Source organism: Triturus cristatus, chromosome 7 (genome assembly GCF_964204655.1).
Source record: "Triturus cristatus chromosome 7, aTriCri1.1, whole genome shotgun sequence".
NCBI classification, from domain to species: domain Eukaryota; kingdom Metazoa; phylum Chordata; class Amphibia; order Caudata; family Salamandridae; genus Triturus; species Triturus cristatus.
In genome coordinates this window covers 1,248,728,146-1,248,861,103 of record NC_140590.1, presented here as the reverse complement: position 1 = coordinate 1,248,861,103, position 132,958 = coordinate 1,248,728,146, and the positions used below count along the sequence as shown (strand labels likewise).

Below are 132,958 nucleotides of genomic sequence, written 5' to 3'. Positions count from 1 at the left end.
ATCCACCCCTCTCCGCCATGTGTCTCCTCTGGGTGGGTCAACCTGCTTCCAAGCGGCCGCTATATCCCTCTTGGCCACCACTAGGGCCGTGGTTAGGAAATATTGCTCATTACGGGAGCCATCCAGCCCATCTGTTATGCCCAACAGCGCTAATCGGGGATCATGGGGGACCTCCCACCCTAGAACATCAGTTAATTCAGTTTCAATCTCCCCCCAGAAGCGTCCCAGGCGAGGGCAAGACCAGACCATGTGAAAGAAATCTGCCGGTTCCACCCCACACCTAGCGCACGAGGCCCCTTGGCACAGGCCCGCTCGAAACAGACGTTCCGGGGTCAGGTATGCAGTGTGAAGATAATAAAGCTGGATAAGCCGCAAGCGAGCCGATGCGGTGATTGTCCTGGGCGCCATAAGGGCGTCCCTCCAATCATTGTCGTCCAGAGGACCCACCCAGGCCTCCCACCGCTGCTTCAGCCCACTCCAGTCCATCGGGGTGTTATTAACCAAGGATCGGTAAATGCGGGATATGCCCCCCTTCCCAAGACACCCCAGCATCACCTGAGCTTCAGGCGGGCTATGGTCGGGGAGGCTGGAGTCTAGGGGGACGTGCGATTGGAGCGCATGGCGCAGCTGGAGATAACGATAAAATTGCGAGGGATGTAAAGAAAACCGACTCCGGAGCTCTTGAAAGGAGCACACGTGACTTCCCCGCCAGACGTCACCCAGGCAGGAGATCCCCAGGAGGTCCCAAATGCGAAAGCCGCTGAGCCCCGACACCTCCCGCATCCAAGTGCCATGCCAGAGCGGTGTAACCCGGGTTAGTACCCTCGACCACCGGGTATGCCGTAGGGCCGCTCGCCACGCCAGAAAGGGGGCCCGCACGACCTCTGGAAGCGATCTAGGGACCGTCGCTCCATAGAGCATATTCTGAATCGAAGAGAAGCCGGTGATCTGCACCTCCAGTCTGTAAGCCGGATCGTCCCACCCACCCGAAAACCAGTCGTGGAGCACCAGCAGCCGCGTAGCGAGATAACACAGGTAAAGATTAGTCATGCTCAGGCCGCCGTCATAGGAAGGAACTCGACAGCGGTCTAAAGCCAACCGGGGCCTACCTCCACCCCAAAGAAATTTAGTCGTGGTCTTATCCAGGTCCCGAAACCAAGAGCGGGGGAAGGAGCAGGGCGTGTTTTGGAGCATGTAGAGAAACCGAGGGAGGATCATCATCTTGTAAAGAGCAATCCTTCCCAACGGATTCAACGGGAGTGACTGCCACTTTACCATATCGGACCTGGCCTTGCTAACCACGGGGGCCACGTTGAGAGCCCAACACAGTTCCGGGAGAAGGGTAACCCAGATCCCCAGGTATTTATAGGACAATCGTCGGAGGGGAATGTCAGACTGCCAATCAAAACACTCCCGTGAAGGGTGCAACGGCACCAGAACAGACTTCCCGGAGTTCAGACGGAGACCAGATGCCTGTCCAAACCGATGAAGAATCCGGCGCACCCGAGGACCCGAGACGGCCGGGTCTGAGAGATAAATAAGAATGTCGTCCGCGTACAACGCAATTTTATCGGGGACCATACCCGGCCAATCCCAGCCACGGAGAGCAGGGTCTGCCCGGATGAGCACAGCCAGGGGCTCCATCGCCAGGGCGAAAAGGAGTGGCGAGAGCGGGCAGCCCTGCCGTGTCCCCTGTCCGATGGGACAAGGTTCCATTGACCAACACCCGAGCTCGTGGGTCCGCGTACAGAACCCGAACCATGGCGCGAAACTGGGGGCCGAACCCCATTTGCTCCAAGGTGTCACCAAGATATTCCCACCCCACCGAATCAAAGGCCTTCTCAAAGTCCACCAGTAGAAGGGCCAGATAAGGAGAAAGGCGCTCTCGGTGGGCCAGGGCAAGATGCAAGCACCGCAGGCAGTGTCTGATTCCTCGGTTCGGCATAAACCCGCATTGGTCTGGGTGGACAAGCGCGACAAGAAACGGGCGCAGCCGTTGTGCGAGGATGGTAGCGTACACTTTAAGCTCGGTGTTGATAAGAGAAATCGGCTGATAGTCGGAGCAGGACAGTGATGGGGGTTGAGTCTTCGGAAGGACGACTATAGTGGCGGTATCTGTTTCTTGCGGGAACGAACCCTTCTCCACCGCCTCTGCAAAAAGCTCCTGAAGCCGTGGGGCTAGGGTGTCACGGAAATGGGCTTAATACTCCTGTGGAAAACCGTCCGGTCCCGGAGTCTTCCCAGGTGCCAAATGGGTGATTGCCGCCTCAACCTCTTGCAGGGTAATGGGCAGGTCCAAGGTCTCGCTAGCCTCCTGTCCCAACCGCACCAGGGCCGCCCCGCTCCCCCCGCTATTGCCACCGAAACCGCATGTGTCTCTCCCGCGGCGTCCGTGATGGCCGGAATCACCCGGCCTGCACGAGGGTATGTGGCCAGTCGGTGCAGGAGCGTTCCGTTTTTGTCCCCCACCCATAAACCCGGGCCATCGAGGAACGCCAAAGAGTCTTCGCCGCATCCAGAGCTGCTTATTTGGAAGGGCCGCGGGTGCCCACCCCGCGTTATTGCTGCACTTTTGCTGAGTTGGAACAAGCGGGTGCCCACCCGCCGTTTCTGCCGCATCTTCACCACTAGCGGGTGCGTACCCTGCGTTTCTGCATGATTGGAGGCAAGTGCCCCCCGCATCCGTGATTTCCTGTAAGCGGGAGCCTACCCCGTACATGGATGCACTTCAATTTGTAGACGGGAGCCCACCCCGCACTTCTGAACTGCCCAGAATCACCGCCGCGACCCGAGGTTCCGTCGAGGGCCGCCGCGCTGCCTGCAGCGACTCGGAAGGGGAAGAAGCAACCCAGACGCCAGGCAGACCAGAGGGAGGAAGGCGGGGCCCCCGTGTGCCGGTGGGAGCCCCGCGCGTCTGGCCAGTGAAGCCCTGGGACCCAGGCGGGGGGCCCGGAGTGAAGTCTGGAGTGGTGCTGCTGTGGGCGGGGCTCTCGTGAGGTGAAGAGAGCCCCGCGTGTTGCCGAGCCTGCCAGCCGGAGAAGGAGGTGTTGCCAGAATCTACAGGAGCCTCGCGGGCCCCGGTGACCGCCCCTCGAGAGTCCCGGTGAGTGTGGGGGCTCTTGGAGAGATTGAGAGTGCCGGTAGTAGCTGATCAGCCCCGCAGGACAGTGGGTTGCTCCAACGTTGGGGGCCATAATCGTTTTGGAGTCCCCGTAGGGCTCCCACGTGCAGCCACAATTGTTTTGAAGCCTCTGTGGGGCTCCACCACGGACAGGGCCACAGTGCCCCGGGGGCTACACAGCGATGCCACAGTTGTGGGTTGCTGCACCGAGGGGGCATTTTTGTTTTTAGAGTCCCCGAAGAGGGGCTCCACCGTGCCAGTGTTCTTGTGGGCAGAATCCTGTTAGAGCCCGAGCCCGGGCTCCCATTGCCGCATGGTTGGCGCCAGTGCTTGTTGGGTTTACCCAGCTGCCCCGCTGGACACTGGGCAGCTGAAACGCTGGGCACATTTGGGTTTAGCAGCCCCCGAGTAGGGGCTCCCCGGGCGCCGTGGCGCCAAGGACTAATCTTTGCAACACTTGGGCATGTATAAGGTGTGCCCTGCATTACTGGTGATGACAATCAGGAAATGCTGAGCACCACTGACTTTATGCATGATATGTTTATGCCTACTCGGGTTTATGCTGGGATGGCTTCGGGTGATGCCTCATGCAATTATGATGATGCCTAATGCTGCCCTCACGCTTCTAATATGGTTATGCAGAATGTAGTTTTAGGCTCATGGTTATGCCCACTGCTAATTAGGTTTATGTCAATGCTCTGATCCTGCTGTTGGGACGTTTATGCTCACATTGTGCCGTGTAATGCTAATGTGCGCTATGCCATTGGGCTTATGCTGTTGGAACCTATGCCTACTGTCTTTATCTGGCTAGGCCTAGGGCAGTGATGGAGGGTACATGGGGTTACCGTGATTTTCATGAATGTCATACTATGACGCTTGCATTTCAGGCCTAATGCTAATGGTTTCTTTCCCCCTGAGGTGTACATGGTGGGTGTTCTGCCTAATGTGCTATGCCCCCTGCATATGTTTAGGCCTACTCTGAGTTATGCCCATTGTGACCTGTGCCTATTTGTACGCATAGTGTAATGGTATGCCTAAGTTTGCACCTTATGCCCATGCTAATATGATTATGCATTATGTATTTCTATGCCTAACCTGACGCTTTCATTCCAGACCTACGGCAAAGGTGATTTATGCCTGAGTGTAAAGGTATAATACTTTATGTTCCTGCCTGATTACATTTTCAGGACCTATGCTAATGATGACGCCTGAGGTTTAGGCCTAATGTTTATTGCAATGTTGCTAGGTACATGGACTTGCCAGTAGGTACTGGCGGTTACCCATTTATTGATGGTCTTGCATTTATCCTCTGTGCTCTCTGATAGTTCAGGCAGCGGCCCGATTGACCCTGTCCTGTGTATAATCCCCCCTGTACATTGCCTCCTAGTGCCGGCTGTCACAGTGTTATATGAGTCTGTGGTTATGATTCTAATCTGGTGTCATTATACAAAAGCTATTTTTCACGCAACCTGGTGTGGAGTCTCTTCTGTAGTGTGCCTAGTGTGTCGCCTGTGAGTGTGGACTGCGCAGATGCTTTACACATTGCTCCGAGTTTAGCCTACCCGCTCCACACCACGCTACCCCGTTTCTAACAATTGGTAATGGACAAAACAGTTCTCTAGTAAATTGTGGTGGATTCTTGTGTTGGCACGTAGGACATCAATGGCAATGTTTCTCAGTCTCTTTGTAAAAGAAAAACAGGCCAATAGAACCTCTGCAAAATGACTTGTTGATTCTTTCCTGCCCTCGTTGGTTCCCTTGAGGTGACTATGGGCCGTTTGTAGCATAGCATCTTGATACTGTTAGATCACAAGTAATTGTAACTGCTGCATTTGTGGTACCAAACGATGGGCAAACCTCTTTTTGTACTGGAAATAAGGGCAGGTCTGGAGGGTATCAGAGGAACCCTCCTTTTTGCTTTCAGTTCAGCATACTGTAAGACAGTCTTAGTTTTGACCTACTCTAAAGTTAGAATGATCCGCCAGTCTGCAGTCAATAGTGCTTTTGCCTTCTGAAGTTAAAAATATCTCTTTTCCCAGTTTATTTTCTTCTAATTTCTTGGGTTTTGTCTTCTTTTGTTTCAATGGCTTCTAAAAATCATTGAGTTTTGTGCAGAAAACAGTGCAAGTTCTAACCAATTGGAAGGTGTTTCATAGAATTGAAATGCAATATGGTTATGTTTGTCACTGGTACTATGGGCTCTTATAGTTTAGGAAGAACCCATAAGGCTAAGGAAAGAAATGTCCCTGAGTCTCTATGATTATAAGATTTTCGACCTCATGAATGCATTTGAGATATATTAGTTTCCTTTCCGGAAGGGTTTAGGGACAAATATGGGGCTAATGACAGTTTGAAAGCAGCCAATGTCTACAAAGCTTTGAGTAGATTTTCTGTTAATACTTACTTTGCTAATAATATGGATGACAGCATTGATGTGTGTGTCCATAATGGCCCCCCACCATACCTATGTCCATAGGTTCAGTTTTGGGCCCGTTTCTGGCTATATGTCCTCACTCAGCATTGCAGCCCAATGTAGGGTAATATATCCCTACCTATGGCTTCTCTAACAGCGTTTGTTTACTTTTTTCAAACATCATCCCAGACACACAAATATGCGGGCTTGAATTGGGAATTAGTTTGCTTGTGGAAGGACCATAAACAGGTTTCTGGGTACTTGCCTGCAGATATGCCAGAGGGAGGTCCACAACACCTGGCAACCATAGGTGAGGGTACTTGAGGGCCCACTTTGCATGGAGGGAGGCAAGATTTTAATGAATTTTTCAAACATCATCTTATTCATTAGGTCTTCTTTGGTGCTGATGTAGGCCTATAACTACATTACTGCCATAGTCTTAGTTGAAAATAAAGTTCAGTGTCTTCCTAGCTTTCTACCTATTCTACCTGAACTGTTTCCAATATGCATCTTCATCAAAATGCAGTCTCACAAAAATAGCTTACTGATTTCATTATATCCTCCTGGGCCTGGGTTGGCCACCTGATGGGCATTTTTCAGCTACCCAGTGAGGAGCAAGCCTTGCATTGAGCTCATCTTTCCTGGAGCCATACTGCATTGCGCGCCATTCATTCAAAGATGGTAAAGAAGTAACCAGGATCTTTATCCAATAGTATATTTCTGAGTCATACTATTTGGCATTCCACCAGCTGCTGCAGTACATTTTCCATGGACTGATGTGTCTGCTTTATCCCACTTCTGACTAAATTCAGCAGAAGAGTGACCACATGAATCGCATTTGCAGATATAAAAGTTTTAATTCTGGGACCAAAGATGTAATACAGAGTCATTACTCCATGCCCTTTCACAGTCTCCCTTGTCCCCTTAAGTGTAAAAATCTGTTTTATTTTCTGATGAGCCTGCAGTTCCTCATAGTTGGCCTCTTTATTCCTTTCCAGGTTGGTTTCGCTAAGGACCCTGAAGGAGTAGATGAGAAGCAATAAGAGCATCCAATAGAAACCACAGCCTTCTCCTCCTTTTAAAAAATAGTTAGGAAACCCATTTCTTACCCCATGTCCACTCAATTCTCCACTTTCCTGAGTAAATAGAAGGGAAGCAATCAGAGAATTCACTGAAAGTCAATTTCTTCTCCTTAAATGAGGGGAAATTCTGATTTTTATTGCATTTTATCCTGGATGCCCCTCCCTTAGATGCAGCACCCTAGTAACTATTGCTTACAGAAGCCTCACTCTTCCTACCGCAGAATGTCTAGATTGCCATAGGTGAAGAAGTGGATTGTTCTGACCATGAATCCTTTAAAAGAAGGCTCATCCCGTTTAGCGTTCTGCCTGCTCCCTCCATGGTGGATCTGAGTCATCTTGATGGCTCCACCAACGTGTCCTGGTGCGCTTCTGCCAGAGGAAAGGTAAGGAGAAACATAAGGTTTCTGCGGGGGCCCATCTATCCCAATTCCACAGCTGTGCATGCCAGTAGAACCGACCGAGCAAGTATTTCATCCTAACTTGGTAGAGCGTAGGTATCAATTTCAGTCTCCCATTCAGTGGAAAGTATTCAGCCCAGCCTCCAATCCTCAAGGTAGTTTCTGTCCATACCTGAGAGCTCACTGTAGGTGGGAGTCAGTTCCATGTTGTTTCCTTAACCACCACCATACCAACTGAGAGAACTGGCTCAAGCAAGGGATATGTAAGCTGCAATGTTGGAGTGATATGTCTAGAGACCTCCACGCAAGAGAGTCCAGCAGAAGAACCCTTATTTAGCCAAAAACCTGGATACGGGCTGAACGAAACATTGTACTAGAGACACTTTTCACAAGGCAGAAGGACAAGACAAACACTAGAGCACCAAGGAAATGCAGATTTGCCACAGTTTTAATGGGTAGAAAATCAAGATTTTATTAAAGACGCAGAGGCTAATATGCATACATCTTTTATTACAGCAGCAACCAAGAATTTAGAACATCCTTAGAATTTAGAACTTCTACAACATGCATAATATCCTAGAACACGCAGCTCTCATCCTTCTTTCATTGCTGCAAATAATCCAAACTCCAAAAAACTCCCCAAAACGTATTTTCCTACAAATTCCGTCAATCTTCTCTTTTCCACATCCCTCTGTAATGATACATCCTTAATTTTGTCCAGGAAAAAAGGTAACAAATCACATAGATTAATGGGTGGGCAACATGGGGAGGGATAATATTAGCCTCTTTGTCTTTAATACAATCTTGATTTTCCACCCATTAAAACTGTGGAAAATCTGCATTTTATTGCAAGGCACAAAGGCCAGTATTATGCATGTTTAAAGCTCATCTAAAACCTTTTGAACAGAATTTTCCACAGGTTTCAAGTGAAATCTTTTAAACGTTGACTCACTTGCCCAATCAGCAGTCTTCATAATTGCACTCAAACTTCCACAAGTTACAAACGCCTTACTTGCCATAGCACCTCTTGCCGAATGTGCCCGAAACACAGATACATCAACTCCTGCCATCTTCAATACTTCTTTTACCCACCTTGACAAAGTAGGTGCCGAATCGAAACTGATAACATGCCCAACAACCTCGCAATCTGACGTAAAGAAATTAAATCTGAATTCCTCACTCTCTTTAACTCTCTCCGTATGTTCTTCACCCCCTCCATTGGGAATATCAACATACCTTCCAACGTCTGTATCTGAAAACGTAAAAAACTCATCTCTTGTGCTGGTTTTATACATGATTTCTCCCTGTTCACTACAAACCCTAGATCCTCCAAAGTTCTCAGTGCTAAATCTGCCTGCTCCTCCGCTAGACTCTTTTTCTCCGCCATAAATAGTACATCGTCCAAATAAACAATCAACCTTATTCCCCTCGATCTTAACCATGCTATCACTGGTTTCATTACCTTCATAAAACACCAGGGTGCCGAAGTCAGACCGAACATCCATTGCTCTCCCTTTCACCTGAACTGAAGATAATGCCTCTGTTCCACATATACTGGTATTGTCAAATAGGAATCCTTTGGATCCAACCTCGTCAACCAATCTCCTTTCCTAAATACATCCTTTAACATGTGTATGCCTTCCATTTTGAAATGATTGTAACATATCTAATCATTCAACTCCCTCAAATTTATCACCGGTCTCGTCTTTTTTTCCTTTTTTTCCACTAGAAATATATTGCTTACAAAACTTTTCCTTCCTATTTTTGCCTTCTTTATTGCACCTTTTCAGTAGAGTTCCTCTACCTCCTGATGTACCAAAACCTCCTGTTGCTTTGAAAAACGAAGCATTCTTGGCCAACTGTTCTGAACAGGTTGTGCTACAAAATCTACCTGATAACCTTGTATGGTCCTTAACACCCATGCGTCCTTTGTAATTTCTCTCCATCTCGAACTGAGCCAGTCTGCCGCCCAGTTGTACCTGAGTGTATAAACGGTTGTCTCCTGGACTCACCTGCTCCACTACTTGCTCTTCTTTCTCCTCTATTTCCCTGCACTCTTCCACTTCGCCTCCCTGTCCAACCTGTAACCATATCATAGGGTCTGTATCCTCGTGGAAAAGAATTCCGAGTGATCCTTTGACCACGACTGGGGAACCAACCCCGAATTCTCCCGGCCCCACTAAAAACCTTCCGGATATCCTTTTGCACTTTTTGCAAAGAGTTGAATGTCTCACATATCTGGACAAATCTTTCACAAATTTGTCCCCAAATAGTAATCCATTGCTTTCCTCTCCACACTCTTTAGTTGCCATTTCTGGTAATTTGGGGTCTAGTTTCATTCAAATGTTTTTTGCGTCTCTACGCACAAAGCCGCATTACTGTTGCCCAATAAACAAAAAGTTGTTTGTATTCACTGTCTTAATTCTGTCAAATCAACACCAGTAATATTTGAGTGCGCCTCTTGGCACAAATCGAACACCTTTGGTAATGGACCCAGGACATCCGAGAGTGTATCCTGACATCCTTTTAGTCCCTTTTCTAGCCCGTTTCTTGGGTCTCTTCCACTCTTGTTAAGAAAACTTTACATTTTTGCATCAAGTATATTTTTGCATCAAGTATGTGCTACCTTTGTAGTCAATGTTGGCCTAGGACACTCTGACCTCATCCTTGTCTGTACCTCCTTTGATATTTTTCTACGTATTTAGTACAATACATATCTAGCCACATGCTCTGCCGGACTCCAATGAGGCGACAAAGGGTGTTGAGTATGTAATGGGTAAAACATTTCTTCACCCTGCAGATCCACAAAATCACCCAACTCTAGTTTAATCTTTTTATGACTAGTCATTTTTTTTACCTTTGTCACTTTCATCCTCAGATTCATCAAAATCTAAGGAACATGACAAAACTACATCCCCACTAAATGACGATTCATCACAAATCACAATATTATGTTTTTTTCATTTTTGCCTTGCCAACATTCTGTTTAGCCATTATAGCTTTGTCTGTTCCTGGAACCTTATGTCCAGACCCTTTTGTATCTTTTAACGCCTCATTATACTTTCTTTTAGTTACCTTTTTTGCACTCACTAACCTTGAACCACTTGCCATGGATTCAATCTATCCTGTTGAATTAAAGTTCTCATCCTCAGAATTTCCTACATCCATTTTCTCCTTCATTCGTCTTTCTACACTATTATCAATCCTCTTATCCAATCTGTCTGAAAACTCACCACGCATTTGCTCCATATATTCTTTTATTTTTTCATCAAAACTCTTTCCTTTCTGTTCTTCCATATTACTTTAACTAAATTCCTATTTCTCACTTTACTGTCAATACGCACTCCTCCGCTGATCCAATTCAATCTATCTACTCATTTTCCCTGACTAAAAACTGTATTTTAATCCCCAAAATATGCCGCCCATACTCCTGACTGTTTTGTGCCAAGATTTCCCAATTATTCCAAATGGCCGCAGCACGTTACGTGTACTTCGGCCTCATTTGGTCAATCTCCTTCCTCATGCGCTACTAAAAACAATTCTTTTTGTCCGCGCCACAATTTAGAACTTCAGCTCGCGATCCTGACCTCAGACGCCAACGCATCGCGCTACAACAAACATCCAGCCGCATGCGAGCCTCTCGTGTTAAACTTCAGTATCACTGTTCCACAAAAAAATTAAATTAAGCAACCTCTCCGGTACAATAAAAAGTTGCAATAAATATCTATTAATTAACTATACTCATAAAAACATTTGTTCTCCTTCAAATCTAACAATTTTCGTTTCACAAAAATCTCAATCTTTCTCAAAACAATACCAATTCATTCCTAAAAATATATTATCATAACATCTCAAATGCTCTAAAACTAATAAATCACATATATTTTATAATTTTAACATGCAATCCTCTACAAATCAACAAACATCCACCCACATCACATAAGTAATATGAAATGCTACTTATCTGTGAATGAGCAGCAACAAAAGAAGGAAGAGAGCTGCATGTTCTCGGATATTATGCATGTTGTACAAGTTCTAAATTCTAAGGATGTTCTAAGTTCTTGGTTGCTGCTGTAATAAAAGATATATGCATAATATTGGCCTCTGTGCCTTGCCATCAAATGCAGGGAAGGGTTATAATAGTGGTGAAAATGTGTGCTATTCAAGACATTTGAATGTCAAAATGTAATGCAAACCAAATCCCTGCTTTGATGTAAATCTACACTCATGCATAACATTTTATATTTACACACCATCAGCAGGGCCTCCTATTCCATTTTGCCTTCTCCATTTCTCTGAAAAATAGCTGCCATTATGGACGCAACAATGCAAACATGATGCTTCTGTGATTGCTTTAGGCTCTAAATTGGGGAGGAACTTTTGATGAACAACCCAATGGTTTCCTTCCCGACTGATGATTGAATTTAAGACAAGGCAGTAAATGGGTTACGCATCTGACGAATATATATTGATTTGGGGGACCTTTTTTAATAGATGAGGCTTTCCCTACTTATGTTTGGTTTATAATATCGAAGCAAACACAAGGAGGGGATGGACGAAGTAATGAAACTTTTCAGACACTCATCCCCAGTCACAGATCTGGGTTGAATCCATCATTGTTCTTTAGCTCACTTGGCCACCCCAGTTCAGTCCCAGCCATATGCAAATCAGTCTTGACCCTATTCCTCATGGGAATAGTCCAGATCAAACTGCCAAGCCAGCTCTTCCCTGGACAGGTAACAAGCATCCTGGGACTGGTTTCATGGTAACATTCCTCATCAGCCAGGATAACTTGAATCCAGTGGCAAAGTAAGCAATGCACCCACGTCTGGGCCTACCTTGCCAACTTAGGGTGAACAAAGCAAACACAAGAAGATGATGACGGAGCACTGAAACGTTTCAGACACTTACCCCCAGTCACAGATCTGGGTTGAATCCATCATCGTTTTTTAGCTCACTTCGCCGCCCCAGTTCAGGCCCAGCCATATGCAAATCAGTCTTGACCCTATTCCTCAAGGGAATTATCCATCCTGAACTGCCAAGCCAGGTCTTCCCTGGACCGGAAACACGCATCCTGGGACCGGTTTGAGGGTAACGCCCCTCATCAGCCAGGCTAGCTTGAATCCAGTTGTAAAGTGAGCAAGAGACCCATGTCTGGACATACTCTGCCAACTTAGGGTGAACAAAGCAAAGACAAGGAGATGATGAACGGAGCTCTGAAACTTTTCAGACACTTACCCCCAGACACAGATCTGGGTTGAATCCATCATCATTCTTTTGCTCACTTTGCCATCCCAGTTCAGGCCCAGCCATATGCAAATCAATCTTGACTCTATTCCTTATGGAAATAGTCCAGCCCGAACTGCTGAGCCAGGTCTTTCCTGGACCGGAAACAAGCATCCTGGGACCGGTTTCAGGATAACATCCCTCATCAGCCATATATTTTAATATCCTCTACAGTAGCAGAGGGAGTTCATGAGTGACACTTTGTCCTGATGGTGGTTCTGACGATTGGTTAAACGGAACCAAAACATTGAAGTTATCATTGAAGAGGCAGTTTTTTTTTTTAAATGGCTGATTGTTTCTTTTTGGGGAATGTGGAGACAGCCTTAGGGCCTCTTATTTATTGTTTTCTGTTTTTCTCTTATATTTATGATTTTGTGCTTAAAATTTATATGTTAAAAACATGGTGTATGTATGTGTAATCATTCTTTTGGTAGCTATAATATGTATTTTATTCATTTTTTTATCAACCAGTGATAAAGGAATACTGTTTTGCCCCAATCTTTGTATTTTAATGTCACATGGCAGTATAATACAGTTGCTGCCTAAATATTTATGTTGGAAAAAGTTACATTTGAAGAGTACTTAATTCTCATTGAGGGGTGCAGAGCAGAAATATCGACAGAGAAATATTGAGAGACATAAATATTGCCCCAAATATAGTTGACGAGAATATTGACTGACAGGTCATTATTATCGATTACAAAAATATCGACGTCTTAAATATTGTTTACAAAAATATAGTTGACGAAAATATTGAATTATTAATAATGTTATGTATTTCAGTGTTTTTAATGAGAATTGTTTGTCATTTTATTATATGTTTTAAAATGTTACTAGTTATTAATTTATTTTAAGTTTAATTTTGTGTTTTTTGTTCCGTAGCGGGTTGTGGGTTTAAAGGGAAATAGGGTGGGAAGTAATTTAATTATATAAATTTAAATAATTATTTCCAGTAGTTAATAAAAAAAATGTAATTGAATTTTGCGTTTTTAGTTCCGTAGCGGGTTGTGGGTTTATAGGGGAATAGGGTGGGAAGAAATTTAATTATATAAAATGTATTGAATAATTAATATGTAGAATTGTGAATTTAAAGAGTTAAATGTGTTAATTGATTAATTAATAATTGTTTGATAATTAGTTGTTAATTATTTTCAATTAATAATTAATCATGTTAATTTAGGTGTGTGTTTTTACCCCTCTGCTATCCAGCGTTTTTCCTACTGTTGCACTCACTGGAGTGGGAATAGTAATTTATACCCCTCCGCTATCCAACGCTTTCCCTACTGTTGCACTCACTGGAGTGGGAATAGTAATTTTTACCCCCTCGCTATCCAATGTTTTCACTACTATTGTGGTTTTTTTTGTTGTTATTAAATGTATGTTTTATTCTTTCTTTTAATAGTTTAATGTGTTAATTAAATATAGAATATTTTATTTTATTTTAAATTATTTATATATGTGTATATTTATTTTTATGTAATTTAAAAAGTTTATAAATTAAATAAAGATAATAGTTAATAAAATGTATTTAGGTAAATATATGTATATGTACACATTTTTTGTGTTTATATTTATTAAATGAAGTTTATTTGTTATAATTAGTTAAAATATATATTAAATTTAATTTATTTTGTTAATAATATTAATATTATTTAATTAATGTTATTTAAGTTATGTAATTTTATAAAGTCGATATTTTTTACTTCTATATTTTTTACATCGATATTTTTGTGTCGATATTATTGTACTTGCCTGTTTAAATATAGGGAGTCGATATTTTTGTTTTCGATATTTTTAACATCGATATTTTAACATGGATCCGTCATTGTGGAACACAGTTTTTTTTCAGTCAGCATTTAATCTGGTGATTTAGGGAACAGAAATGCAACTGGCGTATATGTGTAAGTGAGAGACTGAAAACCTATGTGCAAAAAACAGAAGGTGAGAAATATAGGGACATGAATAGAAGAAGAATGACTTAACGAGGTTCGGTGAATGAGAGAGGAGAGGGCATGCGGGTATGTGAGAAGGGCAAGTCATAGGTGTATGTGAGAGAGGAAAGATGAGGGAGAAAGGAAAATATTTGTGTATGTGTCAAGTGGAGTGTGTCAGTGAGGAGGGTATTTGTGTATCTAAGTGAGAGTGGGATAGTAAGCGAGGTGGGTGGGACATAGAAGAGGATCTTAAAGAGAAGGTTATGAGAAAAAGATGAGACTGGAAGATAAGTGGAAGTAAAAAGCGAGAAAGGAATGTTTGGGAGATAATAGATGACGATCAGGAAGAGAGCGCAGTATGTTTGTGCGTGTGAGTGTATGTGTGTGTCTGAGGCGATATAGAGGAAAGTGAAAGGGGATAGACTGAAAGCAGGATGTCAGAGGAAGGAGAAAACTGGGGTGTGAGAATAAAGTGTGAGATAGGAAAGAGAGAGAGAGAGAGGGGGAATGTGATATAGTGATAGGGTGAGGAGGGATGAGAACGGGAAAGAGATGAGGAGCATATGTTTAAGAAGAGGTAATACGATGAATGAATGCTAGAGAAGAGGTCAAGAGAGGGAGACTGAGAAAGTGAGGATAGGTTGTGAGATAGAGGAGAATGGGGTCAATTTTGGGGGAAGGGAATACTAGGAGGATGCTTAGGCTGACAGTTATGTAAACATAGTCCACATCAAAGATGAGAGGAAACATCCTTATTCAAAGATGCACATTCCACATGGGTAAGTGTCTCTCCCTCCAGTGATGCCAAGATTCCGGCTGCCACGGTGTAGGATTTTCACTCAGGAGTTCACTGCTAACAGGTGTGTCAGTTCACTGGAAACAGACCAAGACTACAACACTTAGAATGCATTAGGCTGACACACAAAATCCCAGAACTGGAAATGATGTTCGTAATGACGGAATGAGGTGGCCACATTAGGGTTAGGACTAGAGACCCTATCATCTCTTGAAGGGCTCTCCTCTGAGGAATGCTGATGACAAAGTCTGTCTGCAAACACTCCTTGATCATCTGCTCATTTGTTCGACTAACCCGCTTACTCTTGGGCATTCTTGTCACAATATGGCCCCACCCACCAGAGCAGCAGAGTCGGATTTCTAACCCCATTGTCCAAAAACTCAGTTCAATGCACTAATACGAATCACAAATCGACCTGTGCACAACCCACTGAGCAGTAATGCACTGGAAGTGTTTTCTGGTAAAGTTCAGTCCTACTAGGTAAGTTCAGGGACACAGTGATACTCCAAATCCTCTTTCATAAATGAACACACTTAAAATAGCACTTCAAAACAGGATATTTACTTTAAAATGTTTATTTCTAAAATCCTAGTCTAGTGTGTAAAATATGAACGGTAATCACACAGAAAGCAAACAAACATTCAGCAATGCATGTCATGGTTAGTGAAAATAATAAGAACATTTCTAAGATGCTCGGCTAGCTCGAAACATCCTAAAACCCTAAAGCTATTTCGAAGCGCTGTGCTGAATTCTGTGAGCAGTGGAAACGCTGGAAAAGCTGAAACAGTACATATGAGGTACCACCTTCCTGCTCATCTCTATTGGAACATCTCCTTGGTGCAAGAGAATTACGTCATAGAGCGTAGAGTTTAGAAGGGTATAGTAAAGTTATATTTTGTGTCAGAGAATACAAATATTTATTCAGAATGTTTAACCACTGGCATACTGCTGAGTTTTGAAATCAGTGGAGGGGGTGTGGGATGTATGAAGTGCATGCCTTGTCGGTGGCAGGTCTTTAGCGAGTGTGCAAGAATTAATTCGGTTTGTAACCAGGTAAGGAAATGCATAAAGGAAGACAGGCTAAGTGTTAGAGAAGCTGGTAATGATTTAAGGCTTTTTCATGCGGCCAGTGGACTTCTCCTTGTGGATGAAATGATTTCTTTGAGAGGAGCTGTGGAGGAGATCTTGGACGATCTTGGAGAGAAAATCTTCTTTAGCTCTGCTTGCTGTAAAGACTCTAACACAGGGTTAATACTGTAGATCACAGAACCCTCGAATTCTGGCACAAATCATGTGCAGTAGCCCAGAACAAACAACACCAGCAGGGTTGCTGGAAAATCGAACACGCCTTGCAACAGGGTCTGGTTGACCAGAGTAGCTAACAGAATTAGTCCCAGAGCTGGCACATTTAGCCTGTCCATCGTCTCTACAAGGAACTGCGGCAAGCTTATGCTACCACTAGGAACATGACATTTCTAGTTGAAAGAAAATGGTCAATCTTGGCCCAGTCTGTCTTGTAGTACAACGATAGAACATATGAAAACAGAAACAGTATATCCGCCACACTCGTACAGATCACAGCATGACTATTCATAAACATGCTCCCTATTGGACAACTGCCTAAGGCACCGCCTCAAACTAAAGACAAAAAACCCTCTCAGTTTTCTACTTCTTACACAGCTCTCAATGTTCTAATTCTTACACAACTTTCACGTTCCATGCAACTCACCATTTCAATTTCTTCAGGATAGGGCCATGCACAGCCATAATGTCTTACAACACTCCATGGACCCTTCCGTAGTTCCTTCATAGATGTTGGTAGCTCAAGTGATTCTGCGTATTGAAGGCCCATTCATGTGAAATAGAAGCATTCCTTGAGAATTTGATCAGGAATTCCTTTAGTTACGCACAGGTGTTGATATAGCAGACTTTTAATCGACCAATTCCGATTCTTTCTTGAATATACTTTAAGGGCATGACGTTGTCTTGTGCAAATCCATGTAAGGAAACAAAGAATAATGAATCTAATTGTGTTGATTTGCAACCATAGGGGCATCTAAGAGTTCTATTGGCAAAAAAAGTTTGCATGAAATGTTAAATGCTTTGATCTTTTCTGTTGGCAACTAATGAGTATAGATCTGATTGGAAGTCTGGTGAGGTATAGTGTTATTGCTGTCACCTCCAAGGGTATGAAAAAAAGATGAGTTCCTTCTATTTTGCCTATATCCTGCTTTTGTTGCTAGTCGGAGAAGATTATATCAGGCTTCTATTAGGAGCGATGCTGTAGCACTGTATTTCAATAATCCCTCCCGCCTAGTTTGGGCAGCAGTAATCAAATTTACTGAAGTTTTGCATGCTGGTTAACTATTGACGTCTCTAAAAAAAGTTGTATATGAGTCCTTTAAGTTTTAATGTCCCCCTGCCTATTTTGTGGTCTGTCATATATTTTACTCCTTTGTGTTCTTATTGTTCACTTGAATAACATTTTATATGAGGAATGTTTAATATTTGTTACTATTGTGCTTTAGTTGACTTGTAATAATATTCGGATGTTGGTTCTGTAACTACTGCCTCTTACTTTAGTTTTTTGTTTTTGTAGGCCAGCACACACGCCTGGTTCATTGCATTTATTCACTGTTTCTTGTGCATCATGCATTGTAATTCTTTTTATTTTCTAATTTCAACTAACTGCACAGTACATATTACAAACAGTACAGTGGTAATTCCAAGCTTCCTATCGGTAACTCTGCGGCTCCCGTTGTGACTCAGCAGCGAATGCCAGCAGCGCACGTGTCATAAAGTTCAAGGTGAGGTGGAAAACCACCTAGAAAAGGAGGTTGTTAGCAGTGTGCATGGCACTATGAAGGCCTCAGCTGGAGAACTGTGTCCAGGGCTGGATCAACATGTGGCATATTCAGTTTAGTTCTGAAGTACACATCTGGAACATCTGCCCAGCATTAGGAGCCACATCTTGAGTTCTGTATCTGTTCCAGATCTTACATATAGAACAGTGTGTGCAGCTGTGGGGGCCACATTGCAAGTATTGTGTCCACCTCTGGTGGCAAAAAGGGCATAGTTCTGAGGTGGGTGATTTAAATTATATTAATCATACATAGAAAGACAAGGATTTCGAAAGGTGTGCTCTGGAGAAATGTTGGTGCAAGTGAGGGAGGTGGTACAAAGATATATGGAAATTTAGAGATCAAATAAACACAATTTCAAGATGAGAAAGAGACTGAATCATTTAATGCCATATGTTTTTGTGGATGCCAGGCGATACATTTACTGACAATCATCAACTAAATTGGGTCTGGCTGCCAATTTCAATTGGTATAAAGTTTTACATGTGCTCTTTTTCACTATGTACTAAATGCGGTTATGCTGCTCTATCCATTTTTAGTTTTGTTTCATGACAACAGGAAATGAGTCCCACTCTGTCTGTGTATGAACCATACTCCGGGGCACCTTGTGTGACTTTGTTCTGACGAACTCATAGAAGTAAAATGCCATCAGTTACTTCTATTTGAATATCTTGCTGCTATACGATTGAATAAAGCGGTATCAGGTAAATCAACAATTCTCTCTGCTAATCTTTTCTGAAGCCATGATATAAATTTATGTTTTGTGCGAACTCCTTATACTGGGTTGCTTTTACCCTTTGGTTATAAAGGCTATATGGAGTGATTAAATGTTAATTGGTTTTATTCCATTTTGCAAATATTCATTTTTGCACTTTAAAAAAAATAATTTCTACCAAAAGAGTCTCAATTGTATCTGTTGATTTTAGAACATGTTTCGGTCTGTTGAAGCTTTGGTTATGAAATGAAACATTTAGCAATGATGTTGGTTGGATAGTTTTTCTCCTCTAACCTACCTCACACACTGTCCTGTTAATCATACGTAGAAGACAATAATCAAGACAAAGATTCATAATGAACTTACAAGTGTGCTATCACAATCAATGAAATTAATTTTGAGTCATAGGCATAAGACGAACAATCAAAGGGACATAAAGTAGAATGGATTAAAAATGTAAATGTATTAAATGAATGCACATTAAGAATTCTCTAAAAAAAAAAAAAATTTTAAAATGAACATTGCTGCCAAGTAACACGCATCAAAGGTTAAACTAACGCAATGTAATACTGGTGTCTGTAACACCGCATTAAAATGCGTAGTCACGCATATTAAACAAGCTCCAAGCAGGTCGCTGAGGCACTGCAGGCGGATGACTCTGTGGGGTATAAATAACAAGGAAAGAGCCAGTCTCTTGCTGTTCGCTGCTTCTTAAGCAACTATGACCAGATGATGCTAGTGACGTCCTGGGTCCCAGCTAAGTTTAATGCTTATACCTTTTGCTTTCACTAAAACAATCAAACTGTTGCCTCAAGGTGGCACTCAACACCACATGGATTCAGCTTTACACACAAAAAGAAACATCGACTAACCTGCCTCAGACACAGCCTCATGTGTATCCACGTCTTTTGTCAGACTTGTTCCAGCCCAGTTGCTTGTGGTGTAGCACTTTAAAAGGATCACTTGATGAGACGAGGAGTATTATGGGAAACTGAGTGCCCAGTACCCAGAGTCCTGTCAGCATTGTATCCAGTGGCTGCTCCTCCTCTGCTAAGGCGGAGGAGCGCCGCCCCACTGCTCTCTGAGCAGTTCAAAAAGGAAAAATAAAATGATAATGCAGCGTTATCATTTTATTTTGCGCATTGCAGTGGCTCAGTTGCTTATGTGCAGGCCGAGCTGGACTCCATGACACCAGAACATTGCATGGGAGGAGTGGTGGGCACTCTGTAAGTGCGCATGACGGTTTGGTCGGCCGTCTTGGCCCTGCCAAACTGTCAGGCGCACTTTGCATGTTCTCCAACCAGGCTGTATTACATATAGAACATACCCAGGCTCCCACTGCCTGTCTGAGTACCGAACCAATGCGCTAAGACCAATCACAACGCTTCATTGCAGCGTTGTGATTGGCTGTGGGGAGCCTGGGAGCCCGGGAGCTTCATGCTGCCAGACTCGAGGAAGATGAAGAGGATGGAGGAGAGGGGGCGGCCGTCCAGCTGGCCGGCCGTAGTAAGTTATGTGTGTTTTAAAATAAAAAATCTTTTTCATACCCCACCCGCCCAACCACCCCCTTCCGGTAGCAGTCACTACTGTCTGTGTCACTGGCTGAAGCTCAAGTTCACACTGAGTGGAAGTCACAGGGTGAGCAAAGTTGATTTGCAGATGGGGAAAAAATTGGAACAGCATTGTTTCCCTAAAAAAACTACCTGCCAAGCAGCTGCTGGTTCCAAACTTCATCCTGTGCTAGCAGCCGCAGCGTGGTAGTACACCATCCTTGTTCTGTGAGACTCCAACGCAATCTGCCAGAGTGCGTCAGCTAAATAATGTAAAGATTCTGGACCAATAAAAAAAGTGGGTTTTTCATTAACAGGTAAATCACAATTAAATGACATTGTCATTTATTTTGAAGTTGCAAAAAGCAAGCCATCCTGTGCCTTGGGTAGCTGAAACCTTCAGTTAGACTTTGCTTTTTATACACCACTTTCCTTTCTTGCATGCTTTAGGGCAAATACTAAACCATTTATTTTGCAAAGTGAGTGTTTTCTGATATTTATGTTATTTCATGGTTATAACTGCTTTATTCCTCATATGGCCTTAATATGTCACCCATAAGCACAGCCAATAACTGGAAATACCACACATATGCAAACTGAAAACATGGCAGATATGAATAAATAATACATTTTTTTTTAATTTGGAGGGTTTATAAGGCCAAATCTGTTGGGGTGTGTGCATGCAATTTATCTTGTGGCACAATACAAGATGCAGTTTTCAGCAAAGAAGAACTGCGCAGTAACCAGATCCTACAATATAAGATTGGAGGTGGGTGAGAAGTATACTTAGAATATGTATTTAATAGAAATGGTGGTAGATAAGAGGCTCAATCACTCTGCACAACTTCACACAAGCACAGTTGATTCACAGTGGTGGCTTGCCAAGGGAGTGCTGCGTGGCGGTAGGCAGGGGCGGGGGAGGGGCAGGGTGGGGGGTAGTGGACTCAGACATACAACGGACAAGACACAGAGTAATCCTTACTCTGAGTTATGTCCTTCGTATGTCCGAGTCCGCTATCCCCCACCCTGCCCCTCTCCTGCTTCACCGCCCTGCCCCGCAGCACTCCCTCCGCGAGCTGCCAGTGGTGATTCATTGTAAAGGCCATCAATGGTTCCTTTCTACACTCCTCATACCAAATGAATGGCCGAGTTACTGAATACGAAGGCTGCCTAGTCTCGATTCCAACTCACGCATCTTTCTTCCACCACCTACACTTCCTCTTAACAACCCTACAATCCTGTCTCTTTTTCTCACTATTGTGGGTTATTTTTCCAGCACCGCTTTCTACCTGCTGACGCTGCTTTCGTATATTGCTCTTCCTCCTTATTTCTTTCATTTCTGCCTTTCTCTCTCTTGCTCAGGGTCCAAGTCTGATAGTCAATCAATTGATTCGGCTTTGTATAGCGCAGCTAATCACTCACAAGGGTATCCAGGCGCTAGGTTCTAACTGGAATCATCCGAAAAACCAGGTCTTGTGTTTCTTTCTGAAATTCTGGAGTGAGGATGATGTTCGGAGGTAAAGGGGAAAGTCGTTCCAGGACTTGGCAATGAGGTAGGAGAAGGATCGTCCTCTACTGTGGCTTTGATGGATGTGGGGAGTGTGTGCGAAGGCGAAAGAGGTGGCAGCTGGTCTCTGGAGGGTTGGTGGAAGTTAAAGCCATGATTGATGCATGCTGGACCTTGTTTGTGGAGGACCTTGTAGGCATGTATCAACAGCTTAAATTAGCATCTTTTCTGGATGGGGAGCCGGTGGAGGTTACTGAGGTGGGAGGTGAGGTGGGTCCGTTTGGGGAGGTTGAGCATCAATAAATCAACCAATCAGTGTTTTTAAAGCGCGCTACTCACCCGTGAGGGTCTCAAGGCCCTGATGGGGGGGGGGGGGTGCAGCTCTGGGTCAGCCAAAAAGCCAGGTCTTGAGGCTCTTCCTGAAGGTGTGCAGGGTAGGGGAGCGTCTGATGGTGACTGTGAGCTTGTTCCAGGCTTTGTATGCAATGTAGGAGAAGGCTCGTCCTCAAGCTCTGGTTCTGCGGATGTGCTGGGACACTGCCAGGGCAAGGTTGGTGGAGCTGAGGTTTCTTTTGGGTGCGTGGAAAGAGATTCTTTTGTTGAGGTATTTTTGGGTCTGATGTTGTGGAGGGATTTTAAGGCATGGTAGAGTAGCTTGAAAGTTACTCTCTTCTTGAAGGGGAGCCAGTGGAGGTCTTGCAGGTGTTGGGTCATGTGCTCATGTTGTGGGGTGCAAGGACTAGTCTGGCTGAGGTGTTCTGGATGGTCTGGAGTTTGTGTACCATGGATTTGCTGATTCCCACGTGGAGGGCATTTCTGTAGTCCAGTCTTCTAGTAATGAGTGCATTGGTGACGGTCTTCCTGGCTTTGGGGTGATCCACTTGAAGTTCTTGCGGAGGATGCGGAGGGTGTTGAAACAGGTGGAGGCGACTGCGTTGATCTGGCGAGTCATGGTGAGGGAGGAGTCTAAAATGATGCCGAGGTTCTGGGCGTGGTCTGTCGGTGTGGGTGGGTTTCCGAGGGCAGAGGGCCACCCGGAGCTGTCCCAAGCAGTGAGGGAGGGTCCAAGGATGAGGACCTCTGTCTTCTCTGAGTTCAGTTTTAGGCAGCTGTTGCTCATTCAGGCTGCGACATCCTTCATTCCTTCCTGGAAGATGAGTCTGGTGTCTTTGAAGTTCTTCGTGAGGGAGAGGATGAGCTTGGTGTCGTCTGCATAGGATACTATGCTGAGCCCATGCTGTCTGACGATGGCGGCGAGGGGGGCCATGTAGATGTTGAAGAGCGTGGGACTGAGCGATGATCCTTGGGGTACTCCGCAGTTGATCTCTGTGGGTTCGGAGAGGAAGGATGGGAGTCTGATCCTTTGGGTTCAGCCCGTGAGAAAGGAGCGGATCCAATCGAGGCCAGATCCCCATACGCCAGAATCGTGGAGCCTGGTTGCCAGGGTGCGGCGGGAGATGGTGCCGAAGGCTGCGTAGAGGTCTAGCAGGATGAGAGCTGTGCTGTGCCCCTGGTCGAGTAGCACACGGATGCTTTCGGTCGCGGCTAGGATGGCGGTCTCGGTGCTGTGGTTGCTGCGGAATCCAGACTGGGATGGCATTCTCTTCGATGAAGGTGGTCAGTTGTGCGTTGATGAATTTCTCAGTGACTTTGGCTGCGAAAGCAAGGAGAGAGATGAGCCGGTAGTTTTTCAGGCCCATCGGGTCAGCCGAAGGTTTCTTGAGGAGGGGCTTGACCTCAGCCCTCTTCCAGTCATCGGGAAGATGTCAGATTCGAAGGTGGCAGTGATGGTGCAGCGTAGTTTGGGTACAATGGTGGCCGTGGCTCTGTGGAAGATGTGAGGCAGGCAGGGGTCTGGGGATTCCTGAGTGGGTGCTCTTCATGATCGTGGTGGTGCCTTCGGTGGTGACTGGTGTCCAGCTGGTAATTATGGGCTGGCTGTCATTGATGGAGGGCAGGGTGGTTTCTGGGGTCTGTTCGCAGAATTTGTGGTAGAGGGCCTTGATTTTCAGGTGGAAGAAGGAGCCGAGCTTGTTTCAGAGGTCCTGGGATGGTGGGATGTCTGTGGCTTCGCTGGAGGAGTAGGTGAACTGCTGGATGATGTTGAAGTGTTCCTTTGAGTTGCTGGCGTTGGAGAAGATTTTGTTTCTGATGAAGGTCCTCTTGGTGGATCTTATGAGTTGGTGGTATTCTGTTATAGTATGCTTGTCGGCAGACTGGTCTTCGGTGGTTTTGCTGTTTCTCCATTGTTTCTTGAGTCATCTGTAGGAGCGTCTGGCTTCTTGGAGGTTGGTGGTAAACGAGATGGCCTTCAGCGGGTGTTGTCTGAGGTGGCGGCGGAGGGTAGTGAGCTTGTCCGTGTAGTTGGTGGATCTCTGACAAAATTTCGAAGGTCAGAAAATCGACCTACAAAAATATCGCAACACAAATATCGATGTCAAGAATATCGACATCCTATCTACAACATGGTAAGTGCAAAAATATCGAAAAAAAAATATAGATGTCAAAAATATCGTTTTTAAAAATATCGGTTTTTTTTGTTACAAAAAATATGTTAAATAAACATAATAATACTTATAAATAAAATAAACATAATTAAATATATTTAATAATGTTAAAAATTAATAATTAATCAATATAATTTAATAAAAAATGAATTAAACATATACATATAATATATAATATATATACTTACTTAATAATGTTTTTATAATTATTGTAATAAATTATAAATTATTTAAAAATATTAAAAATTGCAAACACATTACACACATAAAACAATAACATAAATAAAAATTAAATAATTATGTATAACAAATTTACAAAATTACATTTAATTTAAAGATTGTTAAAATTAATTATGTACTACATTAGCTAAAATAATAAAAATAAATATTAAATAGCAGAGACAATAAAACTACTACTCCAGCTCCCAAAAAAACAACATAAAGGAAAATTTTGGATAGCGCAGGGCTAAAAATTACTATATCCACTCCAGATAGTGTAACAGTAGGGAAAGTGTTGGATAACGTAGAGGTATAAATTACTATTCCGACTCCAGGGAGTGCAACAGTAAGGAAAGTGTTGGATAGCGAAGGGGTAAAAATAACTATTCCAAATCCAGAGAGTGCAACAGTAGGAAAAGTGTTGGATAGCGTAGGGATAAAAATTACTATTCCAACTCCAGAGAATGCAACAGTAGGGAAAGTGTTGGATAGCGTAGGGTTAAAGATTACTATTCCAACTCCAGAGAGTGCAACAGTAGGAAAAGTGTTGGATAGCGTAGGGGTACAAATTACTATTCCAACTCCAGAGAGTGCAACAGTAGGGAAAGTGTTGGATAGCGTAGGGGTAAAAATTAAGATTCCCACTCCAGACAGTGCAACAGTAGAGAAAGTGTTGGATAGCGTAGGGGTAAAAATTACTATTCCAACTCCAGAGAGTGCAACAGTAGGGAAAGTGTTGGATAGCGTAGGGTTAAAAATTACTATTCCAACTCCAGAGAGTGCAACAGTAGGAAAAGTGTTGGATAGCATAGGGGTAAAAATTACTATTCCAAATCCAGAGAGTGCAACAGTAGGGAAAGTGTTGGATAGCGTAGGGGTAAAAATTAGTACTCCAACTCCAGAGAGTGCAACAGTAGGGAAAGTGTTGGATAGCGTAGGGGTAAAAATTAAGATTCCCACTCCAGACAGTGCAACAGTAGGGAAAGTGCTGGATAGCGTAGGGGTAAAAATTACTATTCCAAATCCAGAGAGTGCAACAGTAGGGAAATTGTTGGATAGCGTAGGGGTAACAATTACTATTCCAACTCCAGAGAGTGCAACAGTAGGGAAAGTGTTGGATAGCGTAGGGGTAAAAATCACTATTCCAACTCAAGAGAGTGCAACAGTAGGGAAAGTGTTGGATAGCGTAGGGGTAAAAATTACTATTCCAACTCCAGAGAGTGCAACAGTAGGGAAAGTGTTGGATAGCGTAGGTGTAAAAATTACTATTCCAACTCCAGAGAGTGCAACAGTAGGGAAAGTGTTGGATAGCGTAGGGGTAAAAATTACAATTCCCACTCCAGACAGTGCAACAGTAGGGAAAGTGTTGGATAGCGTAGGGGTAAAAATTTATATTCCAACTCCAGAGACTGCAACAGTAGGGAAAGTGTTGGATAGCGTAGGGGTAACAATTATTATTCCAACTCCAAAGAGTGCAACAGTAGGGAAAGTGTTGGATAGCGTAGGGGTAAAAATTACTATTCCAACTCCACAGAGTGCAACAGTAGGGAAAGTGTTGGATAGCGTAGGGTTAAAAATTGCTATTCCAACTCCAGAGAGTGCAACAGTAGGAAAAGTGTTGGATAGCGTAGGGGTAAAAATTACTATTCCAACTCCATAGAGTGCAACAGTAGGGAAAGTGTTGGATAGCGTAGGGGTAAAAATTAGTACTCCAACTCCAGAGAGTGCAACAGTAGGGAAAGTGTTGGATAGCGTAGGGGTAAAAATTAAGATTCCCACTCCAGACAGTGCAACAGTAGGGAAAGTGTTGGATAGCGTAAGGGTAAAAATTACTATTCCAACTCCAGAGAGTGCAACAGTAGGGAAAGTGTTGGATAGCGTAGGGGTAACAATTACTATTCCAACTCCAGAGAGTGCAACAGTATGGAAAGTGTTGGATAGCGTAGGGGTAAAAATTACTATTCCAACTCCAGAGAGAGCAACAGTAGGGAAAGTGTTGGATAGCGTAGGGGTAACAATTACTTCCAACTCCAAAGAGTGCAACTGTAGGGAAAGTGTTGGATAGCGTAGGGGTACAAATTACTACTCCAACTCCAGAGAGTGCAACAGTAGGGAAAGTGTTGGATTGCGTAGGGGTAAAAATGACTATTCTAACTCCAGAGAGTGCAACAGTAGAGAAAGTGTTGGATAGCTTAGAAGTTAAAAATAACATACTTTTAAATAAAATAATTATTTAAAATAATTAATAATTTAATTATTAAATAACTCAAAATTACTTACAAATACCAATACATATTTATTAAAAACATAACTACCAATAAATAATTAATCAGCAATAAATTATTAATAAATACCAATAAATAATAATTAAGGAATATTAATTACCAATTTAAAAATATTGAACAATTACATTTTGTATACCAAAAATTAATTATCAAACATTAATTACCAATTAAAAAATCTTAAACAATTACATATTTTTTTTACCCAAAATAATAATTATTATACATTAATTACCAATTAATAATTTCTTATTAATATATTAATTAGAAATATCACTAAATAATATTTAAACATATTTAATTACCAATTGATTATTAATCAACAATTAAATTATTTTTCATAACCAAAAAAGTATTATTTTAAATATTTACCAATTAATAATTAATCTACAATTAATTAATTATCAATACCCAACTACAAATTTAATAATTACTTAATTAGATTTCAATTACTTCCAACACTATTCCCCTATAAACGCACGAAACACTCAAATAATAAAATAATACAGTTAACATAATTATCAATTAATCAATTATTCAAAACTAATTACCAATTAATAAAAACTTAATTACCAATTAATACTTAATTAACAATAATATAATTAACAATTAATCAATTATTCAAAACTAATTACCAATTAATAAAAATTAATTACCAATTAATACTTAATTAACAATAATATAATTATCAATACCAATAAATAAATATAAATATTACTTAATTACAATTAAATTACTTCCCACCCTCTTCCCCTATAAACCCACAACCCGCTACAGAATTTAAACGCAAAAATTATTTTAAAAAAATTTATAATTCCTAAAAATGTATAATTAATTTCATATTATTAAATTACTTCCCACCCTAATCCCCTATAAACCCACAACCCGCTACAGAATTTAAACGCAAAAATTATTTCAAATTAATTTATAATTCCTAAACATTTATAATTAATTTCATATAATTAAACTACTTCCCACCCTGTTCCCCTATAAACCCACAATCCGCTACAGAATTTAAACGCAAAAAATATTTAAAATTAATTTATAATTCCCAAAAATGTATAATTAAATTCATATAATTAAATTACTTCCCACCCTATTCCCCTATAAACCCACAACCCGCTACGGTACTAAAACACAAAATTATCTTTAAAAAAACCATTATTAACATATATAAATTGTATACATATATTTTAAAAACAGTAGAACACTTAACAAAAAATAATTAACACATACATATTAAATACATAATAAAATACATAACAATATTATAAATATCGATATTAGTGACATGGATATTAGTAACATCGATATATTTCATATCGATATTACTAACTTCGATATTACTATCATCGATATAACAAAAATCGATATTACTTACCTTAGGGTCGATATTCTGTCCATCGATATTCTTGACATCGGTATTCTGTCCCTACGATATTCTAGACTCGATATTATGGTAGGTCGAAATTAAATCATCGATATTTAGACTGCTCACCGTAGTTGGTGATCCAGCGATGTAGTTGCGTGTCTGAAGAGTTGGCGTTGGTCGTGGTGCAGTGGGGGTCGTGGATGAGGGTGGAGTTGAGGTGCTCCTCTGTGACCTTGTTCCAGTTCCTTCGTGGCAGGCGCAGGGCAGGCTTGTGTGTGGTGGTGGTGTTGAAAGAGAACTGCATGCAGTGGTGGTCTCTCCAGAGGAGCTGCTAGGTGTGGCTGAAGTGCATGTTTCTCCCTACTGTGAAGATGGGGTCGAGGGTGTGTCCGGCCTTGTGGGTGGGGGGTGGTGATGATCTGCTTCAGTCCGAGGAGGAGAACTCTCTAACGAGGCTAAAGAGTTCCATGCTGTGGTTGGAGTTTGCTTTGAAGTGTTCTGCCAGGGCACCTCTTTTTGTATCTTTTAGGCGTTGGTGGTATTTATTGATGGCTGTCTTGAAGGTGGCTCCGTCTGTGGGATCGTTGCTGGTGATCCACCTTCTTTCTAGCAGTTTGCAGTTGAGCTTTATTGACCTGAGTTCTGATGTATACCAACTGGCTATTTTGGTAGATCTGCTGGGCTTGGTGGGCTTGATGGGATGACTTGTCACGCAGTTGGTGATCCAGGAGGAGAAAATCTGCCCGCCTGTTGAAGGTTGGTTGAGGAGTCTGGATGGGTGGCGTTGAGGTCGTCCGTACATTGGGTCTCTGTCACTTTGTTCCAACTCCGGTTTAAAGAGCTGGGAGGCTTGATGGTGGTGCATGGGGATCATGCAATAGTGAAGTGGACAATGCCGTGGTCGATTCAGGGGAGTTCTGTGACATGGCTGTACTTGATTCTGTAAATGGCAGTGAAGATCAGGTCAAGCCTGTGTCCTGCACTGTGTGTGGGATTGGTGACCAGTTGTGTGAGGCCGATGTTGCACAACCTTTCCAGGAGGTTGGTGGAGTTGCGTCTTTGGGGTCATCAAGGTGGTCCAAGTAAAAAGTAAGCCCCAGGACCTAAAATAAAAATGAGTGTCGGTGTCCACCATCAGCACAGATGGGGCACTGTTGATTCAACATTGCCACCTCCCCCAGAAGGTATTATTTAATATATGAGGATCAATGGAGGCAACTTATGTGTGTCAGGCTTTAAATGAGCAAGAGCTTATTGTCACTCCACACACACACACACACACACACACACACACACACACATGCAAATGCAGGCACTCACACACACTCTATCCATAATCATCACCTTTCTTATCCCTACACAAGAGGTTTTGTTGTATGTTATTGTATATTAAAGGTGCTCTTCAGCTTCAGCTTATAAATGTACACCAAGCAAATCTATAGGATGAATCTGGGTTACAATCATAAATAATATTGGGAATACTTAATTAGATAAAAGATGTACCAATGTGTAATTCAGGATAATATACCAAACATAATGTGACTAGAACTAAAGTCTGCAAAAATCCAGTGGGTGTTATGCTTTGCATCCATATTCAAGATGCTGCTTATGGAATGCCACAATAGGCCAAATGTGACCAATAAAAGCATTAGCAATGCTTCATGTGAAGCACTGACAATTCGATATATTCTCCAGATCTGCAACAGTACACGAGATGAGGCTTAATGAATGACGTGTGCATAGTGGTAAAACAACATCCCTTTTCTCCTGTTTTGATTATCACTCCCCTCCACCACTATATTTCTTTTGCTTTCACTAGAGCCCTATGCTATTTCTGCTTTGTGGTCCTCCAATATTAGAGTTCAATGACGGCCAGGGACAGGTGAAGCATCCATGACTTCTGCTGATCTGAGGATTTTCTTGACCAGTTCCTTATTTGCAGTTTGCTTCATTGCATAGTGAATGGAGTTCGGACAAGTAATTATGTCCTTACTTGCAGGTTGCTACCAGTTTCCTTTGTCCTGATGAAGACCCCGTGTGATTCTTTGTAAGGGGTCGAAATGTCAACTAAGGAAGGTTACACCTAAATCATGTATTGTTGGGCCATCCAAATCTGAATGTTGATATTATTGGATTGTATAAAATCTTTGTCTTATTTGGGTTACCCCTCGGTTGTATACATTGTAAATATTGCCTACACTTTGTGTCCCATGTACTATTTGGCTCACCTTTTTCCACTTGCACTGCACCGTCGCGTGGATCACCTACATTGTTAATATTGTCCTTTTTTTTAAAATTCAATTGTTAAAAGATAAAATAAGACTCAATACTGATGAAATTGTATTATTTGCATTTATTGTGGACTTTGTTAAGACCAATACAATATTTTTTTGAAGTGATTCCTAGGGGAACGCTGCTCTTGATGATTCCATTACCCGAGTCCCTTGGAATATTGGCTGCCCCATATTTTGTGTTGAATGTGAGAGAATCACATATTGGTACTGCACCTACTGCATTGTATTGTAACATTTATATAGCGCTTGTTACTACCATGCGGGTCACTGAAGCACTTGCCTAGATGTGTAGCATGCTACCCCCAGCATGAGTGTGTGTGACTATGAACTAAGAAGCATCCCCATTAACGTGGGTTATGTCCCCTGGGCACTGGTTCATAGACCTCTCATGAGGTTTTATAAAGTTCGATGAAATAAATTCAATCACAAAGTAGTCTTTCAATAGTTTCCAAATTTGTATTTGGTTATATACACGGGAAATTATTCATCATCTCCCATAATGCATCAATTGTACACCATAGTTTTCAAAATATTCCAATGCATTTCGGCCATATCGGCCTTCATCTGGGGACAATCTGGAATGAATGGAAAAAGTGGGTGTCAATATACAAAGGCCACGGGGCCACAATGTAGAAAATGCATATTCGGTACAGGGTAAAACGTATGTGAAAAGGAAAGTTTAATTTAAAAATGACGAATGTGAGAAGTTAGTTGCATAGATAAACTAACATAAATGTTAGAAAGGTGCCGGACTAATGATCGGTGCTCATTCATTAGTGACCCCACTAATGAATGAGTGGGGATGCTTCTTAGTTCATCTTAACCCCTTCAGTGCCAGGCCCTTTCCCCCTCCTGTGCCGTGCGTTTCATTAGTGGGTGGGGTTCATGACGAGATAGTCTCGTCATGGGCACAGCGCGACCGTGCTCCATGACGAGACTATCTCGTCATGGGCACAGAAGAGGTTAACACACACTCTGGTTCAGAGAGTGATACCCAAGAGCACGGAGAACCTTATAAACTATTTGAAGAACCTTCAGCAGTGCATCTCTAATATGTGTGTGACTGTGTGCACATCTGTTTGTGTGGCACATTTTCTGTGTACGGAAACCTTGCATTCTACTTGCTGCCACCTCTCGAGCTAGTTCTTTATGTGAGGGATGCTTGCACTGTTGCACTCTGTGCACTAGTGAAGCTTGGTAAAAATCGCTGCACTCTGCAGAACCTAAAATGTATTGCAAGCGTGTATTTTCTTGTGGCCTTCTGAAGAACTAGGAACACCCCTATAAGAAGCACATATCACATAAAAGCGGAAACCCCCTAAATTAAACCCAAATGTGCTAAACCTCCAGATCCAAATGTGTGAAATGCACATGGAACAACTGCTCAAAACTTGCAATTGATCTGTGGATCTGATACCTCACAATGAATGTGTCACATTTGACACATGATTAGGGTTGACACGCTCAGCATGTTACTTTGCCTATGGAACGCTTCACAAGGACTCGTTGTGACAGCACTGCTTAATTTGTAAAAAAATAAAGACAAAAAAAACACAGAGGCTGAACGTTTTTCTTAGGAGCTGGATGCTGCTGCGGCAGAATACTGGGCTTGCCGAATACCAAGACTGCCTCACTCCTCCACTCCTCTTTCTTCCACCACCCTACAATTCCTGTTCTTTTATCCCACTCTTGTAGTTTACTTTTTGTCCCTGCTTCCCCCCATTGTCAATGTTTTCCTATCTTTCTCTTCCTCATTCTTTCTCCCTTCTCTGCTTTATAATAAAAATGTACTGCTCGACAAAAAAGAGTGCTGATGCTCACTGCCAGCAACCACTGTTAGTAGGGACGTAGTTTCAGGGGGGTTGTTTGGGGAGTTACACCCCCCCAATAAATTAATTCTGTAGTAAATCGTTGGGTATAGGTGCTTTAAGTTGGGTACGGTGAGATGTTTCTCAGATTTTACTTGGGATGTTTGCATACACACGCAGACAAAAACACACTTTTCTTTGCTTTAAAGGTCTAAAAACAAATTATTGAGTTTTAAGTGCCCCTCACAATCCGCCCCCCTCTCCTTTCCGACTGCTCCTTAAGCCCCCCTCCTGCCCTGCTTGTCATATAATGTATTTTAACCAGCTTGATAATCTGGAAATCTGGAGCCCCCCCCCCAATCTTATTGACCAAGCTACACCCCTGACTGTCAGTGCTTTTCTTTGAGGAGAGGAAGACCCCTTGGAGTCCCAATTGCGTGAAATTCTATGGTAGGAGTGGGCATGGTCTTTAAGTGAAAGAATAAACGCTTCTTGGAGTTGCTAGGGTCATTGCGGCAGGGATACAGGCTTCGAATACTTGCTGAGTTGAGAAGGAGGTGGCATAGAGCCCTTGGCCAGGCCTCAATGGGCCACTCTGTCGATTCTAGGTTTGTCTTCTGATAAGAATAAGCATCTACCTCCTGAGTCAGACTAGGATAGGGCGGGGAACCAAAATAAAAGTGGCCCCACATTAGTGAATTAGATAGTTAGAAAAGCGGGCCTTGTTTGCAAATTGGGGCAGTTTTGAACTTCTAAAGGCATACTGTATAAGCTTTTAGCAAGGTACGGAACACTGCATAGATTTGAGCTTGCTGCAGGCAAGGTTTGTTTTAATATCAGGAAAATCAACAGTAAAAATCGTCCCAGCAGACCATAAAACAGGCCCACAAACAGCCAAAAAACGGCCCAAACACTGACCTTTCAGACCAACTTGTCTGGCACTGACTGATTACCTATAGATCCGACCCTGTCGACCTCTCTTCTGGCTGAGCAGTAGCTACTGAGAATACTGGTTGCAGCAGCCACTAAATGCATCGCAGTGAAATGTCCTTTAGGAGAGCGGCCATTTGTAGCTAAAATGCCCTTTCAGCATCCTAAAATAGGCCCAGTAGCAGTTACTCATATTATGACTACCTATGCATACTCGGTAGAGGTCCAGGGAATAATTGATGTGTGGCTTGACAGTGAAGTTTGATTGAAAACTAAATTAGGATGGGGTGAAATTTCAGAAATGGAGTGCAATTTTGGTGATTTTGAATTAGGCTTGTCACACAAAATCCCCGGAATTATGCTATTATGCCACGCAGAGGCAACAATTTAGTGCAAAAGTAAGGTAACATTAATGACTACCTTTTGCAGTGCTTGTGTTTTTTGTGCTAATGTGTTGCCACGGAATGTGTTCTCACGTCCAAAATGGAAGACAGAAAGCATTTTGCGCCCAAATATAATTATGTGCGATTCCATGTAATGTCTCTGAAATTTCGCATAATGCACAAAAGCAAATTTCAAACATTTTGCACACTCCTAATTTAGATTGTAAATGTACTACAATGGCATTGACTACACGTTTTTTGTAGACTGTAGCGAACTGTAATACAATTGCTACAAAACCAGCACAAATGATTAATTTAAAACAAACATTTGCCATTGGTAAGGTTGTAAAAAACTGCTGCTCCATCTCTACAACTTTTCAAGGCACTGCAGACTATGCGTTACAGTATCACGTCCCAAGGTCACTTTGCATGAACAGGCTCAAAGTCTCAAACACACTGGAAGGCAAGAGGTAAAGTGTATTTTTAAGCTTGCCGTCTGTCCTGAAGCCACGTTTGTACAAGGGAAAATGGAACGACCAACAGACAGAGAGACTTCGAGAAATAACACATTTAAAAGAGTTTTAAGTTCACACAGCAAGGCTACGCGATTTTAATACAGTATTTGATGTAGGGGGGCAGTCTTAAAAAGGTTGGGGCTGTACTTGGGACACGGCTGAAAAGGACTGAAACAAACTCCTCTGAAGAATTTGGAAACGTGTTCCATGTGCACAGCCAAAGTTTCTGTGGTTTATCTCAAATCTGTTAAAAATAAACATAGTTACCACAGCAAATCTGGATGAAATGAACAGAAAATACACACAGCCCGCCCCAAAACAGATTACATAGTGGGGAGAGAAGACAGGAACACATTTTCCTATAGTTGAAATGTGTTGGTCCACGTAGGCATGATATTTAGGAAGCTACATTCACTTGCCCCCATTCTATAAGAGAGTTCTAGAAGCACCTACTTCCAGCTGGAAAAAAAACATAAGTGTTTTAATAAAAAGAGAGTGCTAAATGGAGCCAGAGGGGGAGCAAGCCTATTAGGGTATGTCCATAAATAGGGCCTGGTAGACATTGCCTTTAGTTAGTCTATGTGCACATTTCCTCCAGCACACCCTAATATCCTGTTTTCCACTTTGGTTCATTTCTATGGTTCCATGCCCAGTTCATATTACTGAATTCCAACCAGTAGGTCACTGTATTCCAACCAGTAGGTCTCTTTCACTAAAGATGTCGCCTGTGGAGCGTTCACTCTGGAGAATGGACATAACCCAGGCACTTTGGACCCCCAAGAGATGGGCCACAGACCAGCGTGTAATTGAAAATCAGGCTGCCGTGGTTCAGGTATCAGATATCCTCGTAGGTCCCAGATGCCAACTGCCTGCTGCATGAACCCAGGCGGTCGTCATCATATCGATTGTCCTCGTCCCACACTTCTAAGAGAAGGGTGCTGGCCTCGTTTAAGTGCACCATGACAAAATCAAAGGGACCTTTCCAGGAGGGGTTGTCATTGTTCTCCACTGTGCTTGTTCTCAACTCTTTGGCTTCGAATTTTAACTTTACATAGGCATCTGTATTTGTGAAGTAATCTCCACAGAGTCCGGTGGCGTATAGAATTTCCACTGTCATTTTGGCGAGTCCCCGACTGGTAGAGCAGCACATGATGTTGACCCCATGTCCACCCCAGCAAAAACATGAGCATGAGTCTCTCTTGCTAGGTTGGGCCCCCGAGGGACATGTGTTGGAACAGTTCTTCCAGAAGGTCTTCTCCAGCACATAGTCCCTGATGGCCAACTTCAGGTTCTCTTTCTGGGGGCCACTTCTCCTGATAAGCTGGTGAATGGGCTGTAGGGAGAAGGAAAGGATTCCTGGGGTGACCTTGAGACTTTCTATCCAGTCATTGAAGGGTCCTGGATCCTGCCCATCGGAAAAAAGTAGGTCAGCGCTAAGGTGGCCACCCACAATTTCTGTCTGCCGCTCGTTGTAGGTCTCGTGAAAGCTGCCCTTGAAGTTCTTACTCTTCTTCAGCTCTTCACAAGCGCTCACCGCTGCTTTAGCGTTTCCTTTTCCTCCTACATTGGCTGAGGCCTCCAGGTTCAGGCAGTCTTTCACTTCATCCACAGATGATCCATCCACACTGGACTCGCAAGTCTTGATCGCTGTCACATCTCGGATCTTGCCCCCCAGGTTCACCTGGGTGATGTAATGGGTTCCATACGTGTTTACCACCTGCCGATACCAAGCCTTGGTCTTCTTGTCATAGGTGGCTGGGAGGCCCCGAAGTGTCAAGTAGAATTGGTGTGTGCGAGGAGATCTGTCTGCGGTCCGGAAATTGCCCGGAAAAACCCCAAAATATTACTAAAACAAATTATGGTTTATTAAGGTGCCTTACTTCCTGATTTCAAGGACACAATATAATGCCGAGTCTTCTGCAGAGTGTGAGTAAATTGGTTGCAATGAGATGCAGCATCACATAGATTAGTCATTATGCTACAACGAGCCTGGTTACAAACATATAACATAAGGCGAGCAAGGTGACTGACATATAACATGCTATGAATATAATAAACCTTAGGCTTTATGAGTATGGTTGTAACTTTGCATATTCTAAGGGATCTCTTTATACTCACTGGGATATTGTGCTGTCCTTGTGGAATGTTGAAATTAATTGCTCAATTTGACCCTTTTTCTGAACTCTTTGTTATTTTCATAATGCATTAAACCTTTTTTCATTTACAAATACAACCAGCGACACCTCTAAGGAAATTACCTGTTTTATCCGGAAAGGGAAGGCTCCAGTTTCCTTTACAGATGTATAAAGAGACAAGTGGTGCATGAAACCACATTTACTCACCTTAGAAAATGTGAAATCACAAAAATATGGGTGATCGGCTAGAATAATAACAGTTTGGGGTGGTAAGCGAGATCTTGTCTTCCATAGATTTGGACAACTCGGAAATTTTATAATGGATATCTTGAAGGAGAATGGTTGCTCAGAAGACAACCATATCAGAGGAGGTCTTTGGCAAGTTGGGTGCCCCTTGAAAAAGCACTGGTTGGCCCCATATGTTTGAAAACTTTCTTGTTTTCGAGAAAATGTCACCTATCTTCAAGCAGTGCCCATTAAGCAGAAGTCAGTGTTATGAACATGAACACACAGCACAATATGTTACAGTGATGGAATAGGAACCTCATTGAAGTGAGTATAACACAGAATGAAACGAATATGAACTTTACTGAAATGATGAACTGAAAAAAGTCAGTAATACACGCATAGAGGAACACAACACTGCAACAAACTATTTCTAAGCGCTACCCGCTGCTCCGCTTTCCACCACTTTGTTAACAGCTAGCAGATGAGAAGTCATTTATGAGCGGTTGTATGTGAAACGTAATTTTAAATATGACAAATTTTACAGGACATATATTATAGTGTTTAGCACTGTGTGATATTTGCTTCACAATTAATTTTTTATAGAATATTTTGCAGAAACTATTAAAATGCAGATGGATTTGAACTGTTAGCATCTTTCTGGTTATATATATCTGTTATTTGAAATGCTATAATGTGTCATATCTAGTTTGTGAAACTGCATTGCTTTGTTGACTGTTAACTAGTAGGTCAGAAATTCTTCCTGAGGTATGAATGTCTGAGATGCCTATATGGCTAAGTCAACCTAACAATTATTTTAGGTGAATTCAAATATTTCTCGATTTTGTTCAAATTTGAGCAAAATGTAAATTTGTAAAATGGCCTACATCAAGCATCATAAACTGTAGTCCCTCTAACTTAAAAATAATTTTAAAGCATTATTTGTATTATTGCTTTCCTGTGTCGAGAAATGAATTTTGACATGATAAATATGCATCGGATGTATTTCTATTTGCATTATCCTTTGAAAATAATTTCACTGCTCAGTGCCAGTTTTTAATTTAAAATCACTGACACAACCAATAAACTTCAAAAGGTTATCTGATTTTCTAGTACAGTATTGTTTTTGATTTTGGAAGGATCTAAAGAAATGCATTTATATGTGGTATTTATATTTACCCTGTTGTTTTTGATTGAAAGAATGTCTGAATTCTGAAAAGAAACTCAAATTTTCATTTCCCTCAATCCACCTAAACAGTGTATGAAGTTTGATGTAACTGTTGTAGTTTTACATATCACATAATTTTCAAACATAACATTTTACATCATATCTATTTCAGGCGTGCAAAACATGGCAACAATAGGAAACTATTAAAGTAAACATTTTCAGCAGAAAGAGGAAAAGTTGTAGTTGTTAATTTGCTTGAATTAGGAGTTACATACTATTATTCAAACTTTATTCTGCAACAAGCCATAAGAGCGACAGATAAAACACTCAGGGGGATATTCACAAGGACCTATTTCTGAGTCAACGGCACTTTATCACAGCCAAAGTTGCAATAAACTCATCGCCCCAATCACAAGCTGGTGTTAACAGCCCACAGCACCAGTTTACCCACGCTAGCAGCCGCTAAAAACATCGCCACAGATGACCCCCGCAACTATCGCTAATGAGATGCAGAGTAGGCGTTCCAGTGGCAAAAGCCGCGACAACATCACCCCACAACATTCACAACAAATAGCCAGAACTGCAATAAGAACACAAAAGAGGCGATAAGGCGCTTTAGCAACAGGAAAATAACACCTGCTCTGACCTGGTGCAAAGTCGGACCACAAAAGGGAGCACAGCCCACAGCCACATCAAAAGGGAAACAGATGCCATGGAGCCACTGGTCATGTGGCCCGGACACCCAAGAGGGCCACAACACCCGCCGCCACCACCCCCAGAACCCTCCCTCCCCGGCACGCCCCCGACCTAAGATATGCCACATCAGCTACACCTAAACATGTACAAAATCATCCGCTTGATGTTGCACAATCACAACTGGTGACACACACGTGTCGTCACAAAAATGAGCATCACACATTCACTTTCGAAGCAACAAATGAAACTTTATTAAAATGAACACTGAAAGGAAATGAAGACACATGGTGGCTCCACTCGGGACAATCCGTAGGTCACAGCCTGCAAGACAAAAATCATGATGAGAAGGTGTGTCCTGCGCACATCAAAGAACAGAGAGAGAGAGAGAAGGAGAGGGGGGGAGAGAGAGAGAGAGAAGAGAGGGGGAGAGAGAGAGAAGAAGAAAGGGGGAGAGAGAAGAAAAGAGGGGGAGAGAGAGAGAAGAAGAAGAGAGGGGGAGAGAGAGAGAGAAGAAGAGAGGGAGAGAGAGACATAAGAAGAGAGGGGGAGAGAGAGAGAGAAGAGAGGGGGAGAGAGAGAGAAGAAGAGAGGGGGAGAGAGAGAGAGAAGAGGGGGAGAGAGAGAAAGAAGAAGAGAGGGGAGAGAGAGAGAGAGAGAGAAGAGAGGGGAGAGAGAGAGAGAGGGAGAAGAGAGGGGGCGAGAGAGAGAAGAAGAGAGGGGAGAGAGAGAGAGGGAGAAGAGAGGGGGCGAGAGAGAGAAGAAGAAAGGGGGAGAGAGAGAGAGAAGAGAGGGGGAGAGAGAGAGAAAAGAAGAGAGGGGGAGAGAGAGAAGAAGAGAGGGGGAGAGAGAGAGAGAAGAGAGAGGGAGAGAGAGAGAAGAAGAGAGAGCGAGAGAAGAGAGAGAGAGAGAAGAGAGGGGGAGAGAGAGAGAAGAAGAGAGGGGGTGAGAGAGAGAGAAGAGAGGAGAAAAGAGAGAAAGAGTGCTGCCCCTGCGCACCCAGCCCACAGTGCTCACCTGCTGCCACCGGTGTGTCTACAACCACTTGCCGGTACATATAGCAGTACACCAGGTCACACATCTGAGACAGAGCCGTCATCTGAAACAGAGTCCAAATACATGATTGGCACAGTACACACAATTTCACAAGACAACATTGCCTGCCCGCCCATGCACACCCATGCCTCACTGCTCACCTTCCCCCACCAGCGTGCAGACAGGAGGTCCCACCACGTGCCGCTGCAAGCCACAAGCCCGGGGCCCATGGACATAGCATCCTTCACACCATGCAGCCCCGCTCTGCAAGCCACCAGGTCTCATGTTTGGTGCTGGGTCTTGATTACTCCATGGCAGAGGACATACCAGTGCACCCAGCATCATCGCAGGCTGCATCCCCGCTCAGCCCAATGGGTGCCACTAACTCTGGGATCCCGGAAGTAACGCCACGTGGCGATAGACCTGTGCTGCCCGCTGCTCTGGCCTAAACTGCGGTCCAGCAGGGCACACAAAACCTGAGCGGTCCGGACCACCGGGACGGAGCATCATCGCAGGCTGCACACCCACTCAGCAGCTTGAGGTGCCACTAACTCAGTGCACCCAATGTCAATGTCCCGTGGCGGGGTGCCTTAGCTGGCTGCAATGCTCCGGGTGCCACTAACCCTGTGCAACTCCAGTCAGTGCCACATGGTGGTAGGCCCGTGACGGCCGCAAGGCCTCGGGGGCCAGTAACCCTGTGCAACCCCAGTCAGCTCCACATGGTGGTTGGCCCTTGACGGCCACAAGGCCTCGGATGCCACTAACCCTGTGCGCAACAACTCATGGGCCCTTTATGATTGAGAACTGTGCAGCGTCCGTCATCCAGTCACCACCAGCAGAGGGGAATGTGACGCCATCGGCCCCTTATGTTGGTGGAGTCACATGGCCTGTGACGCCTGTGCCGGATGAGTGTGGTGTGCGTGCAAACTTGCCCTCAGGGAGTGGCTGTGACATGCCAACAGCTAGACCAGTGACCTGCACACCACCAGCGAGTATGCCTGCGATGGGTAGCAATGAGGACCCCCCCCCTTGGAGCGTAAGCGGAGTGGGTCTGACCTGCCATATGCCGGACCAGCGCAGGGCTTGCAACAATGGCTCTTGGGTTCTAGGCGTGGTTCAGTTCATGTCCAGACATGGAAGTGAATGATGCGTGTGTCCCTGTTGTAGTGTTCACGGGACCCTGTACACAATATGCAATGTAGCACCCTCTCACTGGCATCCCAAAGGATGAGCATCATTGACGCAAGGGAAATCACTGTCTCTACATTCATCCACACATTCATACATGAATGATGTAAGACATGACACAGCAGTGCGTCACTGAATGTTTATTGCACATCCAGTGCAGTTCTGCAGCTGGAGCGGTACAGGGCAATGCCGAGCACACTACCCAATATGGGCCCGTGGGGGGCCAGCCAGAGTCCATCCGGGGATGACAAGTACTGCGGAAGAGGAAGGGTACAGTCCGCAGTCTGGTCACCATGTCATTGGTCATCAAACAGGATATGGCAGTCCATGGCGCTGTCCAAGGTGAGTGCATCGGAGTTTATTGGGGGTCAGTGGAAAGTCATAAGGCCATGTGCGGCACCAAGCAGAAACAGGCCAGGTGGCGGAAATGAATGCCAGTGCCTCCTGATCACAACCCCATCCACGTCCTCGTCCCCAGATGTGTCATCTGCCCCACCTGTGGGTGTTGCAGTACCAGCTGAGGCACTGTGTGCCACTGACACATCAGGTGCCGGAGTGGATACGTCTGCCGCACTGTGAGGCAATGGCACACCAGGGGGCTGAGATGTGGATGGTGTGGGGGCAGCAGCATTCATCTGAACCACACCTTGTGGCAGCAATGCCATGATGAGGATCTGCAGAGCATGGTAGATCCCAGCTACATTTCGCTGATGTGCAGCGGTGGCTGCCATCCTTTCCGCCTCCATCCGCACCATGTCCTCCATGAGCCTCTGCATGTGTGCCAGCTCACGGCTGGTATCGCTGGTGCCCCTCCGAGCAGACAGGTGTTCTTCTCTCTGCATCAGGACTCCAGCGATGTCAGTCAGGGCTTTTTGGAGACCATGGAGCAGGCCTAGAGACCCATGGATGGCGTTCAGTTTGGTGGCCATGAGGTCGAACCCCACCCGCACCTGCTCAGCCATCTCCCTCTGGGCCTCCAGCACACGGCGTTGGAAGGCTGTGTATTGTTCCTGGGTCTTGGGAGACTGCCGGGGCCATGGGGGCATCCTGCTGGGTGTTTTGGGCGGTGGGTGAGGTCTCCCCGATGCAGCTGGTCAGCCCTGATCCTGGAGGTGAGTCGTGGATGATGTCAATGATGTCTAGGAGGGCTTGTGCGTCAATGCTGGGGTTGTCATCATCAGTGAAGAGTGGCTGGGACTGATCTGCAGGGGGTGTTGACAGTGGACCTGCAATGTGAAGGGGAAATGGTGTATTGCAATGTGTCCACATGTATGTAGCCGCATGAGACATGTTGACATTCAGACAGCATGGCATTGCACATTGTAACAGTCTATAGATCTGGGTGATGACCCAGAGTCACTGGGGGTGTGCACTGTGCTCTGCTTGATTGTGCATGTGTGCCATTGTGGCCGTTTCCACCCGTCCCCCCAGTACCTGGTGGTCACTCACCCTGTTGCGGTTGTGTTGTGTGCTGTAGAGCAGTGTCCGGTCCCCCGATTCCGGCCACAGTATCCACACTGATGACTGTCGACACCAGCTCCTCAATGTCATCCAGCACGAGCTGTGGCGCTGGGCCCCCACCTCCAGTCAGCATTGCTGCCTTCTGGTTGGCTGCGAGTTTCTCCTTGGTCTTCCGCTTGATGTAATTCTATCGCCTCTTGACCTCTTCCATTGTCCTTTTGTGCTCTCCGACGGCATTTACCTTGTCCACGGTGTCCCGCCATATTCCAGTTTTGGTGCCCAATGACACGTTGGAGGTGATGAACAGTTGTTGATAGTGTTCCATCATTTCCGTGACTATGATCCTGTTCACCTGCAAACTGAACTTTGTCTTCCTCTTCTTCTTGTCCTTGCCCTTCCCTGTCCCCAAGGTCCCGGACTGGTCATCTGGGGTGCTTGTGGGGTTGTGCTTGTCCTCTGTCTGTCCGGTCCCCACAATTCTTACCTTACCGTTGTGGAGAGATCCCACAGGGATGACAAGGACAACCCCCTCCTGGACCCTTTTCCTCCTGGAAGGACCGAGTACACTAACCAGGCCAAAGAGGGAACTGGGGGAGGCTGCCAGGAAGCAGGTGAGGGTGATGTGTCGTGCTGGGGCACCTCCCGGGGTTTTTGGGGTCTTGGGTCTGGCGCTGATCTCACCTAATGACGACAGAGAGGATAGGGGTAATCGCTGTGCCAATGAAGAGGAAGAGACACATGCACTGGTACGCAGTCACTAGCAACACTCACTATCACTCTCTGCAATTGTTACCTGAAAGGTGGTGCTCCTGCGCAGGGAGGATGAGGCAAGGCGTCAAGCACTCCAGCGTTTGAAGCGAGAGAAGGCTTCAGCGTGACAGAAACATACGCTCCAGCACTGTTTCACAAGGTCAATATGGGTGCGGTGAGTCGCGGAATGGTCAGTGGTGGAAGCGCTCCTGCGCTGTGAAGGAGGGGCAAGGTGAGTACGACTCCGTGCCGTCGCACGAGTCGTGAGTGACCAAGGGTGGAAGCGCTCCTGCGCTGAGGAAGAGGGGCAAGGTGAGCGCGACTACGTGCCGTCGCACGAGTCGCGGAATGGCCAAGGGTGAAAGCGCTCCTGCGCTGAGGGGCAAGGTGAGTACGACTCCGTGCCGTCGCACGAGTCGCGGAAAAACCAGGGATGACAGCGCTCCTGCGCTGTGAGTGTAGGACAAAGGAGAGAGAGACTCTACACGAGTCCCGTTAGCAGCAGCTGTAGGCACCCTTGCGCGGTCCAGACGGAGGGTCTGGTTGCGGTTAGAGCCTTCGCTACGCTCCTGCGTATCCAGCGAAGCTCCGTGGAAGGAATCCGAAGCGCTGGTGTGGGCGTCTTTGGGATTCAAATACGCAATCCGCCAGAAGTGCTGGCCGGCCAATGACATCAGCTGAGTCGACCGCTACCCTGTTTGGAGCCTGTAGGGGGGAGGAGTCTCGTACTGGTGGGAAAGCCTCGCTTCCGTTCGTCGGGAGCGAGGAAGCGGGCGAGATCATGACAGCACCCACCCCTAAAATAGCCCAACCCGTGTTTCAAAGAGGGATAACAGGACGGGGTTTAAGGGGTTGCCGAGCATGGAAGGCACGAACTAAGGCAGGTGCGTTACGGACATGCGAAAGGGGCTCCCAGGAGCGTTCTTTAGGACCATATCCCTTCCAATCCACCAGGTAAAAGAGTTTCCCCTTTGTTCTACGGGAGTCAAGGATGGCCCGCACCTCGTATTCCACGTGGTCATCCACAGGAACCGGAGGAGGGGGCTCCGCTATCAAGCAGTCAGGATGGGCAGGACGTAAGAGAGAGACATGAAAGACGGGATGGACTTTCATGTGAGAAGGCAGTGATAGCCTCATGGCCACCGGGTTGATAACCCGTGTTATGGGATAGGGACCTATGTATCGGGGCAATAGTTTCTTAGGCCCCCGCGTGTTAAGGTTCTTGATAGACACCCACACCCTATCCCCCGCTACGTAGGTGGGTTCGGTTTATCTGTGTTTATCTGCCTGTTGTTTGTACGTTTCTTTGGCTTTGGCTAACTCGAATCGGGCTTGCTGTCATATGGTACGGAGGAAGGCATGATGCTCCTGTATGGTAGGAATTCCACAGGTTTGTGCCTCTTCCCAGGGGGTCGTTCTGGGATGGTACCCTTGGAGACAATAGAACGGAGATACCCCAATGTCAGCGTGTTTGTTGTTGTTATAGGCGTATTCCACCATCCACAACACGTTGGACCATTCTGTTTCAAAGGAAAGTAGCAAGCAACGGAGGTATTGTTCCATGGTACGATTTGTTCGCTCTGCCTGTCCATCCGTTTGGGGATGATAGGAGGATGACAAACGGGCTTCCATGTGCAAAAGAGAGCAGATTTTCGTCCAGAACCTGGACACGAACTGAGTTCCACGGTCTGTTATCAGTACTGAAGGGATTCCATGTAGTCGTACCACGTTCTGCATAAAAATGGTTGCCAATTCCGCAGCTGAGGGTAGGCGTTGTAGTGGTACGAAATGTGCCATTTTTGTTAGATGGTCCACGATAGTTAGGATAGTCGTGTATCCCATAGTGGTTTTAGGAAGTTCCACTACGAAGTCCATCGAGACCGTGTGCCACGGGCAGGGGGGAACAGGAATGGGACGTAACAGCCCTACTATGGGTTGTGAGGTCGTCTTTCCTTGAGTGCAGATGGTGCAGCGATCTATGTAGGCCTGTGTGTCATGGTTCAGGGTAGGCCACCAGAATTGTCGTTGCAGCAGGTCTTTGGTCTTCTGGTATCCAGGATGACCGGAGAGGGGGTGATCGTGGCATAGAACTAGAGCTTGTTGTTGGTGGGTAGGTAGAGGTAAATAATACCGTCCTTCTTTCAACAGGAATCCATCTTGTTCTGTAAGGTCTTGGACGTCTCCGATCCAGTCTTTTGGTCTTTTTTGTTGTAAATCGTGGTGCAGCTGGGATAAGAAGAAGGATGAGGTCACCGTCCCCTGGAAGCATCGACTGGGAATGACAGGTACTGGGTCCGTGGTGGGTGCCTGGTCTTCGGTTTCCTCTAGTCTGGACAAGGCGTCAGCCTTGGCATTCTCCCTCCCGGGACGGTAGGTGATCTGGAAATCGTATTCATTGAAGAATAGCGTCCATCGTAGCTGTCTCGCCTTTAAGGCTCTGGCTGATCGAAGGAACCGTAGGTTTCTATGGTCGGTGAATATTGTTACCGTGTGTTTAGCGTCTTTCAGGTAGTGTCGCCATTCTTCAAATGCGGTTTTTATGGCCCAGAGCTCCCTATCTCCAATGGAGTAATTACATTCAGCTGGTTGTAGTTTCCTGGAATAGTAGGCTATTGGGTGGAGCAGATTGGTTTTGCTGTCTTTTTGTGATAAGACACCCGCTACGGCGTTCTGTGAGGCATCAGCCTCCACTATAAAGGGGCGGTTGGGATCAGGGTGCTTCAGTATCGGAGCTGATGTGAACCTGTTTTTTAGGTCCTGGAAAGCCCGTTCCGCTCCGGCGTTCCATTGGAAACGTGTCCCTTTTCGCAACAAACATGTAATGGGGGTAACAATCCGGGAAAAGCCCGCAATAAAGCGTCGATAGTAGTTTGCGAATCCAAGGAACCTTTGGACTTGTTTCACGGAGCTTGGGGATGGCCACTGTAATATGGCGTCGACTTTTCTGGAATCCATTTGTACGCCTTCTGGTGTTAGGATGTGTCCCAGGAATTCCACGGTTGTGGTGTGAAATACGCTCTTTTCTAGCTTCACATACAGCCCATGTTGCTGTAGTTGCTGGAGTATCGCCCGTACATGTTGAAGGTGCTCCTTCATGTCTGCGGAGTAAATCAGTATATCATCGATATACACGATGCAGCATTTGTCAATGAATTCCCTTAGCACCTCATCAATGAAATATTGAAAGGCGGCTGGGGCGTTGCAGAGTCCGAAGGGCATGACCCGATACTCGAACAGTCCATACCGTGTTCGGAAGGCGATTTTCCACTCATCCCCTTCACGGAATCTGACAAGATGGTAGGCCCCTCGTAGATCCAGCTTAGTATAGATGGCCGCGTCTTTCACTTGATCCAGCAGGTCGGGTATTAACGGTAAGGGATACCTGTTCTTAATGGTTATGGCATTCATCGCCCGAAAGTCAATACACGTGCGTAGATCGCCTTCTTTCTTCGCCACGAAGAAGAGAGGGGAAGAGACAGGAGATTTGGAGTGGCGAATAAACCCATTCTGTAGGTACTGATTGAGATAGGCGCGAAGGTGCTCGTTTTCCTTCTCCGTGAGGGAGTAAACACGGCTGCAGGGAAGCGTGGACCCCGGTATTAAATCAATGCGGCAGTCGAAGTGACGATGTGGAGGTAGGGTGTTGGCACCTTGTTCGTCAAATACGGGAGCCAGGTCTGAATATTCCTTGGGTACTGTCTTGTGTGTAATTATTCCCATTCCATCCCGTGGCAGAGTACAAGCCTGGACCTCCCTCGATATGGTTTTCTTCTCCGAGGGGTAGCAATAGCGAATACAATGAACCGAGTCCAAAACGGTTTTGCCAGTTGCCCAATGGATCAGGGGATTGTGCTGTATCAGCCAGGGAAGGCCCAATATGAGCCGAAACTGAGGAGCATCGATGTTGTCAAAGGCGATAGTCTCTGTGTGCTGATTTTCCAGCACCATTACCAGATCCTCGGTTTGGTATCGGATTAGTCCTGAGGTCAAATCCGTGCCGTCCACTGCTTTCACCGTTTCGGGCTTGCTTTTGGTTCGTTTTTGCATGCCCAGGCCCGTCATGTACTGGGCATCGATGAAGTTTCCGGTTGCTCCTGAGTCAATCAAGGCGACGACGTGCCATGATGGACCTATCGATGAGTGCAAGACAACCGGCAAGCCCATGTGATGGTGGTTGGCACAAAGGGTTGGGGTCTGTTTTTTCTCTGCCAACAGTCCCAGTAGACAGACCCCGTTCACTACTGGGAGGTCCCGTTTCCCAACCCGTCTCCTCGGGTAATCGGGAGAACTGACGAAGTCCTCTCTCTGGGTTGGCGGGGTTTTGCAGTACACTCCCGCACGAAATGGCCGCTCTTGTGAGGAAATATGAATTTTGTGATCAGTTATGTCCCCTATCTTAGACCCCAACGGCTCCATGTATATGCTACAAGTACATGTATGTTCCCTCCAGTTCCAGTTATGAAGACGCAAACACATGTGCGTCCACCGTCAACATGTCCTCTTTTAGATCCGCCATGAATGGGCCGGATATTCTATTCCTAAGTATGAAAGGCCACCGACTTTATATGGCTCGTTTATTCCATTTTACAGTTCAGGCGAGTAGGCCCTGAATTCTGCCATCAAGTCTTTTCCTGCTTTCCTGCCTCTGAAAGCTCCAGCCTGAGCTTGCATCTGTATCCATGAACTTTGTCCTACTCCCTGCCCGGCTAACGGTGCCCGGCTCAGCCTGTTGCTTGCCAAGACTCTATTCAGCCTTCAAGTTATCTGCTTCGCTCCTCATCCAATACATTCCTGTCTAGCAGTTTAGGTAAACATCCTTTCAGCTACAGAGCAAAGGGCCCGGCCTCACTGTCTTCATGCAAGTAATTCATAGCTCCTGTTACCATGGAAGGCCCATGCCCCACGCATCTCATGTAGACACGTAGACGCTAGTACACGCACTAACAGTCAGTATAGAATAGATTCTGCCCGAGAGACCTTTCCTTTTGGATAATACAGTTCTTTAAACACAAGATGTTAGATATGATTTGGGATTAGGTTGACTTGACCCCCCAGACTTCTGTCTCCACATATAGAGCTAAATGTCAAGTCCCCTTCACCCTCTAGTCACACGTCAATCACACGTCATGCGGCTACGCGCGCATCTCTGCCAAGTATTTCTGCTGATATTGCAGGATTCTCTTATGGATCCACCCACTTGTGACATCATGTATAATGACGTTTTCTAAGTTACGCCTATATGTCCGCCTTTCTAGTTACGTATGCATATTTTTATCTATCTTATCAACTGTTACGCCTCCTGCATCTGTTCCACTGTAATGCATTTCTTATAAAAATGATTACCTGTCAATAAAGTATTGCCTTCCCTTCCTGAACCCCCGTGGTGATGGAATATGATGCCTGCAGTTCGAACTGTAATTCCTTTGTAGAGGAATAAAGCCCTTTAAAACCTCTAATACCACGGATTCTGCCTCTTATTTTACTGAGTTATTCTTTCCAGATTTAACCGTATCAAAAATAGTATCGGTAATTAAAATATTTACCACAGAATTGGCGCCCGAACAGGGACACTTTCTCATCTCACGCGCCGGAGGTGCGTTGCAGGCCCGGTCTCCTGCCACAGCTGAACGGACAACTACGCGTACCCGCAGGATTTCCTGTATCTCCCTCCGGCCAGGTGGGGGTGACTGAGGCTGCGATCAACACCCAGACGAGGCGGTGAGAAGTGCGAAGTATCCCGACCAGAGCCTAGCTGAGAGAGCAAGATCCGAGGTATACAGAGGCCCGCCAGGTTGCGAGGTTCCGAAGTTCCGAGTCAAGTCCAGTCCAGTCCGATCCAGTTCAGTTCCGTTCCGAGGCCTTCCGTTCCGTGCTACCCGGTGAGTACCATTGCCGGGGAGGCATTTAAACGTGCACATTAGTTTGTGCCGGTCAAGACGGGTTTGGGTACACAAATCCGGTCTGCACTGTTTCAGCAGTGTATCTGTACTGTTTAGCAGTATATCTAGTATGACTTGTATATAAAATTAAGTATCTAATATCCAGTGTTAGTATTATGTCAGTAACTAGTTTCCTATTAGTTATCATTGTTCGTTAAATGTTAAGTGTTTTTAATACATTCTACATATTGTGGTGTGAATGATTGTTCATTATTGTGGTTATTGTATTAAGTGTGTTCAAAATTAAGTAACCAGATCTAAAAATGCCGTTCTTTTCAAAATTAAGACAGATCAAAACTAGAAAAGGGGTACTCGAAGAAGCAGTTCCCATTCCACCTAGAGACACTCCAGGGTACTTTATGTATCATAAACATGGCCTAGATGCCGTATTATTCCTTGATTTATGGGTGGACTACACCAAGATTTTACCAGAAAGCCAGAGGTGGCCCGCAGCTGGGACCTGGGATGCAGATTGCATCATGAGAGTAGAAGAAGAATTATGGAAAAAGAAAGCCAGACAGTCACAGAAAGATGCCATTGAATTATGGCGTAAAGAATCATATAGACGTACAGAAAAAGCACTCAGACAGGAAGAGAAAAGTAAGGAGAATTCAAATAGAACCCGAGAAAATATATTAATTGAGGAAGGTACCCGAGTAAAATCAGAACAAGTAGACAGACAAAGAAATACCCTTATGAATGGTATGTATCCTCTTTTGGCCGAAGAATTACCTAAGGCCACCCCAGAAATACCGAAAGGCTTGACACCTCCCTTACTCCCGATAAAAGCACACCCCAAGACCGCAAAAGATGTTTTTCTTTCTTCCTATTTAGACGATGTAGCTCCCGAGTATGCTAATGCCACACCACACATGCCGCATGATGATGGTGTTCAACGCCAAGACCATTCGCCTGTATCTCTGCAACAACAAACCCCTACGACCATTCCCACAGGTCCGTCCGTTTCCACCGCTTTCCCCGCATCTACAATTTCTATTTTACATCCAACAAATCCTTTCTTGCCCAGCACCTCAGGTGGTGCTACAGGAGGTACGACAGACATGTTTGCCACACCGCCGCGAAATAAACAGACCCTTAGAGATTTAGCACTCCAACGTACACCCCAGCTAGCAACTTCCGACATGTTTAAAGAGCATCTTGTGGATTGTAGATATGATCCAGTGCCAGGTAAGCAGGACAGACTGCTACTGTCATCACTACGTATACGACGAGCTACATTATATTTAATGACGATACCAGGAATGGTTGAACACCTAGATAATATATACCACTTTGTCCAAACAGGGCGAGGCCCAGAAAGTATTAATGAAGCTATGGAATACCAGAACAGATGTACCAGTATGCACAAACGGACTATCCCGATTATCAACGATACACATGAAATAGCCTAGAGAAGGAATTTGGCTTACCCCTTATTGAGGTTCCTGTAGATCAAGAGGGACCTTATGTACAGAGTGAAATATTAGGGAAAGACAGAAAGTTTTTACTCGATACAGGGGCAAGCAGAACAACTATAAGTCGTAGCGAAGTTCCAGGGGCACCCCTCTCAGGCTCACAGAATATTTCCCTTGGATTTTCAGGAAAGCCTATCATTAATGAAGTATCACAACCCCTTCCACTCACGGTTGGTCCATTGACACGAACTACAGATCTATTGCTTACTAAATCATGTCCAGAAAATCTGTTAGGTATAAAAACCTTGAAAGCTCAAGGAGCTATAATATGTTGTTCTCCGGAAGGAGTAAGATTATTTTTACGTGATTTCAAAGGGCACTATGTGTCCAGAGACATGGATCACCGACTGCAGAATTTACCTACACATTTATGGGCACAAGGCCCCACTGATGTTGGTTGCATGAACATTACACCATACCGAGTCACACTCAAAACAGGAGTGGTACTACCACGGATGCGACAATACAAGCTACCACCAGATGCTGTTGTGGCTTTGCTGCAAATCATTGACGAGCTCATTGCTCAAGGAGTGGTTGTGGAAACCGACTCCAATGTATGTAATTCCCCGATTATTCCGATTCTTAAACGAACTGATCCGAAAGCATCTCCAGTATATCGATTAGTTATTGATCTGCGCGAATTAAATAAATGTATTGTACCACAATACCCTGTGGTCCCGGATATCTCTTCATTACTAACAGCTATTGATTCCGAAGCAACGTTCTTTACTGTAATTGATCTCAAGAACGCCTTCTTTAGCGTCCCAATCGATCCGGAAAGCCAATATTTGTTCGGATTCAGTTTAAATGGACGAAGTTTTAAATTCACACGCGCACCTCAAGGATTCACAGAAAGCCCCAGCATCTATAGTCAAGCATTGAAACGAGAACTTGACAGTATCCACATGCCAGTTAACACTGCTCTGCTTCAATATGTCGATGATCTGCTGATCACGGCTCGAAGCGAACCTGAATGTGAAAAAGCATCACTGACGGTTTTACAGTTTCTGGCCGAAAAGGGGCACAAGGTGTCCCCTTCTAAGCTGCAATTTTGTGTCCAGCAAGTTGTTTATCTTGGGCACTCGCTGTCCAAGGAGGGAAGACAGCTTACACCCGATCGCATCCAGTTAATTGCTAACATGCCAACACCCAAGACACAAAAGGAGGTGCGGGCTTTTATAGGCCTCACTTGATACTGTAGGCAGTGGATCCCTCAATACGCATTTCTAGCGAAATCACTCATTCAGTTGACAACACAGGAGGCAGCCACATCGACTGTCCTCCCTTGGACTCAGGAACACACGCAAGCATTTGAAAACCTAAAGAAAGCTTTATGTCAAGCACCTGTTTTAGCTACACCATGTTACAGTAAGCCTTTTACACTTTTTGTTACAGAACGTGAGGGTACTGCCTTGTCAGTACTCACACAGGAACAAGCAGGTTCACACAAACCGTGTGCTTACTTTTCTAGCACATTAGATCCGGTAGCTCAGGCTCTTCCTGCGTGCCTGAAATCAGTGGCAGCAACAGCTTTAGCAATCAGACAAAGCGATGCCATAGTATTAGGACATCCATTGACAGTACAAGTACCACATGCAGTAGAGGTTCTTCTGAACCGAACGCAAACACAACACTTGACTATAGCAAGACTTACTGGTTACGAATTAACATTGTTTCAGCCACACATTGAGATCAGACGTTGTAATACATTAAATCCTGCTACACTTTTGCCAGTAAATGGAACAGACCCATTAGCGCATGATTGTATTGAAGTCATTACTATCACGACGAAACCCAGACAAGACTTGACAGATGTCCCATTGTCAGATCCAGACCTGACGTTGTATGTAGATGGTTCATGCATGAGAACAAGTACAGGAGAGTTAGTGGCCGCTTATGCAGTCACAGCAGACACTGAAGTCATCGAAACAAATTGTATAAACACTTTGTCAGCTCAAGCAGCAGAGCTCATCGCTCTGACACAAGCCTGTATTCAAGCCACAAATAAGAAAGTCAACATATACACAGATTCACGTTATGCATTCGGAGTCGTTCATGACTTCGGCGTGCTGTGGCGAGAGAGAGGTTATTTAACTTCTCACGGTGCCCACATCCAGCACGGACCCCTTATTCATGCTTTATTAGATGCAATTCATCTACCCACTGCAATATCGATTATGAAATGCAAAGCCCATACGAAAGTTACCGATATCATTTCTCAAGGTAATGATCTAGCTGACAGAACAGCTAAACAGACTGCTCAAACTCACCCAACTGACACGACAAAGACAATAGTTCCGACACTAACACATTGCATGACGGTTAAGGATCCCGCTCTTGATGTAATTGACATACAGACACATGCTACACTAGAGGAAATAAAGAAATGGACTGAATTAGGAGGGATCCAAACGGATCAAGGATGGATGATGAAGGAAAAATCTATATGGTTTCTTCCCGATTCCATGGTTCAAGTTATCATTAACACAATACATAGTCCAGCACACCTAGGAGAGAAAGCTATGCTAGACAGCATTCAACACATTTGGTTCAACAAACATTTACGAGCAGCAGCTAAACAAAAAGTCCGTACCTGTATGATATGTTGTCAGTTCAACCCAGGTAAAAGCATTCCCATAGAACAGGGTGGATTTCAACCTCCTGATCACCCTTTTGAAGTCCTCCAGATGGATTATATCCAGATGGAACGTTGTCGAGGATTCAAATATGTCCTCGTAGTTGTATGTGCTCTATCCCGTTGGACAGAAGCCTACCCGGTTTCAGATTACACTGCCCCGACTACTGCCAAACAGTTAGTTCGAGAATTCTTCCCACGGTACGGTTTACCACGTGTTGTCTACTCAGATAACGGCCAGCCGTTCTCATCCGAACTGATGAAACACGTTTCACTTTTGTTAGGTTACCAATGGAAATTCCACTGTGTCCGACATCCCGAGGCAGCAGGTCTTGTGGAACGCCATAATCAGACTCTGAAAATTAGATTGTCCAAAATATGTAGAGAAAAAGGTGTTGATTGGATAGTAGCCTTACCAGTTGCACTCTTTTACATGAGAATGGTAGCACATTCTCGAACAGGGCTATCCCCGTATGAAGTGATCTTCGGTAGACCACCAAATATGTGGGGGACGCCTATACCCCGTAAAATAACTGATGTTGACTGTAATATATTGACAGATTACCTGGCTTCCTTGATGTCTGCACTACAATCTTGTCGTTCACAGGTAGCTGCAGCCTTTCCCGATAACACAGAGGTAAAGCCCCATGACGTGGTTCCAGGTGATCTGGTTCTGGTACGGAATTTCGACCGGAAGACCCAACTGGAGCCTAGGTGGAAATCGCCTAAACTCGTTCTGCTAACAACAAGGACAGCCGTGAAGATTGAGGGCCGTAAAGGATGGTTACACTCGAGTCATATCAAAAAATTTTATGGACTACCGTCCGATGTGAACACTCAGCCTTGCATTCCTTCACAGATTGATTCAAAACTCCCCTTGGTTGAACCATCGGAAACAGAACTCTATAAACTGAAATTAAGGTCTAGCAAGTCAGACAATTTGATTGTTTAAGTCCTCTCCAAGGTGAATCGGTTGAATTTGTCTCTGACATGTATCCTCTAGACCGGAATAGAGAAAGAAATCGACAGATGCAGCTTAAAAAGCATGCGTATTGTAAATCACTTCGTAGTCACTGCACAGTAACATTATTAATCTTGTTTTTTCTAAGTTTTCTGATCATCATAACTAGTGTATTGCTTCATATGTATTACCCTATTTCTAAACGTGCTCACAATGTTACTGCTGAACATTCTTTTAGCGAATTACCCCCGCATGAGTTGTCCTATAGATTAGCGCTGCGCAACAACACTTTCATTAGTATGTTACATCATTCCCATCAGACCAGCAATGCTACCAATTGTTGGATATGTGGCCGACTCCCTCCCTATCAGAATTATAAGGGAGTTCTGCCTCTCTTTCCATATCCGTTCACACACAATGGCTCCTGTGGAGCATGGTTTAGTTTGATTAATTCCTTAGATTCAAATTCAGTAGTTTATCAAGACAATTGGGTATGGGGAAACCTGAACCTAGTTTTACTTAAAGTCTGCTACCCTAACAAGGAGGGACTTCCCAAAAGAACAGGAACTGATCTAGAAAATGAAGTATATGGATTAGGTAATTTTACACTTAACCTCATGATCCTGAATGTTGAATCCAAAGCTGCACCAATTTTGCCCGCTATGTCAGTATTTCCAGTTAAAGGTGAATTATGTGTAAGAAAAAATGGTTCAATACATATGGGCCATAGTAAATGTACCACTGTAATAGAATTCAGTGATCAAGGCAAGTCTGCCTTTAGAGCTTCCCGTCATTCCGTCTTCGTATGTGGTCAGACTGCATATATACGTCTACCCCTAGATTGGGATGGTACCTGTTACATCGCATTCCTTCTGCCACCTGTTTTCCTAGCCCCTCCTGATTATCACAGAAATACCCATTTAGTACACAATAGACAACAGAGAGATCTCCCGATTGTCGACTACACTGAAACGGCATGGGAACAATATACAGATTTCAATAAAGGTTTCTTTCCCTATATAGGTGTTGTCACTAATAGTAAACTGATACGTAGATTAACTAGAACCCTTGAAGCAGTAGTGAATGAAACTACTTCCGCCCTAGGCAACTTAACAGAGGAGCAGTCTGCGATGCGGATTGTTGTTCTTCAAAATCGTCTTGTCCTTGACGTCATCCTAGCGGATAGGGGCGGAGCCTGTAGAGTCATCGGATCGAGTTGTTGCATTTTCATTCCTCAAAATGCGCCATCAGTATATAAAGCCATAACCCGCCTTCATAAGATTGTAAGCCAGATACACCAGAATCCAGGCACCTGGACTTGGTCCGGTTGGCTCTGGAGCGTGTTGTCAGCCTGGGGATGGAGGATCCTATCCTTCCTAGGTATTGGCTTTCTCATAATATTCAGTTGCTGCTTATGTCTACAATGTGGACCAGCGATTTGTGGTCTGTGCGCCACATCGTGTATTCCACCTCCAAGTTTTCGCTCAAGATCCCGGAAGAAGAAAGAAGAACAAATGATGCTATATGAACAGATCGATGGATTTATGAAGATTGATATCTCCTGAGGGTCCGTAGGGGACAAGGAGGGAATGAGGAAATATGAATTTTGTGATCAGTTATGTCCCCTATCTTAGACCCCAACGGCTCCATGTATATGCTACAAGTACATGTATGTTCCCTCCAGTTCCAGTTATGAAGACGCAAACACATGTGCGTCCACCGTCAACATGTCCTCTTTTAGATCCGCCATGAATGGGCCGGATATTCTATTCCTAAGTATGAAAGGCCACCGACTTTATATGGCTCGTTTATTCCATTTTACAGTTCAGGCGAGTAGGCCCTGAATTCTGCCATCAAGTCTTTTCCTGCTTTCCTGCCTCTGAAAGCTCCAGCCTGAGCTTGCATCTGTATCCATGAACTTTGTCTTACTCCCTGCCCGGCTAACGGTGCCCGGCTCAGCCTGTTGCTTGCCAAGACTCTATTCAGCCTTCAAGTTATCTGCTTCGCTCCTCATCCAATACATTCCTGTCTAGCAGTTTAGGTAAACATCCTTTCAGCTACAGAGCAAAGGGCCCGGCCTCACTGTCTTCATGCAAGTAATTCATAGCTCCTGTTACCATGGAAGGCCCATGCCCCACGCATCTCATGTAGACACGTAGACGCTAGTACACGCACTAACAGTCAGTATAGAATAGATTCTGCCCGAGAGACCTTTCCTTTTGGATAATACAGTTCTTTAAACACAAGATGTTAGATATGATTTGGGATTAGGTTGACTTGACCCCCCAGACTTCTGTCTCCACATATAGAGCTAAATGTCAAGTCCCCTTCACCCTCTAGTCACACGTCAATCACACGTCATGCGGCTACGCGCGCATCTCTGCCAAGTATTTCTGCTGATATTGCAGGATTCTCTTATGGATCCACCCACTTGTGACATCATGTATAATGACGTTTTCTAAGTTCCGCCTATATGTCCGCCTTTCTAGTTACGTATGCATATTTTTATCTATCTTATCAACTGTTACGCCTCCTGCATCTGTTCCACTGTAATGCATTTCTTATAAAAATGATTACCTGTCAATAAAGTATTGCCTTCCCTTCCTGAACCCCCGTGGTGATGGAATATGATGCCTGCAGTTCAAACTGTAATTCCTTTGTAGAGGAATAAAGCCCTTTAAAACCTCTAATACCACGGATTCTGCCTCTTATTTTACTGAGTTATTCTTTCCAGATTTAACCGTATCAAAAATAGTATCGGTAATTAAAATATTTACCACACTTGCCACAATAGAGGCATAGATTCTGTTTCCGTCTTTTTTCCTTTTCTTCTTTTGTCAAGGGGGCACGGATACCCCCGATCTGCATAGGCTCAGGATTATCACGGGGTTTTGGTATGTCTCTGTACACAGGGACTCTGGCTTCTCCTCCTTTGGTTTTTTCTGTTCTCCGCTATTGTAGGAGATAATTCTGTTTTACTACCATGTCTATGAATGGACCAATCTCTTCTGGTGGGTCGGTCATTTGCGAAATGAGGTCTTTTAACTCTTCACGTAGGCCCCTATAGAACACCGACACTTGTTTTGAGTCTGGCCAACGGGCTTCCACCACCAGACGGTTGAAGGTGGTAATGTAATGTAGTAGGTCGGTGTTGCCCTGTTTTAAATTGAGTAATTCATTGTCTGCAGCTTGCACGAATGTATGGCGGGCAAACATACTACGCATGGTTTCCTTAAAAAACGGAAAGTTGTATAGGAGAGGTTCGTCGTTCTCTACCAATGGAATGGACCACTGCGCGGCGTCGCCTCCGAAATACGATAGGACAAAGGCGACCTTGGAGGCGTCATCAGGAAAGGCCGATGCTCTGGCCATGAAGTGCAGATGGCATTGGTTAAGGAATATACTATATTTCGCGCTATCGCCATAGAAACGTTCTGGTGCGGCCAGCTGGGCCGTGGGTTGAGCTATGACCTGAATGGGTGCGGAAGCAGTCGAGAGAGATGGCGGGGGGCCCCCCGGGTTGAATGTAGGAGGCCTTAGTATTCCTTCTTGCCGGGGACGTGTGGAAGAGGGACCCCAGGGTCCTATGTTTCCCGCACCTACTTGCCCTTGTAAGGTGGTTATGTCGTGTCGCAGACTACGATTCTCGGTTTGGATGCTAACTAACATGGCTGCTATGTCCTGCAAGGTAACGTCGGGGTTGTCCATGTTACCCGGGTGGGATATATATAGGTGGGCTTCGGATTCTGTCCGGTCCCCACAATTCTTACCTTACCGTTGTGGAGAGATCCCACAGGGATGACAAGGACAACCCCCTCCTGGACCCTTTTCCTCCTGGAAGGACCGAGTACACTAACCAGGCCAAAGAGGGAACTGGGGGAGGCTGCCAGGAAGCAGGTGAGGGTGATGTGTCGTGCTGGGGCACCTCCCGTGGTTTTTGGGGACTTGGGTCTGGTGCTGATCTCACCTAATGACGACAGAGAGGATCGGGGTAATCGCTGTGCCAATGAAGAGGAAGAGACACATGCACTGGTACGGAGTCACTAGCAACACTCACTATCACTCTCTGCAATTGTTACCTGAAAGGTGGCGCTCCTGCGCAGGGAGGATGAGGCAAGGCGTCAAGCACTCCAGCGTTTGAAGCGAGAGAAGGCTTCAGCGTGACAGAAACATACGCTCCAGCGCTGTTTCACAAGGTCAATATGGGTGCGGTGAGTCGTGGAATGGTCAGTGGTGGAAGCGCTCCTGCGCTGTGAAGTAGGGGCAAGGTGAGTATGACTCCGTGCCGTCGCACGAGTCGTGAGTGACCAAGGGTGGAAGCGCTCCTGCGCTGAGGAAGAGGGGCAAGGTGAGCGCGACTACGTGCCGTCGCACGAGTCGCGGAATGGCCAAGGGTGAAAGCGCTCCTGCGCTGAGGGGCAAGGTGAGTACGACTCCGTGCCGTCGCACGAGTCACGGAAAAACCAGGGATGACAGCGCTCCTGCGCTGTGAGTGTAGGACAAAGGAGAGAGAGACTCTACACGAGTCCCGTTAGCAGCAGCTGTAGGCGCCCTTGCGCGGTCCAGACGGAGGGTCTGGTTGCGGTTAGAGCCTTCGCTACGCTCCTGCGTATCCAGCGAAGCTCCGTGGAAGGAATCCGAAGCGCTGGTGTGGGCGTCTTTGGGATTCAAATACGCAATCCGCCGGAAGTGCTGGCCGGCCAATGACATCAGCTGAGTCAATCTCAGCCACTAGACCGCTACCCTGTTTGGAGCCTGTAGGGGGGAGGAGTCTCGTACTGGTGAGAAAGCCTCGCTTCCGTTCGTCGGGAGCGAGGAAGCGGGCGAGATCATGACACTGTGCCTGCTCCGGCTGCCTCCATGGTGCTTGGGTGTTGGTCAGTTTGTGTTTGGGTGTTTTTTCTACTTTTATGATGATTTTTCCCGCCTGCCAGGTGTGTGTTGCAGGCCTGGCGCTGCTTATCGCTGATTTCTTCATCGCGCTTTGGCCCATCGCAGGTGTTTTTGTGTTGTGGTTTATGTTTTTATCTCCATCGAGGTGGTTGTATCGCGGACAGTGTCCGTGGTTTAGGCTGACTATCACATGGTACCGCATTGTTGTGAATTCCACGTTGACACGGGGTTATTTTCCCACGATGGACTGCGATGTTGAGAGTTGCGTTGAGCTACTCTTGCGGTAGTTATAACACGTTCTTGTGAATATACCCCTCAGAAAGTTATACATGCATCTATGCTCATAGAATATCTAATAATTTATTCTCTTGTGAGGAGTACCTCGTCAAACAATTAGTAAACCGAAAACCATATAACATTTTCAAACAATTCATCAAAGAGCTGAGCAATAAAATCGAATTATACAAGGGTAAAATACATTACTACATGGGGAACGTAAATTAGCAGCCAGAATGCCCGTACACGGATGTAATATATACCATGACAACCTAAGTATATGCAAAGTGCGATGTTACATTATATTCCATTCAATAAAATTGAACTAACATTAACATTGGTTTAGGCTAGTCCTATATACAATAATTCCAAGCGTGGAGCTAGCGTGGTTATTGGGCGCAGGCAAGTTTACTGCTGAAGGACTTAACTGCTAATTTCTTGCATTTATTTATCAGGCAGCGGTTTGCATCAGCTTAATCTAAGACCAAAGAGTAACCCCTGAAAAAAGAATGAGGGTAGAAGCTAATCGTTAAACAAAAACCTCTTTTCGGTCCGCTATGTAAACGGTAAGGTTCATGCACCACTATATTGAGTCATCCTGAGGGAAGGGTTCGGTAGTGTTGATTATTTCCTTACAATATATTCGTGTTTGGGCTAACATATCTTTATGCCTAATCCACCACATTCTTCCCAGAAATGTGGCTACTGCAGAGGCAAAAAATGGTCTGGGGCGGTTCTTAATATTCTTAGTGCTACCATATGGTTTGAAGTTCTCAGATGACTACATACTGGTTTGATCCAAGTGAGTCTGGGTCATGTGCAGGCTACACAAGCAAACAGGACATGAGCTGGGGTTTCAGCTAGTGTGTCTCAAACAGGGCAGGAATAGATTAAGTAGTTATGACTGACCATTTAGCCATGAATGCATTGAGAGATTGAGATCGAAATCGAAATTGGATGTATAACTTTTTGTCTAGCAGGGCTGTAATGAGGTCTAAATAATGTTCATAACTGCTTGTGATCTTAAATTTAGCAAATTCTATTGTCGAGGAACCTATGCTTAAATTCTGGGCATCGTTCTGTGTAATCCAGGACCAATATAGCTCTTTAATTTTCTCCTTAGGTGGAAATCAGGCATTGGGGGAGAATTCCCAAAGGTCTCGTAGGCCCAGAGAAGCCAGCAGTTTCTTGATGTTATTAGCCCAGCCTATTTTATAGAATCTGTCTAGCTTTACTATCTCTTGGAGGTCCTCAGCATAGGCAGGTCATTCCTGTGTGGCTTTTAGCCTCCTCCAAAAAAGTACTGGTCTGATTTTTGCATTATTTATGATCAGTTTCCTCCCCATATCTAGTTTTTACAGGTCCAGTGGAGTAGTAAATGGGAGGGAAACTAGAGACTTCAGAAATTTATTTTGAGTTCTGGCCTTTTCAGACATGTTCTGAAAACCTGAGAGCTCGGCTACATAAAGAGCAGTGCCAGCAGCCTTGGGGTCATAAAGTTGTAAGACTGGAGTGATTGGTTTGCTGTAGGATGTACTATGCTCTTTCAATAGGGCACCCACGACTTGTTTGTGTTTTAAGGAGATTTTATCAACGTGATTTCCATGACATTTTTGACGATAACTTGACCTCTAAATACTCAAATGCATCTACATTTTCGGGCTGAAACCCTCTCATTGCCAACTTCCCCTTGTACAATTTATGTTGGTTTAATGTGATTTCGATGTCGGGCAGACCGCCACCAACAGGCCGACGTTGGCAGCCCGCCCCACATCCAGTATATCTGTCTGACCACCGGATTACAATACCAGCGATCAGAGTGACTTGGGTGGGAGAAAGACCGCCGCCTCCAACAGGCTCAAGGAGCCCATTCCCTCAGCAAATACATGGCAGTCCCACCACCATATAAAGGCAGATGGAGCCTTCGTTATGGGGCCGGGGGGCACATGTGGTGCCCCCCCAAACAGCCATGCACTGTGTGCCAGGCACCACATAGTGACTGGCACACAGTGCTTGTATGTTCAAAAGCATCCCTTTTTCAATTGCGGCTTGTGCTGCAACCCTTTTCCGGGCCGCAGCACAAACCACAATCGAAAAAGGGGTGTTCCCGACCGCTTTCCCATCAATTTACACCATAATCTGAAGGATGGGACCGCCGAGTACTTGTCAGGCAGTGCCAATTCCGATACAATGCCGGTCGGACACACGTCCGACCACCATCGTAATGACCCCTTAGTTTTCGATGTATTGACAACTAGCCCTTGCATGGTGTAAACATCCTCAAAACAATTCAACAAGCACTGTAACCCACTAGGTGTTTGGGACACTAATATGGTGTCATCTGCAAATAGTAAGGTGTGGATTTTTACTCTAAACAGGGAAGGGGCATTGTTAGTGTACAGTAATAGGTGCTATACTATGTCATTCAAGTATACAGAGAACAGGGGAGGTACCGAGATGCAACCGTGTTGGATGCCCTTTTTGATGGAGGTAGGGTTTGTAAGTTTACCCTGTTCCCCCCACATCACTCTATCAAAGTTTCCCTTGTGAAGCAGGATTAAGATGGAAAGAATGTTTAATGGAATCCACATATCCCGTAAAACTCTCCACAACTGCTGATGGGGCCAGATCAAAGGAGGATTTAAAATCGACAAAGGCCACATATAAGTGTCCTCTGCCAATATGTAGAGTCTTACAATACAAACCCAGGAACAGAAAAACCTGGTCTATGTGCTAGTTTTCTTTCTAAATCCGGCTTGTAAATTGGAAATTATCTTCTTGTCATCTATCCACTCTTTGATTTTCCCCAGCACTGCACATCAGAACACCATTCAGAGAGTTTTAATTAAACCTATAGGCCTATACATTTTAGGCAGATCCCTACCCCCTATATATAGATAGGTACTTCCTCAATTCCTTTCCAGGCGCAAGGAATTGATGTTTCCTTTGCGATTGCATTTGCCAATGCCAAGATATACTTGGCCCCATTATCTTTGTCATGAAGGAAGATATCACCTGGTATGCCATCCAGTCTAGACAGACACTTTACTATGTATGATGGCATCAAAGGCAGCTTTTATGTCACTTATGTTTAATGTCAGGTGGCTCTCAAATTCAATATGAGCATTGCACAATGGTTGGCCATCAGACTGGAGGGTCTGTTGTTCAACAGAGTATAAGGCTGAGAAGTGATTAAACCAAACATGCGGTTGAATAAGGTTTATGATCTTCGGTGTGGGCATTCTATATCCAGTCACCTCCATGGACCAGAATTTCCATTGATCTTTAATAGTGCATGTTTGAACTAAATCATGCCATCCCTTCTCCTTCCAGTCAATCTTTGCTGTTGGGTTTGTTTGTACACCTTCCTCAAGGCTGTTACCTTTCCTGGGGCTTTGTGCCTGATGGGCAGTGCTAACAGTTTTGTGGCCTGTCTGCTTCCTGTGCTGAACCAGTTGTTAATATTTTGAGTATATTTCTCAGTTTGGGTGCAGTTGAATCTAAAAATAGGAGCCTATATGACCAAAGAAAACTTAATGGATGCAAGCGGCTTGTTTTAATTTGTCATTGTCATTGTTGGTCAGCATATCAGATAAGTGCGAAGTGGCACCTAATAGATCTAAGCGAATGGACGACATTGTGTTGGGCCTTTCTAATATCTTTTCCCATTTGAGTGAGCGCTTGTTATTAGCCAACTGTACATCCTTGGTTATTCTGGGAGAGTACGAGTCAGTAGTACATTTTTTGCGAATTGATGGCATGTAAAGGCATAGAGGGACATTGTCACTCTCAATCCTCATATTAACTATCATGTCCCTGACTTTGTTCCCATAGTCTAGGATCAATCAGAATATAGTCTGTACAGCTCTCACAATTAGGTTTATTAAAAGTAAAAGACCCTCTATTATCTGATTTAGATCTACCATTAACTGCTCTAAGGCCTTGCCCTAGAGAAAGGTACATCAATTGGAGCACTGCCTGAGTCCACTTTTTGACTGGTGCTATATCAAGGTGGGGAATACCCCATCTCTGATCTTCCTCTTTAGTTAAATTGATGTCACCTCTCCAGGGGCTCAAATATAGTATTGAAATCTCCAGCCAGGATGGCATGCACTAGTTGTTTTCTAGTCTCCAAGTGTCTCTCTAATGTTTGAAGCGTTTCAAACAATTTCCCTCCATTTACCCCTCTGGCATAAATATTATAAATATCGACATTACTACCACTTTTCTTCCGTAATTGGATGCCCATTATATCTGGTGAGTCGACCGCCAGAATTCTTATTGTGCAGTTTAGTGAGACTCAAACCCATATTGGCAATCCTCAGTAAGGCAGACCACAAGAATTTGTTTTGGCTGGAATACAGTAATTGGCATACCCTGCACTGAACACCAGCTCGGTGCACCATGTTTCCTGGCAGGTCGAGTTTTGACTTCAGACCAGCCACATTCCAAGAAACTATTGATAGCGTATCAGTCTTATCCCATTTGAGTGTTTCTGGCGGTAAGGAGTACTGGGTTAGCATGAAATTTGTAAAGTTAGGAATATCCGATTCCTGGTCAATTTGTGTTGTGATGTTCAAAAAAGTGTGTTTCTGCTCCTAGGGGCTGGGGTACGACTCGAGTAGATCAGATTCAACTCAGATGCTGCTTCCCCCGCATTCAGTCTTTTATCAAACGTTTTGGGCCCAAGTTTGTGGAAGAGGGTGTACCATCACTACACAGTCAATCAGGGTCCACTAGGGACAACATCATGTTATGAAAATATTGTGTAAAAAATACTTTTTACAAAAATATTGTGTCCCTATACTTATAATGGTAAGTACAAAAATATCAAAAATAAAATATCGTTTCATGCTAATATTGTTAAAAACATACGGAAATATAGTTTATTAATATTTATACATATCGTTTTTGGATAGTATGTTTTAATTTTTTAATATATAACATTAATATAATGTAAACTAAATACATTTAAATAATATATAAAACACACACTCCGGTCCTCAAGAGCCCTGCCAGGAGAAGTGCATTTATGGAGGGGAACGGTGTCAGGGAGACAGAGGCGGGGGCCTTTTTGGAATCCTCGCCACTATGGGCCGGTGTCCTCCAGCAGTCCGCCTTCAGCCTAGCAGCTCTGCTCCACCTCCGACAGTGTCCTGTCGATGGGGTTCCTGGTCTCCCCGGCCTCAGATGAGCTGGTGCCTCCAGCCCATTTGGACTCCGGCAGGGGTGAGAGGAGTAGAGCACCAACCTCCCCCTCGCCGAGTCTCCTACCCGCCTCCTCTTGATAAGGGCAAGCTGCGGTCGGGTCTGCTCCAGTCGCAGGAGTCTCTCCATTACCGGTAGGGGCCCCCCTCCTCTCAGACTCTGTGCGGCAGGATCCGGCAGTATCTTTCTGTTGCTGGGGTCTTTCGAGGCAGACTCCGAGCCTCTATCTCTGCTGCTTTTGGGAGGGGTGGGTACGCGTCTCTGTGCCACAGAAAGCCGCTGCAGTCGTCACGCCACAGGGTGCACCACTGTCGCACTGAGCAAGCGCATCTCCAGGCCGGGCTTCACCCCCAGTCACTCTCGGCAGGCCACCATCTTGCAAAGGCGCGTGTCGGGCGCCTCACCAACAAAGCCTCAGATCCGGGCAGAAAGCACCCCCACACACCTTAGCGGGGTCCCCCCCGGACTGCTGCTGTCCTCCGACAACTGTCATGGTATTTCAGGGCATCGAGGATCAGGATTAGAGTCAGGATTGAGTCGGGGGCCAGCGGAGCTCACGAAGAACGCAGCTACCCGGCCATGTTCTTGGCCACGCCCCACATCTTGGAGTATTTAATCACCATGTACTGTGTACTGGAGTACTGTTGGACAGGGGGAAAAAGAAGAGGCAGTATGAGAAGAATGGTATGAAGGAGAAGTTGACTGAGAGAAATGTGGTAGCTGGATTACTCAGGGCCAGCCCCTGGTCATGACACAGAATCACACTCACCAAGCATGACATCCTGCACATTATTCACATTTAGAGGTGGCATGGACTGCGCTGGGCTTCCCAGAATCTACAGCTCCATGCCTAAGCAGGTCATCAGCATACCATACCATGTTTACATATCTCCCTGTCCCATATGCTCCCACCATCATCATTTCCCTTCGCATCTCCTTTCAACCATATCATCCACCTCACCTCCCAGTATTTGGCCCGCTCCACCAGCTTCCTTCGTCAATGACTCCTTTTGTTCTTGTTGCATTTTCCCAGTATTCCACCAAAATATTGTTTCAAAAATATTGTGAGGCACAAATATCATATCAAAAATATCATGTCAAAAATATTGTGGGACAGAATATAGGAGGAATATCTTGTTTCAAGTCTTTTATATCATTTTTTCAAAATATAGTTCTATATAATATTATTTTTTATTGATTTAGTTGAGTTTTATTCGTTTTTCTGTTAAACTTTGTTGTTATTTTAATATTAAGTATGTTTAATTATTTTTTATGTTTGATTTCTTTTTTGGTTTGGGAATATATTTAAAGTTTTTTTTTAATTTAATGTCAGTTTTTTTGGCAGGGTTTGTAGAAGAGTAGGGTGGGTAGTTTATAAAAATGTTTAATTGATTGTAGTTTTGTTATGCATTTTAATGTTTATTTGATTATCATGTAGGTTATTTTTTTCTGCATATAGTAGATCGTTTTTAGAAAATCCTAATACATTTTTTTTCTTTTAATTGGTTAATTAGATAATTGATTGTGTTCTGGAAATACATTAATTTATATGAAGGGTGTTTTTGCATAAATGTGCATTGTTATGTTTACTTTGATTTAGTGGTTGTTGTTTGGATATACTTGAACTTATAGGACAGTGTTTTTGCATAAATGAGCATTGTTATCTTTTCTTTTATTAATTTACTTTGTTTTTAAATATAATTTAATGTTATGTATAGTTTCATATGTTCATTTTGTGTGTTTACTTTGTAATAATTTGAAAATATTATATGATGTTAATTTGTTTATATGTGTATGAAAATATATCTTATGTTTAGTTATTTTATATATATGTAATTTATTTTGTTAATTTAGGCTACGGAAATTATAATCTGAGCTTTCTAAAGTTTAAAATGTGTCCTACTTCTGCTTACTCTGGAGTAGAAATAGTTAATTTGAGCCTTCCAAAATCCAGCACTTACCCCACTTTGGATTTTGGATTATACGTATAAAGCAATTAAAAAAAACACCTTAATATTCACTGACTGATAGTTAAAGTAAACAAAGACAGAAAGGTCATGTCAAACATGATTACAGACAATTTTCTACAAAGTTCCAGTTAGGTATCAGTTCCAGGCATTTGCAGAATATAAAACATGAACTAATGGCTGGTATTTTTTTGTGGGAAAGATGGCAACCCTGAGTCCAACACTTTCTCTACTGCTACTTGCGTCAAAGTGGGAATAGTAAATCTAAACCCTCCAAGTCCAATACTTTCCATACTGTTGCTTACATTGGAATGGAATAAGTAAATGTATGGTGATGTTGGAGTCTGATTTTTAATCTGATTTTGTAAATTGTTTTAGTATATTTTTTGTTTTAATTTTAAAAGTTAGCATAATGTAAATTATTTTTTATTATTGTTTGTAGTAATTTTTATGCTAATATTTTTCTATTTGAATATTGTATATTTTGGATTTTCTAAATATCTAGTAATTGTGATTGTAATTATGTGTATTTTGTTTTATATATGTTTAACAATTTTTTACAAATATTATATTTATGTTTTGTGATTAATATTTACAAGCATACATTTTTATTTTATGTTTGTAAGTTCTAAATTTTTTTAAATATTTGTACAGGTATATTTTTCTAAAAAGTCATATTTTTAAACTTAATATATGTTTTAAAGTTGATATAGTGTATATAATTATTTTTAAAAACTCAATTTAGTTAACTATTTGGGGCTCTCTTTCTGATCGACATTATAGGTTTCACTTTCTACCGCTGTGTTACAATGACGGTGGTCGGAAGTGAAACCAGTAGGTCATTCCGTCTGGCTTCCGATGGGAGTCGCAACTGGCATGTAATCCCTTCAAGACGGGGTTTCTGCTGTCTGGATTATGATGTCGGTTTCCCACAGGCTTTTCATGTCAGGCTTTCCGATATGGAAAGCCTGTCGGAAAGGGACTTTGGGGGCCCCTAGCAGGGCCCCCTTCTCTGTGCAGCCTCCGGTTGGGAACCGAAGGGGCACCTATGGTGACCGCCTGTTAATCCCTGCACCGTGTGGCAGGCTCCATGAGGGCCGTCGGTGGTTTCGCTGTGGGGTCTGGTGAATTCTTGTATGATGGTGAAGAGTTCCTTGGAGTTGTGGGATTTGGAGAGGATTTTGTCATGAATGAAGTTTTTCTTTGTAGATCTGGTGAGTTGGTAGCGGCCCTGTAGACAGTGCGTGCTTCCGGGGTTTTGCTGTTTCTCCATGCTTTCTCCAGTCATCGGCACAAGCGCTTGGATTCTCGAAGGTCCGTGGTGAACCAGGAGGCTTTTGTGTTGTGTCGTCAGTCGGAGTTCTGGAGGGGGGCGATCCATTGGTGGAGGTTGTTGGCTGCAGTGTTGGCGTCTGTCATGGTAGGGGGAGGAGTATGGCTGAGGGCGGAGATGAGGTGCTCTTCGGTGATCTTGCTCCAGTTTCTGCGTGAGAGGCGTGGTGTAGGCTTGGGTGTGGTGAGTTTCGAGAAGTAGAAGTGGATGCAGTGGTGGTCTGTCCAGAGAGGTTCCATGGTGTGACTGAGCGGATGTTGTTTCCTCTGGCAAATATGGGGTCGAGGGTGTGTCCCACTGTGTGGGTGGGGGTGGAGACGAGTTGCTTCAGTCCAATATCGGTAAGGTTCTCTGGGAGGGCGGTGGAGTTGGGGTTGCTGAGGTTGTCTAGGTGGAAATTCAGGTCTCCGAGCAGTACATAGTCCATGAAGGTGAAGGCTTGGGGTGCAATGTAGTTGGATTGGATCTGGAAATGGACGTGTTATATGGGGGGGTGAGGCGTCGTTCGAGATGGAGGTTGTCAGTCGGAGGGAGCTTTTGTGGACAATGGCTAGGTTGCCTCCAGGGTGGTTGGGGTGGTCTTTCCTCAGGATCTTGTACCCATTTGAGATGGTGGTTGTGATGTCAGGAGCAGAGCTGGTGTTGGTCCAGGTCTCTGTGAGGAAGGTGACGTCGGGCGAGAGGGTGTTGAGGAGGTCCCAAACTTCTACACCGTGTCTGTGCAGGGAGCGTATGTTGAGAAGGATGCAGCTCAGGGGTTTGGGTGCGCTGGCATTTGGTGGGTTGGCAGTAGCTGTCTAGGCTCGGAGGAGGGTGAAGGTGCGGCGGCAGTTTCAGCAGGAGAACAGGCCTTGGGAGTTTCTCGGTGTTGAAAGCTGGCTGTTGTTGTTGCGTCCAGGGTTGAGTGCGTAGAGAGAGCTGGAGTCATAGCAGCGGGGGTCGGGGGACCAGGGTCCCTGGTGATGTACGCGGTCGGGTCGTGGACGGTCGCGGACGGGCTCAGGTGAGCTGGCCTTTGTTGCGCCTTCAGAGCACCAGCAGCAAGGCCACACAGCGGATGCCATTAAGTACAGGTAGGGGGAGGAAGAGCTACTGGGAAGCATGAGGCGGGAATACGCTGGGGAGGACGGGCTGCGGGGGCAGCAACGGCGGGTAGATGGCAAAAGGCATTGAAAGGCAACGAAAAAAACAGAGGAAACAGAGAAATAGGAAAAGAAGGCAGAGATAGAAAAAATTGAAACAGAAAAAGACAGGAAGAAGAGAAAACTGAAAAAGACACAAAAGGCTGAACAGAGTGGACCAGCAAAAGAGCAGGCTCTTCTACTGGACCACCAGGAATGAGGCGCAGGGAGGAGCCTGCTGGTGGAGGAGGGCCTCAAACACCTAACTGGGAACCAGAAGGCGCTGGGGGCAGTGCTTCAACACGGAGCTAAGTGCGTGTAAAGCAGTTTCCCTGACCAGGAGGTCAGCGGTCTTGCTTTCAAAAGTAACTGGCAAGCACATGAACCAATGAAAAGCAAGGACGGGATCTAATCCCCTTTTAAGATTTATATTAATTGCAATAGATTTCACAAGCTGTGCAGGCGAAACCTAAATATGGGAAAGAAGGTGAGAGAGAAAGATGGAAAAACAGTGACAAGGAGAGAAGGAAGGGGTAAAAAGTAATCTACAAGAGTGAGATAAAGGTATGAGAGTGTCTGGTGGAGGTTGAACGAGGTATGGGGCAAAATCAAGACTATGCAACCTTGGTATTCGGCAACCTTGACATTCGATAGTTTTGGCTGTGAGTTTCTGAGCAAAGCTTTGGGCCGCAGTACTTATTCTTTCATAAATTAAGCACTGCACCCAGCAGTATTTCTAGTGATGTTCTGAGAAACACAGGCATCTACCTTCAGAGGGCAGGAATCTCAGCCACAAAGGAATCATCTTTAACACCCAATTGCAAAAGAGGTGAAAGTCCAATCTATTTTAGAGCTCACTAAATTATAATACACAGAGGATTGTCAAACCTCAACCCAGGGATATAGAAAATGCTCTAAACAGGCTATTCATTTTGTTGCAACCAACTAAGTACTTACCCAGACTCTACCAATAAGATTAAACTGTGTCCCATTCCTCCATCCCTTTTCTCATCTTGTTCCAATATCTCCTTGTGCTTCTATCACTTGTTTACTCTCTCATCTCACCACTATTTCCACATGGCCCCCGTACATGTGTCGATGTCTACTTTGAACTTAATTTCTCCTTTTCCCTGTCAATTGCTTCCTCCCTTTATTTCCCTCCCCTTCTCACACTATTTCCTTGTCTTACAATTTCCCAGTGGCATTGTTTGTGTTAACTGAGAATAGCTCCCGGCTAACCAGTTTATAGGGTCTGGAAAGCACTCCTGCATAAGCACTTTTTCCAGATAGGCATCCTTCGACCAAATCAGGCTCCTCATGAGAAAGGCTTTGGGTCTAACTTTCACATTTATCCTGCCACACAGTGGTTTAAGGGTGATGAGTCACTCTGCTACAGATTTTATCATTCTCACTGGCTGAGTATTTTTCTCCCTATGGAAATTCATATCACGAGCCCCCTAAGAGATACTCTACACATTGTGATGCAGAATGGGTACAGAACAAGGCCTTAATAATGAGAGACGGCATTTCACCCAGAGCAATAGCTCAACGTGGAATCCTGCCACCAGCAGTTTCAAGGATTATTCAGATCTGCAAAGTCCGGACGTGGTCATTCTTGACTCTGACACATTAAACCCATTTTAATATTGCAGGGCTTAGGCTACAGGCAGCAGCACAGCACAACCCTTGCCTGGACTCTGTCCTGCAGTCGGGTTGGGCGAGCAGACAGTACTCCCGACAACAGGCAGATGTTTGCCCTGAAACCCCCACCCCACTCTTTCACTGGAAGGTTGTGTGGTTTATGAAACATTCGTGAATTCCAAATACCGTGAGCACCTTTAATGAATTTGAGCGAAGGTGTGTTCCAAACCCCGTATGTCATCTACTGATGTTCTTGTAAGGACAGTAAGCCAGTTAGTCTATACAGATGCAGAGAAAGTAAGTGATAACAAAATGATTCTATCTTCCAAATCCTAAAGCAGTATCTTTTGATAGATAAAATAGCTAGGAAATGAGGAACCTATTTTGCTCATTTTATTAAAGTATACATAAGTATAGATTTATTATTCTTAACTTCACATCTACCTCCCTTGCAGATAATATATATATATATATATATATATATATATATATATATATATATATATATATATACTTACGGTGCTATACTTATGCCTATTGCCAAAAAGAAAATCTTTTTTTTGTTGGTTTATCGTCTAAATTTTAAAATCTAATTTCACTAAAGCACTTTTTGCAGAATTTAAATACATTTTTCCACATTTCATTACTTGTGGAGACGTAAATGCATTTATTTTATCATGTATTGCTTTTAACTGATTTTATTGTAAGGTATTATTGTTTATCTTAAAATCAGTGGTCTTTGTATTTTACATAGCCCAGTCAATCATGGTTTATTTAGAAAAAAGAAAAAAGACTCGTAGTTCTTAGTGAGTCTGTTTTCAATATTGACCATTCTTGTATGCATTTGCACCAATAATTAAGTCTGCATTTTTCACTTTATAAGCAAATGTACAACGCTTGACTGTGTCATGTGATCAAGGCCCGTGGGAAGGGCTGAAATGCGTCATGGCGACATCTTGCACTAAAATAAAATAACTGTGCACTTAATCTGTGGTTCGTATCCGTTTTCTGGGAAAGAAACACAAGGAATAGAAGCGGAGTACCTTGAAAATATATATATATGGTTGAATAAACATCTTGCCTGAAGACTTGTGTGATCCGTCTCTCCTTCTTCGCCGCCTGGAGGTTTGCGGGAGTTTACACGTACTGAATATATATATATATATATATATATATATATATATATATATATTACCTACTGGCGGTCGCCAGTAGGTAGTTATAGTTAGGACCCTCTTACCATAGGAAAACCGCAACATTCTATTTTGAATAACTTTGGCGCCGGTCGACGAATCCTCACGAAATTTTCAAAATAGGTGGGGCGCTACGCTCCGCTCCTACCCTGAAAGCCTCGGGGGGATTCGTCAAGCGGGGGCTGAGATAAAAGGGGGGTCCCAAAACGCGTTTTTCCCATGCATTTTTCCATAGGACCTTTAGACACAGCTACAGCCCGAACGGCTGAACAGAGTTAAATGAAATTTGGCAGAGAGGTAGTCCTCAGGTCAAGGAAGTGCCTTTTGTAGGTTTGGTGTAAATCTGTTCAGTAGATTCTGAGAAAATAGCCTTTAAATCAATATATATATCTGAGCCAGCTTACGGTGCGCTTACGGTGCGCTTACCGTACGCGTACGGTGACGTGCGCGAGCGCGATTCTGATTGGCTGTTCGATCTAAGTAAACATTCGAATCGGTCGAAACCAGGAAGCGGCGGCCGCCATTTTCTCTCTCGCACTCTGAGTGGGGCAGCAAAAACAAAGACAAAAAACATCTAAAGGGGCAGTATATTGAGTTCATAACCACCCAGAATTGATGTAGGGGTCCCCAAACAACCCCCAAGGCCAAAAAAAAAATTTTTTTTTTTTCCGAAAAATCGCCGATTACGCTTACAGTACGCGTACGGTAAAAATTATTAAAAAAACAAATATTATCCACACTTGCCCCACCCCATGTGCAAATGGTCCCCGAAGGGCACCATTTGTGCATGGCATTTAAATTGTTTTGAAATTACTAAGAAATGCATTTCACAACGATGCGCATAAAATGTCCCCCATGTGCGCACGGTGCGCCAAGCGCATCGTGCGTACATGGCCCATCCCGCGTAACGTGGGCACGCGGTGCGCGCAGCGCACCGCGTGACCACCGTGCGTGCACGGCACTAACTGCGTAAAGTGGGCGCGCGGTGCGCGAAGCGCACCGCGTGCTCACTGTGCGCGCACGGTGCGCGAAGCGCACCGTGCGCGTACGGAATGAACTGCGTTAACTGGGCGCGCACGCCACGAACGGCGTAAAGTAACTTGGCATTTAAAAAACCGTACAAATTCACTGAAAAAACCATAGGTTTCACACACGTTATAGTTAGGAATAAGCATTTAAAAAACCTTGCAAATTCACTGAAAAAACCATAGGTTTCACACATGTTATAGTTAGCTGTACATTTCACTCGTAAAAAACCAATGAAATTCCCCCGTTATAGTTAGTGCAGGCAACTATAACTCACGCGACCGCAATCCTCTGCTGATGACATATGTGTCTTTATGAAAAAAAATATTTGTAATATATGTATAGCTAAAATTTAATGGAAGAAGACATGGGCAAATAAGTGTCTAAATACAGTATTAGCATCAGCAGAGGATTGCGGTCGCGTGAGTTATAGTTGCCTGCACTAACTATAACGGGGGAATTTCATTGGTTTTTTACGAGTGAAATGTACAGCTAACTATAACATGTGTGAAACCTATGGTTTTTTCAGTGAATATATATATATATATATATATATATATACATGGACAATTGTCATAGATGTGGATTTAAGAGTAGTAAATCTATACTTACCTATATCTATATATTTACACATATCATATACTGATAAGTCAAAACCACATAGTTTACTCAAGGGAGTCTTTGTTAGGACTTGACAGTAGTAATGGATGGCCTCTGGAAGTAGTCATGTCCCACCTGCGATCTCTCTGTTTGAAGCTTTCTCTTCTCCTAATCGATGACTTCTACATCTTCACGACGGATTCAAAAACCCACCTATTCTGCTAGCTCTTGCTAACGCTCTGCCTTCTTTTAAGGTCTTGCGCCTAGCGTTGCAGTGCGCAGCATTGCTCGCGCAGCTAAAGACTTCTTGTAGGGGGTTTCAGAACTAACCTAGGAATCGCACTCGCTCGTGCGTGTGGTTTTCGTTTTTCCCCACGGAATTGGCCTTTGCATGCATCTTTTTAACAAAGACAGCACGCAATTGGCCAAAGGCGGGCGCATTGCTCCGCCCATGGCCTATTGGTGTTGGTTACCCGCACCGCCGTCATGTAGTTTCAATTATCGTGCCCAGACACGGGCGCGATAATTGAAACCACATGTCTCGCTGTGGCGTGCGCTCGCACACCACTCGTGGGCTTGTTTTCAAGTTACCAACTGCCTGTGGATGTTTGAGGGTTAAGTATCACGCAAGCTGTTAATTTGAAGTAGTAGGTAACAAGCGTATCCCCTGTTAATGTGAATATTCAGATATTTACCCTTTTAAAACAGCATAATCCTATGTGCTTAAAGGAGCCTGGGGTCTTGAACACACCCATTATTTGTCGTTTTTCTGGATAGCAACTATTGGTGTTTACTGGTTTGAAAATGCAGAATCCTAAATGTTAGTGGCGTATGTGTACATTTTAGTTCCGGAAAGATAGGTTTTACTGGTCGGTGAGTCCACGAGCTCAGTCGAAACTTAAAGGGATGGTTCAAAGTTACGGTATTACACGTTCACTGTATGCGTGCAGTGCACGGCCTTACCTCTACTACCGCTTTGCTGAAAAAGAGTGAAAATAGCACCTGTTGATCTCATTACGGGTGCTATAAATTAAACGCGCTGAATGATAAGCCAGAATCTGTAATTAGCACAATGCATATTTGTTCAAAACAGTGGCGTTTCGAGGAAGCCCAAAGAATACAGCTTTTAATGCAAAAAAAAAAAGCATGAGGAACAAAATGAAATCTGAGAAAGCTCAGTTTTGACTGTAATAATGATTGAACAGCAAAGATAAGTGTGTGTTTAATTTTGTCAAGCGTTGTACTTCCAGAGCACAGGGGGTCTGCAACTGATGAGCACAGTGCACGCGCATGTGGTGCCTGTAGAATCTGGCCACAGACTGCATTCCGACAAAGGGGGTGGGGGGCACAGACTGCCTGCCAATGAAAGTTACTTTAGGGCCTTCGGTTCCAGGGTGCTGGGCCCTGGAAGTCTCTCTCCCAGGCGAGAGCACCGCCGAGTTAATAACTCAAATGACATTTATTGGCTAGAAACCGTTCACCACCCTAAACCTGAACGCTATATTGGTTTATCACCTCACTTATGTTCGACGCCCAGCTGTGCACCGTTTCTGTGTGAGCTTGTTGCACATTTGATCCTCATCCTTTCTATCAAGGAGGCATTCCTCCTAAGGGTTCAGTTTTCTAATGTCCAACTGAGCCATGGCAGACTGCTGGAGACAGCCAGATACCTTCTCCTCCACAAATCACTCACTATGATGCATAAACCACCACATTTGTGTTTCATAGCACCCAGAAGTGTACCCAAGGCACAACAGTTATGTGATATACAGTACATGATTAACTGAACAGCATATTTGAGAGATGGGTCTTTCTGGCTGCTGTGGCCATTGTGCTATGCACTATGTGATCCTTTTCTTGGAATCGATATAGGTAAAGGCCAGATGTTCCCTTTCCAGAAATTCACACATAAAAGGGGGTTGGAGGTTCAGTCTGATATGTACTACATTCTATTTGTAGCCATAACTTCCAAACTGTCACATTTATCTGCTTTTTTCTTTAGACACAGAACATTTAAAAATATTTCTCAGATAACTAGGAATATACAGGCCACAAAACATACAATTCTAGCAAGGTGCACTGCAGTAGGTCAACACAGCTCCAATATTTGACACAGCGAGCGTTATAAGGGGCTTGTTTTCTGTATTCGGTTTATCTCTGATACTAAATAAGTGGGGATAGGGGACAGCCCTGACGGGTGCCTCTAGCGATGGTGATGGTTTGTGAGTACTGGCCATTAAACCAAAGCCTAGCTCATGGTGCACTGCACAACAACCGGATGTACTGCAAAAAACAACAAGCATTTGCAATGCAATAGGTCTCGCAGTTGTTAGAGTTTGAGCCATTGGTATTGTAAATGGCAATGCCTTTTATTTATGTGTTGGTTTTTAAAACGTAAATAAAAGGCATTGTCATTTACAATGCCAATAGGTTGAACTCTCGCAAATGCAAGACCTATTGCATTGCAAAATGCTTGTTTAAGCTGCCTCTGTGGTTCTTTTTCTTCTTCTGGTTTACGTGCAGTGCCAAAATGACTCCTGGCAATAGTCACACTTTACAAATAAATAAATAAATATTACCTTGACTATAGAATGATAATCAATATCCTGTACTCCATATTGTTGGAGGTCAACATTAAAAACGCAGTATTGTGGTAAAGAACTCACATACATGTGGTAAAGTACCCTCTGCTGTACATTATGAGGACATTGCAAGTCACAAAGGATTGTATGAGAATAGTTCTTTCCCTTAAGGTCATGGAACTATAGTTGGCTTGCAATATCCTATTAACATATGGCAGAGGGTATTTATTCCTTACTATGTGCGGTCACACCATCACCCATTCCGCAAACCACCTGAATCTATATATAGTGTCTTGCTTATTCATATGAAAGAGACAGTATGGTTGCAGACATGAACAATAAAAGCAAAAATTGTAATGTGAAATTAGACACAATATAAAATTAGCAATTCCCAAACATTCCTTAATTGCGACTCACAAATTGCGAGTCGCAATTAAGAAATGCCTTCCAATTCATTCCTATGGGCCTGGGAGATTGCATGCGCAATTTACGAGTACCAATAGGTACTCGCAAATTGCGCATGCAATTTCAAGGGTGTCAAAAGGACACCCTGTTGCATCCCTGAAATTGCTCTGTGCACACATGTTGCGCACACACATGCCCCAAGGGCATGTGTGTGTGTAACCTACAACTTTGAAAAATGCACTTTAGTGCATTTTTCAGAGTTTTTGCAAATTACCATCAAATTGAACTTGATGGTAATTTGCGCCCCCTAGTAGCGAAATCGCTAATCTAAAGTGGTTCTTGCATTGCATTTCAGGAATCGCAAATTGTGATTCTTTAAATGCAATCACAATTTGAGAAATCACAATTAATTGCGAATTCTCAAATTGCGAGTGCCTTGAACCTTGATGCATCGCAAATGCCCTTTTTGCGGGCGCAAACGGCCTATCTTTGCGAATCGCACCGTTTGCGCTCGCAAAAATGGTTGATGCAGGTGCCTGTTAAAGAGGAAATGTCCTGGGTCCTTCTTCCTGGCCTCTCCTAGGGATCTTTACAGTACAGTGGGAAGGTGGCACTGCCATCCTGTCTCATCCCTTTTAAGAACTTGAATGGATATTTGAATCCATTCCTGACAGTAGTCTTCCGCTGAGTGTTTGTGCTTTGATGGAGAGACATCAACCATCTTGCTCACTCCTTCTTGTCACAATGTTTTACAACTTTGGTCTGAGGACAAGTTGAGGACACATCCCTAAAACCCTTATAGATCATCCCTTAGTGGTATATTTGGGTGTATTCTAATACAGATTTAGGTGCTGGTCATTTGTCCCCAAACCTTTCCAAAAGCTATACATGACACCCAACATAAAAATTCCTTTGCTTTGTCCAGGTCTTCAGGCACCACAAAACATTCTGCCCATCAGCTTGGCCGGGGAACGAATAAAGCCTATAAACAATAAGAGTTTGATCTTTTCTGCTGCTTGAAGATGGGACTGATAACTGAAAATTGAAAGTAACAGGAGCAAAAAATAGCTTTCAGTCCCCAAAAGTAAGATCTTTCTCTTTGCTAGCTGCCTCCTGCTGGAACGGCTGGCCACTGGTACTAAAACACATAAACCACCTTCATAAAAGCTCTTAAAACATGGATCTTCAAATCTTCCTAGGCACTTTTATTGCTCAGCCTTGCAGTTTACAATGCAGGGGTGGGTCTTCTAGCACCAGGATGCCCAAAGTCTTGGGCATTTGTTGCGCTTTATAAATACTTCATTTAACATTTTGTTTGTAAAGATATAAGGGAATATTATCTGGTCAGGGCGGACTCTGAGTTAGAGCTCTAACCACTGTCGTAGAGTTAAACATTATGTTGGGGGCGGGGGGGTCAGCACTATAAGCTTCAGTGGAAAGAATAATTCCCTCCACAGGGCTGTCCGAAAGAGTTACCTGGTACTCCAACCCACCTTTTGCTGCCATGGTGATATTTGTGACACACTGCAGTGTGTATCCCTGGGCTGGAGCCACTTCCTGAAATGAACTAGGTGAGAACAGCACAAGACACTAACAAATGTTAAGATAAGAAGCCTAGATCAGCCTCACCCCTCATTTATTGAGTGTTGCTGTTGTTCCCTTTTTAGTGAAGAGCTGGCATATACCTTGCATAGGGCTCCAAAGAGATTTGAAACTTCTCCATTCAAATGCTCTTGGAACAGACCTTGGCACAAATATAACAGTTGTACGGATTTCTTCAAAATGTGTTTTTTTCATGGTCTTGTTATCAATGGGATATGTTTGCAATATTTGCTTGGTGCCATGATGTGTTTAAGGCTTGGATTATAAAGGGTCACTGTAGTGTCCTTAAGATTGGGTTGAAGTTTACTGAAAAGTGGTTTGTTATGGATTGGCTATAAATTGATATTTTCCAAGTGATTTCCCTTTCCTTATTTGAGAGTAGTAACGCATGAAACAAGCCCTGTTAATATATAGGGCACATTACTGTACCTAAGGCCTGTAACACTAGAATTGCACAGCACATGGGTACAGTAAATAGAGTGGACATTGTAATACAATTGAACAAAATGCTAACTTTTAGGCTAAAACTAGAGAGGATGTAGATCACCAGTGGCTTTAAATAGATGGGTCTATAGATTGTCACAAAAATCGCCTTATGTGTGTAGTAAGTTTGAAAAGTTGAGGAGCCAATGGGCTTTAGTGCCAGTTTGAGATTTCTGGCAAGTTGCAGGGGGGTGGAGTGTGTGTGTGTGTGTGTGCGCATGTGTGTGTGTGTGTTTTGAGCAGACTGTCACAGATATCTGTCTCTCTCATTAACAGTAGTGCAAAGTAGCATTGCAACAGTTATTTTGAGTGGTACTACAACTCCACACAATTAAAGTGTAGCATTTCTGGGTGGTATTACCACAACCATAGTGTTGCAGTTGGTATTACCACTTCATTTTTCCATCATAAATGATTCCACCTGCTCAGATCATACGGACTTTTAGAAAAAACATGCAGTATACAGGTGGGTCCTTTATCCTGAATGTTATTCCCCATCCAAGGCCTCATGTGTGCAATGGCCAGTAAATGGGGTGGTAATACCACTCAGTAAAAGTAATACCAGGACTGGCATTACCGTGTTTTTACACTCAGCTTGTAATGGGGGCCATTGTGGCGAAGCATAGTAGTCTCTACAGGATTTGGAAGCTGTACATTGGTTGCTTCTGGGCTAGTTATCTGCAATTGATGCCTCTGCTTTTGATGATCCGTAGGATATGACGTCCACAGGCACATTCCTAAGCATTAGCTGGCTGATGACTGGCTGACACATAGTGAATGAGTCTCCTGGGCTGATTGGATGAGCGGTACCGTCCATTTTATGATTATTGCATTCATTGGTAGTGGGCTTATCCAATGTTGTAAGCATTTTGCCTGTGAGCAATTGGCTATCAACAATGCATCTATGTAGACTAATGTGCAAAATAGTGTTTACAGAGAAACCCGGCGCTCGTGCCAAGCTGTGGATGGTTTTTGCACGTGACTTACACTTATGTGTCAATTAATTATGGCTAACGCGCGCTAACAGTGGTTGAGTCTATTTTACATATGCTGATAACGCCTGTACCCTTGTTAGCGTTGGCAATAAGCGGCAGGTGCAACTGTTGCTGGTGTATCCTATCTGCGCTATTTATAGCACTAACTTCTGGGTCTACCTGAACCGACAAAAAGCTTGTCATTCTGTCATGGTTTACCATGGCCATGAGGACTGTACACACTAGCTGACAATTGTGGCCCTGCTTGTGGCTATCTATTCCTATAACTGTACATTAGAAAGTGAATGATTTAATTGACTAAATGGATCACTGATGCCACCACCGACCTCAAGGGATGTAGGTGTCATTTGTGCAGTAGATGCAATGGCTCCGGAGTCCGGGCTTAATATGACTGCTGCGTGATATTTAGAGATGGCAATGCTATATCCCACCAGGTAGGGCAGCCCACTTAACTTGCTTGCACTGGGCCCAAGCCATAGCACCCTTGCTGTGCCACTGCTGGCCTTCAACCCTCTCACATACTTGGAAAGTGATGGGGTTACAGTGACCATGCACAGTCCCAGGAATCCTGGTCCTCCCCCTTCAGACCCTATCACTTTGTGACCCTGCATGTCTACATGCTTCTGCCTCGCCACACTACTCAACACTGAGGTAGCATTCTCCTGCATTTCCTGCAAGTTTTCATGCACTTACCCACACCCAACACTCACTTTGCCAACAGCACCCAATCCGCACTCTCTCACACTTATAAAGTCCTACAACCACCCACACATCACTCTACACTTCCATGCATGCTCCTCACCATCCACTCTCTTACCAGACACACCACAAAGATCTGCGACCTGCTGCAAGACAATGCCCCTAACCTACTTTTTCTCACAAAATCATGCTAAACACTGTATTGGCACTGACATTGCTACAGCCTTCCCCCCGCTACAAACTTGCCAGTCAAGACAGACTTCACAAGCCCAGAAGCAGATCCGCTATCATACGCAAGAACACCATCAGCTGCACCACATCCTTGGACACGTCATCCTCCAACATGGAACAGCTGTTGTTCAAGCTCCACGTCACAACCAACTTCACCCCAAATGGCACTGTCATCCACAGACCACTGGAACTGCACTTCAACTTCACAGACACTATGAAAGACTACATCACACCACCCACCCTCAATGCTAGCAATTACATCTTACTCAGAGACCTGAATTTTCACTTGGAAGACTACGTCAACACGAACTCAAGAGCACCAAATGAAATCCTCGGAAGCCTGGGCTTCACCTAACGAGTAAAGGGACCTGTGTAAGTTGCCAGAAACCTCCTTGATCCTATTTTAACCAACTTAGACAATCTCCAAGGTGATGAGCGCACAGCAGTCCACTGGTCAGCCTACGCCCTCATCTACTTCAGCAACTCTGTCCCGGTCCAAAGCAAAAGCACCTCTGCCAGACCAGCCCGTTCAAACCGGAACAGTATCACTGCAAGGACTGGAACACCGCTCTCAACACCCACTGACCAAAACACAGCAACAGCCTCCCAAAGCCATCAAAAATGTCAACAACTGGATAATCTCCTGGGCTAACTCCCAGCCCCCCTTAAACAGAGTAATACAACAAGATCCAAACCACAGGCCGGTTGGTAAATGGAGGAACTCAGACTGATGAAACGCCACTGAAAAACAACTGAAGCACAAATTGAGATAGAGCCAGGACAATGCAGACAACGCAGACATGTGCAGGATCAAATCTGCCCTAGATGCTAACACCAAATGGTCCATACCACCAACCGTGCCACTCTGGCAGACAGTATCAATGCCAACATCAACAGAAGCAAAGAAATCTTCAACATGGTGATAGATTTCACCTCACTATTGGCCACCTCCACCTAGATCACCCACTCGCAAGACCTCAGCAAAATTCTCCCTTAATTCTTCAGCAACTAAAAACAGCGACATTTACAACAACTTAACCCCCAACCAGATCCGACAGACATCTCCAATGTCGCCCCAATCTTATCCAAAGAATCAATGATAATCACATGGCTCAGTATCAACCCTGAAGAAACTGCTGCGACTATAAAGTCCATCCACTTAGGAGCCCCATCGGACCCCTGCCCCCACCCTGCCTACTCCAGAGGACTGCAACCCATCAGTGCTAATGTGACACCCATTCTGAATGTCTCCACTTCTGCAACCTTCCCAGATGCTTGGAAATATGCAACTGTCCTCCCATTCCTGAAGAAACCCTCTGTGCACCCTTCAACGGTCGTCAACTACAGACTGATCTCCTTGCTACCATTTCCAGACAAGGTATCAGACAAAATCATCAACAGACACCTCACTAAATACCTAAAATAACCACCAACTCCCCGACACCACTCAGTCCAACCACAGCACACAAACTACCCTCATTGCCACCATGGACAAAATCTGCATGACTCTGGACAGAGGAGCCCCGGGACCCCTCGTCCTTCTGGACCGCTCTGCAGTGTTTGACATACTCTTCTACCCCATCCTCATTCAACATCTACACGATATCGGAATCAAAGGATAAGCAATCTATTGTATTTGCTCCCTCCTGACTGAAAGGACCAAGTTCGTCAGCCTGGCACCATACACCTTGGATGCCTGTGACCTCATCTGCGGTGTTCCGCAAGGATACTCACTGAGCCCAACCCTCTGCAACGTACACATGAGTCGTGCAACCAGCACTATGCACTCTCACAAATTCAACATCCTCTCTTACTCTGATGACAGCCGACCCATTCTCTCCCTCACAGACAAGACAGACCAAGACCTACCAGGATCAAGTTCAATGCCTGCATGACTGAAATCGCTCACTATATGAAAAACAACTTTCCAAAGCTGAACATCAATAAGACTGAAATTGTGATCTTTGAGGAGAGCGTATCACCGTGGGACTCCACCTGGTGACCAACAGAGCTAGGACAAAACACTCACCCCCTCACACATCTCATGAACCTCAGGAACATCATCGACAGCAAACTCGACATGACCGCCCAAGTCAATGCCGTCATCCCCTTATGCTTCCATACCCTGAAGATGCTGAGGAAGATTTTGAAATGGCTCCCAATCAGCACCCAGAAAACTGTCATGCACGTCCAGGTCACAAGCAAGCTGGACTATGATAACGCCCTATGTGCCATAATCAACAAAAGACTCACCTGAAGGCTTCAGACCACTCAGAACTAGGCAACCAGAATCACTGGCAACCTCCCACTGAGCACTCACATGACACCACCCCTGAAGGAGCTTCACTGGCTTCCCATTCACAAATGAGCACACTCCTTACCCACACTTTCAAGGCACCATATAACACTGGCCCAGCATAGCTCAACAATTGCATCTACTTTCACAAACCTGCCATATATCTCATCCGAAAACCTACTCACACAAATCTCACGGATATGGAAAACCAGATCTGGTGGTAGAGCCTTCTCCTACATCGCTCCTACAGCTTGGAAAGACCTGCCGCTACACATAAAAGCCTCCTCCTCACTTCTTGAATTCCGCAAGAAGCTGAAGACCTGGGTTTTTTCAAGTAGTCCCCCTAGGATCTAGCTGCGACCAGACTCACACCTGCTCAACACCAGGATACCCTCCCGGTGATGGTGCGCTCTATAAATCTGCAAAACATAATACAAAAGGGTTGTGAAAAATGTTTTACCACTTAACATTCCTGAAAAAGATACCTGTGGGGGCACTGTGACGGCGGAAATGTGACACAGATCAATGCCAATTTTAAAGCAGCGCATCATGACCATGGCCCATTTTTTTAAATGTCCCACAGAAATGTTGACTGGGTTAGATGGGTCTACACGTACTAAATATTTGGACATTAAAGCTGTCCCTTTAATTGCATTTCAGGAAATAGTTAGCTATGGGGTAGTGCCTGCTCGATAATCATCTGCTGAGGCGGTGCCGTAATGCAAAAAAATGGGGCCCCCACTAACGAATGTGAAGAGGGACCCTTGAGTATATCAAGTCTCACATATATTTATTGACCTTGGGCTGAATGAAGGTTAAGAGGCTTAGCGGCTGCACCGACAGACCCGTGAGCTGAGGTTGGCTGTAGACGGCAGCGCCTCACTGGATCTTTAGTAGCTATCATTTGTGCAGACCCCTAATTTGTTAAAGTGCACGGTTCTCAGGTATACTGCTTCATAGGCTGCGGCTGGTTATAGCGTTGCTCTGTCTCTCATGTTCACACTGAAGTCCCACAACAATTGCTGTTCACTTATGTACGGTATCATTTAGCAAGAGCGGCAGCAAGTGTGTCGCCAGCCCTAATGCGAGAAAGGGATAAGGGAAACATCCCCAACCTTAGCTGAATGAGAAAAAACTACTGTACTTGGGGTGCAGTGAACCCCTCACTTCCCTAGGCCCCAGTGCCCAGGCGCACAACACCCATTGGGCTCAAAGGGCTTCATCCCCCCCGTCGTGTGTCAGCCCGGGCTGAGACAGCTTCCCGTGCACAAACACAGTCGCACCCGAGTACTTCACAGTTCTTTAAATGACCATTTACTTGCTATTGAGGCTTTGTTGTGTTTTCACCCCTTCTTCGAGCACCAGCATCTCCACTCTGCATATTGCTGGAAGAATCAGCCCCCCCCCCCCGAAATTTTTAGGAGCCCCCACCCGAAATTTGGCTCTTGTTGCGCCTCTGCCAGTGCCACAGATTCATTGACAGCGACGCTGCTGTGTCAAGTATCCTCTGCTCTCAGTAGTTGTGTGTTACGCTAAAGGAGATCGACCCTAGAGTTTTAAGACATTAAAACACACTAACCCATCTCGTATTGTTCGTCTCTATTTTAGGGCCAGTGCTTCCATGAAGCCAGTTTAGACAGCAGCAGTCTTAGGGCGCCACCAAGTGGCGGTACTACCAAATTACACCAAAGTCTCGAAAAATTTGCTTTTTGATCAGTGTACGGAAGGAATCTTCCCTGAAGGTAAAGTGCTGTTTTGCAGGATATGTCAGGCAGCTGAGACTTGTATGTCCTATAATCCCTGGCTCGTCTCACCAGTGCAAATAAGCGGGGCCACTTGAATAATGCGGCAGGGGAGGGCCAAATTATGCAGCAGTGTTGAGTAGATTTTGTGGCAAGAAAAACCAGATTAGGCGGCCTGAGCTGCACATTTTATGATAGTATTACTTCCTTATTTTGGCATTTTAAAACTTGTTAACAATGTCTGAGCATTGGTTGCACCTCATTAGTAACAGTTTAACACCCAAATATAGCAATAAGCAACTGAAAGGTGACCAGTCAACCTTTGCAAAGGGCCTCCCACTGTGCAACAAAATGTGTCGCTACGTTTATAATAACTTTTGAACAGTTACAGCTAGAAAAACATTTTTTTGTTAAAATCTGATTATGTGGCACATGATGGATTATGTGGCAAATCTACAGCTACGTGAAAATAACAGCCCTATCGCATAATTCCAGTGTCCCTGTAAATAAGTAACAGACTTGCTGAGGGTTACACAGGCTATCAGTCAAGGGAGTAGCCAGAAAATGAAAACATGCCTGCTTCAAACATACAGTTAATCGTACTGGGCAGGTGAAGCATTGCTTCATAAAAATTCATTTTACCTTTTCATACTCTTTTAATCTTTTCACCCTCCTATGCATTCATCCCTTCATCTCTCCATCCTTTCACCTTTCCATCCACCCAACTACTCAGTTTTTTACATTTTCATATGTGCACCCATCCTTTCACTCATCTACCATCGATATATACATGCATCCATCCTTTCACTCATCTACCCATCCATGCATCCATCCTTTCACTCATCTACCCATAGATATATACATTCATCCACCCTTTCACCTTGTCCATTCTGTCCATTCTTCATCCTTCCATCCTTTTATCCACTAAACTATCTGTCCTTTCACCCTTTCATCCATACACTTTTCATCCTTTCAGCTTCCTTTCAAATTTCCCTCCTTCCTTTCTCCTCCCATTCTTTCTTTTCTCAATCTCCCATTTTTGTGTCTTTTCCTTACCTTTTCTTTCTTACCTTTTTAACATATGCTCACCTTTTCTATTTATCTCTCTCTCGGTTTCCCCTATTTTCATCATTCCCCTTTCTCTATTTTCTTTGCTGTGCCTGTCAGCCCACCACCCATACCCCACAGTCATGATACCCCCCCAAACATTATTATTTATGAGCATTTTGTCTGTAAACCTGCAGAGAGTAGAGGTCCATAAACAAATAATTATTGTTTTAGTGGGGCTCAATTTACCAACCCAACAGTCCCAGTTGCAGTCCCTGCATAAGCTGCTTTGGTCAGGAGCTTCACTACCCAATGGGGATCCTGTCTGCCATCTTAGGACCCCATAGGAAGAGGTGAGTTGACCCTCAGTCCAGTACAAGACAAGCTGCAGGAAAGGTGAAAAATGAGAGAACAGATTCCTGTGGGCCCTGTACCACTGTCCAGAGAGCTCTCTGTAAACCACATAAGCCCAGCAGCCAGGACAAGGAAGCAGTGAAATAAAATCCTACAATGTAAGATGAACATCTCATTCTTGAATAACTTCTAATTCCCATTTGCATGTTTTTTATAAATTACATCCAAAGAGTGACATGTAACTCCTTTGTACATCTGCAGTGACATCTTATGCTCAAGTACTGTATAAATATACTTGTGGCAGAAAAGTACCAGCCTCCGATTGGAAAGGGTGGCCTGTACCCGTATTTAATAAGAGAAGATAGATCAGCACTCAGTGGTTGCAGGTGGACGGCACCGGCAGTCAAAGGTTCAAGGTTCAAATACACTTTATTCGGATAACATCGTATCCATAAAAGCACAAAACACTACAGTAAACAGATAAAAACGTGCAGGTCAAAAAGTCGTAATAAATCGTTTAAACCATAACACCGGCAGTCATTTGTGGGACAGAAAAGGGAGAAAAAAAGAGGAAATGGAAAAAAAGGAGAACAGTGACAAAGGGAGAAAGCCGGGAAGAAAAAGAACATGCAGGAGTGAAACAAAGAAGCGGGAAGTGGAGGGGTTGGAAGAAGGAGTCATTAGCTGCAATCAAGACTAGACAGCCTTGGTATTCTGCAAGCTGGGAATTCTTCAGCTGTGCCTTCGGAGGGCGTCAAAGAAGAAAACAGCATTGGCAAAGCCAATAGATCGCATCTATGCAAGCTCTATTGGTTTTAGCCATGTTGTACAGCAGCATGGCTACTGTGTAGCATGGCTGAAAGAAACAACTACAAAAAGCGCTATGACACAGTCAATGCTGGCTATGTCAGAGCACTCTGTTTGGACACACAGCATTCCAGAGTAGTTCACCAGGGTCAAGTAACTTAATTTGAATTAAGAGCAATTACTGTTCATATATGTACAATTTATCTTGTGTTGCTGGGGTAAGGTAGACAGAAAGAAGTGCATCTTTAAGCATATGGTGCAGTGCAGCCAAAACAGCATCTACAGTACACACTTAAGAATGGTAACAGCATCTACAGTACACACTTAAGAATGGTAACAGCATCTACAGTACACACTTAAGAATGGTTAAAGTAACAGTGGCTCCCATGGTCACTGTGCTACTGACGCCAAGCTACACCTGACTAAAGAGCCTCAAACAAGGCAAAACCTGTTTTGCTCTGGTTTACAGAGGACCTGGCCTGGCAGTTTGAGCTGGACTGATCCAACTGCAGCAGGGTCAAGACTGGTTTGCATTTGGCTGGGTCCAAACTGAGCCGCCATGTTGTGCAAAATAATGATGGACTGGGATGCGGGCCGAGTAATTACCAGTGGCTGAGATTAATAGAAGCTTTCCACCCATCGCTTTTTGTACGATTCAGTGCGTCCCCAAATTGGAACACATTACTTTAACAGTTCTTGTCCTAGAATTACCCTCTTCATGTTAGAGTGATTTCTGATTTGTCACTTTAGTGCCTAGACGTCCACACCAATTTTGTATCACCATAAATGTGGCAGCGGTGGCCCACAAACTTTGAATTATCTTGAGGTTGCAGCAACCAAGCAAGATCAATATTTGCGTCACCTTGTCAGAACTAAGAATATTGCAGGATGAGACAGGAGGTGGGCGCGATCTAGCAGTGATAAAGACGACCATCTCAGAATAGGGCTTCGTGGTGTCGACCAGCGTGGGATGCCTTTACTGCATGAATCAGGATACCAAACAATGCTTGTCCCAAGGACACAAATGGAGAAGGACAAAAGTTGAGGGACAATGTCAGCAAATGACTCAACCTGGCGGATAGAGTGAAGAGAGCGGATCCTGCTTGTGACCACACCCATTTCTGCTCTGCGCTCTGGCACCAGATCAACAAGCTTTAGAGGCTGCAGCGGCCACCTACCACTAGAGATTGGTGCATGGCTTAAGACTTAGGTCCACTGGTGGGAAAGGTTCAGACTCTGACCAACAGGATTGACTCGATGCGCAACACTCCTAAGGACACATCAAGGCAGAATCGGGATCATCATCACATCACTGTGGAAGAGCCCCAGAGTGGGGGTCTGGTGGAAACCTTAGAACTGCAGGAGTGTACAAACCTTGGCACATATCTTGCTACTTCTATCCTGAATACAGGCATACTGTGACCTTATATTCATGATGAGATGATTCTTTACTCTTGGCAGTGAATGTCGCATTACAGGGAGACTTGCCTGATTGGGCAGATCTTTTCTGACTACAACTGACCACCCCCAGCCACATCTCGGCCTTGAACCAGTCAGCATCTGTGTTAGACCTGGCACATTGGCGTGGGTCTCCCTTCCATTTTCCGTTGTGCCTCATATGTTTTTGCTGGTGTTAGTTGCTCAGGGCACTGTGCCACTGCTGTCCAGTGCCACAGTGCAAGTGCTCCCTATTGTAAATTCATGTATAATTTGTGACTCCATGATTGGTTGGTTTGGTTTACTTGTCAGACCCCAGTACAGTGCACCAGGAGTGCCCAGGGCTTGTAAATCCAAATACTGCTGGCGGGCCTGCAGCACTGGTGGTGCCACCCACAGAAGCAGCCTGTAAACATGTGTCTAAGGTCTGCCATTGCAGAACCTGTGTGCAGTCTGGTACTGTCATGCTGACTGGGCAAGTGCACCCACTTTCCAGTCCCTAAACCTTCCCTTTTCTTCATATCAGACACCCCTATGGTAGGCCCAAGGGCAGGGTGCATAGTAAGGATAAGGGAGGACATGCCCTGGTGTGTGTGGCATGTTCTAATAGTGAATTACAGCCATTTTCATTTTTCACTATTGCAAGGCTACCTGTTCTCCATAGGCCAGAATGGGCAGTTTGGTTATTACATTTTATAATCCTAACTGACTCAGAGAGCATGGTAGAAATTCGAATTTAGTATGCCTGAACTCAGGATGATAAAATACATTTTTTAGTGAAGTTGGTTTTAACATTCTGTGTTTGAAAATGACACTTTTAGAAGTAAGCGTTTTCTTGTCTAACCATTCAAACCTGCCTCTGCTAGGCTGTGTGTATTCCTTTGTCTGGAGTTTGAGTGACAGGGCTGGGGAATTCCAGGAGACAGGGTGAGGTGTCCCAGTGGTGAATAGAGAGATCTGCATCCAGATGGGTGGGAGGAGTTGCACCTGGGACCTGAAAAGGCTGTGCCAGCCTTCCACAATACTGGCTCCACTCCCTGGGGAGCGGCTGATGTCTCTGCCCTGCACAGTGAATGAAGAGAAGGAATCCTGTCAACAAAGTGCTCCAGAGCTGTATTTGCCATCCACAATGCTGGCTCCACTTCCTGTGGGGCGTCTAATGTTTCTGCCCTGCACTGTGAAAGGAAAGGAAAAGTCTGGTGAACAGAGTGCTCAGGAACTGGTTTGGACTGGGCAAAGGCCCCTCTGCCTTCAGAGGACAAAGGATTTCTGGGTATAAATATTGGGACCCTGATCCCAAGAATTTAGATCACTTTGGGAAAACAAGAAGAACCTCTGCTGAGGGAGGAACCAGAAGAAGCTGAGGAGGAAACCATCCCTGAAACTGGGGGATTGGCCTGCAGTGGTTGCCTTACTGCCAAAGAGAGGAGAAAGGAACTTTGTGTGTACTTTTGCTCAACTTGTGAAGGATCTCCAAGGGCTTGGAAAAGAGCTTGCATCCTGCTGAAGTCTCAGGAACAACAGACTTCACCCCCCAGCTCCCCAGAGTTCTTTGGAAGTGCCTGCTGCTGTTGTTGGGCCTTCTGAGGGAGTGCGTGTCGCAAGGAGCTGGAAGCGCGACTCAAGAAGGAGAAGCGTGCCGCCGTTGGAGCTGTTGTCGTCGCATCTCATAAAGAGTGTCGCCGCTGCAGCATCGCATCGAACGGAAGCATCTCGCATCATCCAGGAAGTGTCTCACAACGCCGAAGAAGCGTGTCGCCGTAGCTGACGCATGGCACTGCATCAAGAGAAGAGTCTCGCATCGAGGAAGAAGCGTGTCGCCATCGCAGCCATCGTAGTTGTCGCATTGCACCGCATCAAGAAAAGCGCCTCGCATCCACGGAGAAGCGTGCCGCCGTCGGAGCTGCTGTCGTCACATCGCGTAAAGGGGTGTCGCCGCTGCAACATCGCATCGAGCGGAAGCGTCTCACAAACATCGGAGAAGAGTGCCGCTGCCAAGGCCGCTGTCGTCTCATCGTGTAAAGTGTGTCGCCGCTGCAGCTGAAGCATCGAGTTGAGTCTTCTCGCAACATCGGAGAAGCGTGCCGCATCTGGAAGATCTTCACATCTTTATTTCTTTGCACCAAAAACTTCATTGCATCAACATCGTTGCAACACTTTCGTTGCCCTGCGTGTCGCATCTAAAAGGTACATTGACTTAAAGTGTCGCATTTAAGAACTTAAGAGAACTAAGCAAAATCCTACCATCGAAAGTAACAGTATTGTGTGTTTTTGTCGTTTAATGGTCTGCTGGTAAATCTATATAAAGAATACTTATTTTTGATATAAAACCTGTGTGGTGTCCATTTGTAGTGTTGTCACTTGATTACTGTATGTGTTCACAAATGCTTTACACACTGCCTCTGAGATAAGCCTGTCTGCTCGTGCCAAGGTACCAAGGGGGTGAGCAGGGGTTATTTTAGCAGTGTACCCCCTTACCCTGACTAGAGGAGAGGGTCCCTATTTGTCACAAGTGCATACCTGTGCCAACTAGAGACCCCCAAGTTTAACAATCTGATAATATGATACACAGAAACCACACTTTAATCCCACTCACTATGCATCTCATCTCATGCGTGCCGCCACGCTATGGGATGCAGGGTCCTGTAAAGCGTTGTGAATCTATTCAAGTGTTCCCATTTACGCTGTACATCACACTTTCTACGCAGTTTATTCTTGCTTTCCTAGTGGGATACAGATGAGAAACCCTGAAACATTTCTTTGTACCATCACAATCAGAGATTCTTGATCAGTATATGTACCAAGCCAGGTCTACAATGTCATGACTTCCCTTATGAAATTTTCTCGAAATCACCTCCTTATGGAAGCAGACTGAAGACATCAAAAATCATCATGGCTGCCCACTGGAGCTCTCCGGATAGTATTATTTCAGAAATGACGCCATATGGGCTAAAGTCAGTACCATCAATGCTAATGCAGTAGCACTGACTTCTGAAGTTAAACAAGCCAAAGCTGACAATGCTTCTTTCCACACAAGATTATCCTCTGCTAAGAAGCAGGTATGTGACCTAGACGAGGTATCAGTAGCTCTTCAGACTGGGGCCAAGAACTGTGGCATTTATGCAATAAAATCACACATCTGGAAGATCACTCAAAGAGGGATAATGTATGCTTCTTTGGTGTCCACGAGAAAATAGAAGGAAACAATGCAAAATGTTTCTGATTACATTTCTCCCTGAATTATTGATGATAGAACTCCTAATGATGACTTGAAAAAAGTACTGGAGGTGTTGGGGAAAAACAGAGACAAATCTAGGTACCCGCTAAAGCAGAGAGTCAACTCAGTCATCTGTATTGTGACCTCCTAACCTGGGGTGAACACTGATCCCCTCAACGGATCTTCTCGAGATAATAATGTACGTGAGAAGTCATACATATACTTTCCACCGTTCATACTCATTTCTCTACACTACACAGCAGCCCTTCTCTACCTCCTAGTAGCTCTCGTTGGACTTCATGAACCTTCCCAATCAATCAATCAATCAATCAATCAGGGTGATTATAAGCACACTACTCACCCGTGAGGGTCTCAAGGCGCTGGGGGGGGGGGGGGGTCGGCAGGTCCGTTTCAGTCGATGAGCCAGGTCTTCAGAGTCTTCCTGAAGGTGTTCAGGGAGGGGGCACATCTGATGTCGGTGGGGAGCTCGTTCCAGGTCTTGCCCTTGGCCATCATTCATTACTAGAAAACCTTTCTTTGACTATGGGCCTCCTGGATATCTTGCACAAATATTCTCCCTCCTTCATAGTCTGCTTCTTTCCTATCATACTAACATACATGACCATAATTGTTTATGCTCACCAGAAAACAATTTTAGATGCAATTTGACACCTCCTGATATCTCCCACCCTCACTCCTTCGACTCATCAGGATACTGACATTACCGTATGGACTTTTATTATTCTGTGATCCTCTACCTCTTGACCTAGTTGGCGTGACATATGGTAGCCATGTACTGGTAGTCTGACAAGTGAGCCTTACATTTGACCCACCGCAGAGATGTAGCAAGCTCCAAACACAGCTAGGGTTGGAGCTCGGAGAAGAGTTAGTGCCATACAACTCATATCCCAGAGTCGTCTATACCAAACGGTTACTGTTCCGCTGAGAACTGTATTGATGACCACATCTCAAACCTCAAATTTCCCTGTTCCATCGCCTGCAGTTAGGGGATCTACATTTCCACATGCTGCATGCACAAGGCACAGGTGCCCACACACTGTCCTGCTCTGTAGCTTTACTTAGGTCTCAGACGGTCCTAGACTGGCTTCATTCACACTCATACCCCTCAACGTTCTGACTTTGAAGGTCAAATGCATGACCCATTACATCAAAATGGACAGATACTCTCATAACTCTCCTCCACAGGAACCAACACTGCTTTGCTCCAAGAAAAACAATTGTTCCAAAAAGTATTCGAAATATTACAATGAGGCTGGATTGGCATGATAATATCCAGCAGCCTCACAATGACCCTCCCCAATCCTCAGATGTAGCACTTGTCAGTTCTAAAGAATGTGGGTGGCCATTCGTTTAGGGAAACACTGCCATACAAAGTCACTAAAAGCTTAACCGACCCAAAAGAGCGATACATATTTGCTAAAATCTCCCTCTTGCATAAGCCAATCTTGCATAAGCCATCTGTGCCCCAAACATATCTAGCACCCAATTCCTATTGCATCTCTCCAGAGTTATGACAGAATTTACATCCGCATGCACGCTCACAGGGGTCCTGGACACTAGCGCCTGTCGCTATTGATCGATACACAAAATGCTGACAATAGAGCATGGTTGAACGACGGGCTGCAAGATGATGCATGGTGGATCGTAGTGTGTGCCCATTGAAGGGGGAGGGAATTTACTTTCCTATTGTGTGCCCAAGGCGCAAGTTCAAGAATCGATTATTTGTTGACCTCTAAGAACATTCTGGTAACTGTATCTGATTGCAAGCTATTAGATGGTGCACTAACAGGCCCTCTAGGCGCTAGCTTGTGATCTTGTTCTGCCCACACATGGAAAATGTATGTATCCAAAAACAGGATGCCCGCACAGAAGAAATCATGACAGGACCACATCAGTCTGTGGGGCATATTCTCAAGAACGTGTGAGAACTACCACAAAAGTAGCCTAACGCAACTCTTCACAGCGCACTATCGCGGGAAAAGAACTCAATGTCAACGTGGTATTCTCAACACGGCGGTACCATGGAATAGACCCACGATAACGTGTCAAATGAACGCGTTAAAATCAACGCGATGCTGAAAAAACGCGAAAATAGTAGCGATGACGCCAATCGCGATACGAAAATCAACAAACACCAGCCACAGGCCTGCTATTCACACGGGTCAAGCGGGAAAATGCACTATAAAAGTAGAAAAAAACATACTAACAAAAGCCAAACAACAGTGAAGCACAATGGAGGTAGCCGGAGCAAGTGCAGAGGACAACCAGAACCCCACAAGCTTCCCGGAGGACCAACCTGGGAGTTCGGGGTCAGGGAAGGGCAAGGACAAGAAGAGTAGGAAGAAGCGGTTCAGTCCGCAGGAAAATAGGATCCTGATAACGGAGGCGGTCGAACACCATCAACTACTGTTCGTCACCTCCACTGTGTCACTGGCAACTAAAAATGGGATATGGAAGACCATCGTGGACAAGGTGAATGCAGCCAGAGTGCTGAGAGTACAATGGGTGGCGTCACGAGGCGCTGGAATGATGTGAAGCGCAAAACCAAGCAGAAACTCACAAACAACCGGAAGGCAGCAATGCAGACTGGAGGTGGGAGTCCAGTGCCGAAGGAGGCACTGGACGAGATTGAGGTAATGGTGTCCACAGTCATCAGTGGGGAGACGGTGGCAGGAGTTGGGGGACCGGACACTGCTCAACATGACCGGACACAACAGCAACAGGGTGAGTAACGACCAGGGACTGGGGGGACGTGGGGGAGATGGGCAGAATAGTACACATGCACAATTAAGCATAGCACATATGCGGACAAACCATGCCCCAGACCCCCAAATCCCACCAAGAGACCAGTGCACCCAAATATGCAACATCCCAGCACTGTATAAGTACAGAAGTCAGAGGCACACCACATGTAAGGGATAAGGGGCAGCCAAATCAGAGCTGCAGGGGTGACTCCCCCAAAATGCAGTACATGCACAGTACATGTAGAGCACATCAACATTGACAACGATGTGGCACAAACCGCAACCCATCCACAACAGAACAGAGGACACAACTGGTGCCGCTTGTGTGCAGAAACTGGCCAACCACAAATGGCATTGCAGGGAAATGTGAGATGACAATGTACAAGCACAAACACACATCCGTGATGTATTCGAAATGTCCACTGTCCCGCATCATATAGGCAGCTCCCCCAAACACTGTCATGCAGTCTGAATGTAAACATGTACAATGCGTCAACACACATGTGAACACAATGTTAAACTGCATCTCCCCGTCACATTGCAGGGGGAAATCCAACACCTCCTGCAGAGAAGGCCGAAACTATCTTCTCTGATGACGAAGAGGAATACCACACCTTTGACTCTGACACCCTCCAACAGCTTGTGGAGAGCCTCCGCAGCCCACTTCCAGGAGCAGGGCAGCCCAGCTGCTATGTGGAGAACCCACCCCCTGCACCGAACACACAACAGGCAGCACCCACCACCACGGCTGCCTCCCAGGACCCCCACGACGAACACATGGCCTTCCAACGCCGTGTGTTTGAGTACCAGGAGAAGCTGGCTGAACAGGTGCAGGTGGGGTTCGACGGCATGGCAGCCAAACTAGAAACCATACGTGGGTGTCTAAATCCCATCAGGGACCACTCACAGTCCCTAACAGACACCCACAGTCTGCTCCATGCTCTCCAATGAACCATAGCTGACATCGCCAGAGTCCTGACTCTGAGACAAGAACGACTGTCTAGTCAGAGTGGCTCAAGGAGAACATTGAGCGGACGCGGGCGGAAAGAGTGGCTGCCACGGCTGTACACCAGTGAGAGGTAGCTGGGTCCCTCAATGCCCTAAAGACCATCCTCATGGCATTGCTGCCACAAGGCCTGGCGCTGATGCATGCTGCTGCTACTACTCCATCCACATCTCCGGCCCCTGATGTGTCAGTGCCACACAGTGCGGCAGACATTCCACCTCTGGCCCCTGAGGTGTCATTGCCACACAGTACTGGAGACAGAACACCACTACACACATGTGAGGCACATGCAACAGCAGAGGACAAAGATGCTGATGAATCTGCCTCCGTGGTCAGAAGGACGCAGTAGCATCCATCTCCGCCATATGGCCTGTTTTTGCTTGGTTCTGCCCTCTGCATCATATCCTTACACTGTCCCCCGATGCACTCTGCGACACTCACCTTGGACCTTGACATGGACTGCCATATTCTGTTTGGTCACCAATGACACAGCTATCAGACTGCGGACTGAACTCCTCCTCTTCTGATGTACCTGCCATTCCCTGAAGGACTCTGGCTGGCCTGCCATGGGCAAACAATGTAAGATGGGGTTTGTATGGCCCTGTACTGCTCCAGCTTCAAAACTCCACTGAATGTGCAATAAACATTCATGTTCACACAGATGTGTCATGTCTATTATCTTTAAAGTGTGGAAGTATGGATGAATGTAGGGTCAGTGATTCCCCCTTACGTCCATGTGGCTCATGTTGTGGGACTTGGGTCACAGGGTGACACATTGCTGATTGCGGTCCGGGTTGCGCAAACACTACAACGGAGACATACGCATTAGTTACTTCCTTGTACAGCCCACGAAGGAACCACGCCCAGCGCCCCGGGGTCATTGTTCACACCCTTATGCTGGACTGGCATACGCCAGGCCAGGCCACTCTGCTTACGCTCACGGGGGGGGAACAATGCTACATGTCCCAGGACAGTCGTCACAGGACATGTGACCCTGCCAATAAAAAGGGCCTGGCGTACGTGCTGGACGCCATTTCCACTCTCTAACTGGGTGTGTCCGTGTGAGTATCATTTATGCATGAGGGCCTATGGCCTTGCCACCTCACATTGCCCAGTGCCGGGGATGAAATGATGGCATCCGCACCAAGGGACTCACTCATAAAGGGTCCATGGCTTGCGGTGCACAGACTTGGTGGCACCGGATGCATTGCGGCAGGCACAGGCACACCGCCACGGGACGGTGTCTTTCGGTGCACTGAGGTAGGGGCACCTAAAGTGCTGAGCGGGTGTGCAGTCTGTGATGATGCACCGTCCAGGCGGTCCAGCATGGTAGGATTGGTGTGAGCCCTGCTGGACCGCACTGTAGGCCTGAGCCAGCGGGCAGTGCGGGCCTCTCCAGAGGAACAAATTAGAGACCTAATTCTATCAATCAAATCTGGCTCACCATATGATCCCTACCCCCCCCCCAATATAATCCATATGCTGCCTGCCCAATTGGCAAACAAATTGGGATACATCCTTAACAAGGTGTTCACTAGTGAGATTTTTCCCACTCAGTGGAAACTTGCCTCGATTCTCCCACTATAAAAAAAGACATCCTGGATTCTGCAGAGCCGAGAAATTATCGTCCCATTTTGAGACTCCCTTTTGCTGCTAAATTGGCAGAGAAAATTATGAATAAACAAATTTCAAAATATATAGAAGAGAATTCATTGTTAGACGACACACAACACGGATTTAGGAAACACCATAGCACTGAATCAGCACTAATTGTGGCAATGGAAGACATACGGGAAATTCTGGATGGAGGGGGGATAGCAGCATTGGTGCTGCTTGATCTCTCCATGGCCTTTGATATGGTCGGCCACGAGATCTTGGTCGACCGGCTCCAAGACCTGGAGTTAAAAGGAAAGACTTTGGATCTCCTAAAATCTTTTTTAACAAATCGACAACAAAACGTGGCAATGGGAAACTTTGTTTCCAGGCAGTTCTCCCTGCCATGTGGCGTACCACAGGGATCAGCATTGAGCCCCACATTTTTTAATCTATATGTTACACCACTGGCGTCGATTATCAAAAATGCGGGCTTCACCCTGGCCTCATATGCAGACGACACCCAATTTGTGGTTTCTTTAACTAACGGGAGAAATAGCTCTGACGAGGCAAAAACCGAGGTTATCATCTTTGGTAACAAACCCTCTCTCTGGACACCAGACTGGTGACCGCCTGAGCTAGACACACTGCCTGTAACCTCTGCCAAGGTAAGGAACTTGGGAATTGTGTTGGACAGTGAGTTAAAATTTAAAGAGCAAGTTAACAAATAACATCTGCTTCTTTTTGCTCCATAAGGATGTTAAGAAAAATCAAAAAGTATCTACCCCCCGATCTTCTAAAAACAGTGACCATGGCTATGGTCCTCACTCGGAAAGACTATTGTAATAGTCTCTACCTAACTTTGACATCAGGCCTTCTGAACAGACTCCATAATTTGCAGAATGCAGCGGTGCGCTTCATTTTCAAAATACCCAAATATGAATCAGCAAGAGAAGCCATCAGAAGACTACACTGACTGTCAGTTAGACAACGGTGTAAGTTTGAAGCCTTCTGATTGGCTGTTAAGTCTTTGCAGTGACTGGGGCCTGACCAGTTCATGAAAAGATTTAAATGATATATACCGGCAGGAACATTACGCTCAGGCTCAGCCAGGAAAATGGTGGTCCCCCCCATACAATGCTTTGGAATTATTTGCCACTTTCCTTAAAAACAGCCACTTCTCTTCTCAGTTTCAGGAAGACACTAAAAACGTGGGTTTTTACACAGGATAGATACAGCCTTTTTTCTCCCTTTTACCATAGTGTTTAGCTCAGCTGTCCCTGATTAGAATGTCATAGCGCCAAGACGCCTTTGGGCATAAGCTGCGCTTCATAAAGTACATTTACATTACATTACATTACATGTGGCATTGCCTCTCGAGTCACAGTGTGTTAGTGGCACCTAAAGGGCTGAGCCGGTGTGTAGCCTGCGATGAGCCCGTGTGCACTGATGTGATCTCTGCCATTGCAAAATCAAGACCCAGAATAAAATGTGTGACTTTGTGGCCTGTGGAGCGGGGCTGCATGATGTTGAGAGTGCATTGGTCGCGGGCCCTGGGCTTGGAACTAGCACCGGCACATGGTGGGCCCTCTTGGAGACATGCCAGTGGCGGAAGGTGAGCAGTGAGGCCTGGTTGCGCAGGGGTGGGTAAGCGATGATGGCGTGTGCAACTGTATGGCCTCTGCCATTCATGTCTCTGGCAACTGTTTCAGATAAGTGACCTGGGGGACTGCAGTGTATACCAGCACGTGGTTGGAGACACACCGGTGGTAGCAGGTGAGCAGTGAGGCCTGGGTCTGCAGTGTTGGCGTTCCCTCTCCCCCTCTCTCTCTCTTTCTCTCTCACTCTCTCTCTCTCACTCTCTTTCTCTCTCTCTCTCTCTCTCTCTCTCACACACTCTCCCTCTCTCTCTCTCTCCCTCTCTCTCTCTCTCCCTCTCTCTCTCTCTCTCGTTCTCTCTCCCTCTCTTTCTCTCTTTATCTCCATCTCTCTTTCGCTCTATCTCTCTCTGTACTTTGATGAGCGCATGACACACCTTATCTAGGTTTTTGTCTTGCAGGCTATGACTTACAGAATGTCCTGAAAAGACCTGACATGACTCTTCCAAATTGTTGTTTTGGGTTTATCCTATAATAAACGGATTATTTTGATATTCTGAGATGAATGTATGATTCTCCTTTTTCTGACCACACATGTATGTTAGGTGTTGTGATTGTGCAACTACAGGCGAATTGTGGGGTTTATGATTTTGTGGAGTTGATGTGCAATATCTTTGTCCGAAAAGCGGGGGCCCGGAGTAGGGCCCTGGGGGGGGGGGTCCTGGGGGTGGTGACTTTACACCAGGTCAGAGCAGGTGTTAGTTTCCTGCTGTTAACGAGCCTTATCGCCTGTTTTGTGATCTTATCACCGATCTGGCTGGTCGTTGAGAATGTTGTGGAGTGGTGTTGTCACTGCTTTTTGCTCAGGAATGCCCACTCTGCATCTCATTACCAATAGTTGCCGGGGTCATCTGTGGCGATGTTTTTGCAGCTGCTATCGCAGGTAAACTGGTGATATGGGCTGTTAGCACCAGCTTGTGAATAGGGCGATGAATTTATCGCGACTTTGACTGCACTAAGGTGCCGATAACTCGGTGATAGATCCTTGAGAATATGCCCCAATGACTTTTCTGGGATTCCCGATATTACACACCTTCAAAAGACATGCCTAGCCAAAGTGCTAGCAGCAGCAAGGCTACTTATAAGCAGGCACTGACACTCTGCCACACTCCCATCTCTGAGACAATGGTTGAGGGAAATGTTAAGAGTGGCGGTATGTGAGAAGGTTATATACAGACTGCAAGATCAAAAAACAATTTTCAGACAGACAAGAACGCAATTTTTGGGAGGAGAAGGTATCTGACTGGTAACGGGTTACACTGCATTAACTGGCTAATCTAAGCAAAGACAGCCATACGGAAGGGCTACCCACACCCTACATCCATGATGCCAACTCTTCGCTCATCCATTATGATGTCACTGCCTGGCTATCAACATCGTCCACACTTCCCTCTTCATCCTTCTCCCCACCCTCCCAGATGATGTCTGATCCAACCGGCAATTTGCCTTTCACCTCTCTGCCACTCGCTGAACAAGACAACATGAACAACTGACACTACCCCAGGATCTGAAGTATGCACAGGACAACAAACGTCGAGATACACTTGCAAAGACTAACATCATATCAGGAACGGCCAAGCAGAAGAAGTTGACATTGGCAGACTTGCAGTAGTACATCACACATGTAACACTCTCCGTGCCTACCCCACCCTCTCTGACACGTCACAGATATTGTCGTCTATTGCCTGACTGGGTGTAAGTGATTCGGGTTTTGTGCAATTCAGCACACTTTTTATTAGGTCGATTGGAGTCCTTGCCTTCATGACTGAGTTAGGGCATGCAAAAGCGTGGTTATTTGCAGATCTTAAATGTCTATTTCATTTAGTGGTTAACGCCTCTCTGCTCAAAGGGTCTATCCTGGACTGCCTAAAGTCCGGGCAGGTCACCCCCATACTAAAAAAAACAACGGCTGACCAGATCAATCTTCACAATTTTCGTCCAATCTCCACCATTCCCACACTGGCAAAGCTCCTGGAGAAATGCATTCACACCCAACTTTGTAGTCATATTGAACAATTCCAACTTCTTGACAAATTTCAATCCAGCTTCAGACAAGGTCATAGCATGGGATCTGCTCTTATTCACATTGTGGATGATGCACTACGTATGCTGGACCAAAATGAATCATGCCTTTTGATCCTACTTGACCTTTCATCAGCGTTTGACACAGCCAAACATGATACCCATATCGGTCTACTGGAGCACAAAATGGGGTTATCTGGGACGTTGCTAAACTGGTTTTCTTCTTTTCTACACAATAGATTCCAAAGGCTGAAGGTTAATCAGTCCCTCTCCGAACCCTCTCTGCTCACTCTGGGAGTACCGCAGGGGGTCATACTCTCACCCACTCTCTTTAACCTGTTCATGGAACCTCTAAAAGAAATCCCGAAAGTGTCCAACATCCATTATCACATGTATGATGACGACACACAACTGTACCTGAAAATCTCCTCCCCAGAGGACATCAGATCTCTCAACTCAGTGCTTCAAGAAACACAAAGTTGGCTAACACTCAATCATCTGACACTGAATACTCTTAAAACTGAATTCCTCCTCATCACCCCTGCTAAACAGTCCCCAGTCATTGCAAAATGGATACACCAACTGACAGCCCTCAACTGCTCGCCAAATATCATTGACTCTACGAGCTCTCTCGGATTAATACTTGACAGACACCTGAACATGCAGTATCACATCAGCTCTCTCTCCAAAGGAGCAAACTTCCATCTAAGCATCGTAAGGAAATTAAAACCGTTCCTCCCCCACAACGACCTCAAAACTGCGGTGCAAGCATTAGTGATCTGTAAGCTGGATTATGGCAGTGCAACCCTATGTGGTCTTCCGGGAGCAAGGACTGCCCCACTCAAGGCCTCTCTCAATTCTGCTGCAAGGCTCATCACAGGCTCCAAACATTATAATCACATCTCGCCTGAGTTTAAAGCTCTTAATTGGCTCCCGTATGAAGCAAGGATACATCTAAAAATTGCCTGCATAACTCACAAAGCTCTCCACTTCAACACCCCTCTATATCTTGTACAAAAACATGAGGTCTCAGGAGGTTCCAGATCCTCTAGAGACTCCAGCACCTTACTACTTAAACCACAGAAATTCCATAAAAACATACAATCGAGCATTCTCAGGTATTGCACCTAGAATTTGGAACTCCTTATCACCAGAATTAAGATTTAATAATTCCACCGCTTCATTCAAAAGGGAAGTCAAACTGATTCTGATGAAAACATTTCGGGTCTAGTCCCACAGCCCACTTGAGAAGGCGATGCTTTTCCCTTATCTCATGTGTACTACAAGGATTGCTATTGTCATTTAGTTCTGCCCTACCCTGTTCAGCCATGACATTAACTCTTGCTTCCCGATTAAGAAAGTCAAAGGGGTACACTGAAAGAACTTGGCCTCGCAGTCTTACTCTCCCCCCTGTTGAAATATGCTTCTGTTGTGACCGATGATGTCCCTTTCCGGGCCTCCCTGTTCTAATGTTGTTTTTATTGCTTGTACCCTGTAATGTCGTTTCTATTGCTTGTACCCTTGTAACTATATATCTACCTTTCTGTGAAGTGCTCTGATACCCCCTGTGGTCTTGTCCGTGCTATATAAAACTCTCACCCAAAAAAAATGCCTCTAAACATCAGTCTGACGAACTTTATCCACTGTGCATCCCGCAAGTCCAGGCCGCCTAAGGGGCACTCAGGAAACTCAGCCCCCGAAGTGTCTCCATGACGAAGCAGCAAGAGGAGGACGCAGCAAAGGCGAATAATTTCAGCAGCCCGCGCCGCAAACCTGTTTTCTTGACCCGGAGCAACTCCGAGCCTCATCACAGTTCAAAATCTCGACAGCACTCTTACAAACCCTACAACTAACCTTAGGGCGGACCTTACATCATCTCAGTGCTACTTTACACGTAACGACGAGCACCAGTCTCATCCGGCAAAACTGGCCAAACTTTAAGAACTGTGGAATTATGTTCACGGAATATGAAGTAACAAACTGTGCGGGTCGAGTGGAAATAACCAACGTCAACAGACCGCTACAGACTTTCTGTATCACCGAATCCCACATAAAACAGTACAATACAGCGTGGGACAGGCAAACCCGCAGCCTAACATGCTACCATTGACTGTATTCATTCATGAATTTAACGACAATAATTATTACTGCACCAGCTATCGTGACATACCAGCTTCTTGATCTTGTACCGGACTGCAAACACCTGTGCACTTTTGCGCCACTTTGCACATGCTGTAGCACAATGACAGTTACCTCTTTTTAGAAGGACATTTTTATCTCTTGTAAATGCCAACACTCAATTGTTACATCTTTCTAGATTGCGACCAAGCAACGGAGCATGAAATATTAAATTAATGTTTTTATATTGTAATGTTTTTATATTAATCAAACAATAAAATACACAACCATTCATGTTATTTCATTTAGTGATGACTTTGTTTCTACCACCTCAATACATGTTTACTCGATGCGATGCTCGCTACCATTCTGTGAACTACATGCATTTTGTATGTTTTGGTCAGTTATTCCGCAGTGCTGTCTAATTTCTGCATGACTACTACATCATGGACCCAAACTTTCCCGCAAAAACCAGAAGCTAACTTTGTATGATCTTACCACAGGTTCTTAAATATGCTGTTCACATATCCTTGCTGTTTTATTCTCTATTTATAGCAATGAAAACTGAAAAAGTGGGCTTCCAAGTGCAGTATAGTGACTAAAACCTGTGGCCGTGGTGTGCCTGAAAAGGATGGTTGTTCGGTTGACTGCTGGACTTTAAAAAGTGTCCTCCAAGCTGCATGAAAAACATTTTAAAATAGTTGGCTCCAAAGCTGATTATCTGGACCTACTGGTTAGTGTTCAATTACCGTATGCTGTGAGCCCCCCCCCCCCCCCCCCCAAAAAAAAGATGAGGGAGCTGTGCTTTTTTCAGTATTGCCAAATGCAGAAAACACGCTCCAGCGGGTTCTCAGGTGACATCATCCAACCTGGAATTAAAATGGTCAGGGCCTCATTTATGTAAAGTGACGCATCGCTGAGTGAAAACAGCAATGCGTCACTTTCCATTGCGCCCTCCTTGCGACTTATTGGATGCGTCATATTTACGGTATGACGCATCATGTCCCAAGGAGTTACAGATACGTCAGTATTTCTGATGTAACTGTAGGAGCAAAAATGACTCATTGCTAGAGTGTGTCACAAAAGTGATGCAACTTCAGCAATGGGTCATTTCACATAGCCAAGTCCCATTTCAAATGTGCCTGCGTCAGTCTTATGCCTGCTGTGAGCCAGGCGTAAGATATTGAGGCATTTGCGTCCTAGAAGTGGCACAGTGACATCTCATAGATTTCACTGCATCACTTCTACTAGGCTTACTTGCGTCCGAATGCCCACCCTGCATACATTATACCTGGGGCAGGTATAATGTGGCGTAGGGATTTACAAAGTGACGCATCTATCTAGATGCGTCACTTTGTAAATGTGACATGGTGAACAAAAAGTGACACACCGGCGGCGCAAAAGTGACGCAAGGGCTCATAAATAAGCCACTTGGTTTTTCAAGTAGAACTGCTTATGATTCTCATGCTGTGATTGGAATCTACATCTTGAAGCACAAAGGACGTGGTAAAAGAACAAATCAATTTGATTTCCACAGAATCAATGGAATTAGCTGTGTGGCCCTATGCGCCATGGTGGGTTAGAATGGGGAAAAAGAGATGTGTGAATTCAGAGAATATCTTCTTTTTATTGCACACTTGTGTGTATTCATTTTTTTTCTAGCAACTATGTTTAGTTTTCCGAATGACAAAGTAACAGAATTTGACAATACGTTATATACAAGAAAGAGTGTTTTGGAAATTCCGCCGACTTCAATCACCTCCTTAAAATGTGCACCCTCCAACACGGAAGTAGACGGCCTGCAGGGTAACAGGTAGGCTTTTCTCACACGCTGATTGTTTTAGGAGGCAAAAGACACACCGATGGGACGTGTATGCCCAGACGTGGGTCCTGTGCGCTCCATGTCACTGGAGTCAAGCTTTCCTGGCTGATGAGGGGTATAACCTCGAAACCGATCCTAGGATGCTTGTTTCCATTCCAGGGAGGACCTGGCCAGGCAGTTCGGGCTGGACTGTACCCATTGGGCACAGGGTCCAGACTGATTTGCATATGGCTGGGTTCAAACTGGAATGGCATGGGGTGCAAAAAAATTATGGATATTGGCCCAGATCTCTGTACTGGGGTGAATGTATGATATTGTTCTGCATTCTGTCCATCAATTGTTCTTTCTGTTTTAGGAGAGCACTAGGCTTAAAGGATTCATCTGACGAATGATGACACAGTACGGCTCAATACCCAGCAGTCATAATCAATCATGATTAAAATGTCCATAGGCACTGGAATTAGAAGTGCAGTGTGTGCTGCAGCACCCCCAAAGTAACTATGCTGGAGTTCAGAAGGTAAGATCCCTTTTCCTTTTATTTCCATCTTGTCAGATTTGCTGTGCTTTTAAGACAGGTCAAATGTCAGGCTATGTCTTCTAACAAATTACTGTTTGTTCTTTTAACATGGAGACTGGTATTTCCTTTTCTTTCTTACTGCAAAGTTAGATGATTTTCTAAAGAGAGCTATCTGACAAGCTTGCTGGGGTACAGGAAGCGTTAAAAGGAAGACTGTAGGATATCACTTTTTTCTCTAACACAAGAAAGTTTAACTAGCTGTAAAATAACTACAAGTAATTCAAAATATATCAGAAACACAAATGAGGCACAATTTTTTGTAATTTTGAAGTGCAATTGAAACAAAGATTTTTTAGTAGGATAACAACAAATCAAGGCAATTTACTTGGTGAAGCACAAATGGCAAATACTGTCAGAAAACGAATTGCGTATAGTATTGTTAGTGTGCTATATAACGTTATAGCTAAAACTACAAGTCACTGCACATTCTGGGCCCATTTCAATGGAAATTGCGTTGTCAGTAATTGACAGTGAGCTACTACACCCTTTGCAACAGAGTGCTCCAAAATGCATCCCCAGCTTCATACGACACCCTTACCACTCTCCTTCTGAATGCGCGTGATTCATTTGCTATCCTTGTCCTTTGCGTGCCGCTTGGATTTTTCACAATCCCTATGGCTTAAGGGATGTAACATTGATGCCAGCACCCACATTTTGAAAATTGCTCCAGCCCCACAGAAAATGTGCATTGTTGGTGATTGTTAGAGATGCATTAGTGGGGAAAATCAACAGTTTTTTAAATCTACACTGGATGGCCACTTAACACTGCTGATATCTGTCAGCACCAAAAGACCTGCTCAGGGTGAGTAGGCACCCTACAAACAGGCCTGTTATGTTATTATGCTAGGCTCAGTCCTTAGTGTCTCTTTACCAGTGCTGCTGCTCTAGAACAAGTGGTTCAACAGGAGGAATACCTCTATAAAGGTCTAAGACAGTCAGAGAGCACTAGAGGTGAAAGCAAGAGACTGAGCAAGGACTGCGGTGTCGAGCACACTGGGGAAATCAGGACACCAGGGAGGCATGATCAATACATTTCTGCAATCAAATTCCACATTCTGGTGGCACTGAAAAATTGAATAACTGGTTACCTGTAATAGGTGCAGGAGATCTCATGGCTTGTATAGCTGTAGCGGTCAGTCCCGGATTTGCCCCCAGCAAACTGATCGAGGCTGTAGTGTGATCCAGCCATAACGGCCTTCATGCTGGCTTGTGGGTTGACGTAAATTTCCGGCTCCACTTTCCAGTCATTCTTTACGCTGGACGCTGCCGACTCCATCACCTGGAAGCAGGAGTGAATGACAGAGCTGGATACGTGGCGGCTGCACTTATTGTGAACCCGCCAGTCTACCACAGAGAGGTGCAGCTTCTGCAGCTGTCCCTCCAGCATGGAGTTGGCACAGATGGTGCAGGTGCCATCTGCCCTCTTATATCTATCTGTGTTTACCAGGTAGGACTCTTTCCTCCACAATGTAACTATGTCAATGCCCTCACCCACCAGGTTGTGGCCCGGGATGAAGCCTAGTTTCTTGCATTCATTGGCAGTGCCTGTCCTGCAACTGGCAAATACCCTGGTGGAATAGAAAACGAGCAGGGCGCAATGAAGTGTAAGAGTCGTGAGTGTCTTGAAACGCACGCATTTGTCTCTATCCATCCTTAAGCAAGACACAACGCCACAAAATGACCTAAAACAAAAGAAAGTAAGTACATGGGTTAAGCACATCCCAAAGCTTCATTAGTAACATGTCTGTCCCTTAAGACTCTAGTCTCAGCTACAAAGCCCAGACTTCTTGTTCCAGGGAGTAGGGATGACCATCTCAGCCCAACTTGGCATCCAGCATGGACTTGGCCAGGACAATCAGCAGACATGCACCCACACTATCTCGTCTCACGAAAAGGCCAGCATCACTCACTCTCAAACAGGGAGCTGAGCATCACACCTTGTACATGGACCTAAGAAATCTCACCTCGCATGAAATGCCAAGGCCTCACCTCAAACAAGGAGCTCATGCATTTCATCTTCTCACAAGTAGTTGGATTGTTTTACCCTTTCGTTGGTAGTGGGATCATCTCATCTACAAGAATTGAAACCTTACACTTACTACCAAAACCTATCACTGCACTTTATTTCAATCTCAGTCGCCCTCCTTTCTCTCTATTCACATCCCATTAATCCAGTCCAACTCATCAGTAAGTGACTTTGCCCACATTTCTCCTCCAAAACCTGACTTGGTATGGTTACTTTAAGATCTTTCCTTCGAGCTTCTCATCCAGTCTCCTGCTCTACCAGTTGGTCCCACTCTGCTCTTTTTGCCTCCTTCCATCGTCTTTGCCAGCCGAGGTTCTTCCCACACTCCTGTCCACTAACCTTTCCTTCTGTCTCCACTATGGCTCTTTTGGCACACAAGTTATTTATGCTGTTGCATAGTCCTATTGTGTAATTTTCCAATGACCCTCTTTTACCTCCAACTAACATCATTTTGATCTTCTACATTTCTTATCTAGGATCCTATAGCCATTATAGGGAAATTGAGACCACAGCAAGAGTGGTAAAGGAGGCACAGATATCTGTGTCCATGTTAGCAGCATCACCGATTTAGAGCTAAGAGCAAAGTGCACTTGCTCTTAGTTTGCACCAGGACTCAGTGGTACTGCAACTTTGAGCCCACATTATGAAAAAGTGGGAACAAATGTGCAGGACAGGATGGGGACTACTGTTTGCTTGCATTTCACGCAATTTTTAGAGGGGTTGTTTTTCAAAACTCATAAACACGTAATGCAAACGTTGTTTGCACTAGAAGTGTTTGCGCCAGTATTTTGCACCATTCTCTAAATGACCCCATTCCCCTCCTGCCACACAGACTCATCCTTTATCCCATCTTCCATAACATATTCAACACTCTCCAATCTGAATTCTGCGTTCCGACCACCTGCCTCCCTCAGGACCACTCTCACACAAGTGTTCCACTGGGTGTATGTCACTACACTGCAATCCCACTATAAAGTTGCATTATTAGTAAGGACATCATCAAGGTAAGTACATAGAATGTACTATGTTTATATGATTGTCAATGTAATACTTTTGTAAGCTGATATTTCCACTGCTATATTGTGATAGACCACCGTCCAACTTCCTCACTACAGGTCAACATAAACACATTGTGTAGATTTGTATTCACATTGACAGCTAGGCAACATTCAGACTGTTCACCCATCTAATTACACTGATGGCTCTCATCTGCCGATCTTTTACTGAACCTGAGACGGAATGGTTTTCCTCCTGCTGCTACAATCATGATTTTTTTGTTATAGCAATTCTTGCAGTACCTGTCCACTCTACGACTAGTAGCAAATTCACTCATAGTGTTATAGTCATAGTCAAGGGGTGTCATAGTCAAGATGCCCACCACGTAGGAGCTCCCACCAGAGAGCTCCCGGTCTAGGGATCGCCTTGTGGCGTAGAACCCCAAAGTATCCCCCCCCCCCCAGCATGTCCCCACTACCTGACCAGCGAGCCACGGCGCAGTGCCGACTATGGACTGCTGGTCGCAGCGGCGGGCCTGTGCAAACTAGCTGCCATGGCTATTAGCATCAGCTGAAGCCATTTTGTTTGTTTAAACAATAGAGAGAGACCCTTGTTGTGACCAAGGGAGTAGGGTACTCTTAACAAGTTCAATGAATTGTCCCCCAGTAAAAGTATGGAGTATTATCTTCACCAATAGAAGATTAGAGTCTATCTCTTATCTTTCAGCACCCACACTAGTATGGTTCTACTACACAGCACAATAATATTAACATAAACTGAAATTCACAATTATTCACCTTTATATATGCAACATATATTTTATTAAAATAAATTCATTGAATTAAAAATGATTCCTCATTCAAAGTAATTTAAAAAGCATATGCATAAAAACAGTTTTCCTTACAATTCTTGTACCTATCTTTCATAAATACAATTCCTACACCTATCTTTCATAGAGACAATTTATACCAAAAATCCCATAGCATACAATAAAACAATCAATTACACAATTCTACATATAGAAAAAAGGGAAGAGAGAAAGAAAATCCTAAAGACAATGCACTTTGTTGTTTCAATGACACATCCTGGGCAGTTAATGTAAGAACTCAGCCTGGTTGCATTTAAATTTACGCTAATACAGCACTGAATTCCCTCAAGGATTATGTCCACCACATTTGCGTCGACGCGTTTCGATGGTTTCTATAATTTCTCCATCTTTATCAAGACAGTATTATTTTTTCTCCCTCTTGATTCATTCACAATTCTTGTGTCCTCGTTTTGTTATTTATCGTTTTCTGTATCCTTTTTAATCTCATAGGATTTGAAGTCCCATATTAGAATCCTTAGATTTGATTTTTAGAGGATATTATGGCCGCTAAAGCTGCTGGTAAATACTTGGCTTGGAAACAAACCCACCATGAATTTAGCGAGCAAGTTGGTCACATTCTCGCAGTGAGGACCAGACAGATAGCTACTAGGGGAGATATCATGGAAATTAAAATATCAGAGGGGACGGTTGCTACCACCCCCACGGATATCTGCAAAGTATTTTATGGCTTTTATCAAAATTTATATAGTGAGGACACTGCTAGGGATCCCAAAGATATAAGGGATTACCTAGAGCTAGCCCCTTTTGAGGCGTTTTCTACAGGAGATTCTATAGCCATGGATGTTAGCTTTACGGACGAGGAAATCCAGGGAGCTATTAAAGATTTACCACCGGGCAAGGCGGTAGGCCCTGATCTTATTCCTATAGAATTCTATAAAACATTCTTTGTAGTACTGAGGGAAGTTCTATGTTGTATAATGTGCCAGGTACAGAATGGACAAACCCCTCCGCAATCATGGGGAGAAGCTAGTATGATTATCTTCTTAAAGAAAGGTAAACCCCCTAATGAGCCAGGATCTTATAGGCCTATTAGCCTAATGAACAGTGATTCAAAGATTTATTCAAAAATCTTAGCAAACGTCTTAGTACAATTATAGGGAAGGTGATCTCGCCCCGCCAGCATGGCTTTATCCCTGGTAGGGGGACTGCGGAGCATATCAGGAGAGTCTGCGCCCTGTTTGACGGTACATCAGCCACACGAGACCCTATGGCGCTTATACTGCTTGATGCGGAGAAGGCGTTTGATAGGGTCTCGTGGGGCTTTCTCTGGTCGGTACTGGAGAATGTAAATATTGGTAAGGGACGTATAAGAGCCATACAGGCTGTGTACAGGAATCCTAAGATTTGACTCCGTCTAATGGGAGGACAGAGCGATTCAATAGATATTAAGCGAGGAACCAGGCAGGGGTGCCCGTGTTCACCCCTACTTTTTGCCTTTTACATTGATCCCTTTATAAGGAGAATAGAGCTAAATAAAGGCATTTCCTCAATACGGCTTAATGGATTTGAGACTAAGATTTTGAGGTATGCAGACGACCTGGCAATCACGACCGCTAACCCCACAGTAGCGCTAGGTGAAATAGAACATGAGGCAGAGTGCTTCGGGGCAGCTTCTGGTTACAGACTTAACCGGGGAAAGACGCAAATTGTTGTTAATGCAAGGACCAATTTGGAAGACCCACGAGTGACTGAGTCGGCCAGCTATTTAGGGGTTGTTATTACGTCAGACTTAACGAAAGTCATTGAAATTAATCTGGCACCTGTGATCCAGAAATCAAGGAGGGATCTTGATAGGTTGAATAATGTACACTTCTCAATTGTGGGAAGATGTAATATTATTAAAGTGATATTTCTCCCAAAAGTTTTATATTTGTTTAGAACGATACCCCTGAAGTTTGATAACTGCTTGTTTAAAGAAATGGAAAGAATGATAAATAGGTTTATTTGGGCACAAGGGAAGATGAGAAGGGCACTTACATTTATGACCCTCCCCAGGGAGAAAGGAGGCTGGGCAGTGCCTGATTTAAAAGCATATTACTGGGTCGCAGTATTACAATATATGCGTGGGCTGCTGGGAGGCACTGTTATTGATAGGTGGAGGGAAGATGAGGCAGTACCTGATGTATACGATCTACTCATAGACGGTGAAGTGCGTAATTGGCTTCTGAAATTTAGTGAGGCCAACTATTACAAAAAAGTTAAATTTAAGACTTGAAAAAGCTGGGACTGGGAAGACTGAACCGCTATACTCCTCTATTTGGGAATCCAATTTTACCCGAGGTCTTTCATGATAGTGTAATGAGGCGGTGGGACGGGTTGGGTGTTAAAACAGTTGGCGACATCATAGATTCTGATGGTATAATTACATTCGAAAGAGATCAAACCCGGTTTAGCTTGGAGCGTAGGGAATTTTTTTAATTCTTACAGATCCGGTCGGCTCTTGTAAAGAAAAGTGGGGGAGCAAGAGCCTTTAACAGAGACACAGTTATGGAAAGGGTGCAAAATCCCGAGGGGTGCTCTATAACCCAGATTTATAATGAGCTTAACCAATATCAAAATGATGATCTGGATAAATATTCTGAGAAATGGCGGGGGAAGCTCGGTATTGAAAGGAGCGAGTTTATAGCCTCACTTAAGTTAGGATGCACGATATTGAAGGTAGCTAATCTACAAGCTCAACACTTTAAAACCATTTTTGAACTTTATTATACCCCCGCAAGAATAGCCCAGTGGGGAGGGACAATGGGTATCTGCTGTCCGCGTTGTAGTTGCACGGAGGCTGACACAGTACATATGTTCGCCTCTTGCCCTAGGTTGGATCCTCTGAAAAGGGCAATTGAGCATTTTATGGGACAAACCTTGAGGATTCAAATCAGCATAACTAACCGAATTGGTGGTTTTAGGTGTGGGCAGGGCTGGTGTTCAAGTAGCCCACCATGAGTTTTTATTTTTAGCCATGGCGGTTGTTAGGATTTGTGTTGCAGCAGCTTGGAAGGATCCTAATCCTCCTACCTTCCAACAATGGGTATCACGGCTCTTAGCCATTTATAGTTTGGAAAAAGCCCTTTACGAGAAGAAATGGTGGAAGGCTATGAAACTGGGAAAACTTATTTGGGCCCCAGTTACCGATTGGAAGGCCAGGTTTGAGCGACCCCAGCCATAACTTTTGATTACTTTTGAATTGTTTAAAAAACTGTATATGTTTTACTGATTGGGGGTCGGGTATCCGGAATGTATCTGGCACACAATAGATTTATTGAATTATTTATTCTCTGGCTGCCTCGCTGAAGAAGATATAGTTACTCGTCAGGTTGTTGGAACCTGTTTTTTCCGTCTTCGTTTGATTCTTCTTTTGGTGTTAAAAAAATGGGAAAAAGCAAAATTTTGTATAATATTGTATGGTTTTGTTTAGTAATGATGAATGGAAAAGTGATGGTGAAAATAAAATAAAAATATTTTTTTAAAACACAAATGGTTTGGTTTGAGTGCCGTCTGTGGACTGCCTCTTGTTTTTGTCCTAAGTGTTGATTTGTGGATTCATTCTTTTTTTTGTTGTATGTGGTTGTGGACTGAAATGCTTGAAAGTACTTGTTTCAGTAAAGTAGACTATGGTTTTTTTTGTGTAAGAATGGCTAGCCTTAAGCATGCTGTGTTGTGTGTTATGAATATGTGGCCCCCTTGATGAAAATGTCTGGAATGAGCTCAATTTGGTTTTTGTTGTCATTCTGTTATGCAAATGTCGTTGAATGAATTACATTTAAAATTCAAGAAATGAATTATGTAACATATGCTAAATAGCACATTAGAAGTAAAATAGTAACAAAGTCTGTATGTGCAAATTGCAACAATGGTAAAGATAAATTAGAATTGACAATCAAAAGGAAGAAAATAGGCATCATAGAAAGGAAGTAAAAACTAAATTGTGTGCTTTACATTACTAGGACTCCATACAAAATGTTACAGCATTTATCCTTATATATATTAATATTAAAAGGAATTCACATCATCTGAGTGAATTGGTTGTTGTAGAAATAAACACGACATTACAAAATGATAGATTTTGACTGGCTTGCAATGCCTGAGTTTTAAATAGACTGTGACCGTGCTCACATTTCAGCACCACAAAAAGAGCTTTCAAGCAGCTGTGTTTAAGCTGTCTCACTGAGAAGCAGCTATTTGACACAAAAAAGGAGATTACACTTTTTCAGGACATTACAATACAGTAAAAGGGGTTTTCTCCTGAAAAAGCTTAAGAAGTTGACGCCTGCTGGTCGTAAAAAACACAGCTGAGTAAATAACACATGGCTATCCTGGCCACAAGCTACAGAGGAAAATGCTGGGTCAACTAGATCTTAAGTTGGTGCAACATTGTATGAAGGCACGTTCATTAAAGACTGCTGATTTTGAAAGTTAGAAATACAGTTTCATTGTTTTGGATAAAAGAGAAAGGATTAAAAGTAAGGACTTTTTTTACTTGTTGCCTTTTACATAAGTACATCTGTAGATCTGATGGTAAAATAATTACTGCCCTTTAAAAAGTGGCGCGGGATATTTCATGTTTCTGTAAAGCTTCTGTGCTTAGTGTTATAAATAAATGCATTTAAAGGCGCAAGTAAGGGAATGAGGCTTGCTTTTCATATGTGGAAACATCAAAAGGGTTAGTGATAATTATTAAAAAAGAAATTTGACTATATGAAGAAAAAAATGTTATTAAAAATAATTGCACTAAAATCGTTTTTGATCTTTGTAATGTCTAATAATCATACTGTGAAATATAAGCTCCTAGCATCAAAGTTAAATTTAAGCAGCACTTAACCACAATGTGGAAATGTGAAATTTCACTTTACCCAGGCGTATAAAAACTCATTTTTTAAGGGTGTACCATATAAATTTCCGATCCCCTACCCCTGGGATATCTAGGAGAGTCCCTGGGGGTCCCTAATATGCAAAAACATTGTAGGTTATCAATTTTTAAGTGCCCCTACCACCAAAGTTGAATTTGGACAAAATTTACTTTATAAAAGCAGTTCTGCCACTCGGGGCAGTTTTCAAACTGATCTCAGGCTTCAGTAATGCACACATGCGAGTATAGAACAAGCAGCTGACATCTAAACTGCTAGAAAGCACACCACACACTGCACGAGGTATAAAGAAACCAGCAAAAGTTATTATCCTACCTTTAAAATTGTTAGACCACAGGTACGGAACAGGACTGCCTTTCAGCTGTGATTCTTCAGAGTTGCTTTGAATTGGAAAGACTGCATGGAATAGCCTTACTGTCAGGGGAAAACAGGTTTAAGGGTCAGAGACCAAGGTCTGTTTTTAGAACTGACCAGCCCTACTGAACGTGAAATTTCCACGCAGGGAGCCACTGTGACAGTCCTGATTCTCACACTGCAGGGTAAAGCACTACAGATCTGTTTTTGGTAACATTAGCTACAGGAAATATTGCATATTCTGTTAGGAGCAAATGGGGATATCACTGTTTTCTTGAGACATAATACAAGTGTAGGAGATATGCAGGTGGGGTTTATCCTATTGAATAACATTATCAAAGGATAGCAGTGTCTGTAGGCCATATGCAGAGAATATCTTTGCCATGTATATAGCACCAATGCTTGTAGTTTAAAGATTACTGTGCAAGGGCTGAGATAAGGAGGCAATGGGATTCAGTTTGCATTCATGCGCCCTCATGTTACACTAGTACAAATGCTGAAGGAATTGGTAATATTGGTAGTTGGTTATTAATATTTTCTAGCTAGCTCAATGTGCTATTTACCTCCTACAAGTTTGTGCCCACTTGCCAGAACTAGGGGTAGATAGTGTTGACAGAAGGTTACCTGTTTCAGGTTTCCTACTGTCGAAACTTTTCCCTTAAAACTGGGCCATGATTGCTTTCTTGAGTTGCAATTTGTGCAGCTCCACCGTGGGAACAACAAGAGCCTGCCTGTGAGGCTCAGACGGACACAGGGAGAAGACTCCCCTCTGGCTGGTTGTACTGCGGCTTCAATTTCCCAAGGACTTCTTTTGTTAGTAATGTACCCCTTTGGTCGGCCCATTTTTGAGGAGGAGCAGCCCTTTGCGCCCCGTTTGGTCCTCCTGGTCCCCTGCATCCAGGATAATTTTTGTAATGATCCTTGTATTTTCTTTAATATTTGCATTAGTAATGTTTATTCTGCAAGAGAAACATTTTGCTAAACAATCGATAAATTCTTCTTTGCCATCTTCCTAAGTATATTAAGTGATACTCTAGCCCTCATAAAAAGAACATCGGAAAAGTCTATTGAACATGTTTTTTATTAGATATGTGTTCTCCTGGTACCTGTGTGTTAATTATGACCCAATCCTCTGTTCCCTTTGTACTCCTGCTCATACCTTATATATACCCGCTTAATGAAATGCTTGGAATGTAAATGCCCACCTAGCAATGGATCAGAATATTAATGAATTTATGAGAATAAATGTGCAAAATATTTCCTATATTCCGTCTAGATCATAAAGGATGTCTTCAGCTAATGCTAAAACGGCCATCTGTGGAAGCGAGCTGCCATGGCTGTTAGCATCAGCTCAAGCCATTTTGTTTGTGGCAGCCATTTTATTTAGCCATGTGCTCGCCATGTGCTTTCTCCCTCTTCTGTGTTGACTGCCCTTGTATTCTGCTTGTGTCATGTGACATAGTTAACTCCTTCAGCACTGAGCCAGAGCTTTGCACATGCTCAGAAAGACCTGTAGCTGCCAATACACCTGCTCCTAGTGTATAACTGTCAGGCTGTTCTTACTGATGTAAGGAGAAATGTCTCCCCTCCCACTTTGTTGAGCAAGCAATTTTGAAATACCCATATTAGTCAATATCTATTCTTGAATGTGCCAGTACCTCCCCTTGGTCTCGTGCTGATTATGCAACAAATGCACATATAATGCCCCTGTTCTCTGTACTCCTTACAATGCCTCCTACAGTGGCCTGAGGGTACCGTATTGACGCAGTCTCCCTCATGTGAGGTTAATAAATGCATTATTTTGATATTACAGCTTCCGTGCCAATCTCTTCTTTGTTGGTTTGAGTACCAGGTGCATCAGTGAACCCCTTAAAAGGTTTTTGACTTCTACAGGCCCTGCAGAGGTGAGAGTTGTTGAGGTGGGAACCTGGGGAGATCCCCCAGTTCCGGGCTTGGCTCACCATCAGCACAAATCTCAGTGAGTGTTGGGAGACGTTTCTGCAGATGGCCACCTGTTCTTCCACCCCACAGCATCTGTCCCCACTTGCAAAGCAGCCATATATGAGCTGGGAGGTCGCTGCCTTCCCCAATCCCAGTAACCCTGTGAACTGTCGGGGAAAGAGAGCTGGGCGGCCATTCTATATGTCTGCAGATGGCCTCAGGTCCTGCTGTCCTGTACACCCCATCCTCTTGCCAGAGAAGATGGGATTCCAAGCTGGGACAAAGCTGCGGGGGCACTTCAACGCTGCCTCTCTGCTTGCACTGCTCGCCTGCATGTCAGTGATCTCCCGGGGCGGGGGATGGTTGAAAGCAGCCATGTTAAAGGGAATGAGGCGGCCATGACGTCCCCACCCCTGCACTCCTTAGCTACCAGCCTCCCGCGGCGCTGAACTGGCCCCGGTGCCATAAACTATTCTCAAGTTCCCAGGAGTGTTGAGACACCGGGATAGCAAGCGTGGAAGACATCTGGCCATCACCAGTTCGAGGATCCCTCCAGGCCCAAGATCAATGCCAGTGAGTGCAACAACAAACTGAAGGCCAGGCTGAAAGCAACAACCCCAGCAATGGCGAGAAGATGATGCTGTGTAAATATGTAATATATATTTGTCCAACCCTAATCGCTTCAACTGTTCTTAAAATGTAACCTTGTGTGAATTTGCAACTTGTATGTATGTAACTCTAACCACTAGTATCTGTAGTAGACCTATGTACTTACTACCATTCTTGTGTGAATTTAGAGTTTATCTGTTTGTATCTTTATGTAATTCATGTACTCTGAAGTCCTTATGTAATGTGACTGGTTCTATTGTAAAGCGCTCTGACACCTTCGGTTAAAGTTTGCGCTATATAAAAATCCATAAATAAATAGATTATTCTAGACTTAGGGCATCATTTAGAGTTTGGTGGATGGGATACTCCATCAATAAGTGGCAAATATTCCGTTCTCCATATTACAAATGTCATAGGCAATAGCGCACTTGAAATACGACAGACAGGACAGCCACTGAACCAAAAATAAGTCCTCGGGTTGTAAGCCCTTTCCTTTTCTACTTCTACACCACCACCTTCTGTAACATCATCTCCTCGTTTGGATATTACTTCATCTTTTATATTATATTTTATATTACCAAGGTGTTCTTTCTCCAGTTCCTTCACCTCCCAATGTCAGTCTAGTTCGAGACAGTCAGACACTGAATGGCCATCCACTCCCCTGATATTTAACAGTCAAATGCTGAGATAACCTACTTACCAGCATTCTCCACAATAACTACTCTGACCTCCATGAGGCTGGGAGCTTGGGGGTCCCTATGTCTCATGCAATACACCGAATGACAAAAATATCATAGCAACTACCACTACGGCTTCAAGATAAGTAGCTGTGGACTTAATAGTACATTTATACTTATCGTGGTGTTGTAGCAGATGCAATGTTTTGTAAGTCAATGTTGTTGACCTTAATTTAACACTCCATGATATATTTCCATCTTGACAAACTCAGACTCTCCCCGTCAGCAAGGAATCTCGACATGCATCTGCCACCAGTGACCAATTACAAACATCTATATTTCCTCAACTCTAAAATCCCTGATGAACGCCCAGATGATCCTCAGTATGTTTGACTCAACAACCTCTCCGTTCTTAAGCCTCCATGCGCCCCAGTGTAAGATTAAAGGTTCTCTGAGTTGCTAAAACCCCTATGTTGTAACAAGCTTTAATAATAAACTATTACAAGTCACCAGTGACGTAATCTTTGGTTCACAGGTGCGTTCTGACACCAGAATGTGTCTGTGATAACAAAATCCCACCCCCCCCCCCAAACCACCCCACAGGATTAGAGCACGGGTCTCCCACTGGTTGTGTTACACAAGTAACTATCTAAGAAGAAAGGTATGCAGTTCCTAGATGTTAGATATATACCCAGGGGCATGTATGCTGGACCTATAAGCGCCCCTAGTCCCCCAACTATCTCAATGTATTGTGCCACTCATCACCAATCAACAAAACCACCAAGCTAGGCCACCCTTTCTCTGCTTATGATTTTGTATCCTGTCCTGGTTTTAAGTATAGTGTTTTTGTTAGAAATATTTACCGGCAAAAACATATAAAATATTTCTCACAAAAGTAGTCAAGGCATCTTACATCACCCAAAGAGACTCGGCATTTCAATATACACATGGATTTGTGTTGTCTCACCTCTCAGAAATGCTTCACTGATGCAAAGAGGTCACCGGAGCTCACACAGGGGTGTTGAGAATATCGTGTGAATGCAAAAGCAATGCATCATCCCCCCACACAAACAGCAAGAGTACCCCACCAGCCCAGGGAAGCCAAGCATTTAATCAACACACATGAAACCTGTGCATCTCATCACACAGGTGACCCGAGCAACACCATTCATAAACTTGGAGCAGAGTTCCGCACTCTTGCACAGGGAGCCCGGATCTCTTACACAAGAAGCCCAAATGTCCCACAGGAGCTCCCGAGCTTCACGCCTCCCACAAGAAACCTGAGCATTTAACCCAAAAGTATGAACCCCTATCAAACCACCTCTCATGGTCAGTCTAGTTCATCTACTCACAGGGAGCCAGTGCCACAGCCTCACAAAGGTAGAGAAAACAACTCATCCTTGCACACTGAGCCCTCAATCGATGCCCCACACACAGCATTTCTGTTTTTTATTTTTTACAAATCAAGCATTGATTACACTCATACATACTGGAGCAGTAAGACCATACAGAGAAACCCTGATCATCTCACCGTCACAGGCTGCTTGGATGCTGCCCTGTTGCTCAGGTAACCAATCATTTCACTCTCTCACCTGGAGCTCAAGTACCACAGTACCTTCTACAGCTGGGCTGACCACCTCAGCTTGACCTTTGTTTTAAAAAAATAGATAGATAGATAGATAGATAGATAGATAGATAGATAGATAGATAGATAGCAAGATAGATAGATAGATAGATAGATAGATAGATAGATAGATAGATAGATAGATAGATAGATAGATAGATAGATAGATAGATAGATAGATAGATAGATAGATAGATAGATAGATAGATAGATAGATAGATAGATAGATAGATAGATAGATAGATAGATAGATGTTCAGGGGCCCAATGTTTCCTTAAAGGTCAGCTGAATGCCAAGTTATGCTTCTTTCTTCCACCAACAACACTTCCTTTCTCTCTATCTCACTTTTAAAGGTTATTTTTCAGCCCTGCTTTCTCCCATTGTCACTGCTTTTCATCTTTATCTTCCTCTTTTCTTTTCCCTTTTCAACCTGCCTTTCTCTCGCTTGCTGCTGGTCACTCAGATGATGTAAAATGAGTCCTGGTCCTCAAAAATTACTCCTCATGCCCACCACCTGCAACCACACGCTTCAAAATCAGCATTAAGGGAGTTCCATCCTCTCACCCTCGCATACAGCATAAACGTCTCACCTCGGACATGGAACTTGATCATCAGACCACTACTAGTCTCTCATCCTCATACAGGAAGCTACATTTTCTTGTGCAGCGGCACCAGTGCCCACTGATCTCTGTAAATTGCTGTATTTTACTATACCAAAAGCCATCAAAGGGGATATTCTCCTTGCTTGCTCGAAGGCCTATGGCATCCCTGTGACACCACTGAGTACAGACCTCTCACAGAAAGGCTACCATCATCATCCTCATCCTCAAAGATTACAGCCCCGTACAGGCAGCACTTTAAATGGAAATACAGAGGTGCTGGTACTGTCTATTTAATGTACCCGTTTGTCCTGAGAAGTGCCAGTACTCTTCTGTTAAAGGTATTGCAGCAGAGCTGAAAAGTGCAGGTACTCTCCCTTTCAAATGAAAGAAGTGCAGGTACTCAGTACCGGACAGCCCCTGCCCATTTAAAGCACTGCATATGGGGGGAGACCAAGTGTCTCACCATCACTCAGGGAATTTGAGAACATCATGAATATATATTCACATCATCACCACTTCACATCATCACCATCTCTCCCACACACAAGGCACCTGAATGCTTCACCCTTTCATAGAGTACCAGGATGTCTCATCCCCACGAATGTAAACTGTGTCTCTGTGCAACTCAGCTGGAGTATCTCATGCTCAGTCTGTCAACTCACCCTCATTTGCCATTCTACATTTAATTAAATCAACCCTACTAAAAAGCAACATGCTTACATACACTTCGGCAAGATCGCCCTCTATTCAAACTTGTACTACCCTCCAAAAATGTAGTTTATTTCACTTTAATGGGACCACCCTCTTAAACATCAGACTTCACACTCGTTCTACAGTCTATATATTGACAGGTATGAGTCGGAGTCTCACCCTCGCACCTGAGGAAGCTCAAGCGACATCCTGACATGGGTAAATTGTGTTGCGCACGCAAAGAAACTATAGCGCCATATGTCATTTATGGAGGAAAGACACCGCATCAGAGAACTTTGGGATCGGTCCTCCCTGCTCAGGCAATGAGCCTTGGCACATCACTCTCAGTTCCGGAATGCTGGATTTTTGCCCACATATGGGGAAGGCTTGGCCAAAAATCCCACTCTTACAAGAGTGTCTGGGTGCACTGATCCCCTAGAGCCCCTGGGCCCGGGTGCAACTACACCTGCTGCTCTATTTGTAACCACTTTCTGCCTCATCTCATGCCATTCCCTGTTAGGTTTGAAAATCCCATCCCTGCAACGCACTCGTATCATGCTATGTTAGGTTAGCAGTGTGTGGCTAAATATACGCCATTTGCATTCACGTTATGCAACCCACTGAGTTATCCCCGTCAAGTGCAAAGCTTCAGTTAGCGAGTATGACTCCATTTTGTATTTCGTAATCCCTATTAGACTGCTTAGGCTGTGCCCGAACTAGGCCTCATTATTCAGTATTGCTTGCCTCAGCTGAACATTGTATTTCAATATTATTTTCTCTTTTGTTCAAGGTTGCCTTCTAAGTTGCTAATGAATAGAATGTTCTGCCTTCGCATACCAATCTCTATGTGTAGTTCTTCTCCCACGTTAGGAGACACTGAGACCCAGCACGGCAACCTTGAGTTTGTGATAAAGTGTGCCCGCCTAGCAGGTGGTGGCTCATCCCTCTGTACCTCCTTTGTTCATGTCCGGCTCAGGCTGGTAGTTTTCTATTGTGGGCGTGGTTGGAGGCTTCTCGGGAGGAATGATTACTCACAGTAGACTGTTGGGGGGCCAGTCCCTCGGCAGACATCTTAGGGTGCAGGTCAGACTGGACTCCTCTGCAGAGCATTGCTAATAAATGTATGTTTGTATTCTCTACTGTCTGACCGACTATTTATTTTTTGGAAGGCATAGCAGGTGGTTGTAAGTAACCTGGGTGGCCCTTGAGGGCCACTTCTTTCAACCTCCCATCATGCACATATGGTGCGCCATTCACCCACGAGACTTATGTTCTCTCCTCGTGAGGCAGAATTGTCTCAAACCCTCACACAGAGAAGCCAGCATGTTTCCCTCAAGTAGAAAGAAAGTCCAAGTGCCTCACACTTGCGCAGTCAGAGAGGACAAACTTATTGTAGAGGCAGTTCAACCATCTAACCCCTCAAACAGGCAGCTGTGCGGCCCACCTTCACACAGAGCCCAAACAGTTCACCTTCACAGGAATACCGAGCATCTCACATAAGCTCACCTATGATACATGACCCTCGAGCACCTCACCCTCACGCATGAATCGTGAGCATCTAACACTAGGGTACGGTGAATACCTTGCCCTGACATCCCCAGCGTCTCTCTAATGCACGATTCCAAAGCAACACCCACTCACACCGGGACCCTTCACATCTCACCACTGCACAGAGAGCCTCTGAGCATTTCACCCTCAATCAAGAGTGTGAACATCTCGTGCTCTGAGCTGACCCCAAACACTCAATTCCTGATTCCCCACAGAAAACCTCCACTGTGTCCTTCTATACTGCCCTTCGTGCCTCAGCTCTTCCTGTTCTCCTCACCTCTGTGATGGGGGGGGTCCTCTCTAATCACAGCTCTCGTTTCTCCTTGTTTGCACTCCGTTTCACCAATTCACTCGTGGTTGTCAGCACCGTACTCTCTCATGGCCCTTTATGCACACACTGCTCAGGCAGCAGGATTGGACCGGGGACTATAAACAGCCCTGGAAAAAATGCTCAAATCAGCCCCACTTCCTTCATCTCCTCCGTCTATCGATTTCCACCCGTTCTTTCTCTCTGCGATCTTTTGCTCACTGTCCACCCCGTGCAGGTCATAAGTCCTAAAACAAGAAGTGGGGGGACTAACCTAATTAATCAGTATGCAAATGGCATCTCAGCGCGTGACATCACGGCACATGACATCACAGCGCGTGACATCACAGGAAGTGGCATCACAAGAAGGTACATCCAACCATAAGCCCTCACATATATGTTTATATGTTTAGCAGGTCTATCATGAGTACATTGGAGCATATTTCGAGTATACTGCAAACCCTCCTAATTTAGGCAGAAGATTCACACTTTTGTAAGCTTCACATAAACAATGTTGCCTTTTATTAGTGAAAAGCTTCCTCCACCCGTAGTGCTTTAAAAGAAAAAATAATGATATTAAAATTATTACAATGCCTCCTCAGGGGTTGTATGCGCTATATAAATGCTATTTATTTTGGGGAAATACTGGGAAAGATCAACACATCTGACGTTCTTACAGTGCATGCATATCTCCTTAAACAGAGCCTGAACAAAGTGAAAAGCTGCCTCTCTTAAATATGTGTGAAGTGCTAACAAGGTGTGAGCCTTTGTTTCCCCTCTGCTGCATTTTCTTGTAGGTGTGAGTCTCCTGACTGCTGCCAGCTGAGAGTCAGGGCACATCTGGAGCAACCAGGGAAGCCCAATCAGAGTTACATTTAACTTCTCAGGGACCCACAGATTGATGAACCAGGGATCACGAAGGGACCTCAAGAGAGAACACGCCTGGAGTGTATACCAGCAATCTTCAGTGGACTTGCCGCTCTGGGTGTGAGCTACAAGTAACCCAAAGCTCAGCTTCAGAGGTCGCCTCAAAGCTAATGCTTCTGCAAATGGTTGCAGTGTCCAGGGGTTCAGGTTGCACGGTCTCCACAAGGGATACAAGCCTCAGAGTTGCTGAGCACACAGATCAACCTCAGAGACCACAGGAACCCACCTTCTGTGTTGCAAAATTCTTCGGAGTCCTCAGGAGCTTCGGAGATACCAACCGGACAGATGCGTCTTTGGTGCCTGCCAAGCAGGGGAGTAACTCCTTTACTCCAAGAGAGGTTCTTCAGTTATCTAGCACCGTGTAGATCGTCGAAGTTCCAGGATTCTGTGTCAGAGTTTCGTCCAGGTAAATCTAAAGTCCTGTAGCCAGGGGTTCCTACTTTATACCCAAGAATGGGTGGGACAGCATCTGGGGACCCACCTATGGGAGGGTCAGGAAAAAGGGGGTGCTAACACCCATTTCCTTTGTCCAATTTTGCGCCAGAGCAGGGGCTGGTAGCCCCGTTAATACCGGTTTGAGCAGGGCAATGCACAGGGACGCCAAATGTGACCCCAGTGCAGACTTCAAAGCACTCTTGGAGTGCACCCACCCAGCCCAATACACTAAAGCCTGTCTGGGAGGTGGTTACACCTCCCTGTGACAGGAAGCCCATTGTCCAGCCTCCCCTGCTGGAGTTTCGTCCAGTAGCAGGAGGGCAGACTCTTGTCCGTGGCTGCAGCATCCATTTTGTGATGCTAGGGTTCTGTTAAGATGGTACCGGGTATACCGGTGGTGCCATGTTTCTCCCTCTAGAAGGGTGGAATCAAACCTCCCACACCAGTTACTGGTGTGGAGGTATGATTCCAAAGTGTTTGACAAAAAACACAACATGTTTCCATGCAGCCATTCCAAATTTAGCATTTACCGTGAGGTTATAATGCACTTAAAGGTATCTGGTTTGGCTGCATCACAAACAACCCTGGAATGAAGACTCCAAAAGCTGCAGAAGGGCTCTGCTCATGCATGGGCACCCTCTCACAAGAAACCCAGCACCCTGCCTTCAGGATTGTTACGGCCTGCCATAGGGGTGACTGATAGGTTTACATGTGCAGTGATATGGATAGATATAGGTAACCTATATCTCAGTAAGGGGTGCATGCACCACCTTACACAGGCTGCTGTAGTAGACTTGTTGTGTCATTTTAAAAGGCTTCCCAGGGGTGGCATAATACATGCTGCAGCCCCTGGTAGGCCTCTCGGGTACCTATGCCCTAGGTACATTGTATACCATATACTAAGGACTCACAAGGGTACCCCAGAATCCAATCTGGAGCTTACCTAAAGTACATAAAATCAATTTAGAGTGAAAAGCAGATAGACTGGGGTTCCGATTAGCAGGGCCTCAATCTGACTAAGTCAAAAACAGTGAAACATCAGCAAAAAGTGGGGGGAACTATAAGAAGCAGATCCTACTCTCCTACAGTACTGGTGGTGGTGGTACTGGTGGTGGTTGTGAGGGTACTGGTGGTGGGGGTGGTGGTACTGGTAGTACTAGTACTGGTGGTACTGGTGTTGGTGGTACTGGTAGTGGTACTGGTGGTGGTGGTACTGGTACTGATGGTGGCATTGGTGGTGGTGGTGGTAATAGTGGTGGTGGTACTAGTGGTGGTAATGGTACTGGTGGTGGTGGTGGTACTGGTGGTACTGGTACTGTTGGTACTGTTGGTGGTATGGTGGTGGTACTGGTGGTGGTGGTACTGGTGGTGGTACTGGTGGTCATGGTACTGGTGGTGGTACTGGTGGTGGTAGTACTGGAGATGGTGGTACAGGTGGTGGTGGCGGTGGTACTGGTGGAGATGGTACTGGTGGTAGTGGTGGTAATTGTGGAGGTGGTGGTACTGCTGATGGTACTGTGGTGATGGTTCTGGTGGTTCTGGTGGTGGTACTTGTGGTACTGGTGGTGGTGGTACTGGTGGTGGTACTGCTGGTGGTGTTACTTTTGGTGGTGGTGGTACTGATGGTGGTGGTACTGGTGGTGGTGGTACTGTTACTGGTGGAGGTGATGGTACTGGTGGTGGTGGTACTGGTGGCACTGATAGTGGTGGTACTGGTGGTTGTGGTACTGGTGGTGGTGGTTGTACTGGTGGAGATACTGATGGTGGTGGTACTGGTGGTGGTACTGGTACAGGTGGTACTGGTGGTGGTGACGGTACTGGTGGTGGTGATACTGGTACTAATGGTATTGGTACTGGTGGTGATGGTACAGGTGGTGGAGGTGGTAGTACTAGTGGTGTTGGCACAGGTGGTGGTGGTGGTACTGGTGGTGGTGCTACTGGGGGTGGTACTGGTGGGGGTGGTACTGGTGGTGGGAATGGTAGTGGTACTAATGATGGTACTCCTAGTGGTGGTACTGGTGGTGGAGGTACTCTTACTGGTGGTGGTGGTGGTACTGGTGGTGGTGGTGGTACTGGTGGTGGTGGTACTGGTGGTGGTGGTTGTACTGGTGGTGGTGATGGTACAGGTGGTAGTGGCACTAGTGGTGGTATTGGTGGTACTGGTTGGTGGTGGTACTGGTGGGACTAGTGGTGGTACAGGTGGTGGTGGTGGTGGTACTGGTGGAGATGGTACTGGTGGTGGCAGTGGTGGTAATTGTGGAGGTGGTGGTACTGCTGATGGTACTGTGGTGGTGGTACTGGTGGTATTGGTACTGGTGGTGGTTCTGGTGGTTCAGGTGGTGTTACTGGTGGTGGTGGTACTGGTGGTGGTACTGCTGGTGGTGTTACTTTTGGTGGTGGTGGTACTGATGGTGGTGGTACTGGTGGTGGTGGTACTGTTTCTGGTGGAGGTGGTGGTACTGGTGGTGGTGGTATTGGTGGCACTGATAGTGGTGGTACTGGTGGTTGTGGTACTGGTGGTGGTGGTTGTACTGGTGGTGGTATGGGTGATGGTTTTACTGGTGATGGTACTAGTGGTGGTGGTGGTACTGGTACAGGTGGTACTGGTGGTGGTGGTGGTACTGGTGGTGGTTATACTGGTACTACTGGTGTTGGTACTGGTATTGGTACTGGTGATGATGGTACAGGTGGTGGTGGTGGTAGTACTAGTGGTGGTGGCACAGGTGGTGGTACTGGTGGTGGTGCTACTGGTGGCACTGCTGCTAGTGGTACTGGTGGTGGTACTGGTGGGGGTGGTACTGGTGGTGGGAATGGTGGTGGTACTAATGATGGTGCTCCTGGTGGTGGTACTGGTGGTGGAGGTACTCTTACTGGTGGTGGTGGTGGTACTGGTGGTGGTGGTGGTACTGGTGGTGGTGGTGGTGGTACTGGTGGTGGTGGTAGTACTGGGGGTGGTACTGGTGGTGGTGGTGGAGGTACTGGTGGTTGTACTGGTGGTGGTGATGGTACAGGTGGTAGTGGTACTAGTGGTGGTACTGGTGGTACTGGTAGGTGGTGGTACTGGTGGTGGTACTGGTGGTACTGATGGTGGTACTGGTGGTACTGGTGGTGGTGGTACTGGTAATGGTACTGGTAATACTGGTGGTGGTACTGGTGGTGGTGGTGGTGGTACTGGTGGTTCTACTGGTGGTGGCACTGGTGGTGGTGGTATTGGTGGTGGTACTACTGGTTGTGCTACAGGTGGTGGTGGTACTGGTAGTACTGGTGGTGGTGATGGTGGTGGTGGTGGTGATTGTATTGGTGGTGGCTGTGGTGGTACTGGTGGTGGTGGCAATGTTGATGGTACTGGTGGTGGTGCTACTGGTGGTGATGGTATTGGTGATACTGGTGGTGATACTGTTACTGGTGTGGTTGGTACTGGTGGTGGTGCTGGTACTGGTACTGTTGGTACTGTTGGTGGTACTGGTGGTAATGGTACTGGTGGTGGTATTCATGGTGGTGGTACTGGTGGTAGTGTTGGTACTGGTAGCGGTAGTACTGGTGGTGGTGGTGGTGGTACTTGTGGTGGTAGTACTGGTGGTGGTGGTACTGGTGGTTCTGGTAAATTGGTACTGGTGGTGGTACTCATGGTGGCACTGGTACTGGTGGTACTGGTGGTGGTGGAACTGGTGGTGGTGGTACTGGTGGTGGTAGTACTGGAGGTGGTGGTACAGGTGGTGGTGGCAGTGGTACTGGTAGAGATGGTACACGTGGTGAAACTGGTGGTAGTGGTGGTACTGTAGTAGTGGTACTGGTGGAATTGGTACCGGTGGTGGTACTGGTGGTTCTGGTGGTGGTAATGGTGGTGGTGGTACTGGTGGTAGTACTGCTGGTGATGGTGGGGGTACTTGTGGTGGTGGTGGTACTGGTGGTACTGGTGGTGGTGGTACTGTTACTGGTGGTGGTGGTGGTACTGGTGGTGGTGGTACTGATGGCACTGGTAGTGGTGGTTCTGTTGGTTGTGGTACTGGTGCTGGTGGTTGTACTGGTGGTACTGGTGGTGATACTGATTGTGGTGGTACTGGTGGTGTTACTGGTGATGGTGTTACTGGTGATGGTACTGGTGGTGGTACTGGTGGTGGAGGTACTGGTAGTAGTACTGCTGGTGGTGGTACTTGTGGTGGTGGTGGTACTGGTGGTGGTGGTACTGGTGGTGATGGTACTGTGACTGGTGGTGGTGGTACTGATGGTGGGGGTACTGGTGGCACTGGTAGTGCTGGTACTGTTGGTTGTGGTACTGTCACTGGTGGTTGTACTGGTGGTACTGGTGGTGATACTGATTGTGGTGTTACTGGTGGTGGTACTGGTGATGGTGTTACTGGTGATGGTACTGGTGGTGGTGCTACTGTGGTGGTGGTACTGGTGGTACTGGTGGCGATACTGTTACTGGTGTTGTTACTGGTGTGGTTGGTGCTGGTGGTAGTGCTGGGCCTGGTACTGTTGGTACTGTTGGTGGTACTGGTGGTGATGGTACTGGTGGTGGTATTCATGGTGGTGGTACTGGTGGTGGTAGTGGTGGTGGTACTGGTGGTAGTGTTGGTACTTGTAGCGGTAGTACTGGTGGTGGTGGTGGTACTTGTGGTGGTAGTACTGGTGGTGGTGGTACTGGTGGTTCTGGTAAATTGGTACTGGTGGTACTGGTGGTGGTACTGGTGGTGGTGGTACAGGTGGTGGAACTGGTGGTGGTGGTACTGGTGGTGGTAGTACTGGAGGTGGTGGTACAGGTGGTGGCACTGGTAGAGATGGTACTGGTGGTGGTACTGGTGGTTCAGGTGGTGGTACTGGTGGTACTGGGGGTAGTACTGCTGGTGATGGTGGTGGTACTTGTGGTGGCGGTGGTGGTACTGGTGGTGGTGGTACTGTTACTGGTGGTGGTGGTGGTACTGGTGGTGGTGGTGGCATTGGTGGCACTGGTAGTGGGGGTACTGTTGGTTGTGGTACTGGCACTGGTGGTTGTACTGGTGGTACTGGTGGTGATACTGATGGTGGTGGTACTGGTGATGGTGTTACTGGTGATGGTGATGTACCATAAAAATGAACTAAAGGACTATACCTACCAATAGTCCCAATACCATTACCAAATAATCAGTCAGTTGGCAGTGAAGAAGGTTCAATCGTTTATTAGACAAAATACTCTATAGAGGAGCCTCTCCAGACCTCACCCATCAGGTGCGCCGAGTAGACTGTTGGCTCGTATTCAAACATGAGGTTATATACTTTTCAGTACAACACATACAATCACTGTAAAAGGAAAAATACCAGTTGGCCCTCGAGCTACAGGAAGGGACCATGTATGGCACACATCAGACCAGTACAAAGGCTTGACTATCTATTACTGATGAGGTCAGGAGGGGTGACTCCCTTTCGTTTTGGTGCCTGGGAGTGCAGACACTGCGCCTCCAGGAATGCGCTTATCGCCCCCAAAGCCAGATGCGACCTTGAGTCTAAGAACAGTTGAGTAAAACAGCCTACCTTCAGCTGCTACCAGTAACTCATATGAACTGGGGCCTGACAACTGCACGTGATCAACACGTGATCACAGCCCGTGCTCGAGCATATGATCAGAAGATGGCGTCTGTATGGTTCTCGGCCTACTCTTTTAGCAATAGATATACAGGGAGGAAATAAACGAGTGTACGCCAAGCAAAAGCATATCTTTCAAACAGGGAGTATACGTATAGATGCATCATGCTAGCATAATATAGGTCAGATACTCCTTATATACGGGAAATCTACTTTTTTATCCCTCAGAACTGACCTTTTAGCATGATGTAGCTAACTAAAACAGTTCAATCTTCAAATATTCCCTCATCAATCTGCATTAGGTCTTAGAGTTCCTGCTGAACTAGCTGAGCTTTTACCGCTGCTGGGGATGGACCAGACACAGAGGAAGTGAGTTTTGTCGCGCAATAAGAGCAACATGCAGGTCCACATGGTACACAAACACAACACGTGAATATGATACCGGCTATACATGACAGCACCATCAAGATTTTCCATCCCCAAGTGGACAGCAAACCCCAGAACCAACCAGAAAGAGACCACGTACCAGTTTCTACATGCATCTCGGAAGCTAAACGATGTAGCTTCTGTATAGCCAAATGAACAGAGGGGGCGGAGTCAGGAATACAAACACAGCAAGAGCTGCCGATCACACGGCATGCTCCTCCTCGATCTGCCAAGATAACGTCTAAAACCATACGGTTTTGAAGCAAAACGAGTCTGGTCGCGTGTAGCTCTACTGTTATATTGGTCAGTATTCCTGCAGTAGTGTTAATTACCCCTTCAACTACTCTAGATAAACGTCGTACTTCTTGGCTAGTAAGTATAGGCCCCCAAAAGGGTAACACTCCCTTCATAATGTCGGTGAAATACTGCAGTGGAGTATCGGTCTGATCTATATCAGTGGTATCTATCACTCTTTTATCTCTCCTAATAAGCACGCTACGTTTATCTAGTCGGTGATCCTTGTGATAATCAGAAGGGGCATTATAGACTGGAGGGTACAGGGAAGACAGGTAGCAACGTCCGGTCCAACCTCGTGGAAGGCAGGTATAGGCACTTTCTCCACAAACAATATATACATTAGGCGGGATTAACCCCTTCGCCGCGGCACGAATTCCGCCGCGGTGCTGGGGGGGTTCGGGGTCAGCGCGGCGCTGCCATGCTCGTGACGGAACCACTCCGTCATGAGCCACGTCCGCGCTGTGCTCATGACGGAGTGGTTCCATCACGACTCCGCCCACTTGCATTGATCGCCCGCGCAGGAGGGGAATCAGTGCCGCGTGGGCGGAGCGGCCGTCAATGGCCGCAGCATGATGAAACCACTCCGTCATGAGCACAGCGCGCCCGTGGCTCATGACGGAGTGGTTCCGTCATGAGAAGGCAAGGGGTTAACAAAGGAGGGCTGCTAAAGGTACGCAACTGATAAGTGTAATTACATCGGCTTTGCCCTACTGATATGTACTGTTGGACTTGGCCCTTTTTGCAGGGTCATCCCTAAACTTTTTGCCTTCCTCCTGTATTTTTTTTTGACCTGGTGTTGGCTGTTTTATGACTCTGGGCACCTTACGACTGCTGACCAGTGCTAAGGTGCATATGCTCTCCCTATGGGAAAATGTAGTATGTGAATTGACTTCCATGTTTGGCTTATTTAGTTTACTATCAGTCCCTAGTAGAGTGCACCAGGGGTGCCAAGGGCTTATATATCCAAATGCTGCTAGTGGGCTTGCAGCACTGGTTGTGCCACCCACAGAAACAGCCTGGTAAAATGTGTCTAAGGTCTGCCATTGCAGAACCTGCATGCAGTCTGGTACTGTCATGCTGACTGGGCAAGTGTCCCCACTTGCCAGTCCATAAACCTTCCCTTACCTTCATATTAGTCACCCCTATGGTACACCCTAGGGCAGGGTGCATTGTAAGGATAAGGTAGGACATGCCCTGAGGTGTGTGGCATATCCTAATAGTGAATTACAGCCGTTTTTCACTATTGTAAGGCTACCTGCTCTCCATAGGCCAGAATGGGATGCTAGATTATAACACTCTATAATCCTAGCAGGCTCAGGAAGCATGGTAGAAATTCATGTTTAGTATGCCTGAACTCAGAATAATAAAATACATCTTTTAGCAAAGGTTATTTTAATATCCTGGGTTTGCAAATGCTACTTTTAGAAAGATAGCCTTTGCGTGCCTAACAATTTCAGTCCGCCTCTGGAGGGGAGGGCTATCTTCTTTGTGTGTAGTTTGAGTGACAGGGCTGGGAAGTTCCAGGAGACAGGCTGGGGCTACCAGGTGGTGAATAGGGAGATTACACCAGGATGGGTGGGAGGAGTGCACCTTGACTCTGAATAGGGCAGTGCTCTGCCACCACAATGCTGGCTCCACCCCCTGGGGAGCGTCTGATGTCTCTGCCCTGCCTGCTGAAAGAAGAAGCCAGAGTCCCAACAACAAAGTGCTCCTCACTGAAAAGAACTGGACTGGGATTATGCAAAGGCCCCCCTGGCCTGTAAAGACAAAAGAAACTTGGTATAAATGTAGGAGCCCCGCTCCTAAGAAATCAGATCCTGATTGAACCACGAAGGATCTCTGCCTGACCAGAAGGACCTGGAAGAAGCTGAAGGAGGAGTAACTTTCCCTGACCTGGGGGATTGGCCTGCAGTTGGTGCCTTGCTGAGAAAGGAGAGGAAAAGACTGAAAGAGACTTTGCACTTTGTTTTTCAACTATCTCCAAGGGCTTGGAAGAAGAGCTTGCCCCCTGAACTGAGTCCCAGGACCATTGGACTCATCTGCCTTCCAGAATTGAGTTGCCTGGACGATTTGTGCTTGTTTCCCGCTGGATTTGGCCCCAGTACGCCTCGTACCCCATCCGCCGCGAAGCCGTGTCTTTGCTGCCCGGCACCGTGCGTCTACGCTGTTCCAAAAGCATTAGTACGCGCCGTATCCCTCCTGGCCGCATTGCACCTAACCTTCCCCGCCGATTCGAGACGTACAACACTGGCTGCCGAACCCTGTACGCCGGACCCAAGCTCCATCGTCCCGCAGGTACTGTCCGTACGCTGTTAACGTACGGCACCGTGCCGTACTCAGAGCCGAGAAGCCGCATCATGCTGATCCTCCCCGTACGCTGTACGGCGCCGAGAAGTGTCGCCGCCTATCCGCACCGAAGGTACGGCTCGAACGCCGAACGCCACGGGCCATCCGCACGTATCCCTGAAGGTCCCGTACCAACGCCGCGTCCCGACGCCGCGACCCGACCAGAATCTGAATACGCTGCCGAACTACGACCCGGACCCATCAACTTGTCCCGCACTGTCCGTCGCGGACCCCACGAACTTAAGGTACTTTGTTCTGTTCGCACCGCAGCGTGTGCGTCACGGACCCCGGAGTCCGCACCGATTGTTTGACTCGTACTTTCCTTGTTTTTAATGCGGACGAGTCGCACACCAAGGTACGAACCGTACAAAGCCTGAAAAGAAGCAGAATTGAGTAAAAGAAGCCTATTTTTGTGTTTTAAGCCTTTTTACAAGAACATTGAACTGTAAAATAATACTGTGGTCATTTTAATCGTTATTCTGGTCTTGTGCTAAGCCGTATATAAAGAGAACTATTTTTGATATAACCTTGACTGGTGTCCATTTGTGGTGTGTCATTGTATTGCTGTATGTGTTCACAAATGCTTAACCTATGACGCTCTGAGAATAGTCTTGACTGCTTGCGCCACACTACCTAAAGGATGAGCAGGGGTTATTTGAAAGGGTGATCCCCTTATCCTGACTTAGAATTGAGAGTCCCTGCTTGTCGCAAGTGCATACCTGTGCCAACTAGAGATTCCCAGTTCTAACATGTACCCTGCTCCTTGAACACAAAACGTAGAGGTGTTGTTTAAACAGGCACTGGAATAGCCCTATCTTCAGTAACATTACGGTCCTCAAAGTGTCAAAAATGTTGAGTGAAATTGAATTCAACAATGTCCAAAATCTAATTTTTTAACCAAGTGGTATTTTCGTGCATCATATACATATTCATACAGGCATTCGGATCTAGGGTTCCCTCTCCATTATTCCCATCGGGGTTGAATCCTTGATGAACCTCAATATATGCTAAAATCATTCATAATCTCTCTCTGAAAACCTTTGAGCGTCCACAGTGTAATGCATATACATCATAGAAAGCAATTTGAACCAAGCCTCGCAACTTCCCAGATAAGACAAAGGCAGGGATATAAATAAGTCGTGCTTGTGCATAAAAGATGGCAAAAGACCAACAATAAACTAGGGCAATGCAGTCCAACCTGCCAGAGGTTGCTTCTTTCCTGTGTCCGTTTAGAGCCTCACAGGCAGGCTCCTATCGTTCATCACAGATAATCCCAAAACAAACTTCTCACGTTGGAGTTATGTTCTCACACAACCCTTGAAGAAAACACAGCCTGGGCCCCTTTGAACATGAAATTCAGTCTTTCTTTCTGAACAGAGCAAACAAATGTTCAAGGCTCTCAGCGCGTTCAGTCCAGTGTCTCGCTCAGTACACCAGAAGCGTATCTAACAGACATTCATAGCACAGGTCTGTACCCTATCACTCA

At 45.0% G+C, this 132,958-nt stretch overlaps 1 pseudogene; it reads right to left on the bottom strand.

The window, feature by feature from the left end:
- Nucleotides 1–34,709: 34,709 nt before the first annotated feature.
- On the bottom strand, nucleotides 34,710–106,005 carry LOC146811723 (perforin-1-like; annotated as a pseudogene).
- Nucleotides 106,006–132,958: the final 26,953 nt, after the last annotated feature.